At 54.1% G+C, this 139,883-nt stretch overlaps 3 protein-coding genes, 1 non-coding gene and 8 gene segments (V, D, J or C); all 12 read right to left on the reverse strand.

The window, feature by feature from the left end:
• Nucleotides 1–11,254: 11,254 nt before the first annotated feature.
• LOC140690825 (immunoglobulin lambda constant 3-like) lies at nucleotides 11,255–13,106 on the reverse strand. The segment is given in 2 exon segments: nucleotides 11,255–11,705; nucleotides 13,046–13,106. Coding segments are annotated over 2 exon segments (378 nt in total).
• Nucleotides 13,107–14,467: 1,361 nt separating this feature from the next.
• LOC140690826 (immunoglobulin lambda constant 3-like) lies at nucleotides 14,468–17,199 on the reverse strand. The segment is given in 4 exon segments: nucleotides 14,468–14,918; nucleotides 16,254–16,321; nucleotides 16,699–16,756; nucleotides 17,178–17,199. Coding segments are annotated over 4 exon segments (465 nt in total).
• A 1,143-nt stretch (nucleotides 17,200–18,342) lies between these two features.
• LOC140690827 (immunoglobulin lambda constant 3-like) lies at nucleotides 18,343–20,251 on the reverse strand. The segment is given in 3 exon segments: nucleotides 18,343–18,794; nucleotides 20,038–20,089; nucleotides 20,225–20,251. Coding segments are annotated over 3 exon segments (396 nt in total).
• A 1,563-nt stretch (nucleotides 20,252–21,814) lies between these two features.
• TRNAD-AUC (transfer RNA aspartic acid (anticodon AUC)) lies at nucleotides 21,815–21,887 on the reverse strand. The gene has a single exon. It is a non-coding gene; the product is annotated as a tRNA-Asp (tRNA).
• A 1,897-nt stretch (nucleotides 21,888–23,784) lies between these two features.
• LOC102536418 (immunoglobulin lambda constant 3-like) lies at nucleotides 23,785–25,749 on the reverse strand. The segment is given in 2 exon segments: nucleotides 23,785–24,257; nucleotides 25,563–25,749. Coding segments are annotated over 2 exon segments (504 nt in total).
• Nucleotides 25,750–29,468: 3,719 nt separating this feature from the next.
• On the reverse strand, nucleotides 29,469–32,952 carry LOC116279045 (immunoglobulin lambda constant 3-like). The segment is given in 3 exon segments: nucleotides 29,469–29,941; nucleotides 31,247–31,298; nucleotides 32,938–32,952. Coding segments are annotated over 3 exon segments (384 nt in total).
• Nucleotides 32,953–35,152: 2,200 nt separating this feature from the next.
• Nucleotides 35,153–38,636, reverse strand: LOC140690828 (immunoglobulin lambda constant 3-like). The segment is given in 3 exon segments: nucleotides 35,153–35,625; nucleotides 36,931–36,982; nucleotides 38,622–38,636. Coding segments are annotated over 3 exon segments (384 nt in total).
• Nucleotides 38,637–40,843: 2,207 nt separating this feature from the next.
• On the reverse strand, nucleotides 40,844–42,898 carry LOC140690829 (immunoglobulin lambda constant 3-like). The segment is given in 2 exon segments: nucleotides 40,844–41,316; nucleotides 42,622–42,898. Coding segments are annotated over 2 exon segments (594 nt in total).
• A 3,638-nt stretch (nucleotides 42,899–46,536) lies between these two features.
• Nucleotides 46,537–48,501, reverse strand: LOC140690830 (immunoglobulin lambda constant 3-like). The segment is given in 2 exon segments: nucleotides 46,537–47,009; nucleotides 48,315–48,501. Coding segments are annotated over 2 exon segments (504 nt in total).
• A 3,730-nt stretch (nucleotides 48,502–52,231) lies between these two features.
• LOC102539279 (immunoglobulin lambda-1 light chain-like) lies at nucleotides 52,232–74,446 on the reverse strand. Its single transcript, XM_072952918.1, has 5 exons — nucleotides 74,401–74,446; nucleotides 74,000–74,285; nucleotides 55,322–55,331; nucleotides 53,988–54,039; nucleotides 52,232–52,704 (listed from the first exon to the last, which is right to left on the reverse strand). Exons 1-5 carry the CDS (start codon nucleotides 74,444–74,446, stop codon nucleotides 52,388–52,390), a joined length of 711 nt encoding a protein of 236 aa, XP_072809019.1. The 3' UTR covers nucleotides 52,232–52,387.
• Nucleotides 57,890–72,099, reverse strand: LOC140690942 (immunoglobulin lambda-1 light chain-like). The gene is made up of 5 exons (XM_072953227.1): nucleotides 71,964–72,099; nucleotides 69,302–69,571; nucleotides 64,624–64,804; nucleotides 59,685–59,806; nucleotides 57,890–58,362 (listed from the first exon to the last, which is right to left on the reverse strand). Exons 1-5 carry the CDS (start codon nucleotides 72,097–72,099, stop codon nucleotides 58,046–58,048), a joined length of 1,026 nt encoding a protein of 341 aa, XP_072809328.1. The 3' UTR covers nucleotides 57,890–58,045.
• Nucleotides 74,447–108,436: 33,990 nt separating the features above from the next.
• Nucleotides 108,437–120,106, reverse strand: LOC102538785 (uncharacterized). The gene is made up of 5 exons (XM_072952823.1): nucleotides 120,061–120,106; nucleotides 119,679–119,944; nucleotides 114,680–115,079; nucleotides 108,911–108,982; nucleotides 108,437–108,807 (listed from the first exon to the last, which is right to left on the reverse strand). Exons 1-5 carry the CDS (start codon nucleotides 120,104–120,106, stop codon nucleotides 108,437–108,439), a joined length of 1,155 nt encoding a protein of 384 aa, XP_072808924.1.
• Nucleotides 120,107–139,883: the final 19,777 nt, after the last annotated feature.

Genomic DNA, 139,883 nt, shown 5'->3' on the forward strand with positions numbered 1-139,883 from the left:
CCCATAAGGCCTCAGGGATGCTTTTTGGATGGTGGATGGATGGATGGATGGATGATGGATGGACGATGGGTGGACAGACAGATGTATGGACAGATGGATGAGTGATTAACCAACCTAAGGTCCCGTCCACTGGAGGAGGACCCTGTGAGTCCTCACGGGGAACAGTTACGCTTCTGGGATCTCTGTTATTACCCCAGTCCCAGGGCCCCCAGGGCAACAAATGAGGGTCCCCATTTCTCTCCCCTTCCCCGTACTTGGCCCAATACCCCTTCCTGAAGAGTCCCAGATGTGGGGGCAGCAGGTGAGGTGTGACCCATAGTGTCCCACGTCCAGCCCTGGCCAGGCCTGCCCACCTGGGGCTCCTCTGAGTTCCAAGTGTCTGGCGGTGCCCACGGTCGGCCGCAGCTCCGTTCCTGGCATTTAGAAAGGTTCCTGGGGGCTCCACAATTCAGGACTGAAAATGCTGCTTCTGACAATTGATTCGTGTGATTGCTGCCCTGCTCAGGCCTGGGCACAGGGGCTTGGGCGGCCTGGATGCTGGGATGCAGCCCCCTTCTCCAGCTGGGCTGGCAGAAGCTTCCAGAACTGGAGCCACCCCTCCCCCCCACCCCGGGTAGAGGGCAGCACCTGCTGCCAGGGCCGAGCCAGGCGGGGTTTCCTGGCTATTTCGTCAGCGTCAGGGCCTCTTGGTTTCGCCAGGGCAGCTGCAGGGGGTGAGGGTGTGGGGCACGTGGGGAGCCCAGGGGTGCTGGCCTGAGGCCGGCTGGGGTCAGAACAGGCCAAAGCCAACGGCCACAACAGTCACACACAGCGATGAGCCAAACGTCCATTTTCCATCTGACCGTCCCTCCCGTCCCTCCAGGGAGTGAGGTTCCATTAACCCCAACCCGACTGCACAGAGGGGACATGGGTCCCCAGCCACCAACCTGGAGTCAGGGCTCTCCTGGCCCCTGGCTGCCTCCGTGCCTGGCACCCCCCACCCCTGCCCTGCCCCACCCCCACCCCGGATGGTCTTCCCAGTGCGGGAGCCTGTCCTGCACAACACCGTCTCTCTCTCTACAAGCCAGTTCCCTGTCCGCCACCACTGTCTTGAGCCCCCGCCTGGGCTACATTGCCACCACTGAGGTCCCTGCACGTGTATGGGCTCAGGAAAGGGCTGCTGGGCGGTGGCTTTGCTTTGGGCCATGTCCACATACACTAGGAGCCCTGCCCGACCAGAAAACCTGGGGTGGGCTCAGACTGGCCTGGGGTCCCCCTTCCCCAGCCGCAATGCCCTGCAGCCGAGGCCCAGCACCCTCCGAAGCATCCTCCCTCCTCCCAGGATGCTCAGGAGACCCCGACGTCTCCCTGGCAGGCTGGGCCCTGGGTGGGCAGGGATGGTCCATCCTGGTGAGGACCCGAGGGTGGTTCAGGCTGTGGTGCCAGCACAGACCCAGGCACAGGGGATGCCAGCCCTGACATCCCATGTACCCAGGCCGAATGCGAAGGAGCAGGAGGGACCTGGGGTGTTGATGTGGCTACAGGAAGACAGTGTCACCACGAGGTGGGGGCTTGTGGGGAAACACATGAGTGGTGGAGTCCTGGAGGTCATGCTGACTGTCAGTTACTCTGTCCCCAGAGTGGACACTGGGTGTCTGATGACGCAGCCCCTCCCCTGGCCCCTGTCCTGGCTGCTCTGAGACAGTCTCCCTGATACCTGTCTATTTCCCCTGGGACAAGTTCTTCCCAGAGGACTCGTCCCTTGCTGGTGCCCACACAAGCTGTGCTGTCACTGGGCAGGAAATGGCGGAAGGGTCACATCTAGGCCTCTCACAGGCTGGGAGGGCCAGACCCACAGAGCACTGGATGGCTGCACAGTGTCCGCATGGCCTCAGGCCCCACATTGTAACCCATTATAGGGAGGCCATTCAGTCATTCAGGAAACAGTTACCCTGAACTCAGGAGACCAAAATTTTTCATCCACCATGGGACATTTCTGGGATCAGAAGGGTTGCTATTAATAATCTCACCAGGACATGGGTACAAACTGGGAATGTCTGGGGAAATCCAAGAAGCAGGTCCCCCTCTGCAGTCCCTGGGCTCTGTGTTCTGGGTGAAGCTGTCACTGGGGGATTCCTGGCCAAACAGGATTAAGTCTGCTGTGGTCCCAGGTGATCAATTGACTTTTCAGAAAAACTGGTTCAAAGACTGGCTCTGCCCAGATCCACTACTCTCGGTCACATTGCTGCATTTGTGTCCCCGAGGACCGTGTGCAGTCGCTCCCAGTGACCACGGAGGAGCAGAGTTTCCTCTGGCCACCTCAATGGAATGTGTGCCCCTGAAACCTCACAGTTTCCTGAACAGCAGTGTTTTTGGGGAAGACTCGTCTGTCTGGCCCATGGATGCCAGTTGGAGATGCTCCTGTGTGTGCAGCTAGGGACCCGGGGCAGCCACACGTCTGCTCAGGAGCCCAGGGAGAAGGGTGCTGCCTGTCAGGGCCACAGATGGGCCGGGGACCCAGAACCTGACTGGGCGACAGAGACCCAAAGAAGAGGCCCCCAAGGAGGGGGTGGAGGAGCGCCCACTCTGAGAGCTGTGGCCTGTCACTGCATTGTGTCCTTTGTCACTGAGCCAGCAAGCAGGGCTGTGATGGCTGACTGCTCTGCGGACACCTCTGGAAGTGAGTTTTAAGGCGACTGGAAACCTGAGTTTAGAGCTTTGTGTAGGGAGTGAGGGTCTATGTCCCAGGGAGACACAGGCTGGGGTCAGACCCTCTCCCCACCCCTGCTAGGCTCTTTGAACACTGAGGTGATGGACAAGAGTTTCCCCTGCCCAGGTCTGGCTGGGCCACCCTCTCTTGGTGACTTTACAGGCCTTGTAGGGGGCTGGGCAGATGAGAGAGTCACCAGCTCAGCTCAGCAGAAACTCTGGGGCCTCCCCAGGGCCCCAGCAGTCCCTCCTCTCCCCTCCCCCAGGGCCCCCAGTTTCTCCCCTCCCCCAGGGGCCTACAGTCACCTCCCCTCTCTTCCCCTCCCCCAGGGCCTACAGTCACCTCCCCTCCCCCAGGGCCCCTCTGGCCTCCCTGGCTGAGGCTATTCTGGGCTCTGCCTTTGGGCTGTGGCTTCCTCCACAGCCCTCCTCCCCCATCCGACTCAATCACCTCGGGCAGCCCTGGCCTCCAACAGGAGGGAGGTGGGTTGTGCACCCACTCCAACCCTGGGTCGCACAGCAGGCGGGGCAGGGCCAGGCCAAGCCCTTTCCCTGACCTGACTCTGTGTATTCCACGAGGGGCTCCTGCTGCTGGGACCCCTCCACCTGGTGTCCTGGGGCCACTAGTCCTGCAGGGGCTGCCCCGGCTCTGAGCTGGGCACGCAGGCCCTGTGAGCCCCTCATGGTCAGTGTCCCTCTGTGAAATGGGCAATGGTGGCCCGGACAGGGACTCTGAGGCTCCATGAGGGGCTGTGACGAGCCTGGAGAGGTGCCCAGTGTCGGCCGCTGGGGGCATCCCCCACATGGGGCCAGGCAGGTGGATGGAATCTTATCCCACGAGTGCAGGAGATGCTCCCTGGGTGGGGAGCTGACCTGGGGGCTCAAGGACAGAGTGGGGCCAGCGGTGGGCAGGAAGCTGACCTAGGAATTCGGGGTGGGGTCAACCATAGGTGGGGACCTGATCTAAGGGCTTAAGGATGAGGTGGGGTCAGCTGTCCCAGGGAAGGTGGTCCTGTTTCCTAGCCCCCAGCCCCAGCCCACAGCAGTGATCATTGAGGGTTTGTTGAATGAACGAATGAGTGAGTCAATGAGTGACCCGTCATGCAGGGCCAAGGAGCCGTGGAAAGAGCCTGAGGACAGGTCAGCCTGTGACCCCGGGCAGCTACTCCAACCCCATCCTCCCTTGAGAGCCTCAGTTCTCTCCTCTGTGAAATAGGCCCACAACGCCTGCTCTCTTTTCTTTGTGGACTCAGAGGGTCCATGCCTCGCCTCCTGCCTATCCCCATCCCCGCCGAGTCAGTATAGACTGAGAAGCCCACTTGCCCCACCAGAGCCTTAAGGATGGCTCTGGTGTCCAGAAGCCGAGGGGGGCCCTGCGCTCAGCACCTTCTCCTGGCCCAGCATGAGCACGGCCTCCTCAGGAGGGAGGGTGACCTTGGGATGGGGGCCTGAGTGTTCACCGTCTGTGCAGCCCTGAGCACCTGCAGGACCAGGGAGGGCTGCCTCAGCTCTGAGAACCTCCGTCTCGTCCCTGAGGTCAGGGGTACTATATCACTCACCTCCTGGGTGGTCTGGGGATCACAGGAAGTGAAGCGCGAGCTACGAGCAGCTCTTGGTCAGGGTCACCGTCCTCAAGGCAGAGAGATGACACCTGCAACAGAGATGGGGACAATCAATCCACAACCAGGTGGAGCTGGGACAGTCAGTTCCATGACTGGGCAGGGCTGGGGTCAGTCTAGCAGTCAGTAGATCAGGAGTCATGTAGGGGTTGGATGACCCCTGCCAAGCACCCAGCTGACCCTCTGAGGCACTGAGGGGGTGCAGCCCCTGCCCACAGGTGCCCGCCCACAGGTGCCCGCCCACAGGTGCCCACCCTCCGGTGGTGACTCAGGCTGGCGAGCTCTGCTGGAGTGGGGCTCCCACCATCGGGAATGAGGTCAGAGCCTTGATGGTAAACCAGGCTGAGAGGTGGGGTGGATGAAGACACAGGAGCCTTTTTAGATGCAGCCAGTTTGTGGCTCCCATAGACCAAGAAGAAAGAGCAGCCAGGAAGCCAGCCCCCGTGGCCCCGACGGCCCCACAGAACAAACACTTGGGGCAGGGAGGGATAGAAAAGAACCCAGGAGAGGGGGTTCAGGGGCTGAGGGCTTCAAAATGGAGAGAATGGTGCATGGTGCTCAAATCCACCCAGAGGCTGAGAGCAGGGAGGACAGAGATGGGACTATTGGATTGAGCCACCTGGAGGTCACTGGTACCTAGGAGTGCAGGGGAGAGATGGGGTGACAGCAGGAAGGGAGTGGGACGTGGAGCCCCCAGAGACATGCCTTAAGGGGCAGGAGAGAGATGGGTGATGCTGGAGAGAAGGTGGCATTGGAGACGGGTCCTGGGTGAGACATGTGTCCAGAGGGACCGGCCCACCAGTGTCCAGATGTGCCACCCTCGAGGGTCAGAGCATGGGTGAGGAGCCGCCAGAAGGGGCAGCCTGGGCGAGCCGGATGGCTTACCCTGGAGTGACTGAGTGCCTTGCGAGCCATGGGGATGCCCGCTAACTGAGGGAGGTCAGAAATCAGAGGCCCTGCCGGAGTGCCCCGTGGCCCAGGTTTAGGGGGGCTCCTCCATGCAGCCCCTAGAGGGTGGGTTCACGCAGAGTTGCCTACTGTTTTCATATTAGCAAGTACAATCTCCAGGAGTTTTTCAGGTCGCAGAGGGGCCATCCATGGGTCCAGGGATTTCATTACTTCCGGGTTGTTTCCTCCCTTAGGATCAGGTCTGTGGCAATGGCCATCAGGAGGGACACTGACACTTCACACTGAGATGCTGAGGCTGGAAAGCTGGTGTTGGGCCTGAGAGACGGCCGTCCAGCCCTCTGACCGCTGGCCTGGGTGGCTGGGTCCTCCATTACAGCCGGAGCCAGACAGGCAGGGCCAGGACACGCTCGGGCATGTTGGAAAGAGCTGCTAATGGGCAGCAGGTGGTCTGAGCCCTGGAAGGGGCTGGTTACTCATGGGCTGGCCTGTGGGGTAGGGGACTGGAGCAGGATGCGGTTACAGTGACCACAGGGACACGGGATGTCACTGAGAATTCATGGAGGGGTCAGAGTATCGGAAAGGTGAAGCCCCTAGACAGATGAGGGCCCAGGGACTGCCCCCTTGGCAGGACGTCTGTCCAGTGTGGGCCTGAGGCTCCTAGAAGTCAGGGCCCCACTGTGGGATGCCTCTCCACACGCTTCCCAGGAACTGTGGTGACGCCTCACGTCCCGGAGATGGTGGGAGCCCCGAGGGTTGTCAGCAGGAAAGGGCAGAGGTAGATGTGGTCTCACGGGGGGTCGGCAGGGGAGAAGGGGACCCAGCCTGCTGCTCTGGAGGGCCAGGGGCACGCTGTCCTGGTCTGGTCCCCGGGGTTTCACACCATCAGCTGCCCTCTGAGAGCCTGCTGTGCTGGGCACTGGGCCCCCTTCTCTGGACCCCCAGACCCACAGCTCCTTGTGTTTTTCCCTCGGAGAGTGGCCCCTGACTGAAGGTGCAATTCCTACATACTAAGGGGAAGTGGCTGGGACCAGAGAGCGTGGGGATCTGGTCTCAGGAGCCCTCCTGGTGTTGGGGTAACCAAGGGTGACCCTCCCCCAGAACCCAGACCCAGGAAGGGTCTCCAGGAAGATGTGACCCTTTCTCAGCCCCTCCTCCAGTGCCCTGACCCTGACTTCTGTCCCAGAGGAGGTGAGGGGCATGAGGAAGCCAGCCACTCCGACCCGAGGTCCCTGTCCCCTCGGTCCATCTGCAGCCCTGACACTTCTGTCCCCTTAGGCCACGGGTCCCAGGGTGGGGGCCTGGGTCTAGGTGGGCTTGGAGCTCTCCAGGAAGGTGAGTAGGCAGGGCCTAGTTGGGGTGGGAAGGGCACTGAAGGTGGTGGGAACCAGGGGTCCAGAGCTGAGATCTGGAGTTGGGCAGGGAGCCGGGGTTCAGTCCCTGCCGTGACCATGGGTAGGTCACTCAGGGTCTCTGGGCCTCGTGTCTCCATCCATGGGGTGAGGATCTTAATCTAGTCTTCCCCCAAGGGTGGTTTGATGACTGACAGGTAAGGCCTGGAGAACATTTAGCTGGGGGCTAGAGGGAAGTAATGTCCCAGACCTGATGCTCTAATCAAATTCCTCCCACGGTGAGCGCAGGAGGACCAGGGCCATTGGAGGCCAGGGAGAAAGGAGGAGGAGCCTGGGCTGAGAGGGTCCCCAGGAGTGGCCCAGCCTGGGGACTGGGCAGAACACAGAGGGGAGGAACTTGGGAGAAATTTCCCGAGTCCCCGGGGATCTGGGAACTGGAGCCGTGGTCAGGTGAGTAAGGTCCAAGGATGTCTGTGTCCTAATTCCCAGAACCTGTGAGTATGCCCTGTACATGGTACATGGGATTTTGCAGATGTGATGGAGTTAAGGGCCTTGGGATGCAGAGATGATCAGGGTGGCCCCATGCAGGGTCTTTATAAGGGAAAGAGGAAGGCAGGAGGGTCAGAGTGAGGGGACAGGGTTCAGGGCTGGGAGCAGGGGTCAGAGGGGAAAGAGAGACTTTGAAGCTGGAGGGAGGGGCCCCAAGCCAAGGAACAGGTGCTTCCAGAGGCTGGAAAATGTCAGGATGGATTCTCCCCAGAACTCCGGAGGAGCTCATCCCTGGGACATCTCAGTTTCAGCCTGTAGGACTCATTTCGGACCTCTGACTCCTGGACCTGTAAGAATAAATGTGTGTTGTTTTGTGCATCTGAGTTTGGGTGGTTTGTTACAGCCGCTAACACAGGAGCTGAGGGAGGGAGTCACCCAGGACGCCCCTGCCCATGGGGACCGGCGCCCGACCCACTGTCACCGCCCACCCCACCCCCCTCATTCTCAAGTGCAGTGGGGAAGCCGCTGACCTGAGCCCCGGCATGAAGGGCTCGGTGGGGCTGGGCTGGGTGTCTCATCACATCCCTCATGTTCAGAGCAGCTGGAAACCCCAGGCCCCAGGGGCCTCAGAGCAGCACAAAGTGCCTCCACAGGGCCTGGTTTTCCCACTGACGTCATGATGGAAGGGAGACTGTGCCCAGGAGATAAGCCCCGGAAGGGGGCTTTCTGGGCTGCAGATCTGAGAGAAAGTCCTTTGCCTCTTTTCTCTCAAGTGGCAGAGCTGGGCGGTAACCGGGGGCAGCCTGGGAGCCTGAGGACACCAAAGGGGCCTCAGGCAGAGGTGGGAATGTCCTTGGGTGTGTGGTGTGTGCATGGTGGTGGGGCTTTGTACCAAGAGTCCAGGGTCCAGGGGCAGGAGCTTGCCTGGCTGCACCCACCTCCTATCTGGGCAAATCAAGGGACTGTTAACTATGTAACCCCCGCCCCCAGAGATGGTGACCTGGTGGTACCTGACAGGAACATGGAGGGCTCCCCATGTAGGATACCAGCTCATGGTCATCGCCCCGCCCTGAGGCTGCCAGGCGATCACCTGTGTGTGTGTCAGAGCCCAGTTCCCGTCAACACTGAGGCCTCTGGTGAAACACGTCCCCACTTTTAATTGTGGTACAAGATGCCTGGCCTTAGCATTAAGACACCAGTTTCCCTCCAGCAAAGGCTTTGTTGGATCTCATAGAAACTCTGAGGCACCTGTTCCCTCCTTGCAGTGGTTCCTGGGGAGCTCAGGGCTTCTCTCTGTCAAGTGCACTTGACTCCGGGCAGGATTTTTGTACAGCTCACTTTCCTTCCTGCCTTCCCCGCAGTCTTCTTGCATCTCTGAACCTGCTGTGGGGTAAGGAATCGAGATGGCCCCGGATTTAAGAGCCTGTGAAGTGGACGCTGCTGGAGTGTTCTGGGCCGCTGGGTAGTCCAGCCCTTGGGATTGACAGGGAGGGGGTGAGGGTGGGCAGGAGCTGACTTGGGCAGGAAGGGAGGGGGGCATCAGGGGTCCAGGCCAGAGCAGGGTCTCCAGACTGAGGAAGGATGTGGAGGGTCCTGACCAGGGCTGGCAGGGAGAGCCTATCTGGAGGTCACGAACCATGGGCAGCTCCAGCCGGGAAGGTGACAGGGGTGGGCAGGGCCTAGTGCTGGAGGAGGAGTGGGAGGGAGGGGAGGGCGGATGTGTCCTGGAGAGTTTCCTGGGAGATGCTCACCCCTCCCCCCTTCCCCCCACCTAACCTCAGTGAGACCTTGAGCCTCTCCCCTTGGGTTACCTTCCCACTGGGTGCCTAGGAGTCCCCACACTCCGCCCCCAGAATCCCGGAAAAGTTGCAAATTAAATACAAGCCAAAAAAAATATGAGCAGAGAGCATGATTTCTGATTGACCAAAGGATATTTTATTGTGAGATGATTGGGTGCAGGGAGAAGGGGTGAGTGGACCAGGGTGGGGCACGGGGAGACACCTCCCAGATCCTGTTGGGAGACTCTCAATGCCCTCATCTTGGGAGCCCCCCGCCTCGTCTGTGTCCTCTATCTCCTCAGAGTCACACGTCCTCATAACCTGTCCCCCCAGCCTCCCGCAATCCCCGCTGCTGCCGGCATCAGCTGTGACCTCACATCCTTCTTGGGGCACCTGTCTGACTGAAGACCCGCACCGGACCCCTCTCCCCGGGATCATCACACACAACATCCATCTGTATTGGTTTCAGGCACTGCTCTCTCTTGGGGAGGGGGTTTCTTGTCTCACAACCTCATACTGGGAAGACCCCCAATCCAAGGAAGGAGCTCAGACATTACCTCGGAGTCCACGGGACCCAGGGGAGGGGACTGCGGGCTGGACGTGAATGTGGTCCACATGAGAATCTCAAGTGGAGGAAAGGTGTGGAGTTGGGCTCTCCTGTGTCATGCAGGCTTAATCTCCCGTTCTGGAATATTTCCTGGACTATTCTGGGTGAGAGTAAAACTATCCCTCCGGTAAACATGAAGAATCCCTCTGGCCAGACTCCAGAGAAGAAGGTCTACTGGAGACACCAGACAGGGGTCACAGTGATGGGAGGCAGAGTGTCACTGAGATAAGCCCATCCTGTCCCCAACAATTGTCTGAAAAGAGTGAACAGCCTAACAGGGTGAGGTTACAGGCCCCAGAGTGTTACAGAACTGAGCAAAAGGCAGGACACAAATAAAACAGAAAAATCACCACCATTATCACTCCTGAACCCAAAGAAGCTGGAAAGCTGGGAGACTCACCGAGGACAGTCGGCCGGGATCCTCCACCAGCATGTAGCACAGTGACATAGCCTCGAACATAAACCCCTTGCCATCCTCTCCCCGCCTCCCAGGCCCACCTGCAGCTGCACGGAGGGCCCAAGGCCATCCCCCCGTCAGGGGGGTAGGTCTGACCCTCAGAGAGTGGGGGGAGAACCCTGACCCCCTCCCCGCCTGCAGCTTCCCCCCTGGGAAGTGAGGCTCCATCCATCCTCGCTTGTGGGAGGGGCAGGAGGGAACGTCTGAGGGTCCCATCCCATCCCATCCCATCCCAGGGAACTCCCGTTCCTGGAGGAGGTGTGAGCCTGGCTCAGCTGGCCTGGGGTCCTTCGTGGAGGGAGAGTGAGGAGGCGTGTTCACGGCCCGGGGGTGATGGAGCCGTGCCCTCTGCAGAGCGAGGCCCGGGGAGGGCTCCTGCTGCGGCGCACGTCCAAGAGGCACGGCCGACACGGCCTCGGTCGCAGTATCTCCTGTGTGCGTGTCTGTCTGTCTGTCTGAGAGCTTCGATCCCTGTCCTGCGTCCCTCCTACAGCCACAATCACACCGATTCTCAGATCTGTTTGCGGATCCTTAGAAGATGAGTCAGTACACAGTCAAGTCCAGGGCGCAATCCTAGACTCATTCTTGACCTTGAACTCATGGCCCCACGAAACCCCATGGACACTTGGACCTGGGCATTTGTGGTGGGGTCAGCGGTCGGCCGTCCTCTGAGGGGTCAGAGAGAGCAGAGCCGGCTTTGTCTCAGGGTCCTTGAATGTTGTTGGGACCCTCGTGACACCTGTGGGAGTAGGGCCGTCCAGGGGCAAGTGTGGGATGAGTGACCGGGCTCAGGGTACTGAGGGTCCGGCGGTGAGTGTGACGGAGAGTGTCTGGGGAGGGCAAACAGGGCAGTGTCCCCAGAGGGGGCGGGAGAAGGACTGGCCCCTCAAGAGGGAGGGACTCCGGGCTGTGAGCACAGTGACACTGCAGGGTGGGTTTTGAGCCGAAGGACACCTGGAATTGGTGGGTTATCATGGAATGGAGAGAGGGAGTCCTGAGGGGGGTCACCTTCCCGAGTGTGATTGCTGAAGTGTCCAGGGAAGGGGGCTCATACATCATTCTGGGGACCACGGGAATCAAGGAGCCATGAAGAGGGACAGTGAGAGGTGGACGTGAGCCATAAAGAATAGGAACCCGGCAGGGGCTGGGGAGGGTGGGCAGACTTCCAATCCTGCAGTGAGCCCCGCGCTTGCTCTGCAGTGTTCTCTGGGGGTTCCGTGTGACAGTGAAACCATCCCTCAAGAGTGCATTAGGACCGCATCTCTCCTCCTTCCTCAGGCCAGAGGATTCTGCACGCCTTTGAGGATGATGGAGTTGAGGACAGAAAGTGCACAAACAGAAATGAGCCGAGAGCATGATTTCTGAATGAAACGGGGACATTTTATTGAGAGCTGATTGGTGCAGGAGGAAGGGCTGGGCGGCCCCGGGTGGGAGGGGAGACTCTCCCGGGGGTCCTGTGTCTCCAGGCCCCCGAGGGTGGGGGCCCGGGGGCCTAACACTGGGAGGGGGACACCGTCTTCTCCACGGTGCCCGCCTCGTGCGTGACCTGACAGCTGTAGCTGCTGTGCGACTTCCACGTGCTGGGCGACAGGCTCAGGTAGCTGCTGGCCGCGTACTTGTTGTTGCTCTGCTTCGAGGGCTTGGTGGTCTCCACGCCCTGCGTGACGGTGGTGCCATCTTGCTTCCAGGCCACCGTCACGCTGCCCGGGTAGAAGTCACTGATCAGACACACCAGGGTGGCCTTGTTGGCGGTGAGCTCCTCAGAGGACGGCGGGAACAGAGTGACCGAGGGTGCGGCCTTGGGCTGACCTGCAAAGTGGGGCAGGACAGACGGGGGTCATTGGCTAAGCATCCATCTCGGAACCCCTGACGCCGGGAGATGTGGGCCCAGGAGCCCAAAGTCCAGGACGTGGGTCCCAGGGCGGCGAGTCACTCACCTTCTGTCGGGGGGACGTCAGAGCCCGACTCCTGGGCGTTCGGGGCCCCTCTTAAGTCTCCATCTCTTCCTCGGGTCACACGTCCTCAGAACCCACGTCCCACCCTCTGCTCCCCGGTGCTACCTGGTGTCCACCCTTGGCGTCTGTCTGTCCTGGGCTACTGACTGTCTGAAATCCACCCCTGTTCCTACCCGACGTCTGCGGTCAGGATGTCTGTCTGTGTCCCTTTCGGGCCCTCTTCCTTTTCAGGGGAGGGGTTCCCTGCCCACAGTCCCCCTGACGGCCCTGTCGTAGCCCCTGCCCCGCTCCCGGCAGGGAACCCTCCGCGGCTGCCAGGGAGCAGGGGTGTCCCACGCAGGGAGGTTTCCATGTGGATGACTTTTCTGTCTGGAGCCCGGGGCTGTGTCTGTTGTGAGGGGACTCCCTGTCCTGTGAAGTTATCCTGGGGATCTGTCTGTCCCAGGGCATCTGTCTGCCTGGCTGGGTTGTTTGTGTCACCTGTGCCTGTGAGCAGTCCCCAACCCAGGCACCTGCTCTAGGGTCTCCCCTCCACTGTGTGAGTGGGTGGGGGTGACCCCTAAGGCCTGAGTGTCCTGAGACCTGTGCAGCCTGGGGTGTCCTGCCTGGGGGGAGAAGGAGGGGGACCCCGCTCCCCGGGACCAGCTTCTCAAAGGGAAACTGCCTCCCTCCTTCCCCTGTTCTGCTCTCTCCTCCTTGTCTCCAAGTCCCCAGGTCATGGGGTCCCTCACTAGCCCCCACAAGGAACCAGAGCGGACAGACCCCAGGAAGACTCCCATGACCAGTCCAGCTCTCTGCAGCATCCTTCCCACATGCCTGGAAGTGGTACCTCAGCCTGAGCGCCCCACTGCCCTGGCCTCATTTCTTCATTCTCCTCCAACCCTGGGGCTGCGAGACCCCGAGGAGGGATGTGAGATCCCAGAGTTTGAGGAGAAGGTTTCCTTGGAGGAAGCCCTGGGGGCGCAGCGAGGTCTGGGGGTGGGTGGGGTAGGCGGCTAAGGTCGCTGCTCGACAGCCCCAGCAGGGGTCTGAGAGGCTGGGACAGACCGGATGTGGCGAGGAGCCCGACACGAGGGGGGACCTTTGCAGACCCCACAAATGTTCAGACCTCAGCCCCAGTCAGAGCAGAGAGGAGCGAAAAATCCACCCAAATTTCCCTTTGGACCCCGAGGAGGAAGGAAAGGGGAGACTCACCGAGGACGGTCAGCTTGGTCCCTCCGCCGAACACATAACACAGTGATACAGCCTCGAACATAAACCCCTTGCCATCCTCTCCCCGCCTCCCAGGCCCACCTGCAGCTGCACGGAGGGCCCAAGGCCATCCCCCCGTCAGGGGGGTAGGTCTGACCCCTCAGAGAGTGGGGGGAGAACCCTGACCCCCTCCCCGCCTGCAGCTTCCCCCCTGGGAAGTGAGGCTCCATCCATCCTCGCTTGTGGGAGGGGCAGGAGGGAACGTCTGAGGGTCCCATCCCATCCCATCCCATCCCATCCCAGGGAACTCCCGTTCCTGGAGGAGGTGTGAGCCTGGCTCAGCTGGCCCGGGGTCCTTCGTGGAGGGAGAGTGAGGAGGCGTGTTCACGGCCCGGGGGTGATGGAGCCGTGCCCTCTGCAGAGCGAGGCCCGGGGAGGGCTCCTGCTGCGGCGCACGTCCAAGAGGCACGGCCGACACGGCCTCGGTCGCAGTATCTCCTGTGTGCGTGTCTGTCTGTCTGTCTGAGAGCTTCGATCCCTGTCCTGTGTCCCTCCTACAGCCACAATCACACCGATTCTCAGATCTGGTTGCGGATCCTTAGAAGATGAGTCAGTACACAGTCAAGTCCAGGGCGCAATCCTAGACTCATTCTTGACCTTGAACTCATGGCCCCACGAAACCCCATGGACACTTGGACCTGGGCATTTGTGGTGGGGTCAGCGGTCGGCCGTCCTCTGAGGGGTCAGAGAGAGCAGAGCCGGCTTTGTCTCAGGGTCCTTGAATGTTGTTGGGACCCTCGTGACACCTGTGGGAGTAGGGCCGTCCAGGGGCAAGTGTGGGATGAGTGACCGGGGTCAGGGTACTGAGGGTCCGGCGGTGAGTGTGACGGAGAGTGTCTGGGGAGGGCAAACAGGGCAGTGTCCCCAGAGGGGGCGGGAGAAGGACTGGCCCCTCAAGAGGGAGGGACTCCGGGCTGTGAGCACGGTGACACTGCAGGGTGGGTTTTGAGCCGAAGGACACCTGGAATTGGTGGGTTATCATGGAATGGAGAGAGGGAGTCCTGAGGGGGGTCACCTTCCCGAGTGTGATTGCTGAAGTGTCCAGGGAAGGGGGCTCATACATCATTCTGGGGACCACGGGAATCAAGGAGCCATGAAGAGGGACAGTGAGAGGTGGACGTGAGCCATAAAGAGTAGGAACCCGGCAGGGGCTGGGGAGGGTGGGCAGACTTCCAATCCTGCAGTGAGCCCCGCGCTTGCTCTGCAGTGTTCTCTGGGGGTTCCGTGTGACAGTGAAACCATCCCTCAAGAGTGCATTAGGACCGCATCTCTCCTCCTTCCTCAGGCCAGAGGATTCTGCACGCCTTTGAGGATGATGGAGTTGAGGACAGAAAGTGCACAAACAGAAATGAGCCGAGAGCATGATTTCTGAATGAAACGGGGACATTTTATTGAGAGCTGATTGGTGCAGGAGGAAGGGCTGGGCGGCCCCGGGTGGGAGGGGAGACTCTCCCGGGGGTCCTGTGTCTCCAGGCCCCCGAGGGTGGGGGCCCGGGGGCCTAACACTGGGAGGGGGACACCGTCTTCTCCACGGTGCCCGCCTCGTGCGTGACCTGACAGCTGTAGCTGCTGTGCGACTTCCACGTGCTGGGCGACAGGCTCAGGTAGCTGCTGGCCGCGTACTTGTTGTTGCTCTGCTTCGAGGGCTTGGTGGTCTCCACGCCCTGCGTGACGGTGGTGCCATCTTGCTTCCAGGCCACCGTCACGCTGCCCGGGTAGAAGTCACTGATCAGACACACCAGGGTGGCCTTGTTGGCGGTGAGCTCCTCAGAGGACGGCGGGAACAGAGTGACCGAGGGTGCGGCCTTGGGCTGACCTGCAAAGTGGGGCAGGACGGACGGGGATCATTGGCTAAGCATCCATCTCGGAACCCCTGACGCCGGGAGATGTGGGCCCAGGAGCCCAAAGTCCAGGACGTGGGTCCCAGGGCGGCGAGTCACTCACCTTCTGTCGGGGGGACGACAGAGCCCGACTCCTGGGTGTTCGGGGCCCCTCTTAAGTCTCCATCTCTTCCTCGGGTCACACGTCCTCAGAACCCACGTCCCACCCTCTGCTCCGCGGTGCTACCTGGTGTCCACCCTTGGCGTCTGTCTGTCCTGGGCTACTGACTGTCTGAAATCCACCCCTGTTCCTACCCGACGTCTGCGGTCAGGATGTCTGTCTGTGTCCCTTTCGGGCCCTCTTCCTTTTCAGGGGAGGGGTTCCCTGCCCACAGTCCCTCTGACGGCCCTGTCGTAGCCCCTGCCCCGCTCCCGGCAGGGAACCCTCCGCGGCTGCCAGGGAGCAGGGGTGTCCCACGCAGGGAGGTTTCCATGTGGATGACTTTTCTGTCTGGAGCCCGGGGCTGTGTCTGTTGTGAGGGGACTCCCTGTCCTGTGAAGTTATCCTGGGGATCTGTCTGTCCCAGGGCATCTGTCTGCCTGGCTGGGTTGTTTGTGTCACCTGTGCCTGTGAGCAGTCCCCAACCCAGGCACCTGCTCTAGGGTCTCCCCTCCACTGTGTGAGTGGGTGGGGGTGACCCCTAAGGCCTGAGTGTCCTGAGACCTGTGCAGCCTGGGGTGTCCTGCCTGGGGGGAGAAGGAGGGGGACCCCGCTCCCCGGGACCAGCTTCTCAAAGGGAAACTGCCTCCCTCCTTCCCCTGTTCTGCTCTCTCCTCCTTGTCTCCAAGTCCCCAGGTCATGGGGTCCCTCACTAGCCCCCACAAGGAACCAGAGCGGACAGACCCCAGGAAGACTCCCATGACCAGTCCAGCTCTCTGCAGCATCCTTCCCACATGCCTGGAAGTGGTACCTCAGCCTGAGCGCCCCACTGCCCTGGCCTCATTTCTTCATTCTCCTCCAACCCTGGGGCTGCGAGACCCCGAGGAGGGATGTGAGATCCCAGAGTTTGAGGAGAAGGTTTCCTTGGAGGAAGCCCTTATGGCGCTCGAGGCCTTGGGGTGGGTAGTGTACTGGGCTATGGGTGTTTGATAGCTTCAGCAGGTGTCTGAAACGCTGGGACATACCGGAGGTGGCGAGGGTCCTGACACGAGGGGGGACCTTCGCAGACCCCACAAATGTTCAGACCTCAGCCCCAGTCAGAGCAGAGAGAGAGAAAAATCCACCCAAATTTCCCTTTGGACCCCGAGGAGGAAGGAAAGGGGAGACTCACCGAGGACGGTCAGCTTGGTCCCTCCGCCGAACACAGGACACAGTGATACAGCCTCGTTCATAAACCCCCTATCACCCCCTCAGCCCCTCCCAGGCCCACCTGCAGCTGCTCGTAAGCCGATGCCACCCCCTGTTACGGGTGCTGGTCTGTATATTGGGGGTGGGAGGGGAGGGGCCATGACGATTTGGAATTTCAGCCCCTATGTGTTTAGGTCTTTATCCGTCCTTAAAATGGCATGAAGTTGGATAAATGTCTGAGTGCGTAGTCCGAATTCGCAGCCAAGTCCTTTGTCAGGAAGCACTGTGTGTCCTGGCTCGCTCACAGGGGATACCAGTTTGGAAGGGATGTGTTAAGCTGTGTACCCCGCTGCGATGACAGAGCTGGGACTGCTTTGTGGAAGTGGGACTCTTGTGGAGGGTCCTGGTTGGCACTGTATCTTCAATACCTGAGGTCCTGCAGCAGGGTTAGTGGGAACGTGGGGGTCGGAGGAAAGGCATCGTCACCTGTAGGGACCCAGGCCCCTCCGGAGGGCCCTTCCCCTGGCTGGAACGGCCTGTGCAGTAAATAGTCACTGTGTAGTCCCGAGCTGTGTGGGGACAACCCCTCCCTGCCCATTTGCCCCTGTTGAGTGAGAATTGGAGTGGCCCAGAGGGGCCTTGGAAGATGGGTAGGTGGTCCCCGCTCCCGGCACAGTCTCCTCTATGAGCACCAATGTCGGAGTCCCTGCTGTCCCTTGCATTCCTGGCTTATCTGTGTCCCTTGCACGTGCGCACCCCTAGCGCAGGTGACCCTGCTACCTGGGAACCCACCGCACCCCTGCCCTGGCCTGCCTGCCGTGACCAGGGTGTGACACCCAGGGTCTCTGCGTGCATCCTGGTCCTTGTCACCTGCAGAGTTCCTGCAACGGACACGCCCATCCAGTACCCTGTGTCCCTGACAGTGTCATGCTCACTTAGCTCTCCTGTCACCGTCCCCCGAGCTCCCTGCTCCCATAGACTTTCTTCCACCAGTGCCCACAGGGATGGTGTCTGACATTCATCCTGGACCTAAGCATCCCTGCCCTTCAACACATCACTGGTCAGCCCATGGGTCCACCACCCAGGCTTTTCTTTGCTTCTGTCCCACCTGGGCCCGCACTGCCGGGCCTTGCAGAGACGGCCTCTCGGACGTGTGTATGGGTGGGTGTGTGTCTGTGGATTGCGTGTGGGAGTGTGTGTTTGTATTCCTTAGTGCATGTGTGTGCTTGTGTGTATTACAGCTCAGACCCCACACTGAGCTCCTAAAAGAGGAGTCAGCCTCCAGAGAACCCATGCACATGCCGAGAATCTCACCGCTAATGGGAAAGCCTCTGGCCCCGGGCAGGTGGCCTGACAATTGGACTTCCCGCACTTGTGGTGGGGGCAGCGGTGGGCTGGCTTTTTGAGGTTGCAGGGAGCAGAGCTGGCCTGTGGCCCAGGCACCGGGAATACAGTGGAGACTCATGACATGTGTGAGGAGGGGCCCTAGGGGGAGTGTGGGGTGAGTGGCTGGGGTCGAGGGACTGAGGGTCCTGTGGTGTGTACGACTGGGAGGGTGGTGGAGGGGCTCTGGACAGGGGCCCTGGAGAGGCAGGAGCAGGGGAGGCCCCTAAGGCAGGGGGGTACTCTAGGCTGTGTCCACGGGGAACTTCCCGAAGGGATAGAAAGCCAGAGGAGGTGTGTGAATGTGAAGACCAGGACGCAGGGAAGGGGACTCAGACATCCTCCCGGAGACGGAGGCCGCAGAGGAGGGTCCCAGGGCCGGTGGCGGTTGGGCCGCACCAGGATGGCGAGGATGGGGGCTGCAGGGCGGGGCTCTCCAGGGTCCCACGGCCCCAGACCCTGAATGGAATATTCTCTGGGCAGCTGTAGGTCAGAGTAAAACTCCCTCCCAAGGAAGCATGGAGGCTCCTTCTGCTGTATCTGTGCCACAAGGGCAAAGGATTCTGCACCCTTTGAGGATGATGGAGTTGAGGACAGAAAATGTACAAATAGAAATGAGCTGAGAGACTGATTTCTGAATGAAATGACATTTTATTGAGAGCTGATTGGTGCAGGAGGAAGGGCTGGGCAGCCCCGGGTGGGAGGGGAGACTCTCCCGGGGGTCCTGTGTCTCCAGACCCCCAAGGGTGGGGGCCCTGTGTCTCCAGACCCCCGAGGGTGGGGGTTCTTTGTCTCCAGACCCGTGAGGGTGAGGGCCCGGGGGCCTAACACTGGGAGGGGGACACCGTCTTCTCCACGGTGCCCGCCTCGTGCGTGACCTGACAGCTGTAGCTGCTGTGCGACTTCCACGTGCTGGGCGACAGGCTCAGGTAGCTGCTGGCCGCGTACTTGTTGTTGCTCTGCTTCGAGGGCTTGGTGGTCTCCACGCCCTGCGTGACGGTGGTGCCATCTTGCTTCCAGGCCACCGTCACGCTGCCCGGGTAGAAGTCACTGATCAGACACACCAGGGTGGCCTTGTTGGCGGTGAGCTCCTCAGAGGACGGCGGGAACAGAGTGACCGAGGGTGCGGCCTTGGGCTGACCTGCAAAGCGGGGGAGGGGCAGGAGGTCAGACGCCCGGTGCCTGTCCTGGGAGCTTCTGACCTGTGTCTCAAAGTGGGACAGGGGCTGCTGAGGACCCAGGAGGACCCCTAGTTCAGAGACCAAACTGAGTTTGAGGGTCCCTGCCAAGGAGGGTGGTCCTCCATCCTCTCCCCATTTCCTTAGGAAACCCTGAGCCTGAACACCTGCCATCGCTGTCCTGAGACCCCGTCTGGGCCCTGGTCTCCCACACAGACATCTGACCCTCACCCTCCTGTCCTGTCTCTCTCTGATATTTGATGGGTTCTCTGTGGGACTGGCTGGCTTTTTGTCCCCACAGTGGATGACACGAACTCTCTGACCTCCTGTGCAGTCAGTCTGGGAACACTTCTGACCTATGTGCTCTGGCCTTGCCCTAAGGGGTCTGTCTGTCCCAAATCTGTCCTCGCTGGAGCCTCTGTGCTAGGGTTCGATCTCTGTTGACTAGGGTACTCCCGTCTGCAGACTGGAGCGAGGGTTCCCCTCTGGCTCTGGAGTTCAGTTGGAGGTTTCCTGCCCTGGTACCTCCCGTTTGTCTGTCAGGGATTCGTCCTTCTGAGGCATGTGTCCTGCAGGACCAGGAGTCCCTCTACCCCGGGCCCTGTCCTTCCATCTCCTCCCCCATCTCTCGCCTCCCTCCTGCAGTTTTCCGGGGTCACTGGCTGGCCCAGGATCTGCAGGGTAGCCTTAAGGAGGCTTGGTGGAGCCCTGCACACCGGCACGTTCCTGACCCTGGATCCCTAGACCCACAGCCCTGTGGCCGTTCCTGAAACTGTGACTTGTTCTCCAGCCTCGGCCCTGAGGGATCTGGGCCCCTCTCATGTCTCCACACGGTCCCCCTCAGTTGTCTGTTCCCTCCTTCCCCTTGAGAAGGAGGCCCCGAGTACCCCCAGAGACAAAGCGGGTCCACCAGGAGCCCCGATGGGGCAGGACTGAGCGGAGCGAGTCTAGGGGCCAGCCTGGCCCTGGCAGACGGACAGAGGCAGCAGGTGATCCTTGGGTCAGAGGGGAAGGGCTGCTTCGAGCGCAGAGGTGAGCAGGAGGGTCTGACAGGCTGGGGAAGAGGTTGGGCCCCAGGGGCTGGGCTCCTGCTTGAAAGCCTGACCCAAGGCCGACACAAGGCCCAGAAAAGAGCAGAACAGTAGGAAATTGCCCAAAGTTTGGGGAGAGCAGGGAAATCGGGGGTGGGGGGAAGAGGAGACTCACCCAGGACGGTCAGATGGGTCCCTCCGCCGAACACAGCACACAGTGACACAGGCTTGAACAAAAACCCCTCCCTGGGACGCCCCTGCCCCACCCCCAGCCCCCCACCTGCAGCTGAGATGGAGGAAGTCGGGCCACTGCCCCAGGCTGGTGGCTGCTCAGCGGGGCGGCCTCGCACCCACCCACCCACCCTCCACCCCAGCATGTAACAGGACATGTGACCCCTCGGGCTCAGTCCCAGGCTCCCAGGAAAGCCGGGCTCCCGAGGGAGGTTGGTGTCTTGGATCCCATTTTCCCATGACCTTGGCCAGAACTGGGAATGAATTTACTGAAGGCATTTGTGTCACTTAGGAGTGAAATTCCATAAAGGAGCAGAAGGTCTTTTGTATATGAGGTGACAGAACTTGATCCGTGGTGAGACCATGGGGCTGGGGTGTCCCCACTGGGGACAGGCAGGTTGCCCTGTTGGACAGTAGCCATTGGAATCTTCCCACTGACCCCAACTGGACTCCAGGGTCTCACTCCAACTTCACTGGGCATATATCCTGAGTGATGTCTGGGCAGGTCCTGTAGGAAATACCAGCCTGGCCTCCAGGGTGACCTTGGGAGCATCCCTGCTGCCCTGATCTGGTCTCTTGGGGAGGACCTCGCTGGGGAGGGTGTGGTGGTGGGATTACTGCACTCTGCTGCATTCAAACGGAGGTGTGAACAGCACCCGGAATGTGGCCCTAAATCCCACCTCCCACCCGAAGTGACTGGGAACAGTGGCCAGTTCCTGGCCCGGGGCAGGGAAGGCACGAGGAGATCTAGAGTATGTTGTCACCCAAAAGTCAGGGTGCCACTGAGGCCTCCGAGTGTCAGTGCAGGAGCCACCCGAAGCCTTTCCAGTGGGCAAAGGTGGGCCACTGTCCTCATCAGTGAAGCATAACTGTGGCAGAGTCCCCCTGTCAGGTAACCCCGGTTGACCCTGGTCCTAAGCAGTGGTCATCCCCAGAGGCCGGCAGTGACCAGATCGTCATTTTGTAAAGTGAGGAGTAAAAAGGAAGATTCTACATTTGTTCTTCCTTTTAAATCGCAGTGTGGTGGGTTCGCAGAGCTGTGTTCCTGCCTGGTGCACAGCATAGCGGTTCAGTGACGCGTGTACGTACCCCTCTTCATTAGGAGCTATTACAAGGTGCTGAATGTGGCTCCCCAGGCTGGACAGTAGGACCTTGTTGTTTATCCATTTTATGTAGAGTGGTGTGTATCTGCAAATCCCGAACTCCCAGTTTATCCCTCCCCATCCCCTTTACATTTCTTCTTTTTTACTAAAGAGTGAAACAGACTTCGCGGTGACTAAGGAGCTGCTGAAGGCCCTCCCCTCCGGGCTACAGGACAGCCCTCCCAGAATCAGGGGGACAGACGGAGCTGCAGCACCGCCACTGTGAATTTCTTCCTCAAGACCCTGAATGCGAGGGCAGTTAACGTCACAGAAAAAAGAGGCCTCAAAGGAGTTGCCTTGGATGGAATAGCCAACCGTCTGGGGAGGAGCCCTGCTAACACCTGAGCCACATGGTTCTTTTATCCAAGGGCCACTGGGTAGGAAACCCAGACAGAGAGAAAGAAATTCTCCCTTACAGTTTGGGGAGGCCTGGGCTGCATCCGGAGGCTAGCTTGCGATAAAAAGATTCAAACACATCCAAAGGGGCTTAACAAATCATGCTCACCAAGGACAATTTCTGTTTTCTTCTTTTTCTTTTTTAAAGGGGGGTTGGTAATTTGGTTTATTTTTTTACTTAAATGGAGGTCCTGGGGATTGAACCCAGGACCTCACGCATGATAAGCCTGTGCTCTATCGCTGAGCTACAGCCTCCCCTCTCCCTGTGGACAATTTCAACGATTAATACTCATATAAGCAAAACCGAAAACTGCAAAAAACAACATGAACATAAATTAACTGAATGAATACGCTAAGATATTTCCGAAACTTCTGATGAGCACGTGATTATCTGTATTTTGATATGAAGCAATTATTGCTCCTTCCACCTGTTTGTAGGGATAGTGTGGTTATTTTTTAGGTCCTTATCTTTCCAGGACACAAATAAAATATTTGCAGCAGAAATGACATGGTCTGGAACTGGCCTCAAGGGATGGCATCAGGGGGGCCTGTTCTGTTGTCGGGGGTGCGGTCAGCATCGTCAGCGAGTTGATGATTTTGGCCCTGGGTTAATAGCAGCAGAGGGTTGGGACTCTCCTGTCTCCTTATTTTGTGTTTTACATCTTTGTAAGAATGAAGAGGGCTTGCTTTCTGGGCAGTTAGAGCTCAGGGTGGGGTGGATTCTGGACTCAACCCCCAGGGCCAGTGATGAGGGAGGCCTGGCTGGTTTCCCTGCAGGCTCTCAGCTTTCAGCTCTCTCCAGGGGGTGCCGGCAGATGCTGTGGACACATAGACCCCAAAGCTGCCTTCCACCTCCTGGGTTGACTGGGATCGAGCTCAAAGGGGGACCCAGCGTGGCCCCAGAGGCCTCTGTCCTTGCAGGCTGGTAGCCCCGTGTCCTGCCCAAGGAGCCCGGGCACTGAGGGCTGACCGAGCCGGCCGGGCATGCCTCGGCAGTGTCGAGCTCACCTGCCTTGGGCCCTGGGAGGGACTGTGTCTCTGACTCCAGGCTACAGGTGCTCTGGAGGCTGAGCCCAGTGAGCCAGTGGGCCTGTGGGCAGGGGTCTGGTTGCACTAAGTGCCCAGGAAGTCTGACCTTGCTGTAGCCCTCAGGCCACAGTCACCCTGTCCTGCGCTAGTCTGACCTCGCCAAACCCCACTCCTGGATTCTGGTTGACAAGCCCTTTGCCGACACCACTGGATGACCACCCGGTGCCCAGGACAATGTCCTTTCCCGTTCATCTAGTTCGGCCATGTGCCCCTAACCCAGGATGACCACACCTGCTCCAGCCATAATCCCACCATAAACTAACGCTCTCCTGGACCTGACTTCAGATGCCCACACTCCTCATGACTGAGGTCCCAGCCTCCTGCTGGGGTCCCCTTGAGCCACCTTGACCAGGCCCATCAGAACAGACGCTGACCTTCCTTGTGCCTCAGCCTCACCGCAGGTCCCAGCACTAGTGATGGGGACCAGCACTGTCCTCGAGGGTCTGCTGGGGCTCCCTGAGTTAGAAGGAGGAGTGAATGTGATTGGAGAACTGCTAGGCTATATGCTGTTGAACTGTTTCTCTGTTGCAGGCCTTCTCAGTGTCTTTACTTAGCTGAAGCGCATTGTAACAGTTTGAGAAATGTCCTTGCGTGATGACTTGTCAAAGCTTTCCACGGTAGCCAGGTGATGGTGAAGCCATGGACACCTCACCTGGGATTAGCTGTCCCCACTGGGTCCGTTGATGAAACAGGGAAGTCCAAGCCCCTTTCCTCTGAGATCAAGGTCTCAGGGTTTCTTTGCCCTATAATCTTGCCTCTGGTGCACAGCTGCCTCCTAGGAACCTCCTGGAACACCTGATATTCCCTAAGCCATCCCCTGTCCAATCACTGACCCTTCTCCCTTCCCAGGGCACAAGGACTGCACCCCAGGGGCTGGCACCGCACAACAATGCTCTGTTCTGGGTCACGGCTCCCACCAGCACTCAGAGCTCCCTGGTCCCTGGGGGACAGGTTGGGGGGACGTCAGGTACATGGAATCTCATGTCACCAACTGTCCCTTCCTGTAGTCACTGACCCTTAACCCAGAGACACGGCCAGACACAGAGTGCACATCAGACATGTCAGATGATAAATGACAAGGTCTTTATTAAGGAGGAGCAGGAACAGGGCGGGATGAGACCCGCCTGGTCTGAGCTGACCTGGGCAGAGGCTCAGGGGTCCATGGAGAGTGGGGAGGGGGGTCTGGGTGAGGAAGCCCCCGAGGGTGGGGGCCCGGGGGCCTAACACTGGGAGGGGGACACCGTCTTCTCCACGGTGCCCGCCTCGTGCGTGACCTGACAGCTGTAGCTGCTGTGCGACTTCCACGTGCTGGGCGACAGGCTCAGGTAGCTGCTGGCCGCGTACTTGTTGTTGCTCTGCTTCGAGGGCTTGGTGGTCTCCACGCCCTGCGTGACGGTGGTGCCATCTTGCTTCCAGGCCACCGTCACGCTGCCCGGGTAGAAGTCACTGATCAGACACACCAGGGTGGCCTTGTTGGCGGTGAGCTCCTCAGAGGACGGCGGGAACAGAGTGACCGAGGGTGCGGCCTTGGGCTGACCTGCAAAGCGGGGGAGGGGCAGGAGGTCAGACGCCCGGTGCCTGTCCTGGGAGCTTCTGACCTGTGTCTCAAAGTGGGACAGGGGCTGCTGAGGACCCAGGAGGACCCCTAGTTCAGAGACCAAACTGAGTTTGAGGGTCCCTGCCAAGGAGGGTGGTCCTCCATCCTCTCCCCATTTCCTTAGGAAACCCTGAGCCTGAACACCTGCCATCGCTGTCCTGAGACCCCGTCTGGGCCCTGGTCTCCCACACAGACATCTGACCCTCACCCCCTGTCCTGCCTCCTCCTGAGCTTCGGAAGATGTCTGTTTGGGGCGGGCTGTCTGTCTTGAAAGTGGGTGACGTGAGCTCTCTGGCGTCCTGTGGAGCTGATCTCGGGACGTTTTGGACCCGATAGTCTTGCTCTTGGGACCTCGGCTGTTTTCCCAAAGGGGTCTGTTTCTACGCTAATCTGTCTCCCCTGCAGCCTGTCTGATAGGGTAGGAGCTTTGCTGATCAGAGAGCGTTCCTCTGCCGGTCCCCTTCTTAAGTGCCAAGTCCTTTTTGTCGTCCTCCCTGGCCAGCTGGTCGTATCAGCAGAGGCCCAGTGCTGGGAGTCTGCCTTTCTCACAGGAGGGTTCACGTGCAAGGGGCCCTGTGCTGCCGAGACCCAGGAGCCCAGCCAGCCCCTCAGAGCTGTCCTCTGAGGACAGCTTCCTGGGTTTCAGAGCCGTCTCCTCTCTCCTGATTTCCTTTGTGCAGCTCCCCTGAGGCCGAGGCCGGCGCAGGGCTCTGTCTGTGACAGCCCCACAGAGACCTGGCGGAGCCCTGCACCCCTGCGCGTCCCTGACCCTGGATCCCTAGACCCACAGCCCTGTGGCCGTTCCTGAACCTGTGACTTGTTCTCCAGCCTCGGCCCTGAGGGATCCGGGCCCCTCTCATGTCTCCACACGGTCCCCCCTCAGTTGTCTGTTCCCTCCTTCCCCTTGAGAAGGAGGCCCCGAGTACCCCCAGAGACAAAGCGGGTCCACCTGGAGCCCCGATGGGGCAGGACAGAGCGGAGCGAGTCTAAGGGCCAGCCTGGCCCTGGCAGACGGACAGAGGCAGCAGGTGATCCTTGGGTCAGAGGGGAAGGGCTGCTGCGAGCGCAGAGGTGAGCAGGAGGGTCTGACAGGCTGGGGAAGAGGTCGGGCCCCAGGGGCTGGGCTCCTGCTTGAAAGCCTGACCCGAGGCCGACACAAGGCCCAGAAAAGAGCAGAACAGCAGGAAATTGCCCAAAGTTTGGGGAGAGCCGGGAAATCGGGGGTGGGGGGAAGAGGAGACTCACCCAGGACGGTCAGATGGGTCCCTCCGCCGAACACAGCACACAGTGACACAGGCTTGAACAAAAACCCCTCCCTGGGACGCCCCTGCCCCACCCCCAGCCCCCCACCTGCAGCTGAGATGGAGGAAGTTGGGCCACTGCCCCAGGCTGGTGGCTGCTCTGCAGGGGTCCCCGTGCCTGCCCTGCCCATCCCAGGGGCAGAACGTGACAGGGACCCGGTGCCCAGCAGTCACACTCTTGGAAAGGCAGGATCCCAAAGGGGGTCGGCGTGTTGGACATGGTTTTCCCGTGAACCGCTGTCGCCCAGGAATGGGAAGGACACCACGGGAGGGCATTTGCCTCCCTAAGGAGTGGAGTTCTCTGGAAGGGCTGGGGCTTCTTTCCTACGTAGGGTTGACAGAATCCTGATCCCTTGGCGAGACCACAGACGGAGGGCAGGAGGTGATCTCGGGTGTCCCCAGGCCACCCACAGAAAGGGCAGGCTGCCCTGGAGTGAACTGACCGTAAGAGGCTTCGCTGTCACCCCAGCTGGGCTCCCTGGGTCTCGGCCCGACCTCCCTGGGGTTCTCCTGCATTGGATGGGCTTCTGTCGGGAGGCCTGGGCTGGTGCCAGTAGGGAAGGCCAGCCTGCACCTGCAGGGAGGACGCCACAGTTTCCCTGACACCCCTCAGCGTCTCATGTGATCTTTGTGTCTGGGAGCATTTGATTCAAAGGGGAGATATAAGTGAGCGCCTCCACTGTGTTCCCGAAATACCACCTCACTAGAGAGAATCCGGTCGATGGGAGAAACGGCCCATTCCAGGCCGGAGGCTGGAAAGGCACAAGATGGGCCCACAACAGACTGTCACAGCAGAAAGCAGGGGGGTGTGTGGCGGTCTCCCCAGGCGGTGCCCGAGGCCCTGGGGCTCCCCATGCAGGCTCCCATGGGCACAGGTGGGACACCGGGATCATCAAGGGAACAGCACGGGGAGCTGTATTCAGTACCTTATAGTAACCTGTAAGGAGAGGAGCATGAAAGCAGATCTATGTGTGGATATGAGTGAGTGAAACATGCCGTGCACCAGAAATGGACTGAACATTGGGAACTGACTACACTTCACTAAAAAGTGTTTGAACGAAAATAGAAGCACAATGGATCCGAACACATCAAATCCATGTACCCTAGTGTTGGTTGTTAACTTTCAGAAGACGGCAGGGACCAGTCACCGTTTGGTAAACCGCTCCATTAAAGAAAGAGCAAACCCGGGGTGAGGGTATCGCTCAAGAGGTAGCGCCGTGCACGAGGCGCTGGGTTCAATCCCCAGTACCTCCTCTCCAAATAAATGAACCTAATTACCTCCCCCCAAGTTAAAAAAATTAAATAATACAGTTATAATTTAAAGAAAAGAAAAACAACAACAACAACAACAACAAAACCAGAACACCAAACGTATCTCTGTATTCACTGCAGCTGGACCTGACCCCAGAGCAGTAAAGAGCATCTGAAGGGCCTCCCTCTGTGGGCAAATGGCAGCCTCAGCGGAGGAAGGAGCGCAGAACCGGAACATTGCACCCGGCCTCCCATCCCACCTGATGGACCTGGAATTTGCGCGTCAAAGGAAGATAATTTTACTAAATGACCTGTGACCCCAGAAGGACACCTTGGATGGAAGCAGCCAACTGTCCTAGCAACGGTCTCGCCCAAAGGTCACACCTGACCCCGCTTCATCTTTTGCACCTCAGAACCATCTGCAGGCACACGAAGCAGAGAGAACCACTCAGGTACAGCCCAGGGAGGCCGGGGGCCGAACCCCGACCCTGGCGGAGTCCGGGAGCAGCAGCTGAGCTCCTGGAGCCCCCGCCCTGCAAGGAAAACTAGAGTGATTTGGAAGAGCCTGACGGAGCCACCAGGCCCACGACACAACCATCGATCGCCGAGCCACACCCTTCCAACCCTCATAGAAAGGACCCGAAGAACCATAACATCACACAGCACCTAAAACACAACCAATTCCACACACTTGTGACGACTGCGAGGCATGTCACCTGAAAGCGATTTTGCTTTTGTTATTTTTTTGAGGGAGGAAGTAATTAGGTTTATTTATTTACTTACTTAGTGGAGGTACTGGGGGTGGAACCCACGACCTCCTGCGTACAGAGCTGCACTCTACCCATTGAGCTACGCCCTCCCCCCGATTGTTTTTGTGATACTAAGGAACTGAGGCCAATTTCTGTTTGGTTTTTATTTTTTACATTTTATGAAATAACCGAACACCAGTTTACTATTTCAAGTGTGAAAAGAACCTTCTTTTTTCCTGATATTCAGTTTATTTTTTACATTTTGTACATTACTTTATACTTTACATATGCATTTCCTTTCTTACACATCTTATTTTATCTTTTTTGAGGGATGGTCAGTTTACAGTGCTGTGCCAATTTCTGGTGTCCAGCATAGTTTCAGTGCATATATTTGTTTTTATATTCTGTGTTTGGGTTTGATAATGATATTGAGGTGTATTTTTGGTCCTTTCCTTCCAGGGCACAAATGAAATATTTACAGAGAAAAGACATGACGTAGAATGTGCTGGAACGGCCTGCGTCAGGGAGGGTTTGCGCTGGTGTGGGGAGGTGAGGTCAGCATCAGTGGTGAATTGATGATTTTGGGGCCTGGTTGACCGGAACCCGGGGGTCATTTTACTCCTCTGTCTTCTCGTTTTGTGACCTCAGTTCTTCAGAGTGAAAACTGGTAACAACACCGAGGGGTGTTGTATGAGGGGTGGCCGTCGCTCGGGGCGGGGCGGCTGGAAGCATTGTACCCAGCAGGGCCACTGAGACGAGGGAGACCTAGGTGGTCCCCTCCTCCCTTGGGGTCTTAGTGTTCCCATCCAGGAAATGGGGTCAGGCAGCTGCTGTGGGCCACGAGGACCCCTCGCCTCTTTCACCTCCTAGTCTGTGCTCTGGGGCTGGGGTACCTGGGCGGAAGCTCCAAAGGGGTCCTGTCCTCTGCCTCACCAATGCCCTAGAGTCCTCTGTCCCTGCAGGCTCTGTCGCTGAGCTGTCTCGGCTGCCTGGCAGCTCTGGTGAAGGCAGCTCCCCATCCCAGAGGAGCTGGAGGTATCGACAGGGGGCTGCGAGGCGAGGGGTCCTGTGGATGACAGAGCCTAGGCCTTCACCTTCCAGAGGGTGACCGTGCTTGTCTCAGACCGTGAGTGAGTGCCCGACTGAGTGTCTCAGCTGGAGGTGCACTGGGGTGAGCCCTGGAGATGGATGGGGGGAGGGTCCCTGGGCAGGGAACTAGGGGTGCTGACTTGTGAGGGAAACTTGACCTTGCTGTAGCCCACAGGCCACACGTACCCTGCCTTGAGCTGATCTGACTGAGTCTGACTCTATTGGCGAGTTCCAGTGATTCTCTCTCCTTGGGAGCATCACTGGATGCTTTTTTGGTGCTCAGGCGGTGTCCTTTCCCAAAGACTCAGCTTCCCCGTGTCCCCTCCCCTCCATATAGGGTGATGGCACCTGCTCCATCCACACCCCACCATAGACTAACTCCGTCCCTGACCTGACTTCACGTGTCCAGACTCTTCATGCCTGAGGTCCCAAGTAGGGTCACACAACTGACCTTCTGCGTCTCAGCCTTCCCTGGGATCCCTCCTCCTCTCCTTGTTCCCCCAGAACTGTCCCATGTCCCTCTCACTGGCCCTTCTCCCTTCCCAGGGCACAAGGACTGCACCCCAGGGGCTGGCACCACACAACAATGCTCTGTTCTGGGTCACGGCTCCCACCAGCACTCAGAGCTCCCTGGTCCCTGGGGGACAGGTTGGGGGGACGTCAGGTACATGGAATCTCATGTCACCAACTGTCCCTTCCTGTAGTCACTGACCCTTAACCCAGAGACACGGCCAGACACAGAGTGCACATCAGACATGTCAGATGATAAATGACAAGGTCTTTATTAAGGAGGAGCAGGAACAGGGCGGGATGAGACCCGCCTGGTCTGAGCTGACCTGGGCAGAGGCTCAGGGGTCCATGGAGAGTGGGGAGGGGGGTCTGGGTGAGGAAGCCCCCGAGGGTGGGGGCCCGGGGGCCTAACACTGGGAGGGGGACACCGTCTTCTCCACGGTGCCCGCCTCGTGCGTGACCTGACAGCTGTAGCTGCTGTGCGACTTCCACGTGCTGGGCGACAGGCTCAGGTAGCTGCTGGCCGCGTACTTGTTGTTGCTCTGCTTCGAGGGCTTGGTGGTCTCCACGCCCTGCGTGACGGTGGTGCCATCTTGCTTCCAGGCCACCGTCACGCTGCCCGGGTAGAAGTCACTGATCAGACACACCAGGGTGGCCTTGTTGGCGGTGAGCTCCTCAGAGGACGGCGGGAACAGAGTGACCGAGGGTGCGGCCTTGGGCTGACCTGCAAAGCGGGGGAGGGGCAGGAGGTCAGACGCCCGGTGCCTGTCCTGGGAGCTTCTGACCTGTGTCTCAAAGTGGGACAGGGGCTGCTGAGGACCCAGGAGGACCCCTAGTTCAGAGACCAAACTGAGTTTGAGGGTCCCTGCCAAGGAGGGTGGTCCTCCATCCTCTCCCCATTTCCTTAGGAAACCCTGAGCCTGAACACCTGCCATCGCTGTCCTGAGACCCCGTCTGGGCCCTGGTCTCCCACACAGACATCTGACCCTCACCCCCTGTCCTGCCTCCTCCTGAGCTTCGGAAGATGTCTGTTTGGGGCGGGCTGTCTGTCTTGAAAGTGGGTGACGTGAGCTCTCTGGCGTCCCGTGGAGCTGATCTCGGGACGTTTTGGACCCGATAGTCTTGCTCTTGGGACCTCGGCTGTTTTCCCAAAGGGGTCTGTTTTTACGCTAATCTGTCTCCCCTGCAGCCTGTCTGATAGGGTAGGAGCTTTGCTGATCAGAGAGCGTTCCTCTGCCGGTCCCCTTCTTAAGTGCCAAGTCCTTTTTGTCGTCCTCCCTGGCCAGCTGGTCGTATCAGCAGAGGCCCAGTGCTGGGAGTCTGCCTTTCTCACAGGAGGGTTCACGTGCAAGGGGCCCTGTGCTGCCGAGACCCAGGAGCCCAGCCAGCCCCTCAGAGCTGTCCTCTGAGGACAGCTTCCTGGGTTTCAGAGCCGTCTCCTCTCTCCTGATTTCCTTTGTGCAGCTCCCCTGAGGCCGAGGCCGGCGCAGGGCTCTGTCTGTGACAGCCCCACAGAGACCTGGCGGAGCCCTGCACCCCTGCGCGTCCCTGACCCTGGATCCCTAGACCCACAGCCCTGTGGCCGTTCCTGAACCTGTGACTTGTTCTCCAGCCTCGGCCCTGAGGGATCCGGGCCCCTCTCATGTCTCCACACGGTCCCCCCTCAGTTGTCTGTTCCCTCCTTCCCCTTGAGAAGGAGGCCCCGAGTACCCCCAGAGACAAAGCGGGTCCACCTGGAGCCCCGATGGGGCAGGACAGAGCGGAGCGAGTCTAAGGGCCAGCCTGGCCCTGGCAGACGGACAGAGGCAGCAGGTGATCCTTGGGTCAGAGGGGAAGGGCTGCTGCGAGCGCAGAGGTGAGCAGGAGGGTCTGACAGGCTGGGGAAGAGGTCGGGCCCCAGGGGCTGGGCTCCTGCTTGAAAGCCGGACCCGAGGCCGACACAAGGCCCAGAAAAGAGCAGAACAGCAGGAAATTGCCCAAAGTTTGGGGAGAGCAGGGAAATCGGGGGTGGGGGGAAGAGGAGACTCACCCAGGACGGTCAGATGGGTCCCTCCGCCGAACACAGCACACAGTGACACAGGCTTGAACAAAAACCCCTCCCTGGGACGCCCCTGCCCCACCCCCAGCCCCCCACCTGCAGCTGAGATGGAGGAAGTCGGGCCACTGCCCCAGGCTGGTGGCTGCTCTGCAGGGGTCCCCGTGCCTGCCCTGCCCATCCCAGGGGCAGAACGTGACAGGGACCCGGTGCCCAGCAGTCACACTCTTGGAAAGGCAGGATCCCAAAGGGGGTCGGCGTGTTGGACATGGTTTTCCCGTGAACCGCTGTCGCCCAGGAATGGGAAGGACACCACGGGAGGGCATTTGCCTCCCTAAGGAGTGGAGTTCTCTGGAAGGACTGGGGCTTCTTTTCTACCTAGGGTTGACAGAATCCTGATCCCTTGGTGAGACCACAGACGGAGGGCAGGAGGTGATCTCGGGTGTCCCCAGGCCACCCACAGAAAGGGCAGGCTGCCCTGGAGTGAACTGACCGTAAGAGGCTTCGCTGTCACCCCAGCTGGGCTCCCTGGGTCTCGGCCCGACCTCCCTGGGGTTCTCCTGCATTGGATGGGCTTCTGTCGGGAGGCCTGGGCTGGTGCCAGTAGGGAAGGCCAGCCTGCACCTGCAGGGAGGACGCCACAGTTTCCCTGACACCCCTCAGCGTCTCATGTGATCTTTGTGTCTGGGAGCATTTGATTCAAAGGGGAGATATAAGTGAGCGCCTCCACTGTGTTCCCGAAATACCACCTCACTAGAGAGAATCCGGTCGATGGGAGAAACGGCCCATTCCAGGCCGGAGGCTGGAAAGGCACAAGATGGGCCCACAACAGACTGTCACAGCAGAAAGCAGGGGGGTGTGTGGCGGTCTCCCCAGGCGGTGCCCGAGGCCCTGGGGCTCCCCATGCAGGCTCCCATGGGCACAGGTGGGACACCGGGATCATCAAGGGAACAGCACGGGGAGCTGTATTCAGTACCTTATAGTAACCTGTAAGGAGAGGAGCATGAAAGCAGATCTATGTGTGGATATGAGTGAGTGAAACATGCCGTGCACCAGAAATGGACTGAACATTGGGAACTGACTACACTTCACTAAAAAGTGTTTGAACGAAAATAGAAGCACAATGGATCCGAACACATCAAATCCATGTACCCTAGTGTTGGTTGTTAACTTTCAGAAGACGGCAGGGACCAGTCACCGTTTGGTAAACCGCTCCATTAAAGAAAGAGCAAACCCGGGGTGAGGGTATCGCTCAAGAGGTAGCGCCGTGCACGAGGCGCTGGGTTCAATCCCCAGTACCTCCTCTCCAAATAAATGAACCTAATTACCTCCCCCCAAGTTAAAAAAATTAAATAATACAGTTATAATTTAAAGAAAAGAAAAACAACAACAACAACAACAACAAAACCAGAACACCAAACGTATCTCTGTATTCACTGCAGCTGGACCTGACCCCAGAGCAGTAAAGAGCATCTGAAGGGCCTCCCTCTGTGGGCAAATGGCAGCCTCAGCGGAGGAAGGAGCGCAGAACCGGAACATTGCACCCGGCCTCCCATCCCACCTGATGGACCTGGAATTTGCGCGTCAAAGGAAGATAATTTTACTAAATGACCTGTGACCCCAGAAGGACACCTTGGATGGAAGCAGCCAACTGTCCTAGCAACGGTCTCGCCCAAAGGTCACACCTGACCCCGCTTCATCTTTTGCACCTCAGAACCATCTGCAGGCACACGAAGCAGAGAGAACCACTCAGGTACAGCCCAGGGAGGCCGGGGGCCGAACCCCGACCCTGGCGGAGTCCGGGAGCAGCAGCTGAGCTCCTGGAGCCCCCGCCCTGCAAGGAAAACTAGAGTGATTTGGAAGAGCCTGACGGAGCCACCAGGCCCACGACACAACCATCGATCGCCGAGCCACACCCTTCCAACCCTCATAGAAAGGACCCGAAGAACCATAACATCACACAGCACCTAAAACACAACCAATTCCACACACTTGTGACGACTGCGAGGCATGTCACCTGAAAGCGATTTTGCTTTTGTTATTTTTTTGAGGGAGGAAGTAATTAGGTTTATTTATTTACTTACTTAGTGGAGGTACTGGGGGTGGAACCCACGACCTCCTGCGTACAGAGCTGCACTCTACCCATTGAGCTACGCCCTCCCCCCGATTGTTTTTGTGATACTAAGGAACTGAGGCCAATTTCTGTTTGGTTTTTATTTTTTACATTTTATGAAATAACCGAACACCAGTTTACTATTTCAAGTGTGAAAAGAACCTTCTTTTTTCCTGATATTTAGTTTATTTTTTACATTTTGTACATTACTTTATACTTTACATATGCATTTCCTTTCTTACACATTTTATTTTATCTTTTTTGAGGGATGGTCAGTTTACAGTGCTGTGTCAATTTCTGGTGTCCAGCATAGTTTCAGTGCATATATTTGTTTTTATATTCTGTGTTTGGGTTTGATAATGATATTGAGGTGTATTTTTGGTCCTTTCCTTCCAGGGCACAAATGAAATATTTACAGAGAAAAGACATGACGTAGAATGTGCTGGAACGGCCTGCGTCAGGGAGGGTTTGCGCTGGTGTGGGGAGGTGAGGTCAGCATCAGTGGTGAATTGATGATTTTGGGGCCTGGTTGACCGGAACCCGGGGGTCATTTTACTCCTCTGTCTTCTCGTTTTGTGACCTCAGTTCTTCAGAGTGAAAACTGGTAACAACACCGAGGGGTGTTGTATGAGGGGTGGCCGTCGCTCGGGGCGGGGCGGCTGGAAGCATTGTACCCAGCAGGGCCACTGAGACGAGGGAGACCTAGGTGGTCCCCTCCTCCCTTGGGGTCTTAGTGTTCCCATCCAGGAAATGGGGTCAGGCAGCTGCTGTGGGCCACGAGGACCCCTCGCCTCTTTCACCTCCTAGTCTGTGCTCTGGGGCTGGGGTACCTGGGCGGAAGCTCCAAAGGGGTCCTGTCCTCTGCCTCACCAATGCCCTAGAGTCCTCTGTCCCTGCAGGCTCTGTCGCTGAGCTGTCTCGGCTGCCTGGCAGCTCTGGTGAAGGCAGCTCCCCATCCCAGAGGAGCTGGAGGTATCGACAGGGGGCTGCGAGGCGAGGGGTCCTGTGGATGACAGAGCCTAGGCCTTCACCTTCCAGAGGGTGACCGTGCTTGTCTCAGACCGTGAGTGAGTGCCCGACTGAGTGTCTCAGCTGGAGGTGCACTGGGGTGAGCCCTGGAGATGGATGGGGGGAGGGTCCCTGGGCAGGGAACTAGGGGTGCTGACTTGTGAGGGAAACTTGACCTTGCTGTAGCCCACAGGCCACACGTACCCTGCCTTGAGCTGATCTGACTGAGTCTGACTCTATTGGCGAGTTCCAGTGATTCTCTCTCCTTGGGAGCATCACTGGATGCTTTTTTGGTGCTCAGGCGGTGTCCTTTCCCAAAGACTCAGCTTCCCCGTGTCCCCTCCCCTCCATATAGGGTGATGGCACCTGCTCCATCCACACCCCACCATAGACTAACTCCGTCCCTGACCTGACTTCACGTGTCCAGACTCTTCATGCCTGAGGTCCCAAGTAGGGTCACACAACTGACCTTCTGCGTCTCAGCCTTCCCTGGGATCCCTCCTCCTCTCCTTGTTCCCCCAGAACTGTCCCATGTCCCTCTCACTGGCCCTTCTCCCTTCCCAGGGCACAAGGACTGCACCCCAGGGGCTGGCACCACACAACAATGCTCTGTTCTGGGTCACGGCTCCCACCAGCACTCAGAGCTCCCTGGTCCCTGGGGGACAGGTTGGGGGGACGTCAGGTACATGGAATCTCATGTCACCAACTGTCCCTTCCTGTAGTCACTGACCCTTAACCCAGAGACACGGCCAGACACAGAGTGCACATCAGACATGTCAGATGATAAATGACAAGGTCTTTATTAAGGAGGAGCAGGAACAGGGCGGGATGAGACCCGCCTGGTCTGAGCTGACCTGGGCAGAGGCTCAGGGGTCCATGGAGAGTGGGGAGGGGGGTCTGGGTGAGGAAGCCCCCGAGGGTGGGGGCCCGGGGGCCTAACACTGGGAGGGGGACACCGTCTTCTCCACGGTGCCCGCCTCGTGCGTGACCTGACAGCTGTAGCTGCTGTGCGACTTCCACGTGCTGGGCGACAGGCTCAGGTAGCTGCTGGCCGCGTACTTGTTGTTGCTCTGCTTCGAGGGCTTGGTGGTCTCCACGCCCTGCGTGACGGTGGTGCCATCTTGCTTCCAGGCCACCGTCACGCTGCCCGGGTAGAAGTCACTGATCAGACACACCAGGGTGGCCTTGTTGGCGGTGAGCTCCTCAGAGGACGGCGGGAACAGAGTGACCGAGGGTGCGGCCTTGGGCTGACCTGCAAAGCGGGGGAGGGGCAGGAGGTCAGACGCCCGGTGCCTGTCCTGGGAGCTTCTGACCTGTGTCTCAAAGTGGGACAGGGGCTGCTGAGGACCCAGGAGGACCCCTAGTTCAGAGACCAAACTGAGTTTGAGGGTCCCTGCCAAGGAGGGTGGTCCTCCATCCTCTCCCCATTTCCTTAGGAAACCCTGAGCCTGAACACCTGCCATCGCTGTCCTGAGACCCCGTCTGGGCCCTGGTCTCCCACACAGACATCTGACCCTCACCCCCTGTCCTGCCTCCTCCTGAGCTTCGGAAGATGTCTGTTTGGGGCGGGCTGTCTGTCTTGAAAGTGGGTGACGTGAGCTCTCTGGCGTCCCGTGGAGCTGATCTCGGGACGTTTTGGACCCGATAGTCTTGCTCTTGGGACCTCGGCTGTTTTCCCAAAGGGGTCTGTTTTTACGCTAATCTGTCTCCCCTGCAGCCTGTCTGATAGGGTAGGAGCTTTGCTGATCAGAGAGCGTTCCTCTGCCGGTCCCCTTCTTAAGTGCCAAGTCCTTTTTGTCGTCCTCCCTGGCCAGCTGGTCGTATCAGCAGAGGCCCAGTGCTGGGAGTCTGCCTTTCTCACAGGAGGGTTCACGTGCAAGGGGCCCTGTGCTGCCGAGACCCAGGAGCCCAGCCAGCCCCTCAGAGCTGTCCTCTGAGGACAGCTTCCTGGGTTTCAGAGCCGTCTCCTCTCTCCTGATTTCCTTTGTGCAGCTCCCCTGAGGCCGAGGCCGGCGCAGGGCTCTGTCTGTGACAGCCCCACAGAGACCTGGCGGAGCCCTGCACCCCTGCGCGTCCCTGACCCTGGATCCCTAGACCCACAGCCCTGTGGCCGTTCCTGAACCTGTGACTTGTTCTCCAGCCTCGGCCCTGAGGGATCCGGGCCCCTCTCATGTCTCCACACGGTCCCCCCTCAGTTGTCTGTTCCCTCCTTCCCCTTGAGAAGGAGGCCCCGAGTACCCCCAGAGACAAAGCGGGTCCACCTGGAGCCCCGATGGGGCAGGACAGAGCGGAGCGAGTCTAGGGGCCAGCCTGGCCCTGGCAGACGGACAGAGGCAGCAGGTGATCCTTGGGTCAGAGGGGAAGGGCTGCTGCGAGCGCAGAGGTGAGCAGGAGGGTCTGACAGGCTGGGGAAGAGGTCGGGCCCCAGGGGCTGGGCTCCTGCTTGAAAGCCGGACCCGAGGCCGACACAAGGCCCAGAAAAGAGCAGAACAGCAGGAAATTGCCCAAAGTTTGGGGAGAGCCGGGAAATCGGGGGTGGGGGGAAGAGGAGACTCACCCAGGACGGTCAGATGGGTCCCTCCGCCGAACACAGCACACAGTGACACAGGCTTGAACAAAAACCCCTCCCTGGGACGCCCCTGCCCCACCCCCAGCCCCCCACCTGCAGCTGAGATGGAGGAAGTCGGGCCACTGCCCCAGGCTGGTGGCTGCTCTGCAGGGGTCCCCGTGCCTGCCCTGCCCATCCCAGGGGCAGAACGTGACAGGGACCCGGTGCCCAGCAGTCACACTCTTGGAAAGGCAGGATCCCAAAGGGGGTCGGCGTGTTGGACATGGTTTTCCCGTGAACCACTGTCGCCCAGGAACGGGAAGGACACCACGGGAGGGCATTTGCCTCCCTAAGGAGTGGAGTTCTCTGGAAGGGCTGGGGCTTCTTTCCTACCTAGGGTTGACAGAATCCTGATCCCTTGGCGAGACCACAGACGGAGGGCAGGAGGTGATCTCGGGTGTCCCCAGGCCACCCACAGAAAGGGCAGGCTGCCCTGGAGTGAACTGACCGTAAGAGGCTTCGCTGTCACCCCAGCTGGGCTCCCTGGGTCTCGGCCCGACCTCCCTGGGGTTCTCCTGCATTGGATGGGCTTCTGTCGGGAGGCCTGGGCTGGTGCCAGTAGGGAAGGCCAGCCTGCACCTGCAGGGAGGACGCCACAGTTTCCCTGACACCCCTCAGCGTCTCATGTGATCTTTGTGTCTGGGAGCATTTGATTCAAAGGGGAGACATAAGTGAGCGCCTCCACTGTGTTCCCGAAATACCACCTCACTAGAGAGAATCCGGTCGATGGGAGAAACGGCCCATCCCAGGCCGGAGGCTGGAAAGGCACAAGATGGGCCCACAACAGACTGTCACAGCAGAAAGCAGGGGGGTGTGTGGCGGTCTCCCCAGGCGGTGCCCGAGGCCCTGGGGCTCCCCATGCAGGCTCCCATGGGCACAGGTGGGACACCGGGATCATCAAGGGAACAGCACGGGGAGCTGTATTCAGTACCTTATAGTAACCTGTAAGGAGAGGAGCATGAAAGCAGATCTATGTGTGGATATGAGTGAGTGAAACATGCCGTGCACCAGAAATGGACTGAACATTGGGAACTGACTACACTTCACTAAAAAGTGTTTGAACGAAAATAGAAGCACAATGGATCCGAACACATCAAATCCATGTACCCTAGTGTTGGTTGTTAACTTTCAGAAGACGGCAGGGACCAGTCACCGTTTGGTAAACCGCTCCATTAAAGAAAGAGCAAACCCGGGGTGAGGGTATCGCTCAAGAGGTAGCGCCGTGCACGAGGCGCTGGGTTCAATCCCCAGTACCTCCTCTCCAAATAAATGAACCTAATTACCTCCCCCCAAGTTAAAAAAATTAAATAATACAGTTATAATTTAAAGAAAAGAAAAACAACAACAACAACAACAACAAAACCAGAACACCAAACGTATCTCTGTATTCACTGCAGCTGGACCTGACCCCAGAGCAGTAAAGAGCATCTGAAGGGCCTCCCTCTGTGGGCAAATGGCAGCCTCAGCGGAGGAAGGAGCGCAGAACCGGAACATTGCACCCGGCCTCCCATCCCACCTGATGGACCTGGAATTTGCGCATCAAAGGAAGATAATTTTACTAAATGACCTGTGACCCCAGAAGGACACCTTGGATGGAAGCAGCCAACTGTCCTAGCAATGGTCTCGCCCAAAGGTCACACCTGACCCCGCTTCATCTTTTGCACCTCAGAACCATCTGCAGGCACACGAAGCAGAGAGAACCACTCAGGTACAGCCCAGGGAGGCCGGGGGCCGAACCCCGACCCTGGCGGAGTCCGGGAGCAGCAGCTGAGCTCCTGGAGCCCCCGCCCTGCAAGGAAAACTAGAGTGATTTGGAAGAGCCTGACGGAGCCACCAGGCCCACCACACATCGATCGCCGAGCCACACTCTTCCAACCCTCATAGAAAGGACCCGAAGAACCATAACATCACACAGCACCTAAAACACAACCAATTCCACACACTTGTGACGACTGCGAGGCATGTCACCTGAAAGCGATTTTGCTTTTGTTATTTTTTTGAGGGAGGAAGTAATTAGGTTTATTTATTTACTTACTTAGTGGAGGTACTGGGGGTGGAACCCACGACCTCCTGCGTACAGAGCTGCACTCTACCCATTGAGCTACGCCCTCCCCCCGATTGTTTTTGTGATACTAAGGAACTGAGGCCAATTTCTGTTTGGTTTTTATTTTTTACATTTTATGAAATAACCGAACACCAGTTTACTATTTCAAGTGTGAAAAGAACCTTCTTTTTTCCTGATATTCAGTTTATTTTTTACATTTTGTACATGACTTTATACTTTACATATGCATTTCCTTTCTTACACATTTTATTTTATCTTTTTTGAGGGATGGTCAGTTTACAGTGCTGTGTCAATTTCTGGCGTCCAGCATAGTTTCAGTGCATATATTTGTTTTTATATTCTGTGTTTGGGTTTGATAATGATATTGAGGTGTATTTTTGGTCCTTTCCTTCCAGGGCACAAATGAAATATTTACAGAGAAAAGACATGACGTAGAATGTGCTGGAACGGCCTGCGTCAGGGAGGGTTTGCTCTGGTGTGGGGAGGTGAGGTCAGCATCAGTGGTGAATTGATGATTCTGGGGCCTGGTTGACCGGAACCCGGGGGTCATTTTACTCCTCTGTCTTCTCGTTTTGTGACCTCAGTTCTTCAGAGTGAAAACTGGTAACAACACCGAGGGGTGTTGTATGAGGGGTGGCCGTAGCTCGGGGCGTGGGGGGGGCGGGGCGGCTGGAAGCATTGTACCCAGCAGGGCCACTGAGACGAGGGAGACCTAGGTGGTCCCCTCCTCCCTTGGGGTCTTAGTGTTCCCATCCAGGAAATGGGGTCAGGCAGCTGCTGTGGGCCACGAGGACCCCTCGCCTCTTTCACCTCCTAGTCTGTGCTCTGGGGCTGGGGTACCTGGGCGGAAGCTCCAAAGGGGTCCTGTCCTCTGCCTCACCAATGCCCTAGAGTCCCCTGTCCCTGCAGGCTCTGTCGCTGAGCTGTCTCGGCTGCCTGGCAGCTCTGGTGAAGGCAGCTCCCCATCCCAGAGGAGCTGGAGGTATCGACAGGGGGCTGCGAGGCGAGGGGTCCTGTGGATGACAGAGCCTAGGCCTTCACCTTCCAGAGGGTGACCGTGCTTGTCTCAGACCGTGAGTGAGTGCCCGACTGAGTGTCTCAGCTGGAGGTGCACTGGGGTGAGCCCTGGAGATGGATGGGGGGAGGGTCCCTGGGCAGGGAACTAGGGGTGCTGACTTGTGAGGGAAACTTGACCTTGCTGTAGCCCACAGGCCACACGTACCCTGCCTTGAGCTGATCTGACTGAGTCTGACTCTATTGGCGAGTTCCAGTGATTCTCTCTCCTTGGGAGCATCACTGGATGCTTTTTTGGTGCTCAGGCGGTGTCCTTTCCCAAAGACTCAGCTTCCCCGTGTCCCCTCCCCTCCATATAGGGTGATGGCACCTGCTCCATCCACACCCCACCATAGACTAACTCCGTCCCTGACCTGACTTCACGTGTCCAGACTCTTCATGCCTGAGGTCCCAAGTAGGGTCACACAACTGACCTTCTGCGTCTCAGCCTTCCCTGGGATCCCTCCTCCTCTCCTTGTTCCCCCAGAACTGTCCCATGTCCCTCTCACTGGCCCTTCTCCCTTCCCAGGGCACAAGGACTGCACCCCAGGGGCTGGCACCGCACAACAATGCTCTGTTCTGGGTCACGGCTCCCACCAGCACTCAGAGCTCCCTGGTCCCTGGGGGACAGGTTGGGGGGACGTCAGGTACATGGAATCTCATGTCACCAACTGTCCCTTCCTGTAGTCACTGACCCTTAACCGAGAGGCACGGCCAGACACAGAGTGCACATCAGACATGTCAGATGATAAATGACAAGGTCTTTATTAAGGAGGAGCAGGAACAGGGCGGGATGAGACCCGCCTGGTCTGAGCTGACCTGGGCAGAGGCTCAGGGGTCCATGGAGAGTGGGGAGGGGGGTCTGGGTGAGGAAGCCCCCGAGGGTGGGGGCCCGGGGGCCTAACACTGGGAGGGGGACACCGTCTTCTCCACGGTGCCCGCCTCGTGCGTGACCTGACAGCTGTAGCTGCTGTGCGACTTCCACGTGCTGGGCGACAGGCTCAGGTAGCTGCTGGCCGCGTACTTGTTGTTGCTCTGCTTCGAGGGCTTGGTGGTCTCCACGCCCTGCGTGACGGTGGTGCCATCTTGCTTCCAGGCCACCGTCACGCTGCCCGGGTAGAAGTCACTGATCAGACACACCAGGGTGGCCTTGTTGGCGGTGAGCTCCTCAGAGGACGGCGGGAACAGAGTGACCGAGGGTGCGGCCTTGGGCTGACCTGCAAAGCGGGGGAGGGGCCGGAGGTCAGACGCCCGGTGCCTGTCCTGGGAGCTTCTGACCTGTGTCTCAAAGTGGGACAGGGGCTGCTGAGGACCCAGGAGGACCCCTAGTTCAGAGACCAAACTGAGTTTGAGGGTCCCTGCCAAGGAGGGTGGTCCTCCATCCTCTCCCCATTTCCTTAGGAAACCCTGAGGCTGAACACCTGCCATCGCTGTCCTGAGACCCCGTCTGGGCCCTGGTCTCCCACACAGACATCTGACCCTCACCCCCTGTCCTGCCTCCTCCTGAGCTTCGGAAGATGTCTGTTTGGGGCGGGCTGTCTGTCTTGAAAGTGGGTGACGTGAGCTCTCTGGCGTCCCGTGGAGCTGATCTCGGGACGTTTTGGACCCGAAAGTCTTGCTCTTGGGACCTCGGCTGTTTTCCCAAAGGGGTCTGTTTTTACGCTAATCTGTCTCCCCTGCAGCCTGTCTGATAGGGTAGGAGCTTTGCTGATCAGAGAGCGTTCCTCTGCCGGTCCCCTTCTTAAGTGCCAAGTCCTTTTTGTCGTCCTCCCTGGCCAGCTGGTCGTATCAGCAGAGGCCCAGTGCTGGGAGTCTGCCTTTCTCACAGGAGGGTTCACGTGCAAGGGGCCCTGTGCTGCCGAGACCCAGGAGCCCAGCCAGCCCCTCAGAGCTGTCCTCTGAGGACAGCTTCCTGGGTTTCAGAGCCGTCTCCTCTCTCCTGATTTCCTTTGTGCAGCTCCCCTGAGGCCGAGGCCGGCGCAGGGCTCTGTCTGTGACAGCCCCACAGAGACCTGGCGGAGCCCTGCACCCCTGCGCGTCCCTGACCCTGGATCCCTAGACCCACAGCCCTGTGGCCGTTCCTGAACCTGTGACTTGTTCTCCAGCCTCGGCCCTGAGGGATCCGGGCCCCTCTCATGTCTCCACACGGTCCCCCCTCAGTTGTCTGTTCCCTCCTTCCCCTTGAGAAGGAGGCCCCGAGTACCCCCAGAGACAAAGCGGGTCCACCTGGAGCCCCGATGGGGCAGGACAGAGCGGAGCGAGTCTAGGGGCCAGCCTGGCCCTGGCAGACGGACAGAGGCAGCAGGTGATCCTTGGGTCAGAGGGGAAGGGCTGCTGCGAGCGCAGAGGTGAGCAGGAGGGTCTGACAGGCTGGGGAAGAGGTCGGGCCCCAGGGGCTGGGCTCCTGCTTGAAAGCCTGACCCGAGGCCGACACAAGGCCCAGAAAAGAGCAGAACAGCAGGAAATTGCCCAAAGTTTGGGGAGAGCCGGGAAATCGGGGGTGGGGGGAAGAGGAGACTCACCCAGGACGGTCAGATGGGTCCCTCCGCCGAACACAGCACACAGTGACACAGGCTTGAACAAAAACCCCTCCCTGGGACGCCCCTGCCCCACCCCCCAGCCCCCCACCTGCAGCTGAGATGGAGGAAGTCGGGCCACTGCCCCAGGCTGGTGGCTGCTCTGCAGGGGTCCCCGTGCCTGCCCTGCCCATCCCAGGGGCAGAACGTGACAGGGACCCGGTGCCCAGCAGTCACACTCTTGGAAAGGCAGGATCCCAAAGGGGGTCGGCGTGTTGGACATGGTTTTCCCGTGAACCGCTGTCGCCCAGGAATGGGAAGGACACCACGGGAGGGCATTTGCCTCCCTAAGGAGTGGAGTTCTCTGGAAGGACTGGGGCTTCTTTTCTACCTAGGGTTGACAGAATCCTGATCCCTTGGCGAGACCACAGACGGAGGGCAGGAGGTGATCTCGGGTGTCCCCAGGCCACCCACAGAAAGGGCAGGCTGCCCTGGAGTGAACTGACCGTAAGAGGCTTCGCTGTCACCCCAGCTGGGCTCCCTGGGTCTCGGCCCGACCTCCCTGGGGTTCTCCTGCATTGGATGGGCTTCTGTCGGGAGGCCTGGGCTGGTGCCAGTAGGGAAGGCCAGCCTGCACCTGCAGGGAGGACGCCACAGTTTCCCTGACACCCCTCAGCGTCTCATGTGATCTTTGTGTCTGGGAGCATTTGATTCAAAGGGGAGACATAAGTGAGCGCCTCCACTGTGTTCCCGAAATACCACCTCACTAGAGAGAATCCGGTCGATGGGAGAAACGGCCCATCCCAGGCCGGAGGCTGGAAAGGCACAAGATGGGCCCACAACAGACTGTCACAGCAGAAAGCAGGGGGGTGTGTGGCGGTCTCCCCAGGCGGTGCCCGAGGCCCTGGGGCTCCCCATGCAGGCTCCCATGGGCACAGGTGGGACACCGGGATCATCAAGGGAACAGCACGGGGAGCTGTATTCAGTACCTTATAGTAACCTGTAAGGAGAGGAGCATGAAAGCAGATCTATGTGTGGATATGAGTGAGTGAAACATGCCGTGCACCAGAAATGGACTGAACATTGGGAACTGACTACACTTCACTAAAAAGTGTTTGAACGAAAATAGAAGCACAATGGATCCGAACACATCAAATCCATGTACCCTAGTGTTGGTTGTTAACTTTCAGAAGACGGCAGGGACCAGTCACCGTTTGGTAAACCGCTCCATTAAAGAAAGAGCAAACCCGGGGTGAGGGTATCGCTCAAGAGGTAGCGCCGTGCACGAGGCGCTGGGTTCAATCCCCAGTACCTCCTCTCCAAATAAATGAACCTAATTACCTCCCCCCAAGTTAAAAAAATTAAATAATACAGTTATAATTTAAAGAAAAGAACAACAACAACAACAACAACAACAAAACCAGAACACCAAACGTATCTCTGTATTCACTGCAGCTGGACCTGACCCCAGAGCAGTAAAGAGCATCTGAAGGGCCTCCCTCTGTGGGCAAATGGCAGCCTCAGCGGAGGAAGGAGCGCAGAACCGGAACATTGCACCCGGCCTCCCATCCCACCTGATGGACCTGGAATTTGCGCGTCAAAGGAAGATAATTTTACTAAATGACCTGTGACCCCAGAAGGACACCTTGGATGGAAGCAGCCAACTGTCCTAGCAACGGTCTCGCCCAAAGGTCACACCTGACCCCGCTTCATCTTTTGCACCTCAGAACCATCTGCAGGCACACGAAGCAGAGAGAACCACTCAGGTACAGCCCAGGGAGGCCGGGGGCCGAACCCCGACCCTGGCGGAGTCCGGGAGCAGCAGCTGAGCTCCTGGAGCCCCCGCCCTGCAAGGAAAACTAGAGTGATTTGGAAGAGCCTGACGGAGCCACCAGGCCCACCACACATCGATCGCCGAGCCACACTCTTCCAACCCTCATAGAAAGGACCCGAAGAACCATAACATCACACAGCACCTAAAACACAACCAATTCCACACACTTGTGACGACTGCGAGGCATGTCACCTGAAAGCGATTTTGCTTTTGTTATTTTTTTGAGGGAGGAAGTAATTAGGTTTATTTATTTACTTACTTAGTGGAGGTACTGGGGGTGGAACCCACGACCTCCTGCGTACAGAGCTGCACTCTACCCATTGAGCTACGCCCTCCCCCCGATTGTTTTTGTGATACTAAGGAACTGAGGCCAATTTCTGTTTGGTTTTTATTTTTTACATTTTATGAAATAACCGAACACCAGTTTACTATTTCAAGTGTGAAAAGAACCTTCTTTTTTCCTGATATTCAGTTTATTTTTTACATTTTGTACATTACTTTATACTTTACATATGCATTTCCTTTCTTACACATCTTATTTTATCTTTTTTGAGGGATGGTCAGTTTACAGTGCTGTGCCAATTTCTGGTGTCCAGCATAGTTTCAGTGCATATATTTGTTTTTATATTCTGTGTTTGGGTTTGATAATGATATTGAGGTGTATTTTTGGTCCTTTCCTTCCAGGGCACAAATGAAATATTTACAGAGAAAAGACATGACGTAGAATGTGCTGGAACGGCCTGCGTCAGGGAGGGTTTGCGCTGGTGTGGGGAGGTGAGGTCAGCATCAGTGGTGAATTGATGATTCTGGGGCCTGGTTGACCGGAACCCGGGGGTCATTTTACTCCTCTGTCTTCTCGTTTTGTGACCTCAGTTCTTCAGAGTGAAAACTGGTAACAACACCGAGGGGTGTTGTATGAGGGGTGGCCGTAGCTCGGAGCGGGGGGGGGGGGCGGGGCGGCTGGAAGCATTGTACCCAGCAGGGCCACTGAGACGAGGGAGACCTAGGTGGTCCCCTCCTCCCTTGGGGTCTTAGTGTTCCCATCCAGGAAATGGGGTCAGGCAGCTGCTGTGGGCCACGAGGACCCCTCGCCTCTTTCACCTCCTAGTCTGTGCTCTGGGGCTGGGGTACCTGGGCGGAAGCTCCAAAGGGGTCCTGTCCTCTGCCTCACCAATGCCCTAGAGTCCCCTGTCCCTGCAGGCTCTGTCGCTGAGCTGTCTCGGCTGCCTGGCAGCTCTGGTGAAGGCAGCTCCCCATCCCAGAGGAGCTGGAGGTATCGACAGGGGGCTGTGAGGCGAGGGGTCCTGTGGATGACAGAGCCTAGGCCTTCACCTTCCAGAGGGTGACCGTGCTTGTCTCAGACCGTGAGTGAGTGCCCGACTGAGTGTCTCAGCTGGAGGTGCACTGGGGTGAGCCCTGGAGATGGATGGGGGGAGGGTCCCTGGGCAGGGAACTAGGGGTGCTGACTTGTGAGGGAAACTTGACCTTGCTGTAGCCCACAGGCCACACGTACCCTGCCTTGAGCTGATCTGACTGAGTCTGACTCTATTGGCGAGTTCCAGTGATTCTCTCTCCTTGGGAGCATCACTGGATGCTTTTTTGGTGCTCAGGCGGTGTCCTTTCCCAAAGACTCAGCTTCCCCGTGTCCCCTCCCCTCCATATAGGGTGATGGCACCTGCTCCATCCACACCCCACCATAGACTAACTCCGTCCCTGACCTGACTTCACGTGTCCAGACTCTTCATGCCTGAGGTCCCAAGTAGGGTCACACAACTGACCTTCTGCGTCTCAGCCTTCCCTGGGATCCCTCCTCCTCTCCTTGTTCCCCAGAACTGTCCCATGTCCCTCTCACTGGCCCTTCTCCCTTCCCAGGGCACAAGGACTGCACCCCAGGGGCTGGCACCGCACAACAATGCTCTGTTCTGGGTCACGGCTCCCACCAGCACTCAGAGCTCCCTGGTCCCTGGGGGACAGGTTGGGGGGACGTCAGGTACATGGAATCTCATGTCACCAACTGTCCCTTCCTGTAGTCACTGACCCTTAACCCAGAGACACGGCCAGACACAGAGTGCACATCAGACATGTCAGATGATAAATGACAAGGTCTTTATTAAGGAGGAGCAGGAACAGGGCGGGATGAGACCCGCCTGGTCTGAGCTGACCTGGGCAGAGGCTCAGGGGTCCATGGAGAGTGGGGAGGGGGGTCTGGGTGAGGAAGCCCCCGAGGGTGGGGGCCCGGGGGCCTAACACTGGGAGGGGGACACCGTCTTCTCCACGGTGCCCGCCTCGTGCGTGACCTGACAGCTGTAGCTGCTGTGCGACTTCCACGTGCTGGGCGACAGGCTCAGGTAGCTGCTGGCCGCGTACTTGTTGTTGCTCTGCTTCGAGGGCTTGGTGGTCTCCACGCCCTGCGTGACGGTGGTGCCATCTTGCTTCCAGGCCACCGTCACGCTGCCCGGGTAGAAGTCACTGATCAGACACACCAGGGTGGCCTTGTTGGCGGTGAGCTCCTCAGAGGACGGCGGGAACAGAGTGACCGAGGGTGCGGCCTTGGGCTGACCTGCAAAGCGGGGGAGGGGCAGGAGGTCAGACGCCCGGTGCCTGTCCTGGGAGCTTCTGACCTGTGTCTCAAAGTGGGACAGGGGCTGCTGAGGACCCAGGAGGACCCCTAGTTCAGAGACCAAACTGAGTTTGAGGGTCCCTGCCAAGGAGGGTGGTCCTCCATCCTCTCCCCATTTCCTTAGGAAACCCTGAGCCTGAACACCTGCCATCGCTGTCCTGAGACCCCGTCTGGGCCCTGGTCTCCCACACAGACATCTGACCCTCACCCCCTGTCCTGCCTCCTCCTGAGCTTCGGAAGATGTCTGTTTGGGGCGGGCTGTCTGTCTTGAAAGTGGGTGACGTGAGCTCTCTGGCGTCCCGTGGAGCTGATCTCGGGACGTTTTGGACCCGAAAGTCTTGCTCTTGGGACCTCGGCTGTTTTCCCAAAGGGGTCTGTTTTTACGCTAATCTGTCTCCCCTGCAGCCTGTCTGATAGGGTAGGAGCTTTGCTGATCAGAGAGCGTTCCTCTGCCGGTCCCCTTCTTAAGTGCCAAGTCCTTTTTGTCGTCCTCCCTGGCCAGCTGGTCGTATCAGCAGAGGCCCAGTGCTGGGAGTCTGCCTTTCTCACAGGAGGGTTCACGTGCAAGGGGCCCTGTGCTGCCGAGACCCAGGAGCCCAGCCAGCCCCTCAGAGCTGTCCTCTGAGGACAGCTTCCTGGGTTTCAGAGCCGTCTCCTCTCTCCTGATTTCCTTTGTGCAGCTCCCCTGAGGCCGAGGCCGGCGCAGGGCTCTGTCTGTGACAGCCCCACAGAGACCTGGCGGAGCCCTGCACCCCTGCGCGTCCCTGACCCTGGATCCCTAGACCCACAGCCCTGTGGCCGTTCCTGAACCTGTGACTTGTTCTCCAGCCTCGGCCCTGAGGGATCCGGGCCCCTCTCATGTCTCCACACGGTCCCCCCTCAGTTGTCTGTTCCCTCCTTCCCCTTGAGAAGGAGGCCCCGAGTACCCCCAGAGACAAAGCGGGTCCACCTGGAGCCCCGATGGGGCAGGACAGAGCGGAGCGAGTCTAGGGGCCAGCCTGGCCCTGGCAGACGGACAGAGGCAGCAGGTGATCCTTGGGTCAGAGGGGAAGGGCTGCTGCGAGCGCAGAGGTGAGCAGGAGGGTCTGACAGGCTGGGGAAGAGGTCGGGCCCCAGGGGCTGGGCTCCTGCTTGAAAGCCGGACCCGAGGCCGACACAAGGCCCAGAAAAGAGCAGAACAGCAGGAAATTGCCCAAAGTTTGGGGAGAGCCGGGAAATCGGGGGTGGGGGGAAGAGGAGACTCACCCAGGACGGTCAGATGGGTCCCTCCGCCGAACACAGCACACAGTGACACAGGCTTGAACAAAAACCCCTCCCTGGGACGCCCCTGCCCCACCCCCAGCCCCCCACCTGCAGCTGAGATGGAGGAAGTCGGGCCACTGCCCCAGGCTGGTGGCTGCTCTGCAGGGGTCCCCGTGCCTGCCCTGCCCATCCCAGGGGCAGAACGTGACAGGGACCCGGTGCCCAGCAGTCACACTCTTGGAAAGGCAGGATCCCAAAGGGGGTCGGCGTGTTGGACATGGTTTTCCCGTGAACCACTGTCGCCCAGGAACGGGAAGGACACCACGGGAGGGCATTTGCCTCCCTAAGGAGTGGAGTTCTCTGGAAGGGCTGGGGCTTCTTTCCTACCTAGGGTTGACAGAATCCTGATCCCTTGGCGAGACCACAGACGGAGGGCAGGAGGTGATCTCGGGTGTCCCCAGGCCACCCACAGAAAGGGCAGGCTGCCCTGGAGTGAACTGACCGTAAGAGGCTTCGCTGTCACCCCAGCTGGGCTCCCTGGGTCTCGGCCCGACCTCCCTGGGGTTCTCCTGCATTGGATGGGCTTCTGTCGGGAGGCCTGGGCTGGTGCCAGTAGGGAAGGCCAGCCTGCACCTGCAGGGAGGACGCCACAGTTTCCCTGACACCCCTCAGCGTCTCATGTGATCTTTGTGTCTGGGAGCATTTGATTCAAAGGGGAGACATAAGTGAGCGCCTCCACTGTGTTCCCGAAATACCACCTCACTAGAGAGAATCCGGTCGATGGGAGAAACGGCCCATCCCAGGCCGGAGGCTGGAAAGGCACAAGATGGGCCCACAACAGACTGTCACAGCAGAAAGCAGGGGGGTGTGTGGCGGTCTCCCCAGGCGGTGCCCGAGGCCCTGGGGCTCCCCATGCAGGCTCCCATGGGCACAGGTGGGACACCGGGATCATCAAGGGAACAGCACGGGGAGCTGTATTCAGTACCTTATAGTAACCTGTAAGGAGAGGAGCATGAAAGCAGATCTATGTGTGGATATGAGTGAGTGAAACATGCCGTGCACCAGAAATGGACTGAACATTGGGAACTGACTACACTTCACTAAAAAGTGTTTGAACGAAAATAGAAGCACAATGGATCCGAACACATCAAATCCATGTACCCTAGTGTTGGTTGTTAACTTTCAGAAGACGGCAGGGACCAGTCACCGTTTGGTAAACCGCTCCATTAAAGAAAGAGCAAACCCGGGGTGAGGGTATCGCTCAAGAGGTAGCGCCGTGCACGAGGCGCTGGGTTCAATCCCCAGTACCTCCTCTCCAAATAAATGAACCTAATTACCTCCCCCCAAGTTAAAAAAATTAAATAATACAGTTATAATTTAAAGAAAAGAAAAACAACAACAACAACAACAACAAAACCAGAACACCAAACGTATCTCTGTATTCACTGCAGCTGGACCTGACCCCAGAGCAGTAAAGAGCATCTGAAGGGCCTCCCTCTGTGGGCAAATGGCAGCCTCAGCGGAGGAAGGAGCGCAGAACCGGAACATTGCACCCGGCCTCCCATCCCACCTGATGGACCTGGAATTTGCGCGTCAAAGGAAGATAATTTTACTAAATGACCTGTGACCCCAGAAGGACACCTTGGATGGAAGCAGCCAACTGTCCTAGCAACGGTCTCGCCCAAAGGTCACACCTGACCCCGCTTCATCTTTTGCACCTCAGAACCATCTGCAGGCACACGAAGCAGAGAGAACCACTCAGGTACAGCCCAGGGAGGCCGGGGGCCGAACCCCGACCCTGGCGGAGTCCGGGAGCAGCAGCTGAGCTCCTGGAGCCCCCGCCCTGCAAGGAAAACTAGAGTGATTTGGAAGAGCCTGACGGAGCCACCAGGCCCACGACACAACCATCGATCGCCGAGCCACACCCTTCCAACCCTCATAGAAAGGACCCGAAGAAGCACATCACACAGCACCTAAAACACAACCAATTCCACACACTTGTGACGACTGCGAGGCATGTCACCTGAAAGCGATTTTGCTTTTGTTATTTTTTTGAGGGAGGAAGTAATTAGGTTTATTTATTTACTTACTTAGTGGAGGTACTGGGGGTGGAACCCACGACCTCCTGCGTACAGAGCTGCACTCTACCCATTGAGCTACGCCCTCCCCCCGATTGTTTTTGTGATACTAAGGAACTGAGGCCAATTTCTGTTTGGTTTTTATTTTTTACATTTTATGAAATAACCGAACACCAGTTTACTATTTCAAGTGTGAAAAGAACCTTCTTTTTTCCTGATATTCAGTTTATTTTTTACATTTTGTACATTACTTTATACTTTACATATGCATTTCCTTTCTTACACATCTTATTTTATCTTTTTTGAGGGATGGTCAGTTTACAGTGCTGTGCCAATTTCTGGTGTCCAGCATAGTTTCAGTGCATATATTTGTTTTTATATTCTGTGTTTGGGTTTGATAATGATATTGAGGTGTATTTTTGGTCCTTTCCTTCCAGGGCACAAATGAAATATTTACAGAGAAAAGACATGACGTAGAATGTGCTGGAACGGCCTGCGTCAGGGAGGGTTTGCGCTGGTGTGGGGAGGTGAGGTCAGCATCAGTGGTGAATTGATGATTCTGGGGCCTGGTTGACCGGAACCCGGGGGTCATTTTACTCCTCTGTCTTCTCGTTTTGTGACCTCAGTTCTTCAGAGTGAAAACTGGTAACAACACCGAGGGGTGTTGTATGAGGGGTGGCCGTAGCTCGGGGCGGGGGGGGGGGGGCAGGGCGGCTGGAAGCATTGTACCCAGCAGGGCCACTGAGACGAGGGAGACCTAGGTGGTCCCCTCCTCCCTTGGGGTCTTAGTGTTCCCATCCAGGAAATGGGGTCAGGCAGCTGCTGTGGGCCACGAGGACCCCTCGCCTCTTTCACCTCCTAGTCTGTGCTCTGGGGCTGGGGTACCTGGGCGGAAGCTCCAAAGGGGTCCTGTCCTCTGCCTCACCAATGCCCTAGAGTCCCCTGTCCCTGCAGGCTCTGTCGCTGAGCTGTCTCGGCTGCCTGGCAGCTCTGGTGAAGGCAGCTCCCCATCCCAGAGGAGCTGGAGGTATCGACAGGGGGCTGCGAGGCGAGGGGTCCTGTGGATGACAGAGCCTAGGCCTTCACCTTCCAGAGGGTGACCGTGCTTGTCTCAGACCGTGAGTGAGTGCCCGACTGAGTGTCTCAGCTGGAGGTGCACTGGGGTGAGCCCTGGAGATGGATGGGGGGAGGGTCCCTGGGCAGGGAACTAGGGGTGCTGACTTGTGAGGGAAACTTGACCTTGCTGTAGCCCACAGGCCACACGTACCCTGCCTTGAGCTGATCTGACTGAGTCTGACTCTATTGGCGAGTTCCAGTGATTCTCTCTCCTTGGGAGCATCACTGGATGCTTTTTTGGTGCTCAGGCGGTGTCCTTTCCCAAAGACTCAGCTTCCCCGTGTCCCCTCCCCTCCATATAGGGTGATGGCACCTGCTCCATCCACACCCCACCATAGACTAACTCCGTCCCTGACCTGACTTCACGTGTCCAGACTCTTCATGCCTGAGGTCCCAAGTAGGGTCACACAACTGACCTTCTGCGTCTCAGCCTTCCCTGGGATCCCTCCTCCTCTCCTTGTTCCCCCAGAACTGTCCCATGTCCCTCTCACTGGCCCTTCTCCCTTCCCAGGGCACAAGGACTGCACCCAAGGGGCTGGCACCACACAACAATGCTCTGTTCTGGGTCACGGCTCCCACCAGCACTCAGAGCTCCCTGGTCCCTGGGGGACAGGTTGGGGGGACGTCAGGTACATGGAATCTCATGTCACCAACTGTCCCTTCCTGTAGTCACTGACCCTTAACCCAGAGGCACGGCCAGACACAGAGTGCACATCAGACATGTCAGATGATAAATGACAAGGTCTTTATTAAGGAGGAGCAGGAACAGGGCGGGATGAGACCCGCCTGGTCTGAGCTGACCTGGGCAGAGGCTCAGGGGTCCATGGAGAGTGGGGAGGGGGGTCTGGGTGAGGAAGCCCCCGAGGGTGGGGGCCCGGGGGCCTAACACTGGGAGGGGGACACCGTCTTCTCCACGGTGCCCGCCTCGTGCGTGACCTGACAGCTGTAGCTGCTGTGCGACTTCCACGTGCTGGGCGACAGGCTCAGGTAGCTGCTGGCCGCGTACTTGTTGTTGCTCTGCTTCGAGGGCTTGGTGGTCTCCACGCCCTGCGTGACGGTGGTGCCATCTTGCTTCCAGGCCACCGTCACGCTGCCCGGGTAGAAGTCACTGATCAGACACACCAGGGTGGCCTTGTTGGCGGTGAGCTCCTCAGAGGACGGCGGGAACAGAGTGACCGAGGGTGCGGCCTTGGGCTGACCTGCAAAGCGGGGGAGGGGCAGGAGGTCAGACGCCCGGTGCCTGTCCTGGGAGCTTCTGACCTGTGTCTCAAAGTGGGACAGGGGCTGCTGAGGACCCAGGAGGACCCCTAGTTCAGAGACCAAACTGAGTTTGAGGGTCCCTGCCAAGGAGGGTGGTCCTCCATCCTCTCCCCATTTCCTTAGGAAACCCTGAGCCTGAACACCTGCCATCGCTGTCCTGAGACCCCGTCTGGGCCCTGGTCTCCCACACAGACATCTGACCCTCACCCCCTGTCCTGCCTCCTCCTGAGCTTCGGAAGATGTCTTGAAAGTGGGTGACGTGAGCTCTCTGGCGTCCCGTGGAGCTGATCTCGGGACGTTTTGGACCCGATAGTCTTGCTCTTGGGACCTCGGCTGTTTTCCCAAAGGGGTCTGTTTTTACGCTAATCTGTCTCCCCTGCAGCCTGTCTGATAGGGTAGGAGCTTTGCTGATCAGAGAGCGTTCCTCTGCCGGTCCCCTTCTTAAGTGCCAAGTCCTTTTTGTCGTCCTCCCTGGCCAGCTGGTCGTATCAGCAGAGGCCCAGTGCTGGGAGTCTGCCTTTCTCACAGGAGGGTTCACGTGCAAGGGGCCCTGTGCTGCCGAGACCCAGGAGCCCAGCCAGCCCCTCAGAGCTGTCCTCTGAGGACAGCTTCCTGGGTTTCAGAGCCGTCTCCTCTCTCCTGATTTCCTTTGTGCAGCTCCCCTGAGGCCGAGGCCGGCGCAGGGCTCTGTCTGTGACAGCCCCACAGAGACCTGGCGGAGCCCTGCACCCCTGCGCGTCCCTGACCCTGGATCCCTAGACCCACAGCCCTGTGGCCGTTCCTGAACCTGTGACTTGTTCTCCAGCCTCGGCCCTGAGGGATCCGGGCCCCTCTCATGTCTCCACACGGTCCCCCCTCAGTTGTCTGTTCCCTCCTTCCCCTTGAGAAGGAGGCCCCGAGTACCCCCAGAGACAAAGCGGGTCCACCTGGAGCCCCGATGGGGCAGGACAGAGCGGAGCGAGTCTAAGGGCCAGCCTGGCCCTGGCAGACGGACAGAGGCAGCAGGTGATCCTTGGGTCAGAGGGGAAGGGCTGCTGCGAGCGCAGAGGTGAGCAGGAGGGTCTGACAGGCTGGGGAAGAGGTCGGGCCCCAGGGGCTGGGCTCCTGCTTGAAAGCCTGACCCGAGGCCGACACAAGGCCCAGAAAAGAGCAGAACAGCAGGAAATTGCCCAAAGTTTGGGGAGAGCCGGGAAATCGGGGGTGGGGGGAAGAGGAGACTCACCCAGGACGGTCAGATGGGTCCCTCCGCCGAACACAGCACACAGTGACACAGGCTTGAACAAAAACCCCTCCCTGGGACGCCCCTGCCCCACCCCCAGCCCCCCACCTGCAGCTGAGATGGAGGAAGTTGGGCCACTGCCCCAGGCTGGTGGCTGCTCTGCAGGGGTCCCCGTGCCTGCCCTGCCCATCCCAGGGGCAGAACGTGACAGGGACCCGGTGCCCAGCAGTCACACTCTTGGAAAGGCAGGATCCCAAAGGGGGTCGGCGTGTTGGACATGGTTTTCCCGTGAACCGCTGTCGCCCAGGAATGGGAAGGACACCACGGGAGGGCATTTGCCTCCCTAAGGAGTGGAGTTCTCTGGAAGGGCTGGGGCTTCTTTCCTACGTAGGGTTGACAGAATCCTGATCCCTTGGCGAGACCACAGACGGAGGGCAGGAGGTGATCTCGGGTGTCCCCAGGCCACCCACAGAAAGGGCAGGCTGCCCTGGAGTGAACTGACCGTAAGAGGCTTCGCTGTCACCCCAGCTGGGCTCCCTGGGTCTCGGCCCGACCTCCCTGGGGTTCTCCTGCATTGGATGGGCTTCTGTCGGGAGGCCTGGGCTGGTGCCAGTAGGGAAGGCCAGCCTGCACCTGCAGGGAGGACGCCACAGTTTCCCTGACACCCCTCAGCGTCTCATGTGATCTTTGTGTCTGGGAGCATTTGATTCAAAGGGGAGACATAAGTGAGCGCCTCCACTGTGTTCCCGAAATACCACCTCACTAGAGAGAATCCGGTCGATGGGAGAAACGGCCCATCCCAGGCCGGAGGCTGGAAAGGCACAAGATGGGCCCACAACAGACTGTCACAGCAGAAAGCAGGGGGGTGTGTGGCGGTCTCCCCAGCCGGTGCCCGAGGCCCTGGGGCTCCCCATGCAGGCTCCCGTGGGCACAGGTGGGGCACCGGGATCATCAAGGGAACAGCACGGGGAGCTGTATTCAGTACCATATAGTAACCTGTAAGGAGAGGAGCATGAAAGCAGATCTATGTGTGGATATGAGTGAGTGAAACATGCCGTGCACCAGAAATGGACTGAACATTGGGAACTGACTACACTTCACTAAAAAGTGTTTGAACGAAAATAGAAGCACAATGGATCCGAACACATCAAATCCATGTACCCTAGTGTTGGTTGTTAACTTTCAGAAGACGGCAGGGACCAGTCACCGTTTGGTAAACCGCTCCATTAAAGAAAGAGCAAACCCGGGGTGAGGGTATCGCTCAAGAGGTAGCGCCGTGCACGAGGCGCTGGGTTCAATCCCCAGTACCTCCTCTCCAAATAAATGAACCTAATTACCTCCCCCCAAGTTAAAAAAATTAAATAATACAGTTATAATTTAAAGAAAAGAAAAACAACAACAACAACAACAACAAAACCAGAACACCAAACGTATCTCTGTATTCACTGCAGCTGGACCTGACCCCAGAGCAGTAAAGAGCATCTGAAGGGCCTCCCTCTGTGGGCAAATGGCAGCCTCAGCGGAGGAAGGAGCGCAGAACCGGAACATTGCACCCGGCCTCCCATCCCACCTGATGGACCTGGAATTTGCGCGTCAAAGGAAGATAATTTTACTAAATGACCTGTGACCCCAGAAGGACACCTTGGATGGAAGCAGCCAACTGTCCTAGCAACGGTCTCGCCCAAAGGTCACACCTGACCCCGCTTCATCTTTTGCACCTCAGAACCATCTGCAGGCACACGAAGCAGAGAGAACCACTCAGGTACAGCCCAGGGAGGCCGGGGGCCGAACCCCGACCCTGGCGGAGTCCGGGAGCAGCAGCTGAGCTCCTGGAGCCCCCGCCCTGCAAGGAAAACTAGAGTGATTTGGAAGAGCCTGACGGAGCCACCAGGCCCACCACACATCGATCGCCGAGCCACACTCTTCCAACCCTCATAGAAAGGACCCGAAGAACCATAACATCACACAGCACCTAAAACACAACCAATTCCACACACTTGTGACGACTGCGAGGCATGTCACCTGAAAGCGATTTTGCTTTTGTTATTTTTTTGAGGGAGGAAGTAATTAGGTTTATTTATTTACTTACTTAGTGGAGGTACTAGGGGTGGAACCCACGACCTCCTGCGTACAGAGCTGCACTCTACCCATTGAGCTACGCCCTCCCCCCGATTGTTTTTGTGATACTAAGGAACTGAGGCCAATTTCTGTTTGGTTTTTATTTTTTACATTTTATGAAATAACCGAACACCAGTTTACTATTTCAAGTGTGAAAAGAACCTTCTTTTTCCCTGATATTCAGTTTATTTTTTACATTTTGTGCATGACTTTATACTTTACATATGCATTTCCTTTCTTACACATTTTATTTTATCTTTTTTGAGGGATGGTCAGTTTACAGTGCTGTGCCAATTTCTGGCGTCCAGCATAGTTTCAGTGCATATATTTGTTTTTATATTCTGTGTTTGGGTTTGATAATGATATTGAGGTGTATTTTTGGTCCTTTCCTTCCAGGGCACAAATGAAATATTTACAGAGAAAAGACATGACGTAGAATGTGCTGGAACGGCCTGCGTCAGGGAGGGTTTGCGCTGGTGTGGGGAGGTGAGGTCAGCATCAGTGGTGAATTGATGATTCTGGGGCCTGGTTGACCGGAACCCGGGGGTCATTTTACTCCTCTGTCTTCTCGTTTTGTGACCTCAGTTCTTCAGAGTGAAAACTGGTAACAACACCGAGGGGTGTTGTATGAGGGGTGGCCGTCGCTCGGGGCGGGGCGGCTGGAAGCATTGTACCCAGCAGGGCCACTGAGACGAGGGAGACCTAGGTGGTCCCCTCCTCCCTTGGGGTCTTAGTGTTCCCATCCAGGAAATGGGGTCAGGCAGCTGCTGTGGGCCACGAGGACCCCTCGCCTCTTTCACCTCCTAGTCTGTGCTCTGGGGCTGGGGTACCTGGGCGGAAGCTCCAAAGGGGTCCTGTCCTCTGCCTCACCAATGCCCTAGAGTCCCCTGTCCCTGCAGGCTCTGTCGCTGAGCTGTCTCGGCTGCCTGGCAGCTCTGGTGAAGGCAGCTCCCCATCCCAGAGGAGCTGGAGGTATCGACAGGGGGCTGCGAGGCGAGGGGTCCTGTGGATGACAGAGCCTAGGCCTTCACCTTCCAGAGGGTGACCGTGCTTGTCTCAGACCGTGAGTGAGTGCCCGAGTGAGTGTCTCAGCTGGAGGTGCACTGGGGTGAGCCCTGGAGATGGATGGGGGGAGGGTCCCTGGGCAGGGAACTAGGGGTGCTGACTTGTGAGGGAAACTTGACCTTGCTGTAGCCCACAGGCCACACGTACCCTGCCTTGAGCTGATCTGACTGAGTCTGACTCTATTGGCGAGTTCCAGTGATTCTCTCTCCTTGGGAGCATCACTGGATGCTTTTTTGGTGCTCAGGCGGTGTCCTTTCCCAAAGACTCAGCTTCCCCGTGTCCCCTCCCCTCCATATAGGGTGATGGCACCTGCTCCATCCACACCCCACCATAGACTAACTCCGTCCCTGACCTGACTTCACGTGTCCAGACTCTTCATGCCTGAGGTCCCAAGTAGGGTCACACAACTGACCTTCTGCGTCTCAGCCTTCCCTGGGATCCCTCCTCCTCTCCTTGTTCCCCCAGAACTGTCCCATGTCCCTCTCACTGGCCCTTCTCCCTTCCCAGGGCACAAGGACTGCACCCCAGGGGCTGGCACCGCACAACAATGCTCTGTTCTGGGTCACGGCTCCCACCAGCACTCAGAGCTCCCTGGTCCCTGGGGGACAGGTTGGGGGGACGTCAGGTACATGGAATCTCATGTCACCAACTGTCCCTTCCTGTAGTCACTGACCCTTAACCGAGAGGCATGGCCAGACACAGAGTGCACATCAGACATGTCAGATGATAAATGACAAGGTCTTTATTAAGGAGGAGCAGGAACAGGGCGGGATGAGACCCGCCTGGTCTGAGCTGACCTGGGCAGAGGCTCAGGGGTCCATGGAGAGTGGGGAGGGGGGTCTGGGTGAGGAAGCCCCCGAGGGTGGGGGCCCGGGGGCCTAACACTGGGAGGGGGACACCGTCTTCTCCACGGTGCCCGCCTCGTGCGTGACCTGACAGCTGTAGCTGCTGTGCGACTTCCACGTGCTGGGCGACAGGCTCAGGTAGCTGCTGGCCGCGTACTTGTTGTTGCTCTGCTTCGAGGGCTTGGTGGTCTCCACGCCCTGCGTGACGGTGGTGCCATCTTGCTTCCAGGCCACCGTCACGCTGCCCGGGTAGAAGTCACTGATCAGACACACCAGGGTGGCCTTGTTGGTGGTGAGCTCCTCAGAGGACGGCGGGAACAGAGTGACAAAGGGTGCGGACTTGGGCTGACCTGTGTGGTCAGAGGAGAGGGTGTGACATGCAGGTTGGAGTCCAAGGATGGGGCTCCCCTATCCATCACGGCCTCTGTGATGGTGCACTTGGTGGCCTTGTGTTCCTTCTCTGTCCCCTCTCTCACTCAGCCCTTGGAAGCCGACAGCCGTTCAGAAGCCGTTTGATGTCACTCTCCCAGGTGACCTGGCTGAGCCGTCCCATATGCAGCCTCCGTTTCCCCGTCTGTGACCAGGAAGCTCCCCTCCCTCCTCCTGGGCCCTGGAGTCTGAGTTTGGAATAGGTTCTTGACGTCCGGAGCCCTCAGCCCAGCATCAGGTCCCCAGCTTACTTCATTCTTCCGGAGCCCAGTTGCCTCCTAGGTGTACTGTGTTCCCCACTCAGGCTGCCAGGACAATCCTGAAGTCGTGCGGGGTGGCCCCGAGCCAAAGCCTGGTTCACGGTGGGTCCTGGAGCCTCTCCTCCCCGTCAGGCATCAGCTCTGCCCCAGCTGGGCCTCTGCTCTCCCGGCGAGGCCTGGGTCCTCCCCACCAAAGCTCCAGGCCCCTCCCCCCGTCTCCCCATCCCTGCTGCCCTGACTGCACGATCCTGATTTTATGGGGCAGCCGAGCAGCTCCGAGCCCCCCTTCCCTTCCTGTCTGTCATCTCCTGAGTGTACTGCGCCCTTTGAGGCAGGCAGGAGGCCGACCTGTGGGCAGGGGAGACACCTGGGCCCCTGGGGGTCAGGGATCCAGGGACAGAGGAGTCTTTGCCCCACGGATCCCTCTCCTTTCTGGCCACCATCCCGGGAGCGCCAGGCTGCTGGTCACCCCGCCCTATCTCACTTGTGTCTCTGTGTCCCTGTGTCCTCCTGGCCCAGCAGGGAACCCGAGAGCTTCAGCCCAGAGTGAGTGGGACCCCACTCTCCACCCTTCAAGGGCCTCCCTCGGGCTGCTTCTCTGTGTCCCTGGTGGCTGGAGTCACAGACCCCCAAACCCCAACCTCCTGTGTGGCCCTCCCAGGCTGGGCATCCAGCCCTCAGCCAGACCCCAGGGCTCGAGCACTGTCCCCAAGACCACCCCCGTGTCCTGCATCAGAACCGGCCTCGGTCCCTGGACTGGCCACGTCTGACTGTCAGACTCTGGAGGCGGCTGCCCCTGCTCTTGGGGTCCTTCTTGCTGGTCACCCCAAGCCCAACCCGCCTCCCCCAATCCCATGGAGAAAGATTGGGGTCGGCCCTTAAGGCTGGAAAGGCAGAGGGGGAGCAGCCCCAGAGAGAGAAAAGTGACTTTCCTGAGACAGCAGAGGGTGGGACAGGCTGGGAAAAGTGTGAGAGCCACTTACCTAGGACCGTGAGGTGGGTCCTGCTGCTGAAGTCATTCCACACTGATTGAGGCTCGGGCCAAAACCCGCTGGGCCAGCACCTGGGGACCGCCCCCCGGGGGCCGGGCTGCAGTGGTGACCTGCTGGGCGTGACGGGCACAGGGCTGCAGTGGGGGGGGGGGAGCTGTGTCATGGGGCGGGGGGAGGGAGCAGCCAGCCCCCTAGTGGCCAGGGCACCCTGGGTGAGCCCATGGCCCAGAGGCGTCTCTGTCCCCAGCCTCTTGTCTGAGGCAGAGGCCACCCATGCCTTGGAGTCACCCAGTGTGTCCCCCACCCCAGGCTGTCCTGGTCACCCCTGAATCCTCAGTGCTGATGGAGATGCTGAGGGCTGCGTGCCGGCAGGTGGCCATGTGATGCGGCAGTGAGTCCTGAGCTGGCTCGGACCTGCCCAACCTCTCCTGGCCTCATTTTAGGGCCTCTGAGTATTGCTCCCCAACAATTTCCCACAGTCCAGCCAGGTGGTTTCCTCCCTGGGCCTGTGGACACCAGGTCATTCCTGACTCCTGGTGCTCCATGTGGGGACGGCCCTGCCCCATTGTCTCCACCTGTTGAGACACAGTTCAGTTCCACCTCTTCCATGAAACATTCTTTGATCTCTCAGATCACTGTCTTTCTGATTTTCCATCCATCATCCATCTATCCATTCTCCCATCATCTATCACCCATCCATATATCCATCATTCATCTGTCCATCTGTCCATCTGTCCAACCATGGTTCCCAAGCATCCGTCTGCCAGGCATTGTTTTAGATGCTGGGACATAGTGGGAGGAGCTCCCTCCCTCTCACCCCCATTTCTCCCTGAAACTTCTCAGGTCAAGGACACCAAAGTCCCCAACCCAGTCAAGTCTGAGGTCCCTCCCCAGTCCCCTGTGCCCGACCACTCTCTCTACCTCTGACCCACACTGTGCTCTTTAACAACTGCTGGGGGGTCTTGCATCCCTATTTCCACTCCTGACATCTCTTTCTGGCTCTAGATTTACGCATATTCTGTCTCCTGAACGCATCTGAGCTTGAATGCCCTACAGACACGGCAAACTCAGCATTCCCCACCTGGACTCCGCACATTTCCCTGGAAGGCTTGCTCCCTCTCCGTGTCCTCATGTCAGTAGGTCTCTCCCCAAGCTGGAGGCCTGGAGCCATCCCCAAATGTTTTGCCCTCACTGAATCACCCTCTGTCTGAGCTGTCCAACCATAACACAATAATATCACTAAAATACTTAGAAAAAGGAAAAAAAAAACCACACTCTAGTTATGCTCTAAGAGCTTATGATGACAAGAATGTTACGCTTTGCCAAATCTGCTTTTCCCTCCCAACATAGTTTTCTAAGCTGGCAGGTAACCTGGGACCAGCACTTTTCACCTCAGCAGCAGGATGATTTTGTCACAGCTCTATTTAAGGTGGGCACGTAAGCTTTTTGACACAAAATGTACTAGAACAGCAGTATAAATGCAACCCTTGTTTCTGATGTAAAGAAAGCAAACTTCCAGCCTTGCATTAAGTTGATCATCTAAGGAAACTTCCTCAACATGATAAAGGATGTCTCCCAAAACTTACAGCCAAATTCCCGCATAAAGGTAGAACTGCTTTAAAGACCAAGGTTCCCACCCTGACTTTTCACTAGTCAAGATAGTCTACAGATTTGAACGAATGGGATGAGATGAGGGGGGATGAGTGTTAGGAATAACGAGATAAAATTATTCTTTGACGATGCTGGGTTAGTCTACTTAAATAAAGTAATCCCAAAACACTCCGCTGGAGGAGTACTGGAAATAATACAAGCGTTAACGAAAACGACCATGTGAGAACGACAAGGGAAAGTCAGGTTTCCTCCGACACGGGCGGTTACCACCCTGGATAGGAAAGTGGCGAAACACTGACAACTTCAATAAAAATTCTGTTAAAACCCCTAGAAATAAACTTAACACAAAACGAGCAAGATTCCCGTGGATAAAACATATGCACCCTGACTAACGGACACGATAGACAAAGACATCAATTCTCCTCAAAGGAACCCATCTACTCCATGAAATTACAACACAGCACCAAAGGGATAATTTGAAAAACTTAGTGAACTGACTCTAAGTCCAACAGAGGGAATAATGACAGAAAACCAATGCAAATATTTTGAGTGAGTCATAATGACAGAGTCGTTCTCTGCTAGGTACCCAAACACACTGTCAATCAAAAATCATTAAAACGGGGTGGAACGGACATGGGAACTGATCATTAGATCAGCAGAACCACAGAGAGGATGCGATACATCAGTGATTTAAGATTTGACAAAAATTGTGTTCATATTCAACAAATGTATGACAATTGGCTCTCCATTTGGAAAATATATAAGGTTATATTCCTGCGTACGCTAAAGTAAACTCCAGGCAGAGAGAAAACACACAGCAGAGCAATGAAGGCCCCTGAATGAAATAGAAAAGAAAATCGAAAGAAAGATGCCTTTCTTCTGTTTGCCACTGATCACAGAAACAGCCAACCTGACATGTGAAAATTCAAAAGGCTTTATGGTGAAGCACCTCAGCAAAAAAGCCATAAAACAGACCAGGGAAAGATACTTATGCCACACGTACTTACCGAGGGGTTGTATTCCAAATAGAGAAAGAGTTTCAATAGAACTTTAAGAGAATACAACCAACCGAATGAAAAAAACACAAATCAAAAACAAAAAAGAAAACCAAGCAAAATTATGACTGGTAAATTCACAGAATAAATAAAATCACTCAATAAAAATATGAAAGGATAATAAGTTTCATGAATGATCAAACAAATAAACAACAAACATATTTGTCCTCATTTTTGCTCATCAGATGCGCAAAATAACAAAAGGATCAGTCCTGCCACGTTGTCGGCAAGGATGGAGAGGAGCAGGCACCGTCATTCCCTCTAGTGAGTGGAAGCTGGACCAGACTTTTGGGAGGATCACTGGTGCCACGTGTGAACATTCCAAAGCCTGTTCTCTCTGACCCAGCAATCCCACTTTTAGGCATTGTTCCTATGGAGACACTTAAGTGCACTTCACACACGTGCACAGCATGTGCACGTGTGTGGCAGTTTCCACTGTAGCATCTCTTGTAATTGATATTTTTAAATGGAAACAACCTAAATGTCCATTACTTGGGGAATGACTAGAGACATGCTGGTTCACCCAAACTGTGAAGCCTGACAAAGCCATGATGAACTTTTTACGGACTGATGGGAAACATGTCAACAGATTGTTTGAAAAGCTAGTGCAGGCTACTGTACAGAATACGACTCCGTGTTGGAAAAATAAAATCCCAACACGGGTAGGATGTGGGGGATGGTAACAGCAAATGCAGTTTTTACATTATACACTTTTGTGCTTAAATCTTTGTTTGAAAGCACATACTACTCTTGCATTAAAAATTATTTCAGAAGAAAAAAATGAAATATATATTCTTGAGAACATTTTTGTAAGTATAGAATATTATAAAGCAAAAATTAACACTAGGTGGAATCCCACCAGGCAGAGACATGCCCCTGAAATTTTTGTATATTTTCTGACCGGCTTTTGAAAATGCACATGTACTTTAAAAACCCAATTTCAGAAACATAATTTTGAAGGTTTGTGTAAGAGTCCATGGGTATTTAGTCCCACCCTTCCTGCTGGATATTTGGGTTATTTCCATTTTCCTCCTGTCATTAATAATGTTGAGTTTCTGGTCTGGAAGCCTCTGGTTATATCTCTGTAAATTACACAATTTAAATAAATACGCTTTTTTAAAAAAATGACTTGCTGCATTTTGCAAAAAAGGGTGTATGTTTTAGACTTGTATAGACAGTCCAGGTCAGTGCCTGTTCCTCCCCGTCAGCCCTCGGGCACCGCCACTTCAAATCCACTTGCTGTTTCCATCGGAGATCTTGGTACCTGGTCACCGTGGACCAGCCACTCCTCCATCCTCTAATCTGGCCTCACACCAGTCTCCGATCTGCTGCCATTTTTCCAAAACATGAATATAATTTTGACAGTCCCCCACTTAAATCGCTCCATGACTCCTGGACCCCAGGATAAAAGACCCCCAGGTTCTGTGCCGATCTCCCCAGCTCCAGAAGCTCCCTGCCGGCCTGTGCAACCCAGTCTCCTCATCAGCCCATGCAGCTCCCTTCACCTGGAGCTCGCATCACAGGTCAGTGCCCTGGGTCTGTAAGACCAGTTCGGGCACCTCCTCCTGTCTTACTGTTCCGAAAATGGTCCATAGCTCCTGTGCCTGGACATGACCCCCTTGGGTCAGGCCTGGACCCAGGAAACATTTAGGAGCCGTACCGAGGAGCTGAGCTCCCTGGGGGAGACTGAGGCAAGCCCTGGCTCTCTTCTCTGGATGCCTTGAAGACCATCCCCTCTTTTGGATCATTTTCGTAAAACACAGGTCATGCTGGTGCCTGTTCAGTCCTGGCATTTCTTAAAGTCCTGGGACTGCGCCCATGTGCTGTGTGATGTTGGGCAGGTCACCTCTATCCCTGTCTGGAAGATGGGGAAGAAGGCAGGATCTGCCTTGTGGGGCCGCTGCCCCTAAAATGATCAGTGCCTGCTGGGGACCCCCTGGCCCTGCCTCCCTGCTTCTCCCCTGCTCAGAGGACTGGGGCGGGGCAAGTGAGGCACTGGGCTTGGGGGCCAAATTTAAGGGGTTCCCCCCAAACTCAGTCATTGAAATAAATAATCTTTCAAATCAATGGTAAAAAATAAAAATCAATGCAAACAAATCCACACTTGACAAAATGTCAACACTTTAAAGAAAGCCAGTGTCTGCTCAGGCCCCTCCTCTCCTGCTGATCTCCTTTCTCACCACTCTCCCCTCCAGCCTTCCATCCCTGGCTCCCATCAAAGGGAACCCCTCTCCCCCTGTATTACAACTCGCTTGGCCCCTTACCTGTATCTCCGGCGCTGCAGGCTGGATGAGCTCCGTGCAGAGGCCCCGCTCCCTGCGGTGCTGCCGATGGGGGCAGCCGGCCAGGGGCAACTGACAGGCCGGCAGTAGTAGAGGCCGGTGCTGCCTGGGGCCAGGGCTCTGACCCCTGGGGTCTTCACGGCCCAGCTGGCCTGTCGTGGGCCTCATTGGCCCTCAGGGTCAAAGGCAACTCCAGCCCACCTGGAGGGAGGCCAGCAAGTGCCCCTGGTTTCTCTTGCTGGCAGTGGCTGCCCCAGTGCGCCCCAGCCGCGTGGCCCCTCCTCTGCCTGAGCTTTTTCTGTCCCAGGCCCCCTCCAGGGCCCACAGCCCTTACTCTTGGGGTCCGCTCCCAGAGTGGCATCTGCTAACTGCTCCGCTGAGGTGGGGATCCAGGGCTCAACCTTCACACCAAAGCCAGCCCCCAGCACTGCCCCCCAGGCCCCAGGTTCCGCACACCTGCCCCGCTGACGTCTCTGTTCCGCTAGGGCGTCTCCAGCTGTGGAGCATCTCCCAGCGGCCCGGCCGGGCTGTGGAGGGCGGCCGAGTACTCAGCGGAACAGAGTTGCTGAGGCCTGAGATCAGCGGGCCGGGGCTTCTCTTCTGACCAGTCCCCTGGGCTGGGTCCCTGCAGCCTCCACTCCGGCCAGTAGAGACTGCCCTTCCTTGGCCGGGTTGGCCAAGCCTGGCCAGCAGCCCCTGGTCCTCAGCCAGTCAGGGGTTCTGTGGGGAGGGGTCCTCTACCGCTTATTCAAGGAGTGATGTTGAAAGCAGCCAGACCTAGGTCACCTCCGGGCCTCAGTTTCCTTATCTGTAAAATGGGGGCAGTTCCTTTGCTGCAGGGAGGCCATGAGGAATAAGGAGATCACATGTCTGCTCAGTTGGGGTCTGTTTTGAAGCCCAGGAATGCAATACGGGACACAGTGATGCAGTGATGAGAGGGTGCTGTTATCCAGCGCTGACAGTGGAGCCGACCGCCCGCTGAGCTGATTTTTCTCTTCTGTTGGCAGATGAGGACACTGATGTTCAAACAGACTCTGAACATTCTTGATGCCACACCGTCAAGAGGCTGGGCCCTTGCCAGGCTCCAGGGTGTGCTTTGAGCTTGTGGCCTCTGTCTGGGTGCCGGTGCTGTCACCCTGCTCGGGTAGGAGGGACTCAGGGCTGCAGGCTGCATGTTCCTGCTTGTCACGGCCTCTCGCTTTCCAGTTGCTTTTCATCCCCAGGAGCTCTAATACGTCCACTCGAGCCCAGCTGTGCGGCCCTCCTGGTTTTCCGTTCCAGCAACTCTGAAAGAGGCCCCCCTACCCCAGGCCTCCCAAAGTCACTTTCCTGGGTGGTTCCTTAAGAGTTGTCTGGCCCGTGTTGTGACTCTCCTGCTACAACTGGTCCAGCCCCTTTTGAGACACGGTCACAGGCCAACAGCCAGGACTTCAGTTCTCCCACAGGGATGAGGACCGCTGTCCTCGGGTCTCACAAGCAAAGGCACAGGTCCCCTCTTGTTTGGACCATCTTTTCAATGATGTCTGCGTTAATGAATGAAACTGGAAAGTAGAGGCAGTGTCTCCCTCTGGAGCGAAACACACCGGCCGGTATCCTGCAGGGAGGATGAAATCCCAGACCGTCCCCAGCTCTGGACACTGATGGTAGTGAGCGGGAGGGAGACCTGAAATCGATGGTGGTGATATCGTGGTCTGACCAAACTCATGGAGCAGCTTTGGAAGAACCCCAGGCTGCCAGGCCCCGAGCTGCGGCCCGGACTTCACAACAAAGGCAGATCCTTGGCCTTGGAGATGGGCTGGGTACTGAATGGTAATGTGGTGTGGGCGATGTAGCAGCCATCATGTAGGGTACAGGGGAGCCCCTGACCCAGTCCACTGTCTCCCCACTGTAGTGCTTGGCCCACTCCAGCCTCAGGCCTGGGCTCCTCACACCTTGGGGGCTGGGCAGGGTCCCTCCTCCCTCCCACTGCCTAAGGCACAGAAGCTATGTTTCCCCCCAGAACAGCCCCAGTTCTTGGGGAGAAAAAGGGGCTGTCCCTAAGCTCAGTGATTCCAGATACCCGCCCCACCCCCAACCCCACCACAGCCTCCGGCCAGCCACCACCGCAGACCACATCCTCCTGTGGTGGCTGTGGTCGGAAATCCGAGTCTGGCTGGACCCTGGGGCCCCTCGAGGGATGGGCTGGGCCTTCCCAGCTGGTGCAGGTGCAGCCCTGGATGCTCAGGGCTGCCCCAGCCTCTCCTGGACTGAGAATGTCTGAGGGCTGGATTCAGGCTCGGCCAGAGAGGTCCCAGTCCCGCTGTCCTGCTCGGCGGACCGCCTGCTCAGGGCCCCTGGCTCCTCTGTGCCCTGCCCCACCCACCCCCACCCACCTGGAGCAGAGAGGTGTGTCACGTCCAGTGTCTTCTACCCTGCTCCCCTGTCGGAGGGTGTCCCCTACCTCCTGCTGGTCAGCACTCCCTCGCCCCCTACTTGCTGTCCATCTCACAGGCCCCAGAGGCTCCTCCTGTGAGATGGAAGCATTTTTCTCAAAAGATATTGTATTGGCAAAGATGCACTAAGACGGACAGATATTTAAAATTCCCCCAACCTTTTAAAATTTATCTTCTTACGTAAAGGAGACTCTTAAGTGAAGGAGGAACAGATTCAACCACTAAGTTCTGCTCAAGCCTTTTTGGTGTTTATCCCCGATACTGAGGGCGGAGATGACCAATGGCTGTGGTGCACCCCTCTGCAGGGGGTTTTCTGAAGACCTGAGTCTGGGGTGCAGCCGGCTTGCGACAGGCTTGCTGGGGAGCGTGCTTGTGACCAGCGCCCGAGGGAGGCATTTAGGAGCTGCCCTGCTCTGCCCCTGCCGAGGGCTCCTGGGGCAGGTCCTAGATTCTGTGCCCTGGTGTCCCCAGGGTCAGCTCAGGGCCAGGGATAGTCCTGCGTGCTTGAGAAAGGTTTCAGGATGACAGCGACTCAGCGGGAACAGTGCTGCAGCAGAGAATGATGTCCCGGGACCAGGGCTAGAGAAACAGGCAAATTCGACCAGAACCAGGTCTGAGAGACACGCAGCCATAATTTTATTTGAACGTTAAAGGTAACAGTGGAGGAAGAAGATTTTATGTTGGGGTGATAACCCTCACACACACACGCTGAAGACCCGCCTGTAGGGACAGAGAGCAGACCAGCAGTCCCAGAGGCGGGGCCGGAGGAAGGGCCGCCCCCAGAGGCGCCTGGGGCAGCTGTGGGAATGACTGAGCTGCTGGCTGCTGCGGTGGCGGGACGCTTACATCTCTATATGCATTTATACATACTCATAAAGAGTTTCTAAAAATTGTGATGCTTAGTGTATGTAAATTATAACTTAAAAAAGAAGAAACAGTGGAAGAAGATTCCCAAGAGTCTCGCTGAGAGACTGTGAACAGCAAGTCCAGAGAGAGCAGACGGTGCCCTCCCCAGAACAGGGAGGGATGGAGGGAGCAGGTGTGGGCACAGATGGATCCTGGCCATCGGGCTGTCCCCGCCAGCCCACCCTGACCGTCCCTCTCTGTCCAAGGCTCTGTATTGGCAGCCCCCTCCCTGGCTGGTCACCATCTAAGCACACAGGGAATAATCTTCACTGGCCCCCCTTTTCCATCCCTGTCCTCACACCCTGTGGTCTGTCCCTCTGTCTGGCCATCAGATGCTCTGGTCGACTTTCTTCCATTTCTTAGCAGCAGAGTCCCCTGGGGTGTGGAAATGCTGGGACCCTCATTGGGGTGGGTTTGTCCCTGCAGTTTTCCTGGCTGCTTCCCTCCAGTGTAAGGGGGCAGGACCTGCCCCACGAGAGGACCTGCAGGGGCATGTTTGGGACAAAGTCACTGCAAACCCTCGGAGAGAACAACCGTTTCCTGGAGTGGGGGGATGAGATGGGATGGCCCTGTGTCCCCTGAGAGTGGAGCCAGACTCAGGTGAGAGAGGTCCCTGCTGGACTGAACCCCGGAATCCTCTCTACTCCTGCTCCCCTACGCCAGCAACCATCCTTCCCCGGGAGACCAGCCATCCCTCCCCTCCTGCCCTCGTGGACTCATCCAGGCCACAGGCAGCTCCTGGACTCTCTCTGTCAGCCCCCATCACTGGGGGCCTGGCTGAGGTTCAGGATCCAGCCCTAAAATCCCACCTGACCCCAATCAGGTCAGGGCCAAGGATCAGGGTTATTGGTCAACACAGCTGCTGCTCTTGGACTCAGTGGTCTGGGTGTGTGTGAAAGGTGCTGGCTATTCCATGGCTCAGAAAAGTGGGCAGATTCTGGGGTCTAAAGCTGGATAATCTGATGACCATTTTAAGGAAATACTGAGGTAATTGCCACTGGTCAGTTGTGTCCCTCTGACTGTCCTTCCATTCAGGACCTCTGTCCCCTATTCATGGCCTGTTCAGACAAGCCCAGAACACACTGGTCCAGCCAGGCCATGTTTCACTCCTGATCCACCGTGTGCAGAACTGCCTGGAGGGTGGGGGGAGGGCAGCCTGGGAGCTCAGATCTGGAGGAACCAGGCCAGACCTGTCACTGCTTTGTCCACAGGCCTCCTGGGGCTGGAGGAGAGGGTGACACAGATGGAGGGGGTTTGTGTCCCACTTCCCCATCTGCCTGTGTCACTGTGAGCATTGTAACCACTGCTGTCTGATGACTGACAGTAATAGTCGGCCTCATCCTCGGCCTGGGCCCCGCTGATGGTCAGGGTGGCTGTGCCCCCCAATCTGGAGCCAGAGAACCGCTCAGGGATCCCTGAGGGCCTGATGTCATCACCATAGATGACCTGCACACGGGCCTGGCCTGGCTTCTGCTGGTACCAGTTAGCACCATATCTTTCTAAGCTGTCTCCTCGGCAGGTGATCCTGGCCGTCTGTCCCAAGGACACGGACACTGCGGAGGGCTGAGTCAGTGCAGAAGAGGCCACAGAAGCTGCAGGAGAGGAGAGGAGAGTGAGGGTGGAGACCAGGGCCTCATTCCCTAGGACCATGCACCCCACAGCATCCCCTGTGCTGAGTTGATGTTCAGGGCCAGGCTGATCCCTGGGTACCCTGGGGGCTGAGCCCTGGAGGCAGCACCTGTGCAGAGAGAGAGGAGGGGGAGCAGGAGAGGGGTCCAGGCCATGGTGGAGGCGCCCTGAGCTCTGGCTCTCAGACCTGACAGCAGTGCAGGGCACACCAGGTCCTCTCTTATTCCCTCCTTGAATTCTGTGGTTAGTGAGTGGTTAGTGTTTATGCAAATGTCCTTCTCCTCTGGGGCTGAATTTGATCCAAAGCTGCTGTGGGCTCAGGACCTGTGACTCAGGAGGACAGACTTGTTCTCCCATTTCCTCCAAGCAGCTCCAGGGCAGGGAGTCTGCCCTGCCCTCCGATCTTTACTTTGGAGGATTCCTGGAATCACTGCTGAAGTTAGGGATCTGGTGCGTTAACTGTCATCTGCAGATGGTACAAGGCCCATTAGTGTAACATGTTTACTGGACATTTATTGATCTAAGTATAATTGCCAATACTTCCTGAACACAACTTTTTCCCTGTGTGGTCTCCATCCACCAAATCAGACATCAGCTCTCATGCCAGGCAGGGGTGTGCCTGGAGGAAAGTTCTGGTTCTTCTTTTCCAAACAGTCCACACAGGACGTGTTTATATCTTCTGTGCAGTCTCTAGGATTCTGTGCGTAGCAGGAGTTCTTGTGCCCCTTGCCCAGGTTGTCACATGCTAATTTAAATATTCTCCTGGGACATGGTCTTCCCCTGGGAAGGTCACTATCTTTGCAGGTCACCCAGATCCTCTTTCATTGCACCTCTAAGAGTTTGGACACTGGCTTGTTGAGTGAAGCCAGGTATTGTGAGGCTGTCAGGATGTTCTTTCTTTCCATGATGGAGAGACACATTCAGCCAACGAATGATCAGTCGGTGACTGTCCAGACACCAACCCAGTTCCTCCCCGGACGTGGTTTCAGATAAAGACAAAGCCTTTGGTATAACTGGGTGTCTACTGTGCGGTTGGGGAGGTACGTGGAAACAGAACAGGTGCTCTTGATGGCGACTGTGATTTACAGCACCCACACCTGGTAAAGCGTGATACTGGTGACCGGGTTAAGGTCAGCACTTTGGATAGAGAAGCGGTTGTTTGCCAGTTTCTTACGCACAGCTCCCCACCGCAGGCGACCTGCCTTCAATGTACCTGCTCATCGCAGGCTGACCTGTGGAGCTTTCATTCTCTGTCCTGCTTTCCCCACGGGCATCGTCCCCACTGCGTGGTGGCATCACTGGGTCTCCTCCAGCCTTACCTCTCCTCTTCTCCATCACTTCCGTGATAGGCTGCCCTCAGGCAAATCCCCCACCCAGCTTCCTGCTTGCCCCCAGGGCTGAGTCCCAGCGGGGGGGGGGGAGCACCTGCCAGATGAAGGGTGTGTGGAAGCGTGGGGGTGCTGAGGGCTTTATTTCTGTGTCCCTTCTTCTGTCGCCCCCCTCCCTGGGTGTGTGGTTCATCCCAGCTGCTGAGGGCTGCACGGTGACACTGATGGGAAGTGCAAACGGTGTCCCTTGAAAAGAGTCACAGCTGGGCCAGTTCCCCACAGACTCTGACATGGTCCCACAGCGCCCCCTGCTTCTCGCATGTCTCCTTTCTCCAAAGAGATTTCAGGCCTGAAGGACTCATCTTTGGGCCTCTGACTGACTCCCTTGCTCCTTTCTTGAAAACCTCTAAGTGAAATATCTCAAGTTTACACTCTACCTGAGCTTAGAAGTTCTCATGTCCAGCCAGTACCTCACTATCAAATACTGTCCGTATCTTCTGGCACATTCTGACACAAAGGGAAAGCGTGTGGTCACTTGGAGACTCCCTTTTGGATTCACCCCAAAGTCTGGTTACTTATGGACGTGAGGATTCAGGGGGCCTGGGACTCCTTGCTCTGGGCTGGATGTCTATTTACTAAGTCTTTTCCAATTCCTTGGGGGAGGGACCGAGGGAAGACAGAGTGAGGGGATGTGACCCTCCTCCACGGGGCTGGGTTGGGTATTTCAGACGTGTTGATGTGATTAGCTGGTGGCCCTCACATTGTAACACGTGTCTGCCAGCTGCAGGGATTTGGGCGGCTGAGATATCAATAAACGTCTGGAGATTATTTGCCTCTATGAAATTTGAACCATAAATGGAGCCCAGGGACTCCCTGAGAAGTGCGGGTGACTTCCAGTCACGTGATAAGGAGATGAGAGAGGAAGGAAAAGAAAGCTCTTTGCTTAATATGTGAACACAGAGACACACACACACACACAATTGAAACAAAGTAAAGAGGAGACACCCCAGACGCCTGCAGCATTCACGTCCGTGGCTGGTCCCGCAGGCACAGCTGGGAGCCACAGCCCCCTCCTGCTGCTGCTCAGACTCTGTTCCCTTCGCCTTCCGCAAGCGTCTCAGCTCCTCATGGTTCTTGACCTTGGGGTGGGGGTGGTGACTCATGCTTTCATTCCCTAAGGGTCTGGGCTATGAGCAGATCTGTTTGGACTGTCGGGTCAGTCTTGGTTTGTGGTGCCCCCGTTGCTGAGTCCTTGCATAATTTCTGGCCTGGTCACCATTGACACCTGTTCATGAGGCCGTGGGATGAAGAGACAGGAGGCTGGGGAAAGATGCTGTCTGGGACTTGCAGACTGAGTCATTCTAGCCCCTTGATTACAAGTCCTCCTCTGCTGAAGTCAAACACAGCGTTCACAGTGGACAAAATATCTTCTTTTTTTTTTTGCCTGGAGAGGTCTACCCACATACCTCTCACTGAATTAATTTTTTGACCAACTTTCCTATCATGTTTCTTCCAAGTCCCTGACCATCCAGCTAAACCCATGAATAAATGTATAATTGCATGCTCTGCCATTTCTCCTTCCAAAAGTTGCAACCAGGTGCACTGCCGGAAGTGCTGCCCACGGAGGGTGTCCTCTCACTGTGTCCCTGGAGGACGCCCCGAGCGGGGCCGCAGCAGCGCGGCCGCCCACCTGTGCTGCGCTCTTTGCCGGGGGTGCAGTGGTTCAGATGGCACCCAGTTCATGGCGGACATTTCGGGACACATGGTAACTATATTCTGGAACTGGAGAAATGACCATAGGATGGATTCAGGGACCCACTCGAGCCACTTTGAGACAGATCTGAGATAAAACACCATTCACTGTTCAGCTGATCTCCAGAAACCCTGACTCACTGGAGGGCCACGGTGAGGTCTGCGGGTCCCAAAACCAATGTGAGTTCACAACTGCGTTCAGTAGTCCCTGAAAAGTCTGATTATTTCCTTTTCCCCAAAGCACAGTTTCCCCGATAAAGGCTATTTGTGCCTTTGGGGAAGCCTGGGAGAGAGACCAACAGTATGAATTCTCAGTGATGCACCGGAGTTCCTCCTCCAGGGGACGAAGCCTCCCTTTCCTTCATGGGGGTCTGGGTTTGTAAACTGGCTCCAGGCTCGGAGTCCACTGACTGAGGGGCTGTGACTCGCTTTGTGATTTGAGTTAAACTTTTGCTCACTGGACCTACACGTGTTTTCCTTATAAGCCCAAGTAAGTATTCAGCCCGCTTCCTGCCTATTTCACCCCTAGGAACACGTCAATCAGCAAGCCAGGGTCACTGCTCTGTGCCCGTCAGACTGCTCTGATGGCCACTGTGACTCTGCTGGCCATGACCATAACCCTGCACTTGGGAGGGGAGGGGCCCCCCGGAGAGGGCTAGAGAACCCTGAAAGCCAGTGATTTAATTCAGTTTGAGTCCAGAGGCCTGTGACTTGAGGGCCAGTGATGTAAGTTCTGGTCTGAGTTCAGCATCTGAAGACCCAGCAGTGCCAGTGCCCCAGGTCAGGAGAGGACGACGTCTCTGATGACGTGGAGGGAGCACACGCCCCTTCCCCACCTTTTTGTTCTATTCACTCAGGGACCCTTCCCACCGCCTTTGGAACCAGTGATCTTCTTGACTCAGTCGATGGATTCCAGTGCTAATCTCCTCTGGACACAGCCTCACAGACACATCGAGCCATGGTGTTTTCACAGCAGCACGGGCACCTCTTACCCACAGCAGGAAGACATGGACCATTAACCATCACACTGCTGATGAAGACCTGGAAACAGTGGCCCATTTGGGACACATTTCTCCAGGGAAGAGGAAGCGATTAGTCTCCCAAGGGAATGATGCAGGGTGCATGTTTCCTTCACCTTCACTGCGCGAGGAGAGAGATGTCCAGACATTTCATGGCCGAGCTGCATAAGCCTGCTGCTCAGGGCGTGGAAGCATCTGTTGAGCAAGGAGAGAGCCTGTGAGCTCAGAGAATGTTTTGGTCTCACTTCGCCATGAACGTGGACCAGTGTGTGGAGTGCCACCACTTCTATATGAGGCACAGTAATAATCAGCCTCGTCCACAGACTGGAGCCCAGAGATGGTCATGGAGGCCGTGTTGCCAGACTTGGAGCCAGAGACGCGATCAGGGATCCCTGAGGCTCGTTTATTGACCTGATAAATCAGGCATTTGGGGGCTGTTCCTGGGAGCTGCTGGTACCAGGAGACATAGTTTCCAGACCCAACATCACTGCTGGTTCCTGCACAGGAGATGGTGACTGTCTTTCCCAGAGTCCCAGACACCGATGGAGGCTGAGTCAGGGCAGACTGTGCCCAGGACCCTGAAAAGAGCATAAACACATTCAGGTCAGTTCAGGCCTGGTCGCCAAGTCACCCTGAGGACAGAGACACAAAGGATCAGCCAGATGTCCCCGTGTCCCTTCCCTGGAGCCTCACCTGTGCCCTGAGTGAGGAGGGTGACAAGGAGCAGAGCCCAGGCCATGGTGGAGATGCCCCAGAGCGCTGCCTTCTGAGCCCCCAACCCTGCGCCTGGTCCCCCAGACCTCTCTTATCCTCTCCCCCTGCTGCAGAGGAGGGCGGGGCCTCCATGCAAATCTGCTCCTGCCCCTGATTCCCCCACCCCTAACCTGGCCCTGGCCACTAGATTCTCTACATCCCTGGAAGGTTATGTTGATCAGGGGATTAAAGTCTTTGACCCGTAGATGTCGTGTAAATAAGAAACATGAATTGTATTTAGCTGGTTTGCAGGGGAGAAAAAGTCCAGCTGTGGCCCTGCTTACCGTGTTTCTGGACCTTCTATGTCCCTGCTGGGATGGGACTGTGTCTCTGGGACCCTTTGTGCAGGGGACACTCTGCAGTGCCCTCTGCTGGATGCTCACTCCGCAGAGTCTGTACTCTGGTAAAGGAAGTGCCCATCTCAGGGAAACACCTGCTGTTTGCTGGGTTCTGGGTGGCAGCCTGCTCACCTCCCCACCCCCACCCCTTCGTTCTGGAGCATCTGCCACATCAAATCCATGAGCAGATCACTGACCCCCAGGCCACCCCCACAGGTGCCACTGAGCACCAGGTGCACACGTGTGAGGCCTCCCAGGAGGAACAGGGGACCCCAGGCAGGAGCTACATCCTGACTCCGAGCTTGCTCTCCCAGTTCTGCCCTTTGCCCTCTGCGCAGGGCACTGTCTTTTTCCTCTTTTGATTCTCACAGGCGACATGAGATCCACAAGCCCACTAGCCAGTGTCCTGACCTCACAGGAGATGAATGAGAGGAGAGAGCAGCTGGGAGAAAGGGCTGTTTCTGCGCCCACAGCTGTGACATTTATTATGCAAGTGATGGTCAAGGATTTCATCTCATTTCATTGTTGTGTTATTGCTCTGGTCACAAGATGTGATTTTGCTGCTTGTACGCTCCACCTTCCCACGTCCCCAGGTCAAGACAGAAGTGCCCTCCGAACCCAGGAACACTGAAGACCACTGGGAAATATTTCCTCCGGTTCTTCTCCTTCAGGGCTTTAAAACTCAGGCTCATCTTTCCCATTTTCCTCCCACAGTTGTTCTGACTCCTTCAGTTTTACCAAATTTAAAACTGTACTATTGCATCTTGATTTCACATAACATGTAGTAAATACACATTTTTTTTCTCCCACCAAATGCACCTATAAAACCCAGACAGAAGTCATGGAGGAGCTACTTGGGTACCGAGAAAAGGTATCATCAGAGGAGACTGGGGAAGACGCCGGGACTGGAAGGTCATTGAACTCAGGTTGGGTGAAATTCCATTTTTCCCTGGAATCAGGCAGCCTGAGGGTGGAAGGGCTCCAGCCTGAGACAGAAGAGCTGCTTGACAGCTTCCCTTGATGTGGGCAAGGCGAGAAGGAGAGCTCCAGTGTCAGAGCCACTGCGGGACACTCACAGGTCCCTGTCCCCAGCTGGGCAGCAGTGCTGCTGGAGGCAGAAGGACCATTCCCTATGATTTAGAAGCTGTCTTCCCACCCAGGGGATGAGCATCCCCCTTGCTTCTGTCCTCTCTGTCCTCCTGCTCCTTGACATGGACACAGGTCTGTCACAGGAAGAGGACAAGAGATTAGGGGAACTAATGTCACAGTTTCTGATCCGGAGGACAGAGAAGTAAACTCAAGGTCCAGGGAAGACTGAGGAGATGGTGGGGGGAGGTTCGCTAGGAAAGTTAACATGAAAATAGTTCATGAAGCCTGAGCTGCCCTCTGAGCCACACTTGCATGGATTCTGACAGCAAATAGCACAGGAAAGACTTTAGCGGGGGGACGTAAGGGATAGAAAACCACTCAGGTCCCAGACGGGCCTCTGTGCAGCTCACTCACAGGACGCATTCAAGAAGCAGGTCAACGTTTTTGTAAATGGAACTGATGTAGAAAGCACAGTGTTCCCACAAAGCTGGGTGGAATTAACCACCCGAACTCAGCTGGGCAGAGATTGGGGTTAAACAAAACTATCAAGATGTGATTACCCTGGACCCACAGCTCCATCACAGAGTACTGGAAAAGGGGACAGAAGCCAGACACACAGGGCCATGTAGGATATGACTGCATTCGTGAAAAATCTAGAACTGGCCGAAAGCACGTGAGTGGTCTGTAGGGTGGAGGGACCGGGGAAGGTTACTGACGGTGATGGATGAAGTCATTGTTTTACGAGGATGAAAATACTCTGTTAGGTAGGGTGTTCATGGGTGTTCCAGTGTGTCAATATATTAAAAACCCTTGATTTATTCACCTCAAATGATGTATCTTATGGATTCTGAAGTGTATTTAAGAAGGAATATGAAGGCTTGGATGCTGACAGATAGAAGATGTTCCCCAGTGATTCCGAAAATAAGTGTTCTGTGTTGGTGAGTGTGCGCCGTGTACGCATGTTAATGGATGTGCATCTAGACACACAAATGCAGAGACAGAGAGGAGAGGGGATATCCAAAAAGCAACTGTGGGAAAGCGTTACAAACTAGTGCACCTGGGAAATGCTTGTGCACGAGTTCTTCATGAAATCTTTTCAGTTTCATTTAAATATATAATTATTTCCAAAAAGCTAACATGAAAAACAAATGAGATCCTGAGTTCAAGAGAGAAGAGCTGAGTGAGCTCAGGGCAGGTTGTGATCTCACTTCCCCATGAACGTGGACCACTGTGCACATTGTTGCTGCTTCTTGAAGAGGGACAGTAATAATCAGATTCATCCTCGGACTGGAGCCCAGAGATGGTCAGGGAGGCCATGTTGCCAGACTTGGAACCAGAGAAGCGATCAGGGATCCCCGAGGCTCAATTGCTGACATAATAAATCAGGAGTTTGGGGGCCATTCCTAGGAGCTGTTGGTACCAGGAAATATCACTGTAAACCCCGATGTCACTGCTGGTTCCAGCGCAGGTGATGGTGACTGTCTGTCCCGGAGTCCCGGACACCAAGGGAGGCTGAGTCAAGGCAGACTGGGCCCAGGACCCTGAAAAGAGCAAAAACACACTCGGGTCAGTTCAGGGCTGTGCCCCAGGTCACCCTGAGGACAGAGACGCTAAGGATCAGCCAGATGTCCCCATGTCCCTTCCCCAGAGGCTCACCTGTGCCCTGAGTGAGGAGGGTGACAAGAAGCAGGACTCAGGCCATGGTGGAGATGCCCCAGAACGCTGTGTTCTGAGCCCCCAACCTTGGTCCTTGTCCCCCAGACCTCTCTTGTTCCCTCCCCCAGAGCTGCAGAGGTGGGCGTGGCCTCCATGTAAATCTGCTCCTGCCCCTGCTTCCCCACCCCCTGACCTGTATTTGGTTCTAGATAGTTCTCTATCCCTCTACACAGAGCCAATGTAGGAATATTAATACTGTGTGATATGTTTTTGTTACTTAGGACACAGTGACCATTAGACGGACCTGGAAATCAAGCCATCCTTGGCTGTCCCTGTCATCTGATAGAGTCAAGATGTCGTTGACTAATAATCACGATAATTATTTTGTATTCTGTGGGTCAAAAGTAACGACTGGGCAGAAGTGCTGGAGTTAGTTAGAGATTCAATCTTTTCTCATCCTGAGATCAAAGGAGAGCTGGGGTTGTGCACCCCTCGCCCCACCTGACCTCCTCAGCAGAATGGTCCGCTTGTCTCTCTGTCCCCTATCTCTGTGGTTCTCTTAGGAAAAGGCCTGGGGACATTTACTGGTGTTTCTTGGAAAGGGAAGTCCTCTCCTTGTGGGAGCTTAGGAGGCAGCAGCTATGTGCCTTCACCAGGGCTAGGGAAATCACACAAGAACTTTCTCAAATCCAGGCTCTTGCTGCCCCCTGGTGGCCTCAGATGGCGCCCACCAAGGCCAGGAAGGCAGCGGCGGGGGGGCTGACCCCCAGCTCTGCTCTTCTGCCTTCCGCTTTATTCCCCTCCCAGCTCAGACCCAGATCCCTCCAATCCCCTCCCGCTCACATCACTTTATCTACCGGCTACTTTATTTGTATTTCAAAGAGAATTGATGTTTTATTAACTTTGGTTGTAATAGAAGAGTAACCATAGAGGTTTTTTATTTTTTTAATTAAAGTACAGTCAGTTACAATGTGTCAATTTCTGGTGAACAGCACAACGTCCCAGTCATGCATATATGTAAACACATTCCTTTTTATATTCTTTCTCATTAAAGGTTACAATTACAAGATATTGAACATAGTTTGCTGTGCTATGTACAAGAAACTTGAAAACCTCTGTTTTTCTATATAGTGGCTAACATTTAATCCTTAACTCCCAAATTTATCCCTTCCCACCCCCTTTCCCCAGCAAACTGTAAGATTGTTTACTATGTGCCTGGGGACCAGAAAGGGGGTCCAGAACCTCTTTCTCTGCTCCCCCTTTTAAATACCAACTCAGCCCTTGTTTCTCATTTCCAAGAAATTCATGACAACTTACAATTAAAAAAAGTTTCATTGTGGACGTGGACTCCCTCCCAGTCATTCCCTGTGCAGAGCCTCTGTGCTTCTGGTTAGCATCCTGCCCTCATCCACCCTCAGTCAATGGGCATCAGCCAGTGATGACCCCGGTGAGGAGGAGGAGCTGAGCCCATACACCTGCCCAGGAGTCTCTGGACCATGAGTCAATTGGCCACTGGCTTTATTCTCCAATCCACTCTGATGACAGGACAACACACAGCAATTGAAATCAGTGCCACTTCCCTCCTGCTCCTAAGTTAATCCTAGACGCAGTCTCTCTGCCCTAATTCTCTGGGCTCTGTTTTGACCCCATCATTTCGAGGAGGGAAAGGACCTCAGCATTGACCCTGAGCTGGTCCCCTGGGATAGGAGCCATCCTTGGGATGTCCCCATATGGTCCTGTTATTATCTTTGGTGCATGTGTGGGATACCCCACCTTGCCATGAGGATCAAGGGTGAGGACATGGTCCTAATTGTCACTTCTTAGGCACCAAAGCAGGGCCTGGCACCTCTCCCTCCCTCCCAACCCATTTTTAATCTTTATGTTAGCATAGATGCTCACACATCCCTCTGTCCCCATCTTCCACAAGGGCTCACAGCTTAGACCTGAGGCCAAAGCCTGGGGCTGCTGAGGGTCTCTCAAGACAAGACTTGTAAGAGCAGAATAAGCCTGAGACCCTCCATCACTAGTTATCACTCTTAGGAGGGGCTCACGGTGCAGCAGCTTTTGCGACTTCACACAGGGCAGGGTGTGTGTGTTGTGTTTTTCTAGTTACATATATGTTTGCATATAAACATACAGGTACATAAGCTTATACAGAGAAAGAGAGAAAATGAGAGTTAAGGAGATAATGTAAATGTGACAAAATGTTCACAATTGGCCAAGTTGGCAAATAGTTTATGAAGCAGTTCTTTGTATTATCATTAAAGATTCATTTTTGTTTGAAATTTTTCCAGAATAAAATAATCAGCAGTAACAAATGAGGTCCTGAGTTCAGGGAGAAGACCTGAGGGAGCTCAGGGCAGGTTGTGGTCTCACTTCCCCATGAACGTGGACCACTGTGCACAGTGCTACTAGTTGTATATGAGGCACAGAAATAATCAGCCTCGTCCTCAGACTGGAGCCCAGAGATGGTCAGGGAGGCCGTGTTGCCTGACTTGGAGCCAGAGAAGCGATCAGGGATCCCTGAGGCTCGACTGGTGCCTTCATAGATCAGGAGTTTGGGGGCCGTTCCTGGGAGCTGTTGGTACCAGGAGACATAGTTATATCTCCCAATGTCGTTGCTGGTTCCAGCACAGGAGATGGTGACCGTCTGTCCTGGAGTCCTGGACACCGAGGGAGGCTGAGTCAGGGCAGACTGGGCCCAGGACCCTGCAAAGAGCAAAAACACACTCCGGTCAGTTCAGCGCTGGGCCCCAGGTCACTCTGAGGACAGACACACAAAAGATCAGCCAGATGTCCCTGTGTCCCTTCCCCGGAGCCTCACCTGTGCCCTGAGGAGGGTGACAAGGAGCGGAGCCCAGGCCTTGGTCGAGATACCCCAGAGCTCTGTGTTCTGATCCCCCAACCCTGGGCCTGGTCCCCAGACCTCTCATCCCCTCCTCCTGCTGCAGAGGAGGGCTGGCCCTCCATGCAAATCTGCTCCTGCCCCTGCTTCCCTCACCCCTGACCTGGACTTGATTCTAGACACTTGTCTATCCCTGGACAGCAGACTTTACTAGTGAATTAACTCTTTCATCACATTTGGAGTCAGGACAGACTGAGTCTATGACAGCATGTGTGAAATTGATGCAGTCCAAGGATTTCCCATCTTTGCTGGTGGGGTCATAGTGGTTCCTGGTTGAGGAATCCCAGCACGTGCTACTGGGGAAAGGAGAGGACAGGGTTCCAGGCAGCTGCAAGACCCCATTGCCCTGTTTCCCAGAAATCAAAGGCAGAGCTGGGGACCAGCAACACCTCAATTCCTTCTTACCTACTGTTAGGAGAGTTCTCACGCCCCTCCATCCTCTGTCTCTGTGGTGTTTTCCCAGTGCAACCTGAATCTGAGCCCTGGGCCATTTATTAGCAGTTATGAAGAAGAATTGTTGGGGCACAAACGCTGTGGGGCATAAGAGGGGTACCGTGGGAGGCAGCTCTTGAAACTTCATACAGGACAGTACAAGCAGCAATTACTGTCCCTAAGTCCATGTCATTGCTGCCCTCTGCTGGCCTCAGGTGGTGCCAACCAAGCACCAGGGAGAGAGCTAAGACAGGGTTGGAAATCACCAGGTGTCGCCCTCTCCTCATCTCCCTTCACCATCAGTTCAGTACCAGGCCCCCTGAACTGCTGGATTCCTCTCTAAGCTCATTTCTCTTTGTCCATGAACTCCCTCTGGGATGGGGTGTGTCACCTGCCACATCAGGTGGCCCAGACGGCCACCCCAGGACTACCTAGCCCGTCCCACCGCAGCCCTGGCACCAGGTTATGCCTGTGAGGCAGCTCTTTATACCAAGTGAATTTTGGGAGCACAGGAGAAGTGACTCTGTGGTTGATGGTGGGAAACTTGGCATCTGGGATTAGGGAGAAAGGAAGATCTTTGGGGGAAGTGATCACTTTGAGTCATCACTATTGCTTGAGTCTCTTTCAAACAATTTTATGCTTCTTATTGTAGAGATCGGTTTAGATAATCATGTCTGTTATTTGAGAGAACGATTAAGCAGGAATAGCTCAGAAATTCATCAGGAAGGGGACATGGGGCAGCACTGTCCTCTCTTGGGAAAGCCATGGAGGAGCCCCAGGAATCTTCCATGTGTCCAGGAACTTCTTCCAGGAAGCAAACCTCTAATATTCACGAGGTGCCACCCTGTCCCCTGTCCCACGTTCAGGTAGCACTGGGAGCAAACCCAGGGCTCCCACCTCAGGAGTCCACTTTCTCATGTAAAACTCTTCTAGATACATGTGCCCACACAATAGGACATGAGCCAGAAATCAGGAATCACAAATGCCGCCAAAGGGGTGGCAAAAGGACCACTTGCAAAATCTACTGTTAATAGCCAAGAAAAACAAAGCAAAGAAATCTAAAATACACAAGAAAACAATTCTCTACTGCTTCTCTGAGGGCAAATTAAAGCTGATGGTTCTCTGCACAAACACATCTATTCTTTGAAAAAAGGTAAAATACCCAAGACAAATGCACAGGAAAAGTCAAACCTCCAGGAGTCATCACCATCTCTTTCCCTTCCTTCATGCCCCACTTCCAATCAGGCAGCCAGTCTGAGAACTCTATCCTGAAGCCCCCAGTCACTATCCACTCTGCTTGGTCCAAGCCCCTTCACGTGCCCGGACAAGAACCATGGGACCCAAGGGCTCTGCCGGCTTCCTTTTTTTTCCCCCGCAAAGTTCATTCAGACAAAACCACCTTCATGTCTTTAAAACACGAATGATTTCATGTAAAAATTATGAAAAAACAGCGTCAAAAAATTCTCTTTTCATTTAGAAAAATATCCAATCTCTTTACCTGGCTTCTGGTCCTCACATGATCTGTCTGCTGCCCACCTCCCCCACTCACCTCCTGTCCCCTGATCCCAGGTGATGAGCCCCCAGCTGGGTTTCTCTGTGTTCCTTCAAGTGGCCATATTCCCTCAAGCTCAATGCCTTTGCACAGGCTTCCCCTCTGCTTAAAGTCCTTTTAACTCCATACTTCACATACCTGAATCTTCCTGAAGACACACAAATGTACTCCAAGGGCCCACTCAATAATGTTCTTTGTTAAGTGAGTCAGGGAGAGAGCTCAGTTGGGGAAGCTGATCCCCTGTGTTTGCCCAAAGAGTGTCCAGGCCACATTCTTGTGCCAAGTGTCACAGGCCAGGTCTCCCTGGAAACTGATGCTGAGATGGGCAGGAGGCACTGCTGGCATCGCCTCCAGTGCAGGGGATGGGAGGGAGCAGGTCAGGGAATGAGACTCCGTGGTGTGACATTCTTGCTCTCCAAGGGGGTTCACCAGGTGAGAGGGGCATGCAGGAGATTGAAGAATCCTTCCCAGGCCTGGGGAGGATAAAGGGAGAACGCGTAGGGGTCAGCAGGGAAACCTGCAGACCGCAGTGCAGATCCGACTCCTGAGCCGGGAGAAAGGACAGGAAGGAGAACTGGACAGTGGAAGTCTCAGAACTCGGAGCAGCAGTGACAATCTCAGCCGGCCCCGCGGGCAGCTTCTGGAGGGTGGGGGCCGAGTAGCTGGGACAGCTCTGCAGGGTGCTTCCACGTGGCAGTGACACATCCTGGGCTGTATATTGTTGTGCCCACGAATCTCGGCACTCAGGCTGCCCTGGGAAGGGACATGACCTGGTGGGAGCAGATCCATTCTGGGCGCTCAGCTTGGGGAGGGTGCTGGCAGTGCAGGGCTGTCTGCACATCCCGTGGCAGGGGTGACATGCCCTTCGTGGGATGCAGGCCACAAATCACAGCATCCTCTCCATCAGCCCTTCAGCAAATGAGAATGTTCACTTCTGTTAGTCAATAAAGGCTGGAAAGGAGCCATCCTGAGGAGTGGGGAACATAATCGTATCGTCAGCAAATCATCAGAGGATGGATAACAGCAATAAAGTGCCCGTGAGTGAATAAGCAGGTCAGAAACCCACCAGACGGAGGTGTGTGCTGGATTTGGGGCCAGTGGCTTGGGGTCCACACGGGAGAGGTCCCAGGGAAAATACTAGAATGTGCCAGGTGCTTCCTGCGAGCAGTAAACAGAGCATTTCTCCTTTGAGATCTCCTGTTACAGGGGGATTTTCAGGCACTTCAAGATACAGGAAGCGCCATCCTATTTGATTGGTTCTAGAATGAATGCCCACACAATCAGATATAAAACAGGTATCAGAAGCTCACTTGTTGGGTGTGGGGGTATAGCTCAGTGGTGGAACCCATGCTTAGCACGCACCACGTCTGGGTTCAATCCCCAGTACCTGCGTTAAATAAATAAGTAAACCTAATTATCCCCACTCCCCCACCAAGGAGAAAAAAGAAAAAGAAAGAGAAAAAGAAGAAAACAAGGGGAAAAAACCCCCAGCAACGCGATCATCCAAATAGGGACCAGCAATCTTCAAGCCCATACCCTTTCCATTTCAAGTCCATTCTCTGTCCTGTTTTCTTCAGAGATTTAGTTACAACTTGTCACTTTAAAACAATAGCCTTCTTGTTTGAGTTCTGGTTCTTTTTTTTCTGTTTCCAGGCTAAAATCTCTGAGCATGTATCTCCTTGAGTGTGGCATCTGCAGGCTCTCAAGGACCAATGTTTGTTGAATGAACGTGGGGGAGATGCAGGAGGGAGAGGCTGTCTCCACTTCCAAGGTGAGAAAAGTCAGATTTTATCAGCCCTGTTTCAGGTGGCAAGCCCAGGTCAGAGAGATCAACACAAGGCCCTCATGTGCATGCACCTCTGCGTTCATTCATTCATTCATTTGTTCACATGTGTAACAGGACACCTTATAGTCCTTTGTTCACAGACATGGGGATATCTAGGGTAAGGGCAGGGCAGATCCACGCACTCAGCCACCGCGACCTTCTTGCGGCCTGAGATTAAAGATGTGGGGTCACTCGGAAGATAAGGACTCAGTGCCAGACTCCACTTGGGAAAAGTCTCACAGTCCAGGGACAGCAGTTACCTCCGGGGCCTGAGTGAGGATGACCCAAAGGTGGTCCCTCAGGTCAGCGTGAGTGACAGGCAGGGGCTCCGCTGGCTCTCAAACCCCCAGGAAAAGGGTCCCCACCCATCTGGCTCTCGCCATATCTCCAGAAGCCTGACTTTCTCCCATGGAGGTGTTGCAGAAAAACGTGTTACAGCTCAGTGTTACAGCTCAGTTGTGACAGCAACGTGGATCCGGGTAAGAGACCAAGCAGCACTCAGACCAAGGAGAACTCAGGTTTATTACACCAGCGGGCTCAGAGGAGTTCACACTCCAAGCTCTGGACCCCGGCTGTAGGTTTACACAGGCTTTTATAGGCTGCCAGTTTACACTTTGCAACATTATATGCAAATAAGGTGTAACAAATATTGACTAATTCGAAACAGGCTTTGTAAAAATGGACCAATCAAGTAGGAGAGAAATAATCAATCAGGAGTGAGGGAAATGGACCAATCAGGAGTGAGCTCCACTTTCCTAGACGATAGCTGTTTCAGAGGTAAAAAGAGGTAAAGCCACTGGCCCAGGGAACCAGATGGTGCTGGTAGGAGAGTAGTGGCGTTGACTGGGGGTCCTGCCTGTCTTTTTTATGGGACTTCCCACCTCAGAGGGACTGGGAGGACTGTGGCAAAAAGATCTGCCAGAGGCCATTCAAGGTCCTGGAATCCGGGTCCCGGGTGCCCCCTGGTGGCCAGGACACAGGATCCCGAGGGTTGAGGGGCACCGCTGGCTAGACTGAGGGCTGGTTCTAGGTGCTGTGTGCCTCCCACCTCCATAAGCATCTTTGGAAGCTTATAGAAGTTCCCGCCCACATTGTCCCCTGTTTCAAGGCCCTGTCCTGACTTTGTCTGAAGGGGTCCCTGAGTGGAATGTACAGAAGTATGAGCTCAGGACCAGCGCAAGCTGAGGCCACCAGAGGGAGCGTGGAGACCAGATGGATGTGAGCAGACCAGATGTAAGAGTTTGTGGCTTCTGAAAAAGCTGGAAAACCAACACGTCGGGGGAGGCGGGTGTGGAGAGAGAGGAAAGCAGGGTCTGGAGGGAGGACTCTAATCCAACCCCAGCTGGGGTCTCCTCTCCCCCAGGAGGCACAGGGTCAGTAAAGTCCAGAGAGTAGAGGGCGTTGGACTGGCCAAGGGGAGGGACATCTCGTCTACATGAGGGTGGTTGGGGTGGAGCAAGAACCCTCGGTCAGGGGGCCGATACTGGCCCTGGCACCCTTGTCCCATGGACTGAAAATGGTTTGCCTGAAGCACAGGCCTAGAGGTGGGGGGTGGGGAGGGAGTTGGAGGTGGGAACTTCTAGGCCGCCCCGCCTCACTCTTTGGGGCCAAGAAGCCCCTCATCCCACTCCATCATGCACTCCCATCCTGCATTCCATCCGCCATCGCCATCGCGTCCCTCCAGCCAGCTCCAACCCCACCCTCATTCCATCTCCAACCCCTACACGCACCTCACCCATCCCCCGACTCCATCCCCATCCCATGCATCCTCTATTCAGCCAGACCCTCTACCCCACCTCCATCCCATCCCAGTCCCCTAACTCTACCTGTAGTCCCCATCCCCCACCCCATGCAGACCCGTGGGCGTGGCTACAGCCACCACCCCTCCCCCTCTCCCCATGCTCTTCCAGCCTATTTAAATGAACCCCTTCTAGCCTCCCTGGGTGACCCCACTCAGGATCCCAGGATCTCGTGAGGCTTTTCCCAGGAGGAAACAGAAAATGGGATTTGTCGGACCACGTGGCTTCCTGGTGGGGAGCTGCTGACTCAGCAGTTCTCTCTCGGCAGAGTCTGAAAGGGGACAGCGTGAGGAGGCCCGGCCACACAAAACGTAAATTCCAGCCCTGAAAGCTCCGCCTTCCCGCAGGGTGATCTTGAGCTAGTCCCCAGGGAACACCTCGGGCCCCTGCCTCTGTTTTCTACCTGAAAACGAATTATCACCTTAGTCTGGCCTGAAGGCGAGACGGAGTAGGGCGCCCACCTTGGGCCAGCTTGGGCCACGTGCTCTGTGGAGGGGGCCACAGTGATGGTCTGTAGATGTAAAGGTTCACCGAACCCTGTTTGGGTTATCTCTGGAGCTTGTCAGTCGGCTGGTATTTGCTGGAAATCAGGTGGCCTCTCTAAGAACCTGTCCCCTCTGGAGGTGCCAGGGCATGGGGGTCAGAAATGTGCGGACCATGTGCCAGCAGGTGGCCATGGGATGCGGCCGAGAGAGACCTGAGCTGGCTTGGACCTGGCCAATATCTCCTGGCCTCATTTTAGGGCCTCTGAGTGTTCCTGCCCCATAATTTCCCACAGTCCAGCCAGGTGGTTTCCTCCCAGTGCATTCCTGTCCTGGTGCTCCATGTGGGGATGGCCTGCACACAGTTCATTTCCACCTGTTTCATGAAGCCTTCTTTGATTTCTCAGATCACTGTCTTTCTGAATTTCCATCCATCATCCCCCCATCATCCAACATCCATACCTCCATCATCCATCCATCGTCAATCCATGATCTATAATCCACCCATCATCCATCCATCATCACTGGATCCATCCATCTATCCATCCATCATCCATCCACCCATCATCTACCCATCATTTTTCAATCTGTCCAAGTATGGCTCCCAAGCATCCATTTGCCAGGCACTGTTTCACGTGATGGGACAGAGTGTGAGGGCCCACTTCCCTCTGACCCCCATCTTTCCCTGAAACTTCTCAGGTCAAAGCTTCTAAAGTCTCCAAACCAGTCAAGTCTGAGGTCCCTCCCCAGTCCCCTGTGCTCTCTCACTTTCTCTGCCTCTGAACTACACTGTGCTCTCTGACAACTTCTCAGGGATCCTGCATCCCTATTTCCACTCCTGACTTCTCTTTTGGGCTCTAGATTTACGCACATTCTGACTCCTGAACTCGTGTGCTTGAATGTCCTGCAGACACCGCAAACTCAGCATTCCCCACCTGAGCTCCGCACATTTCCCCGGGAGGCTTGTTCCCTCTCCTTGTCCTCCCTTCAGTAGGTCTCTCCCCAGGCTGGAGGCCTGGAGCCATCCCCAAATGTTTTCCCCTCACTGAATCACCCTCTGTCTGAGCTGTCCAACTGTAACAAAAAAAATCACTAGAATACTTTGAAAAAGGAAAAAAAAAAACACCCCAGAGATGTTCTAAGAGTTTATGATGACAAGAATGTTAGGCTTTACCAAATATGATTTTCTCTCCCAACATAGTTTTCTAAGCTGGCAGGGAACCTGGGACCAGCACTTTTCACCTCAGCAGCAGGATGATTTGGTCACGGCTGTATTTAAGGTGGCACGTAAGCTTTTTGACAAAAATGTACTAGAACAGCAGTATAAATGCCACCCTTGTTCCTGATTTAAAGAAAGCAAGCATCCAGCCTTGCATTAAGTTGATCATCTAAGGAAACGTCCTCAATGTGGTAATGAATGTCTCCCAAACCTTACAGTAAAATTCCCACTTAAAGGTAGAACTGCTTTAAAGGCCAGGGTTCCCACTCTGACTTTTCACTAGTCAAGATAGTCTACAGATTTGAACCCATGGAATGAGATGAGGGGGGATGAGTGTTAGGAATAATGAGATCAAATTGTTCTTTGAAGATGCTGGGTTAGTCTACTTAAAAAAAATAATCCCAAGACACTAAGCTGGAGGAGTATTGGAAACAATACAAGCGTTAACGAAAACGACAGTACGAGTACCATAGGGAAAGGTCAGGTTTCCTCCAACACAGGCAGTTACCATCCAGGATAGGAAACTGGCGAAACATTTACAACTTCATTGAAAATTCTATTAAAACCCCTAGGAATAAACTTAACACAAAACAAGCAAAATTCACATGGATAAATCATAACGCACCTTGAGTAACAGACACAATAGACAAAGATATCAGTTCACTTAAAGGAGCCCATCTAATCCATGAAATTATAAACACAGCACCAAAGCGATATTTTTTAAAAAGTAGTGAACTGATTATAAAGTCCAACAGAGAGAATAATGACAGACAACAAATGCAGACATTTTGAGTGAGTCATAATGACAGGATCATTCTCTGCCAGGTACTGAAACACACTGTCAAGCGAAAATTATTGAAACAGGGTGAAACGGACATGGGAACTGATCATTAGATCAGTAGAACCAAAGGGAGGATGTGATACATCAATGATTTAAGATTTGATAAAAATTGTGTTCATATTCAGGATAAATATAGGACGATGGCTCTCCATGTGGAAAATGCATAAGGTAATATTCCTGCGTATGCTAAAGAAAACTCCAGGCAGAGAGAAAACACACAGCAGAGCAATGAAAGCACCTGAATGAAATAGAAAAGAAAATCGAAATAAAGATGCCTTTCCTCTGTTTGCCACGGATCACAGAAACAGCCAACCTGACATGTGAAAATTCAAACGGCTTTATGGTGAAGGACCTCACAAACAAAAGGCATAAAAAAGAGCTGGGAAAAATATTTATGCCACACCTACTTAATGAGGGGTTATATCCCAAATAAATCAAGAACTTTTTCTATAGAACTTTAAGAAATTACAACAAACTGAGTAAAAAAAAAAAACCAGGCAAAATTATAACCAGTAAATTCACAGAAGAAATGAAATCACTGAATAAGAATATGAAAGGAAAATAAGTTTCATGAATGATCAAATAAATAAACAGTAAACATATTCATGCTCATTTTTGCTCATCATATGTGCAAAATAACAAAAGGATCAGCCTTGCCACGTTGTTGGCAACGTTGGGGAGGAAAAGGCACCGTCATTCCCTCTCGTGAGTGGAAGCTGGACCAGACTTTTGGGAGGACCAGTGTCACCACCTGGGAACATTTCAAAGCGTGTTCTCCCCAAACCAGCAATCCCACTGTTAGGCATTGTTCGTATGGAGACACTTAAGTGCACTTCACACACGTACACAGCATGTGCACGTGTGTGGCAGTTTCCACTGTAGCATCTCTTGTAATTGATATCTTTAAATGGAGACAACCTAAATGTCCATTACTTGGGGAATGACTAGAGACATGTTCGTTCACCCAGACTGTGAAGCCTGACAAAGCCATGATGAACTTCTTATGGACTGATGGAAAAAATGTCAACAAATTGAAAAGATAGCCGCAGGCTACTGTACAGAGTATGACTCCTTGTTGGTAAAATAAAATCCCAACACGGGTAGAATGTGGGGGGATGGTAACGGGAAATGCAGTTTTTACTTTATACACTTTTGTGCTTAATCTTAGTTTAAAAGCACATATGACTCTTGTATTAAAAATTATTTCAAGATAGAAATGAAATATATCTTCTCATGAACATTTTCGTAACTATAGAAAATTATAAAGCAAAATTTAACACTAGGTGGAACCCCACCAGCCAGAGACACGCCCCTGAAATTTTTGTATATTTTCTGACCAGCTTTTGAAAATGCCCACATACTTTGAAAACCCAATTTCAGAAGCATAATTTTGGAGGGTTGTGTAAGAGTCCATGTGTATTTAGTCCCACCCTTCCTGCTGGATATTTGGGTTCTTTCCATTTTCTCCCATCATTAATAATATTGAGTTTCTGGTCTGGAAGCCTCTGGTTGTATCTCTGTAAAGTATGCAATTTAAATAAATATGCTGTTTTAAAATGACTTGCTGCATTTTGCAAAATGTGTGTATGTTTTAGACTTGTATAGACAGTCCGGGTCAGTGCCTGTTCCTCCCGTCAGCCCTTGGGCACCTCCACTTCACATCCCCTTGTTGAGTCCATCGGAGATCTTGGTACCTGGTCACCGTGGACCAGCCACTCCTCCATCCTCTAATCTGGCCTCACACCAGTCTCCGATCTGCTGCCATTTTTCTAAAACAGGAATCTGACTCTGACAATCCCCCACTTAAATCCCTCCATGACTCCGCCTCGACCCCAGAATAAAAGACCCCCAAGTTCTGTGCCGATCTCACCAGCTCCAGAAGCTCCCTTCTGGCCTGTGGACCTCAGTGTCCTCCTCAGCCCACGCTGCTCCCTTTGCCTGGAGCTCGCATCAGGGGTCAGCACCCTGGGTCTGTAAGACTAGCTCTGGCAAACCCCTCCCATCTTACTGTTCCTGAAATTGTCCATGGGTCCTGTGCCTGGACATGAACCCCTTGGGTCAGGCCTGGACCCAGGAAACATTTAGGGGCCACCCTGAGGACCTGAGCTCCCTGGGGAAGACTGTGCCAAGCCCTGGCTCCCTTTTCTGGATGACTTGCAGACCGGCCTGTCTCTTGGATCGTTTTCTTAAAACACAGGACACGCTGGTACCTCTTCAGTCCTTGCATTTCTTACAGTCCTGGGACTGCGCCCATGTGCTGTGTGACATTGGGCAGGAAACTTCTTTCTGGACCTCTATCCCTTTCTGGAAGATGGGGATGAAAGCAGGATCTGCCTTGTGGGGCCGCTGCCCCTAAAATGATCAGTGCCTGCTGGGGATGCCCTGGCCCTGCCTCCCTGCTTCTTACTTGGTCAGAGGACCGGGGCGGGGCAGGTGAGGCACTTGGCTTGGGCGCCAAATTTAAGGAGTACCTCCAAAACTCAATCACTGAGATAAATAATATTTCAGTACAATAGTAAAAAATAAAAATCAATTCAAACAAATCCACACTTCACAAAATGTCAACATTTCAAAAAAAACCAGTGTCTGCTCAGGCCCCTCCTCTCCCGCTGAATTCCTTTCTCACATCTCTCCCGTGCAGGCTTCCATTTCTGGGTGTCCTCAAAGGGAACCCCTCTCCCGCTGCGCCACGGCTCACTCAGCCCCTTACCTGTATCAGAGGCGCTGCAGGCTGGATGAGCTCCATGCCGGGGCCCCACTCACCGCGGTTTTGCCAATGGAGGCAGCCGGCCAGGGGCGACTGATAGGCCAGCAGTATTAGAGGTCAGGGGTACCTGGAGTCCTCATGACCCAGCTGGCCTGTCCTGGGCCTCACTGGCCCTCAGGGTCAAAGGCAACTCCAGCCCACCTGGAGGGAGGCCAGCAAGTACCCCTGGTTTCTCTCGCCAGCAGTGGCTGCCCCAGTGCGCCCCAGCCGCGTGGCCCCTCCTCTGCCTGAGCTTTTTCTGTCATGGTCCCTGGCCTCCGGCCCCCTCCAGGGCCCACAGGCCTTACTCTTCGGGGCCTCTCTCATAGTGGCATCTGCTAACTGCTCCACTGTGGTGAGGATACAAGGCTCAACCTTGACACCAAGGTCCGCCACCAGCCCCGCCCCCAGGGCTCCGGGATCCACACAACTGCCTCACTGACACCTCTCTTCCATTAGGGTATCTCCAGCTGTGGAGCATCTCCCAGGGGCCTGGCCAGGCTGTGGAGGTTGGATGAGTGCCCAGCGGAACAGGAGTTGCAGAGGCCCGAGTACAGTGGGTTGGGCTTCTCTACTGACCAGTCCCCCAGGCTGGGTCCCTGCAGCCTCCACTCTGGCCAGTAGAGACCACCCTTCCTTGGCTGGGTTGGCTAAGCCTGGCCAGCAGCCCCTGGTCAGCTCCTTACTCAGCTCCTCACTCAGCTCCTCAGCCAGGCAGGGGTCCTCTACTGCTTATTCAAGGAGTGATGTTGAAAGCAGCCAGATCTAGGTCACCTCCGGGCCTCAGTTTCCATATCAGTAAAATGGGGGCAGTTCCTTTGCTGCAGGGAGGCCACAAGGATTAACGAGATCACACGTCTGCTCGGTTGGGGTCCGTTTTGAAGCCCAGGAATGCAAAACGGGACACAGTGATGCAGTGATGAGAGGGTGCTGCTTATCCAGTGCTCACAGCAGAGCTGACTGCCCGCTGAGCTGATGTTTCTTCCCCAGTGGAAGATGAGGACACTGATGTTCAAGCAGATTCCATACATTCTGGATGTCACACCGTCAAGAGGCCAGGCCTCGCATGGTTCCAGAGTGTGTTTTGAGTTTGTGGCCTCTGTCTGGGTCCTGGTGCTGTCACACTGCTGGGGTAGCAAGGACTCGGGGCTGCAGGCTGCACATTCCTGCTTGTCACGGCCAGCACCTACCCTCTCACTTTTAGTTGCTTTTTGTCCCCAGGAGCTCTAATACATACACTTCAGTCCAGCAGTGCAGCCCTCCTGGTTTTCTGTTTCAGCAACTCTGAAAGAGGCCCTACTACCCTGGGACTCCCAAAGTGACTTTCCTAAGATGTCCCTTAAGAGTCCTTTTGCCCGTGATTGACCATCCTGCTACACCTGGTGAAAATCAGTCCAGCCCCTTTAGTGGGACACGGTCACAGGCCAACTGCCAGACTTCATTTTCTTGTGGATGAGGGCTGCTGTCCGCGGGTCTCACAAGCACAGGCACGGGTCGCCTCTGTTTGCACCATCTTCTCATGGATGTCTTTGTTAGTGGACAACTCTGGAAGACAGAGGCAGTGTCTCCCTCCGGAGCAAAACACACTGGCCAATATCTTGCAGGCAGGATGAAGTCCCAGATCCTCCACAGCTCTGGACACTGATGGCGGTGAGCGGGAGGAAGACCTGAAATTGATGGTGGTGATTGTCATCTGACCAAACTTGTGGAGCAGCTTTGGAAGAACCCCAGGCTGCCAGGCCCCGAGCTGACGCCTGGACTTCACAACACACGCAGGTCCCTGCTTTGGAGATGGACCAGGTGCTGAATGGTAATGTGGTGCGGGTGATGTAGCAGCCATCATACAGGGTATGGGGGAGCCCCTGATCCAGTCCACTGTCTCCCCACTGTAGTGCTTGGCTCACTCCAGCCTCTGGCCCGGGCTCCTCATACCTTGGGGGCTGGGCAGGGTCCCTCCTCCCTTCCACTGCCTAAGGCACAGAAGCTATGTTTCCCCCAGAACAGCCCCAGTTCTTGGGGAGAAAAAGGGGCTGTCCCTAAGCTCAGTGACTCCAGATATCTACCCCCCCACCCCACCACAGCCTCCAGCCAGCCACCACTGTGGACCATATCCTCCTGCGGTGGCTGTGGTAGGAAATCTGAGTCTGGCTGGACCCTGGGGCCCCTCGAGGGATGGGCCGGGCCTTCCCAGCTGGTGCAGGTGCAGCCATGGATGCTCAGGGCTGCCCCAGCCTCTCCTGGACTGAGAATGTCCGAGGGCTGGATTCAGGCTGAGCCAGAGAGGTCCCGGTCCTGCTGTCCTTCTCGGTGGACCACCTGCTCAGGGCCCATGGCTCCTCTGTGCTGTGCCCCATCCCCCTGAGCATAGCGGTGTGTCAAGTCCAGTCACTTCTGCCCTGATCCCATGTCAGAGGCCACCCCCTGCCTTCTGCGGGTCAGCAACCCCTTCCCCCAACCCGCTCTCCATCTCACAGGCCTCAGAGTCTCCTCCTGTGAGATCAAAGCATTTTTCTCAAAAGATATTGTATTGGCAAAGATTCACTAAGATGGACAGATATTTAAAATTCCCCTGACCACTTAAAATTTATGTTCTTATGTAAAGGGGCCTCATGTGAAGGAGGAACATCCAACCACTATGTTCTGCTCTAGCCTTTTTGGTGTTTAACCCTGATACTGAGGGAGTAGATGACCAATGGCCAGGGGACACCCCTCTGTAGGGGGTTCTCCGAAGACCTGACTGTGGAGTGCAGCCGGCTTGCGGCAGGCTTGCTGGCGACTGTGTTTGTGACCAGCACCCATGGGAGACATTTAGCAGCTGACCTGTTTTGTCCCTGCCAAGAGCTCCTGAGGCAGGTCCTAAATTCTGTGCCCTGGTGTCCCCAGGGTCAGCTCAGGACCAGGGACAGTCCTGTGTGCTTGAGAAAGGTTTCAGGATGACAGTGCCTTAGCAGGATTGGGGGTGCTGGAGAGAATGTTGTCCCGTGACCAGGGCTAAAGAAATACGCAACTTCTAACAAAACCAGGTGTGAGGGACATGCAGCCATAATATTACTTGAATCTTAAAGGTAACAGTGGAGGAAAAAGATTTTAGGTTGGGGCGATAACCCTTACACACACACCACTAAGATCCAACTGTAGGGACAGACAGCAGACCAGCAGTCCCAGAGGCGGGGCCGGAGGATGGGCCGACCCCTAAGGTGCCTGGGGAAGTTATGGGAATGTCTGAGCTGCTGTCTGTTGCTGTGCTGGGACACTTAGAGATTGGGAGCAGCAAGACCAGAGAAAGCAGAGGACGCTTTCCCCAGAACAGGGAGGGAGGGAGGGAGCAGGTGTGGGCACAGATGGATCCTGGCCATTGGGCTGTCCCTGCCAGCCCACCCTGACTGTCCCTCTCTGGCCCAGGCTCTGTGCTGGCAGCCCCCTCCCTGGCTGGTCACCATCTAAGCACAGAGGGAATAGTCTTCATTGGCCCCCCTTTTCCATCCCCGTCCTCACACTCTGCGGTCTGTCCCTCTGTCTGGCCATCAGATGCTCTGGTGGACTTTCTTCCATTTCTTAGCAGCAGAGACCCCTGGAGTGTGGAAATGCTGGGACCCTCATTGGGGTGGGTTTGTCCCTGCAGTTTTCCTGGCTCCTTCCCTCCAGTGTAAGGGGGCAGGACATGCCCCACGAGGGGGACCTACAGGGGCATGTTTGGGACAAAGTCACTGCAAACCCTTGGAGAGAGCAACCCTTTCCTGGAGTGGGGAATGGATGGGGTGGCCCTGTGTCCCCTGAGAGTGGAGCCAGACTCAGGTGAGAGAGGTCCCTGCTGGACTGAACCCCGGAATCCTCTCTACTCCTGCTCCCCTACACCAGCAACCATCCTTCCCCGGGAGACCAGCCACCCCTCCCCTCCTGCCCTCGTGGCCTCATCCAGGCCACAGGCAGCTCCTGGACTCTCCCTGTCAGCTCTCTGTCACTAGGGGCCTGGCTGAGGTTCAGGATCCAGCCCTGAAATCCCACCCGACCCTGATCAGTTCAGGGACAAGGATCAGGGTAACTAGTCAACAGAGCTGCTCCCCTTGGACTCAGTGGTCTGAGTGTGTATGAAAGGCGCTGGCTATTCAATGGCTTAGTTGAGTGGACAGATTCTGGGGTCGAATGCTGGATAATCCGGTGACCACTTAAGGAAATTCCGAGGTAATTACCCTGGTAAGATGTGTCCCTCTGCTTGTTCTTCCATTCAGGATCTCTGTCCCCTGTTCATATTCTGCTAAGCCAACCCCAGGACACACTGGTCCTGCCAGGCCATGTTTCACCCCTGATCCCCTGTGTGCAGAGCTGCTTGGGAGGTGGGTTGAGGGCAGACTGGGAGCTCAGATGTGGGGGAACTGGTCCAGACGTATCACTGCTTTGTCCACAGGCCACCTGGGGCTGGAGGAAATGTGGCACAGACAGGGAGGGGGTTTGTGTCCCACTTCCCCATCTGCCTGTGTCACTGTGAGCGTTAGCACTACTGCTTCCTGACTGACAGTAATAGTCAGCTTCGTCCTGAGCCTGGGCCCCGCTGATGGTCAGGGTGGCTGTGCCCCCAGAGCTGGAGCCAGAGAACCGCTCAGGGATCCCTGAGGGCCTGCTGTCATCACCATAGATGATCAGCACAGGGGCCTGGCCTGGCTTCTGCTGGTACCAGAAAGCATAACTGCTTCCAAAGTTACCTCCTTGGCAGGTGATCCTGGCCGTCTGTCCCAAGGACACGGACAGCGCGGAGGGCTGAGTCAGTGCAGAAGAGGCCACAGAACCTGCAGGAGAGGAGAGGAGAGTGAGGGTGGGGACCAGGGTCTCATTCCCTAGGACCAAGCACCCCGCAGCATCCCCTTGCTGAGCTGATGTTGAAGGCCTGGCTGATCCCTGGGTACCCTGGGGTCAGAACCCTGGGGGCGGCACCTGTGCAGAGAGAGAGGAGGGGGAGCAGGAGGGGGGTCCAGGCCCTTGTGGAGGCGCCCTGAGCTCTGCCTCTGAGCCAACAGCTGGGGGTGGGGTCTCAAGGCCTCTCTTATCCTCAGAAAGGACATCCTCATGCAAATCTGCTTCCTGTGGCCTTGGTGACCGGTTCCCTGTTGAGCAGAGAGCAGCTGGGCTCATTGGAGCCTTTCACTGGGGGCCCACTCCCAGGCCAGAGCCCAGGTCCCAGGAGAGTCTCTGGTGCTGAGTGAGGAAGGGCTCCCCCCACCCCCAGCGCAGTGAGGCCCACCTCTGTCTGGGGCTGGGTGACGCGTTCATCCTGTCTAGTGCTGGGGGCAGGGTAGAAGGGTGTGGGCAGTGCTTGTAGCAGTTGCTGTGGGGACAGCTGCCATCACGGTGTTGTGAGAGGCCATTACTTCATCAACGGACACAGCGGAGTTGATCTTTTTCTTCTTAGGCACATTTGGGTCATTTATGTCGTGGTGCCTGTTTTAGGAAATGCACAAAAGATTACCAGGATGTGGGGTGATACAGGAATTCTTTGATGACACTGGAGCAGGCTTTGTAAAAGGAAAGTTTGAGAAGTTGAATCTCACCAAAATTAAAGTTTTTGGTTTTCAAATATCTTTAATTTGGATAAAATAAACAAGAATAGACACGTAGAAAATTTTGCAAACCTCGTATCCAGCACACACGTAGTGTTTAGAGTATGGAACGAATTGTCAAAACTAAACAGTAAAAATTAACCGACACAGTCCGTTTAGAGAATGAACAAAAGACAAGAGCAAGTATTTCACGGAAGAGGATCAGAGACGGGTCCTGGAAACATGGGTATCAGTTGACGTGAGGGTAATGCCGGTGCAGCAGCGTGAGGGACAAGTGCACACCCATCAGCACGGCTAAAGTGAAAAACAGTGACAGCCCGGATGCTGCAGTGCCGTGGACAGCCGGGTCCCTCTTGCGACGTTGGTGGGATGTGAACTGGACCGGTCATTCGGAAACAGTGGAAGCATCTTCAAAACCTAAATTGCAGTTCGTTCCCTATGATCCAGTAAGTGTTCTCCGGTCACTTTAACTCAAGGAGTGAAAGCTGGTGTTCACAGGGATCCCTGTGCACAGCTGTTCGGAGTAACTTCCACACAACAGCCCCAAGGGAGACCGACCCGATGTCCTGCAGAGGAAGGCTGGGTCCCAGACGCTGCACCTGAATATTGGAACAGGACTCAGCCCTGAGAAGGAAGGGAATCCTAGAGCACACGGCAGTTTTGCGGAATCTATAGGGGGTTACGTGGAGTGAAAAATGCCGATTCCAAAAGCATCCATTCTCTATGATTCTAGTTCTTATTTCTTTGTAGAACTTGTGAACAAAATTAGAAATGAAGAAGTAGATAGTGGTTGCAGGGGTTAGGGGCAGAGAGGGGGCACGGGAAGAAGGAGATGGGTGTTGTAATAATGGTGAAACATGAGGGTCCTTGAGGTGGTGGAACTGAGGTATTTCTTGATCTCTGTGCTAGATTTGAGCCTACATACATGATAATACCACACAGAACCAAACACACACACACAGAGACACACACACCCACAAATGAGTACACGTAACCCTTGGAAAATCGGAGCTTGAACATTGGGCAATGGTTTGATCAAACACTTGACCAACAAGATAGGCTGATGACAAATAAGGCCTTGAAAGATGTTCACCATCGAGTAAGTCCCTAAAGAAATAAAAATTAAAAACATGCGATGCCACGTGGTGTGCGCTAGAACGACTCTGATAAAAACCTAACACGCCCAGAGCTCAGGGGGGGGACAACAAAAGGAGCTCTCCTCAGTGGCTGAGGACCACAAAAAGCAGCGTCGGGCACCCACACTGGATAATAGTTTGCCAGAGTCTTAGACAAGCGCTCCTGTACCTGCCGTAGGAGCCATCAATTCCATTCCCAGGCGTTTCCCTGAGTGAAATAAAACCTTATACCCACAAAGTACCTATAACAAGTGTTATAAAGGCTTTAAGTGAAGTGTCAAACGGTGGACTCTCGATCCAACCCTAATTTTACATACGGTGGAGGATAAACAAACTGTGGTGCATCCATGCAGTGGAACCTACTCAGTAAGGGGCCTGCAGTGAACGATCAGCACCTAAAACAACACAGATGGATTTCAGGTGCAATTTGCTGAGTGAAAGTAGTCGGAACCGAAGGGCTGCCAGGTGTCATTGAATTTCTATGACATTCTGACCAGGAGCCAGCTGTAGGGACAGAGAGCAGACCAGCAGTCCCAGAGGCGGGGCTGGAGGAAGGGCCGCCCCCAGAGGCGCCTGGGGCAGCTGTGGGAATGACTGAGCTGCTGGCTGCTGCGGTGGCGGGACGCTTACATCTCTATATGCATTTATAAATACTCATAGAAGTGTTTCTAAAAATTGTGGTTTTTAGTGTATGTAACTTATAACTTAAAAAAGAAAAAAGAACGAGTGAAAGAAGAGTCTCACTGAGAGACTGTGAACAGGAAGTCCAGAGAAACCAGAGGATGCTCTCCCCAGAACAGGGAGGGAGGGAGCAGCTGTGGGCAGAGATGAACTCTGGCTTCGAGGGTGTCCCCAACAGGCCACCCTGACCGTCCCTCTCTGCCCAAGGCTCTGTACTGGAAGCCCCCTCCCTGGCTGGTCACCGTCTAAGCACAGAGGGAATAGTCTTCATTGGCCCCTGTTTTCCATCTGCATCCTCATTCCCTGCAGTCTGTCCCTCTCTCTCTCCACCAGACGCTCCAGAGGACTTTCTTCCATTTCTTAGCAGCACAGGTGTGGAGGTGCTGGAACCCCCATGGTGGTGGGTTTGTGCCTACAGTTTTCCTGGCTCCTTCCCTCCAGTGTAAGGGGGCAGGACATGCCCCATGAGAGGACCTGCAGGGGCATGTTTAGGACAAAGTCACTGCAAACCCTTTGAGAGAACAACCTTTTTCTACAGTGGGGGGATGGGATGGGATGGTCCTGTGTCCCCTGAGAGTCCAGCCAGACTTGAGTGACACTGGTCCCTGCTGGACTGAACCCCAGGATCATCCCTACTCCTGCTCCTCTCTCCCATCCATCCTTCCCCGGGAGACCAGCGACTGCCCCCCTCCTGCCCCCGTGGACTCATCCAGACCACGGGCAGCTCCTGGACTCTCCCTGTCATCCCTTCATCACTGGGGGCCCTGCTGAGGTTCAGGATCCAACCCTGAAATCCCACGTGACCCTGGCCAGGTCAGGGCCAAGGATCAGGTTTATTGGACAAGTCAGCTGCTCCCTGTGGACTCAGTGGTCCAGGTGTGCATGAAAGTTTCCGGCTATTCAACAGCTCAGATGAGTTGGCAGATTCTGTGGTCTAAGGCTCCATAATCAACCACATTAAGGAAATGCTGAAGTAATTACCAGTTGTCAGATGTGTCCCTCTGTCTATTCTTCCATTCAGAACCTCTGTCCCCTATTCATGGCCTGTTCAGACAAGCCGAGGACACTCTGATCCAGCCAGACAATGTTTCACCCCTGACCCACTGTGTGTAGTGCTACCTGGAGGGTGGTGGAGAGGAAGCCTTGGAGCTTATATCTTGGGGAACGGGGCCAGAGATGTCACTGCTTTGTCCATAGCCCTCCTGGGGCTGGAGGGAAGTGTGACACAGATGGAGGGTTTTGTGTCACACTTCCCCATCTGCCTGTGTCACTGTGAGCATTAGCACTGCTGTCATATGACTGACAGTAATAGTCAGCCTTGTCCTCGGCCTGGGCCCCGCTGATGGTCAGGGTGGCTGTGCCCCCCGATCTGGAGCCAGAGAACCGCTCAGGGATGCCTGAGGGCCTGCTGTTATCATCATGGATGACCAGCACAGGGGCCTGGCCTGGCTTCTGCTGGTACCAGTGAGCATCATAGCTTCCTAAGCTGCCTCCTTGGCAGGTGATCCTGGCCATCTGTCCCAAGGACACGGACACCGTGGAGGGCTGAGTCAGTGCAGAAGAGGCCACGTAACCTGCAGGGGAGGAAAGGAGAGTGAGGGTGGGGACCAGGGTCTCATTCCCTAAGACCACACACAGCGCCACATCCCCTGTGCTGAGTTGTCATTCAGGGCCAGGCTGATCCCTGGGGGCAGCACCTGTGCAGAGAGAGAGGAGGGGGAGCAGGATGAGGGTACAGGCCATGGTGGAGGCACCCTGAGCTCTGCCTCTGAGACCCTGCAGCAGGGCAGGGCTCCTCAAGATCCCTCTTATTCCCTCAGAGCTTTGGGGCAGGAGGGTTGGGTTTATGCAAATTTACCCCCTCCCTGGGGCTCCTCACTGAGAGGGGAGTCACCAGTCCTTCAGCCAGGGCAACTCACTCAGCCTCCTCCCTGGCTTCTCATGTTTGAAAATCAGACCTGGCATCCAGGAGCCGTGGTCACAATGCCCTTCCTGTGTCTGACCACATGACCACTGTCCCAACCATCCTGGCCTGTGGACTCTTCTGGGCTGGCTCAGTGGGTTTGTGAGCCTGGCAGGATCCTGTTGGGAGGGGAGGCACACACTGCCCTGTTCTCTGGTGTCCTGGATTCACTGTGCATGTGAACCTCCAACGTGGTGCCTGTTCCTTCAGGGGATGGGGTGGTCAGTCCCGACTTCCTGCCAGGCCTGACCCTCAGACCCTAGTGGACCCCCAGAGCGATTATCCTAAAGCTCCACCTGGGCGGCCCCAACCTCAGTTGTGATGCTCCTGCTGCCTCTGCTGCCCCCTTCTGGCAGATGAAAGCCAGACCAGGATCTCCTTTCCTGCAGGTTACCTCAAAGATGTATCACCTGAGTGGGTGTGGAGCAGGGATTCCAGCCCTGCCTCTGGGCCAGCTGTGACCATGGCCCTGCCCAGGCCAGCACAGAGGGGTCACCTACGGGGTGCAGGTGCAGTTCCCATAACCTTATCTTGGGGGTGGAAGTGCCCTTCCTGACCCTTTGGTTTTGTTATTAGAGTGGAGGGTGCGAGATGAACTTCAGCTTGTCTGCAAAGTGCCAGTGTCCATAGCAACGTGTATGGTACCCTGCAGACCCAGGTCTCCTTGTGTTTAGGAACCAAAATGGATACTATCCCCAACCCAGGAGGGCAGTTGTGTAATGCTGTTTCGGATACTTGAGTTCATTTGTGCCTCATGGCATCATTATCACCGTCCTCATCACTGTCCTCTTCCTCATCCTCATCACCATCCCGATCACCATCCTCATCTCTCCTCCTGTGGTTTTCATGTCATGCCCCCCCTCACAGCTCTTGGGGAGTGAATTTCTAGCTCAGCATCATCTGCCTGTTTGAGGACACAGGGAATCTCCTGCTTATTCCACTGGGAATCCACCTGGAAATCATACCGATGGCTGAAGCCCTTTCTAGGATTCCTGCAGAAGGAGGACAGGGAACTCCAGGACCTCATGACTCACTGGGATCCTTGCCAATTTCCTCTTTGGTTTTAATACATTCTGGGTGCCTTTTTATAATTTAAGTTGGAACAAAGGCTTAACAGCTGGTAATACCAAGACCCAAAGAGAGGAAGTCCCCAGATTAATAGAGAAAAGTGAGATGAGCCCAGGATGGCGGCCAGGGATCAGACCCTCGTCCTCTAGGGCAGTACTTGACTAGGGCACAGGAGTGGTGAGGGCCAGTCTGGGTGGCAGGCCTGGGTCCCTGGGGCTCACTGCTGTCCCCACCACATCCTGGCTGGGAGAGGTCAGCGGGGCTGTGTCCCAGGTTAGAGCTGAGCATCTGTTGGGGTAGGAGGCTGGTTTGGCCACGCAGGGGCCTGGCCTGGATCCTGCTGGCTCTGCTGGGCAGGACTGCTTGGTCCTCACTGTCCTAAGTGGGTGGGAATGTCGGGTGTCTCATGGCCAATCTACTGGGGACAGATGAGTCTTCAGGGGTTTATAGGGCCTACATATTTACCAAATGAGCATTGAGACCGGCTTTTTAAAACTTAACCTTTCTGTCATCTTTATTAGAGTTCTGACTTCTTAACACGACCGTAGTTACTGTCTAGGGTTTTTTTGAAGCAAGTGTGAAGGGCCCCCACGTGCACTTCTTACAATCCATAGAAATTGTCTGGCTGCGCACAGTGAGCACACTCCTCTCTGTGGACCTTTTGCAGAAGCTCTACTGCCTGGAGTTACAAGGATTCAGAGCTGATGAAGCTGGACCGGAGAGAACTGCTGACCACGTGTGAGGGGGGAGCCTGAGGGTCTCATTCGCTCACACAGGTAATTAGCTGTCACAGACGTTCTGGGTTTCTGGGGAGATGTGGCGGTGCTGAACTGGACACATGAGTGTTGGTTGTGAAATATGTAGAATATGGAGAGCGAGAGAGACACTGTATGGGGCACCAGTGACCCCACCTGTTTTGTCCAGGGAGAGGGTGAATGGTGATCACTGCCCCGTTCTTTCTCCTGTTTTGTTGGTGAAAGGACTTCAAAATCATTTCCTGTACTTTATTTTCAGACTCAGCAATTAAAAAAAAAAACTATAGTAAAATACCCATCCATGCAATGTGTCACTAACCACCGTGATGGTTGAATTCATGCGTCCACTTGGCTGGGCAAGCAGGTCCCACTGGTTACTCATTTCAGGGGGTATTGGGGCTGTTTTAGGAGAGCATTAGCCTTTGGACCCTGGGGCTCAGAGAAGCACATGGCCCCTCCATGTGGGTGGGCTCCATCCCATCCCTGGGGTCCTGGGAAGAGTAAATGGTGGAGGAGGCAGAACACGTGCCCTGGATGAGAGGCATGTCGGCCTCCCTGAATCTCAGGCCTTGGGGCAGAATCACACACAGGCCCTCGTGGGTTCCCCTTTGATGGTGCCCCTTGGGAATTCTCAGCCTCCAGAACCTTGTTGGCTAATTCCTCCTAATCCATCTCTGTACCGTATTGGCAGTGTGTCTTGGAGAAGCCTGGATAATATGATCTATATCTCCCTAAACAGAAGGCCTGTACCCATCAGAATGTAGTTTTGGGGTCTATTGACCTGGAGTCCAACAGGAGGACCTTGTGTCCAGGAGAAGGTCTGCAGTAGGAGTCCAGGGTGGGTCCGCCCTGTCTCTGCAGTTTGTGCTACATCTCAGGGGAGGAGGGCCCTGGGGTCAGGGGCTGGGGCTCAGTCCTCTCCGGGCCTCAGGCAGCCCCTAGTAGGTGGGGACTCCTCATGCAGGAAAGCACAGGACCTCGTCCCAGGCTTCAACCAGCAGGCTCCTCCCAGAGGAGAAGGATTCCCCCAGAACCCCGACATGTCACATAGCCCCCCTCTCCCGCAGACACGTGATCACATCTGGGGACACAGTCACACATCGTGATCCTAAACCTTTCCTTTCCTCCCAATCCTGACTGCAGCCTTTGAAACCCAGAACAGCTACCTTCCCCCTTTTTATCAGGATAAACCTCGGCCCTGAGAGACCAGTGTCTCCAGGCCCTGGAGGAGCGGGGACAGGACCCGAGAGGATGCCCGGGCTGCAGTCTGACCTCCCACTGCTCAAAGGGGACTTGGGTGAGCACCAGTGCAGGCTGGGAGGTTTGTGTCCCACTTCCCCATCTGCCTGTGTCACTGTGAGCATTAGCACTGCTGTCCCACACATGACAGTAGTAGTCGGCCTCGTCCTCGGCCTGGGCCCCGCTGATGGTCAGGGTGGCCGTGTTCCCAGAGTTGGAGCCTGAGAACCTCTCAGGGATCCCTGAGGGCCGTCTGCTATCAGCATAGATGACCAGCACAGGGGCCTGGCCCGGCTTCTGCTGGTACCACTGAGCACTTTTACTTCCAATGTTGTCCCCGCCACAGGTGATCTTGGCCGTCTGTCTCAGTGCCACCGACACTGAGGGTGTCTGAGTCAGTTCGTAGGAGGCCACAGAGCCTGCAGGAGAGAAAGGAAACCTGGGTTGAAGATGAAGGGCCTTTTCCCAGGAGACCCCAGCAGCTGACCTGCATTGAGCCCCAGGGATTCCCTGGGCCCCCAGAGGCCCCTCCCATCAGTCTCACCCCCAGTGTCCCCATGGGCTTGGCTGGTGGATGGAGCCCCTGAACAAATGAGAAGCCTGCCCCCTTTCTCCGGCAGGTGCAGCCCCTCAGGGCTCACACAGCACTGAGCACAGTGTGGGATGTCATCCCCTCCAGCCCCTCGTCCTGCAGCAGGACCACCAGCCACCTGCCCCCCGTGGCAGCGCCCTTCTGAGCCCAGTCAGAGCCAGGCTTGACCCCAGCCCTGGGTGGGTGTGGATGTGATCCTGGGGGCAGCACCTGTCCAGTGAGCCAGGAGGCTGAGGAGGAGGGGCATCCAGGCCATGGTGGAGGTGCCCCGATTCTGCTCCCCGAGGGCGAGGCTGGGCAGGTGTCCCCCCAGGCCTCTCTTATCCCCTTGCTGGAGAGAGAGCTGCTGGGTATGCAAACCAGCCAGCACCCAGGGGGCGGCCTGAGGGGCTCTGTGGTTTCAGAGAAGGGCTCAGTCCCCAGGGACCCAGAGAGGGAGTGGCGGCCCTGAGGCTGCGCCCTAAACCCAGGGGCTCCTCTTCTGCCTGCTGGTCCCAGAGTCTGGGGACATGTCCTACCCACACTGTGCATTGATGTCACTCCTGGTCGGCACGGCCACTGAGAGGCCAGAGATGAATCTGTTCTTTTTCAACCCATCTGTAGGTGACACTTTTATGCTGACAGGTGCAGGGTCCTACCCCTGATCACAGCTCCTGGGCTCCAGAGAGGGAGTCAAATTCGTTCTTTGACAAAGTACGTGGAGTGTTCCAGAGCCGTCATGGTCTGTGTCTGCCCTTGGCTGTGAGCTCCTGGCGCAGGCTGCATGCTGTCCTCAGTGTCCCCATTTTACATCCGGGTCAGGAACTGACCTGGAGCTGAAAGAACTGTTTGCTCTTTAGGAGAGTGAGAGGGGGCTTCAGGGTTTAACAGCTCTGTCAGCAAATGTTAATCACAATCAACATGCCTTCCGTTGCTGTGGAAAATATATGTCATAAACGTAATTATGATGTGAGTCCAGAAGAGTTGGTTGAGTGACTGCTGTGTGTCTTACCCAGGGAATTGGGAAGTGGGGAAATACTGGTCCCCTCCCTTTTGTCTGTGAGGGGTGAGTGGAGGGACAGGTTGGGGATGGTGGGGGAGCTTCCAGGGAGCAGGAGCAGCTGTGTCTGGAGGACCGGGGTTCCGAGAGCAGGGGAGGAGGGGATGTGAGATCACAGGGAGGACGGGCATTTGTGGACAGTGATGGCTTTTCAGCAGGGTGTACGTGGGCTGGAGGTGGGGCTCGGGTCAGGAAAGAAGCACTGCCTGCAAAAGCAGGACTGGGACACTCAGAGACAGAAAATGTGTATTTGAGAGTGAAGGTGACACTGTAGAAGGACACCTGTCCTCCAGTGTGAGGTGGTGGTTACATACCCCCTGCATGTGGAACTCCTGACGCACAGGACACGCCCACTCCAGGTGAATTTGCCGTGTGACTCTGCTGCCCCCTGGCGACTTCTCTGCACATTGCTGGAGGCTCAGGGCGTCCTCTGTCCTGGTGCAGATTCAGAACCACTGCTCAGGTGTGACTCCCAGAGCTGGGATGTTGGGCCCAAGGGCACAATGTGCGCGTCTCTGCTTGGCCCCTGGCTGCCTCAGACCAGGCACGAGGGGCTCCAACTTACTATGGAAATATGAGCAGGCTCATTTGCAGGGGGAGACGCCCGAATCCCAGAACCATCATTGCACAGATCTCTGGGGTCACGGGATGTTTATGCCTGTGGTTCTGGGCTTGGTCCTGGGGGACACAGGACTCACGGACTGACTCTTGGTGGTTCTGGCTGTTGGTCCAAAGCCATACAAGGGCAGAAGTGGCTACTGCGCCAAAGTTGGAGACAAGAGAACACCCATCCAGCCAAAGTCCCTTAAGAAGCACTTTGTTCTGGCTGATAATTGTTCCTGAAAATCAGTGTGGACAAGACACTGCCCTGGCTGCCGAGTTTCCTTCTAGACGGTGGGGCAGCGTTGGACGCTCCTGGTTCTGGGACAGAGCAGAGAGTCCCCCCAACCTTCTACCCATGTCTCATGATCTCTGTTCACCTGAAAGCCAGACGATGGCTGTTCTCAGGTCTCTCTCTTCCAGGACTGCCCTTACCCCAGTGCTGGCCCCTGGTACCGAGACTGTGTGTGACGGGATCCTTGGTTTGGCAGGAGACAAGTAGTTCTGTTTTGCCACCAAGGTGGAGGTCGGTGTGGTCCACAAGGTCCCACGGGACCAAGGGAGTAATTGGATCATATGACAGAGCGTTGGTGTCGGCCGATGGTCCAGGTGTCCCTGGAACTGAAAGACAGGGGCAGCCTAGCGGTTGTCATTCATCTGTGTCAACAGAGAGCCTCATCTGAGAAAGCCTTTTGGAGATACTGAACCCCAGTGGGAGCTGTATCGTGACTGTGAGTCCCTATGTGCCCTGGGACCAGAGCCACTTACGGGGACCAGGCAAGGCCTGAGCAGCCGGGTCATGGGTGGGCATGCACAGTAGCTCTCTGTCCTCAAGTAGAGGAGGTTGCTATGAGTTTGGGCCCACCCCCAGGTCCTGAAGCCCCAGAGAGCTGCCTGAGGTAGTGGCCCAAACACTCCTGAGTCCAAGTCCTGCTGTAGTGTCTTTTCTCCAGCAACGCCCACCTCTGCCTGGTGGGGCGTTGCCTATGACCAGTGTCACAGAGAAAAACCCTTGGGGCTGATTTGCAGAGGTATCTGGATGATATGAAGACACCCCTGAGAGTTAGCCATCTTGGTCCTTCTGCCCCCATCGGGGACATCCCTGAAAGGCAGCAGTGGAGGAGGATTCTCCTGGATTGATGAGTGACCACTGGAGCAGGGTACCCTGTCCATTAGCCTGAACACAGAGGTGGCTGGAGGGGGCTGTGTGCTAATTTATGGGCTGAGACTCAGACTTTCACTGGACCGTCAGATACATGGCAGGAATACATGGAAAAGACACAAGTAGAATCCCCACAGAGGGACCTGGAGATTAATTGATTTGTGTCCCATGCAAATACTTAGCACCATGTGTCCTAAAAACGAAGTGATGTTAATAACCGGGTGGACAGGAGAGCCCGCTCTGTGGATAGCAGTCTGCCTCCCTCTCCAACCATCGCCGGGTGGGTGCTGTGACCCGGCTCCCCCATGGGAAGGGGAGGGTCAGCCACAGGCTAGTCGGGATGGCTCCAGTGTCTACAGCTGACCTGTCCACAGCCACTTCTGCCACCAGCCTGCCAACAGCACAGATCAGCATGGCTCCTGTGGGACACCCTTCACAAGGGAATCCTCCAGGGACCTGGTGGTCTGTTGATGACATCAGACCTCTTCCAGCGTGGAGGGGGGAGCTCTGCTCTTACTGACAGATCTTTCTCGCAGACTGGGAGTTGCCCTCTGTGACTGCAATGCTGCTGACCAAAGTGTTCAACCTGGACTCATAGATTTCTGTGTTTCCTCACGGGGCTTCTGACCATGAGCTCATTCCACATCAAAAGGGGGCTGTAGTGGGCCCAGGCTCATGTGCTTCACCGGTCCTACCACTTTCCCCAACATCCCGAGGCAGCTGCCTTAGTGATGGAGCAACAGCCAGTGGAAGAGCCAGTCACTCTGCCAGCCAAGTGCCAACACCGTGTGGAGGCGGGTAATGCCCTCTAGGTGTGAGACATGCTCTAAATCTGTGCACAATGTACGATGCCTCTCCTGTCGCCAGGATTCACAGGAACAGGATTCAAGATGAGGGGGTGGGAGGGCTCCACCTATTATCATCCCTGGGGACCTGCTGAGGACATTTGCTCCCTGTCCCCTGACCTCCACCCTGCTGGCCTGGGGTCTTAGTTCTGTAGGGGAAATGCTTCCACCCAGAAACACGACCATTATCCCATTTCACTGAGAGATCAGACTCCCTAGTGATGTAGGGTCCTCCTGACTCCCTGGACATCTCTCTGTCTGTCTCCACCCATGTCCTCTGATCCCCACTCATACGTTAGGGACAAAGATACCATGGAAGCCCCATGCTGCCAGGCAGAAATCCACCCCTGATCCACCGTGGACAGAGCAGCCTGGAGGATGGGGAGAGGGCAGCCAGGAAGTTCAGATCTGGGGGAACCGGGCCAGAACTGTCACTGCTTTTTCCACAGGCCTCCAGGGACTAGAGGAGAGGGTGACAGAGATGGAGGGTGTTTTGGGTCCCACCTCCCCATCTGCCTGTGTCACTGTGAGCATTAGAAACACTGCTGTCTTCTGACTGACAGTAATAGTCACCCTCGTCCTCGGCCTGGGCCCCGCTGATGGTCAGGGTGGCTGTGCCCCCAGAGCTGGAGCCAGAGAACCGCTCAGGGATCCCTGAGGGTCTGCTGTCATCACCATAAATGACCAGCACAGGGGCCTGGCCTGGCTTCTGCTGGTACCAGTTAGCACCATAGCTTTCTAAGCTGTCTCCTTGGCAGGTGATCCTGGCCGTCTGTCCCAAGGACACGGACACTGCAGAGGGCTGAGTCAGTGCAGAAGATGCCACATAACCTACAGGAGAGGAGAGGAGAGTGAGGGTGGAGACCAGGACCCCTGATGTTCAGGGAGAGGCTGATCCCTGGGTACCCTGAGGGCTGAGCCCTGGAGGCAGCACCTGTGCAGAGAGAGAGGAGGGGGAGCTGGAGGGGGGTCCAGGCCATGGCGGAGGTGCCCTGAGCTCTCAGACCTGACAGCAGTGCAGGGCACACCAGGTCTTCTCTTATTCCCTCCTTGAACTTTTGGGGCTGTGAATGATAAGTAATTATGCAAATGTCCTTCTCCTCTGGGGCTGAAACTTGATCAAAAGCAGTTGTGGTCTCAGGACATGTGACTCAGGAGGTCAGACTAGATCCCCCATTTCCTCCAAGCAGCTCCAGGGCAGGGAATCAGCCTTGGCCACCGACCTTTACCCTGGAGGATTCCTGGAATCACTCGTGGATCTGGTGCATAGACGATCACCTGTTGATGGTGCAAGGTCCTTAGTGTGACAAGTTAGCTGGACATTTAATAATCTAATTATAATTGCCAATAATTTCTGAACATAACTTTTTCCCTGCTTGGTCTCCATCCTCCACATCAGACCTCAGTTCTCACTCCAGGCAGGGCTGTGCCTGCAGGAATGCTCCGGCTCTTCTTTTCAAAACTTTCCACCCTGGACGTGTTTATAGCTTCTCTGCAGCCTCTGGCTTTCTGTGTGTAGCAAGAGTTCTTGTGCCCCTTGTCCAGGTTGTGACATGGTTATTTAAATATTGTCCTGGGACATGGTCTTCCCCTGGGAAGATCGCTACCTTTGCAGGGCACCCAGATCCTCTTTCATTGCACCTCTAAGAGTTTGGACACTGGCTTGGTGAGCAAAGCCAGGCCTTGGAGGCTGTCAGGATGTTCTTTCTTTCCATGAAGGAGAGACATATTCAGCCAATGAACGATCGGTTGGTGACTGTCCAGATACCAACACAGTTCTTCCCAGGACGTCGTTTCGGTTAAAGGCAAAGCCTTTGGTAGAACTGGGTGTCTACTGTGCAGTTGGTGAGGTACTTGGAAACAGAACAGGTGCTTTTCATGGTGACTGTGATTTATAGGTAAAGCGTGATACTGGTGACGGGGTTAAGGTCATCACTTCCGATAGAGAAGCGGTTGTTTGCCAGTTTCTTACACAGAGCTCCCCACCGCAGGCGACCTGCCGTCAGTGTACCAGCTCATCGCAGGCTGATCTGTGGACCTTTCATTCTCTGTCCTGCTTTTCACAGCAGCATCATCTCCACTGTGTGGTGGCATCACTGGGCCTCACCCAGCCTTACTGCTCCTCATCTCCATCACTTCCTTGAAGGGCGGCCCTCAGGTAAATCCCCCACCCAGCTTCGTGCTTGCACCCAGGGCTGTGTCCCAGCGGGGGGAGCGCCTGCCAGATGAAGGATGCATGGAAGCATGGCATGCTGAGGGCTTTATTTCTGTGTCCCTTCTTCTGTCACCCACCCTCCCTGGGTGTGAGTGTCATCACAGCTGCTGAGGGCTGCACGGTGACACTGATGGGAAGTGCAAACTGTGTCAGTTGAAAAGATTCACAGCTGGGCCAGGCCCCCAGAAACACAGACATGGTCCTACAGCGCCACCTGCTTCTCGCTCTCCTCCTTTCTCCAAAGAGACTTCAGGCCTGAAGGACTCAGGTTTAGGCCTCCGACTCCCTGGGTCCTTTCTTGAAAACCTCTAAGTGAAATTTCTCAAGTTTATGCTCTACCTGAGCTTAGAAGTCCTCGAGTCCAGCCAGTAGCTCACTATCAAATACTGTCCATGTCTTCTGGCACATTCTGACATAAAGGGAAAGCGTGTGGTCATTTGGAGACTCCCTTTTGGATTCACCCCAAATCTGGTCATTTATGTTGACCTGGGACTTCTTGCTCTGGCCTGGATGTCTGTTTAGTAAGTTTTTTTCCAATCCTTGGGATAGCGACTGAGGGAAGAAGGAGTGGGGGGATGTGACCCTCTTCCACGGGGCTGGGATGGGTATTTCAGCCGTGTTGATGTGATTAGCTGGTGGCCCTCACATTGTGAGATGGATCAGCCAGCTGTAGGGATTTGGGCAACTGAGGCACCAATAAATCTCTGGACATTATTTGCTTCAGGGGATTTGAACCCTGAATGGAGCCCAGGGACTCCCTGAGAAGTGCTGGTGACTTCCAGTCACGTGATAAAGAGATGAGAGAGGAAGGAAAAGAAAGCTCTTTGCTTAATATGTGTATGTACACACAGACACACACACACAGACACACACACACAGACACACAAACACAGACACATACACACACAGACACACACACACACAGACACATACACATACAAAGACACACACACAGACACACACACACACAGACACACAGACACACACACACAGACACACACACACACATACACACAGACACACACAGAGACAGACACACAGACACACACACAAACACTGACGACAAAGCAAAGAGGAGACACCCCTGATGCCTGCAGCATTCACGTCCGTGGCTGGTCCCGCAGGCACAGCTGGGAGCCACAGCCCCCTCCTTCTGCTGCTCAGGCTCTGTTCCCTTTGCCTTCCGCAAGCGTCTCAGCTGGTCATGGTTCTTGACCTTGGGGTGGGGGTGGTGACTCATACGTTCATTCCCGAAGGTTCTGGGCTATGAGCAGACCTGTTTGGACTGCCGGGTTGACCTTGGTTTGTGGTGGCCCACTTTGCTGAGTCCTTGCATAATTTCCAGCCTGGTCACCACTGACACCTGTTCATGAGGCCATGGGATGAAGAGACAGGAGGCTGGGAAAGATGCTGCCTGGGACCTGCAGAGTGAGTCATCCTGGCCCTTTAATACAAAAGTCCTTCCTCCACTCAGATCACCCGTTGGTGGCGGTTCACACTGGACACAAATATCTTCACTTTTTTTTTTGCCCACCGGGAGCGCTCTATCCACGTAACTTTCCCCAATTTAATTTTTTGACCAACTTTCCTATCATGTTTCTTCCAAGTTCCAGACCATCCAGCCAAACCAATTAATAGGTGTATAATCGCACGCTTGGCCATTTCACCTTCCAGAAAGCACAGCCAGGTGCGCTGCCGGAAGTGCTGCCCACGGAGGGTGTCCTCTCACCGTGTCCCTGGAGGACGCCCCGAGCCGGGCCACAGGGATGCGGCTGCCCATCTGTGCTGCACTCTTTACCAGGGGCACCTGGTTGTGTAGTTCAGTGGGTCAGATGGCACCCAGTTCATGGTGGGCAGTTCAGGCCACATTATAATTATACTTTGGAACTGGAGAAATGACCACAAGATGGATTCAGGGACCTACTCGAGCCACTTTGAGACAGACCTGAGATAGAACCCATTCACTGTTCAGCTGATCTCCAGAAACCCCGACTCTCACTGGACGGCCACGGTGAGGTTTGAAGGTCCCAGAACCAATGTCAGTTCACAACCGGGGTCTAGTAGTCCCTCAAATTCGGATTATTTCCTTTTCTCCACCACACAATTACTCTGATAAAGGCTATTGTTGCCTTTGGGAAAGACCGGGAGAAAGATCAACAGTATGAATTTTCAGTGATGCACCGGAGCTCTTCCACAAGGGGACGAAGCCTCCCTTTCCTTCATGGGGGTCTGGGTCTGTAAACTGGCTCCAGGCTGGGAATCCATTGATTGAGTGGCTGTGACTCTCTTTTTGTGACTTGAGTTAAAGTTCTGCTCACTGGACCTTGACGTGTTTTTCTTATAAGCACAAGTAGATCACTGACCCCCAAGCCACCCCCAACGTTGCCCCTGAGGACCAGGAGCACAAGCATGAGTCCACCCAGATGAGCAGGGGACAACAGGGAGGAGTCGTAACCTGACCCTGAGCATGCCCTCCCCATTGTGCCCTTTGTCCTCTGCAGAGAGAACTGTCCTTTTCCCCTTCTGATTATCACAGGAGACACGACTGCCATGAGCCCAGTGGCCGGTGTCCTGACTTCCAAGTGGATGAATGAGAGGAGAGCAGCTGTCAGAAGGGGGCATTTCTGTGCCCACCGCTGTGACATTTATTATGCAATTGATGGTCAACGATTTCATCCCATTTCATCTTTGTGTTATTGCTCTGGTGACAAGATGTGATTTTACTGCTTGTAGACTCCACCTTCCTACATCCCCATGTCAAGATACAAGTGATCTCTGAACCCAGGAACACTGAAGACCACTGGGAAAATATTTCCTCTGGTTTTTCTCCTTCAGGGCCTTAAATCTCTTGCTCATCTTTCCCATTTTCCTCCCAAACTTCTCCTGACTCCTTCAGTTTTACCAAATTTAAAACTGTACCATTGCATCTTGATTTCATATAAGATGTATGAAATACACATTTTTCCCCCACCAAATACACGTATAAAACCCAAACAAAAGTCGTGTAGGATCTACTCAGTTACCAAGTAAAGAATCGATCAGAGCAGGTTGGGGAAGACACTAGCACTGGAAGGTCATTGAAGTAGGGTTGGGTGAGGTTCCATTTTCCCCTGGGTTCAGGCACCCTCAGGTTGGGAGGGCTCCTGTCTGAGACAGAAGAGCTGCACAACAGCTTCCCTTGATCTGGCAGAAGGCAGAAGGCAGAAGGAGAGCTCCAGTGTCAGAGTAGCTGCAGGACACTCACAGGTCCCTGGCCATGTGCCCTGCCCTCTGTTCCCCAGCCCAGCATCCTGGCTGGGCAGCAGTGCTGCTGGAGGCAGAGGGATGATTCCCTATGACATAGGAGCTGTCTTTCTACCAAGGGGATGATCATCCCCTTTGCTTCTGTCCTTTCTGTCCTCCTGCTGCTTGACATGGACACAGGTCCTGCCACAGGACATGGACAACAGTTTAAGGGAACTAATGTCACAGTGTCTGATCCAGAGAACAGAGAAGTAAACTCAGGGTCCAGGGAAGACTGAGGAGATGGTAGGAGGAGATTCGCTAAAGTTAATGTGAAAATCGTTCATGATGCCTGAGCTGCCCTCTGAGCCACACTTGCATGGATTCTGACAGCAAATAGCACAGGAAAGAATTTAGGGAGGGACCTAAGGGACAGAAAACCACCCAGGTCCCAGACGGGCCTCTGTGCAGCTCACTTGCAGGACACATCCAAAAAGCACATCTACAATTTTATAAATTGAACTGATGCAGAAAGAACAGTGTTCTCACAAAGCTGGTGTAATTAATCACCTGGACTCAGCTGTGCAGACAGTGGGGTTAAACAAAACTATGAAGATGGGATTACACAAGACCCATTGCTCCATCATTGAGTACTGGAAAAGGGGACAGAAGCCAGACACAAAGGGCCACGTGGGATATGACTGCCGTTACGTGAAAAATCTAGAATAGGTTGGTAGCACGTGAATGGTTTGGAGGATGGAGGGACCAGGGGAAGGGGACTGACGGGCGATGGATGAAGTCTTTGCATAACGAGGATGAAAAATACTCTGGAAGGTAGAGTCTTCACGGATGTTCAAACGTGTGAACATATGAAAACCCATTGATTTATTTACCCCAAACTGATGTATGTTGTGGATTCTTTAGTGTATTTATGAAGAAATAGGAAGGCTTGGATGCTGGAAGGTAGAAGTTGTTCCCCAGTGATTTTGAAAATTAACATTCTGTGTGGCTGTGTGTGCGCTGAACACGCGTGCCAATGGATGTGCATCTAGACACATATATGCAGAGTCAGAGAGGAGAGGGGATATCCAAAAAGCACCTGTGGCAAAGCATTCCAAACTGGTGCATCTGGGAAAGGTTCTGCAGGGGTTCTTCATGAAACCTCTCCAGTTTGGTTTAAACGTGTAATTATTTCCAAAACACACACATGAAAAACAAATGAAACTCTGTTGAGTTCAGGAGAGAAGAGCTGAGTGAGCTCAGGGCAGGTTTTGGTCTCACTTCCCCATGACCGTGGACCACTGTGCACATTGTTGCTGCTTCTATATGAGGCACAGTAATAATCAGCCTCGTCCTCAGACTGGAGCCCAGAGATGGTCAGGGAGGCCGTGTTGCCTGACTTGGAGCCAGAGAAGCGATCAGGGATCCCTGAGGCTCGATAGCTGACTGCATAGATCAGGAGTTTGGGGGCCGTGCCTGGGAGCTGTTGGTACCAGGAGACATAGTTTCCGTATTCAACATCACTGCTGGTTCCAGCGCAGGAGATGGTGACCGTCTTTCCCAGAGTTCCGGACACGGAGGGAGGCTGAGTCACGGCAGAGTGGGCCCAGGACCCTGAAAAGAGCAAAATCACACTGGTCAGTTTACGGCTGAGCCGCAGGTCACCCTGTGGACAGAGACAGAAAGGGTTAGCCAGAAGTCCCCGTGTCCCTTCCCTGGAGCCTCACCTGTGCCCTGAGTGAGGAGGGTGACAAGGAGCAGATCCCAGGTCATGGTGGAGATGCCCCAGAGCGCTGCCTTCTGAGCCCCTAGCCCTGGGCCTGGTCCCCAGACCTCTCTTATCCCCTCCCCCTGCTGCAGAGGAGGGCAGGGCCTCCATGCAAATCTGCTCCTGCCCCTGCTTCCCCCACCCCCTGACCTGGACTTGATTCTAGACACTTCTCTATCCTTGGACACAGAGCCGTTCTGGGAGAATTAATACTCTTATTTTTTTCTTACTCAGTACTCACTAACCATTACAGAGCTGTGGAAATTGAGCCATCGTTGGATGTCCCTGTCATCCTGTGCCAAAATCAAGATATTGTTCGCTAATAATCACAAAAATTATTTTCTATTTTGTGTGTCAAATTTGAGGACACAGTCGAGAAGTACTGGGGTTATTAGTGATTCAATCTCTTCTCATCCTCACATCAATGGAGGGCTGAGGGTGTCCACCCCTCTCCCCATTCTAACTCCTCAGCATGATGGTCCCCTTGTCCCTCTGGTCCCTGATTCTGTGGTGCTCTGAGTAGAGGCTCGGGGACACTTATTGGTGTTTCTATTGAAGGGCTCATGAAGCAGAAGCAATGGGGATCTTGCACCCCAGGCTCTCCATGAGGGGGCTCAAGAGGCAGCCGCTGTGGGACCTGACCCAGGGCAGGCAAAACACAGAACTTTCCCTAATCCCAGGTCCTCGCTGCCCCCTGGTGGCCGCAGAAGGGGCCAACGGTGTCCAAGGAGGCAGCTGAAGGGGATTGACACCCCAGGTCTGATCCGCCACTTCTCCTTCCTCCCCTCCCAGCTCCACTCATGCTACTGTTTCTTGTCACACAGATCACATGAGATGGCAAAAGGAGAACCTGGTACCCACAGAGCAGATCCCTGCTTCCTTTCCCGGTTCATGGAGGGGGCCCAGGAGGGATCGCTCGTGTGTGTGTGTTTGTACTTGTGCTGCTGTGTGCGCGTGTGACTTCTGTGTGTGCATTTACAGAGAGAGAGCACAGCCTGAGATAGAACCTAACCTGACTTGATGGTGAAAGTTTGTTTTCCTTGTATCTAGATCCTCATCTCAGGGGCAGGCACACACACAGGATTTGTATGGGAAGAGCTGCCCAAGGGTTGAGAATAAAATCCTTGGAAAGACCTGCTTGCAAGACAGGCCCTTGGTTTTTGTCTGGGAATTTGATTTCGGGAAGATTCTGACTCTTTTCCCATAAGAATGACCTGCAGAACCTACAGGTTTATGGAAACTTATGGTTTAGACTCATCCACTGACTTCCCCCGAAAGGCCAGAATTTCAGTGGGTGCCAGGCATAGGATGCCTAGAACACAAGCGCCCTGGGAGTGTAAGAAACTTGAGGGCCTGCGGAGCCTCCCTGGGACACAATTCTTCTCGGATATTCTCACGATTTGATGCTGGGGAAGAAGCCCTTCCATGTGGTTCCCCTGGGACAGGTCACCTGGAAGCTTCTCCTGGTTTCCTGGGACTTCGCCTCATCCTCTGTTGCCCTTTGCTGGCTCTGCTTTGTCTCCTGAAGGAAATCACAGTGACAAGGCTGAGTCTCTAGGATCTTAGAAGTCTTTTTAGTGACACAAACTGTGGCCTGAGGTCTTGGGGACCCTGGACACAGGATGACCTGAGTAAACAGGCAGGGTCTAAGGCTTCCCCCCTCTCTTCCCTTTGTGCCCAGGGATAAATGGGATCATGGCATCGTGGTTTGCACTGAAGTCACTGCTCCCAGATCACCCCAAGGGTTTACTCAGTCTTGAGCACTGGAAACTCTCTGCTGCTCCCCACCATCAACATGACACCCCCAGAACAAGCACCTGTCCACACTCCAACATCTGCCCCCTGGGCTTTCGGTGTGGGCTCCTGTCCACATCACTCTGGGTTCTCTCAGTGGCTCCTGGATCTAAAGCGGGAAGCCCAGGTGCAGCCCCAGGCGCCCTCCCGGAAGCTGCTGGAGCAAGAAGCACGCTGATCTCACGTGCCCCCTGAGCGCCCGCTGTTCCCCTCAGGACACCACACGCCTCTCTTGTGGGGTCCCCAGTATTAGGAGGGACTCCTCTGCCAGGCAGCACATGGACTGTACTTGTTCTGGAGAAAATACCCACATGGTCCAGCTGTTGTTTCTCCAAAACACAGGCTAATGCCCACTGCTTCCTTCTGTATTTTCTCCTTTAAAAAGTTTGCAGTGGGATCATAAGTAATACAAACCACCCGAACGAACGTTCTTCATTTAACACGTTTCACTGTGATTCTTGTTTTTTTTTTAATTAACAGATTTATTGAGGTGTGATTCCTTTAAGGTCAACTACATGCATTTCAGGTGTACAATTTGATGCATTTTGATAGATGTTGACTGTGATTCTTCATTGGATTTTTTTAATGAATTGTACTTGTGTGTTACAAATATAAAGACAGACAGCGAACAGTATGTATATAATCCAGCAGAGAAATGAGACTTGTGAGGTATTTTTTTTTTTTGTAAGTTAATGTCATCAGGGATTCTTCATCTCTGCTCCAGAAGAAGAAACCTAGAAAGGACCCCTGGACCTCCACTGTGCAGAACCCAAATTTGCTGTGGACTCTGAGGGATAATCCCCTCCGTGCACACCCCACAGTTCCCACTGCCAGGTTATGCAGACACCCCAACATCCACCTTCACTCCTGAGCTCCGTCCCCACGTGCAGTCCAAATAAAGTTGGGCCATCACATTTGATGGGGACACAAGGGAACAGATGGTTTTGACTTGAATCCGTTTCCTTCTGTTCAAAGTTTTTCTTTTCATTGAGATGCAGAGAATCAAGATATAATTTATCCGGGAAGCCAGATATTTGTTACGATGTGTATTTCCAAATGTATTTCAAAGATTGAATCAAAACTTGTCCAAAAGTTTCTGATCATGCTAAAGAGGCAAAATGAGAGTCTCTTAAGATAGTGTGTATTAAACTTTAGGGACCTTGCATGGGGACAGTAGAGGGCAGGGCTCGTGGAAGGACATAGGACTGACCGCTGCTCAGATGCTCACGAACAAACACACACATCTGGCCATAAAGAGCCGGACTGATTGTTTAAACTGCAAGCCTGGAATGAGGACATTCAGAGGGATATTTGATGTCACATCTCAGTATAATTTGAAGGCTACGACTCCTCAACATTTGTACAGACATATTGAGGTCATTGTCAATTTAAAAACAAGGCTTTCTAACAAAAATGTAAGGTGAGTTATAAATGCAGGTGGATGTCCCATAGAAAAAGAGAGAGAACAGGAGAGCAGACAGAGGGACAGAACGCCCCGCTGCCCCACAGCCATGGGGGAGGGCACGAAGTAACAGAGCCTATTCCGGGAGAGTAAAAACACTCTGATTCCCGGACCCCAAACCTAGAAGCAGCTATTACTGCAATGAAAGTGAAGTCTAGAAAGGAACCTGATGCCGATTCTCAGCAATACACCAGAGCTATGACCCGATAGATTGTAAGACCTGTGATTCTGGCCCAACAGAAAATGCTGGGATGAAGGAAAATGACTATTCACGTGGACACTATTATGGAATGTGGAAAATATGGGGCCTGATTGGCAAGGTTTAAAAATCAGATTTATCAGGAAGATGATGTAGTGAGCAAAAGCGGGCACATGGCAGGCAGGAGGTGAGCCTGATTGGGCGGGAGTGCTTCCAAACATAGAGGGGCCTTCAATGAACCAGCCTGGCTGACACGGGGCTGCACCTTCATGAGAACCAGGAGACACAAGCACAGAAAAGAGCTGCTCCAGGCTGTAGAAGCCGGAAAACACCGGATGTCAACTGTTCTTCTCTTACCTTGTAGGTGTGGGGGGAACCCGTTATGCAGCAAATAGATTCCTAGTGCAATTTGTTTTTCATCTCATTGGTTTAAGGAATTCACATAACTTCAATTTTACGAAAGGTTGCATTTGGAAACTGTCTCCCAGTTTCAAGAAAATGTAAATATTGGACCCAGTACACATGTGCCCACTTTAAAAATGAATTCTCACCATTGTTAGATTAGCAGGGATTCCACCTAGAACCGGCGATGGCTCCTCACAGGGACGTGTGTCCTGATGTCAAGAGAATGACAGAGACACCCACCAGGGCAGCCTCCATTCGGAGCCACCTTGCAAGGAGCCCATTGTCTTGGGGAGACTTTCCCCTGCAGGGCGGTTCCCGGACAGGGCTCACCAGGGGAGGAGAGGGCAACTGTGAGAGACCCAGTGTCTGTCCCCGACCCCTGGCTCAGTCTGCTCACATGGAGAACAAAGAGAAGGGAAAATAAACAGGAAAACCACGCCCTCTTCTTTGTCCTCCTCCCTCTGCAGGGTCTCCTTTCAGCTCTGATGCTTCAACAACAGAAGCAGATGGACAACCAGCAGAGGCAGAGCCACGGGGATCCTGAGGGCTCAGGGCAGGTTGTGGTCTCACTTCCCCATAAGCGTGGACCACTGTGCACAGTGCTACTAGTTGTATATGAGGCACAGAAATAATCTGCCTCGTCCTCAGACTGGAGCCCAGAGATGCTCAGGGAGGCTGTGTTGCCTGACTTGGAGCCAGAGAAGCGATCAGGGATCCCTGAGGCTCGTTTATTGACCACATATATCAGGAGTTTGGGGGCCGTTCCTGGGAGCTGTTGATACCAGGAGACATAGTTATAGCCCCCAATGTCACTGCTGGTTCCAGCGCAGGAGATGGTGACCGTCTTTCCCAGAGTCCCAGACACCGATGGAGGCTGAGTCAGGGCAGAGTTGGCCCACGACCCTGAAAAGAGCAAAAACACATTCTTGGTCATCTCATGCATGGGCCCCAGATCACCCTGAGGATAGAGACAATAAGGATGAGCCAGATATTCCCATGTCCCTTCCCTGGAGCCTCACCTGTGCCCTGAGTGAGGAGGGTGAGAAGGAGCAGAGCCCAGGCCATGGTGGAGATGCCCCAGAGTGCTGCCTTCTGAGCCTCCAACCCTGGGCCTGGCCCCCAGACCTCTCTTATACCCTCCCCCTGCTGCAGAGAAGGGCGGGGCCTCCATGCAAATCTGTTCCTGCCACTGCTTCCCCCACCCCTCTGACCTGGACTTGATTCTAGACACTTCTCTATCCCTGGACAGCAGACCTTTCTAGTGAATTAACTCTTTCATCACATTTGGAGTCAGGACAGACTGAGTCCATGACAGTGTGTGTCAAATTGATCCAGCCCAGGGATTTCCCACCTTTCCTGGTGAGGGATATTGTGGTTCCTGTGTGAGGAATCCCAGGACATCCCCTCGGTGCTAATGGGGAAAGGAGAGGACAGAGTCCAAGGTGGCTACAAGATCCCTTTGCTCTATTTCCCAGGAATTAAAGGCAGAACTGGGGACCAACATCACCTTAATTCCTTCTTACCCAATCTTAGGAGAGTTCTCATATCCCTCCATCCTCTGCTTCTGGGGTGTTTTGCAAATACAGCCCGAACCTAAGTCCTGGGCCTATTATTAGCACTTTTGAAGATGAATTGTTGAGGCACCAATGCCGTGGGACATAAGAGGGGTTCCATGGGAGGCAGCTCTTGTAACTTCATACAGGACAGTACAAGCAGAAAATACTGTCCCCAAGTCCAGGCCATTGCTGCCCCCTCCTGGCCTCAAGTGGTGCCAATCGTGCACCAAGGAGGCAGCTGGCTCTGGGATGGATATCCCTCTGGTGCCACCCTCCCCTCCTCTCCCTTTGCCCTCCTGCTCATTACCAGGCCCCCTAAATCACTTGATTCCTCTCTGAGCTCATTTCTCTTTCTCCATGAACCCCTTCTGGGATGGAGTGTGTCACCTGCCACACCAGGTGGCCCAGACTCTCACCCCAGGACCACCTAGCCAGCTCCACCGCAGCTCTGGCACCAGGTTATGCCTGTGAGGCAGCTCTTCATACGAATTGAAGTTTGGGAGCACAGAAGAAGTGACTCTGTAGTTAGTGGTGAGAAACTCTTGGCATCTGGGATTAGGGAGAAAGGAAGAACTTTGGGGGAAGTGATCATTTTGATTCATCACTATTGCTTGGATAAGTTTCCATCATTTTTATGCTTCATATTTTAGACATTGGTTTAGATAATCATTTCTGTTATTTGAGAAAACAATTAAGCAGTAAAAGCTCAGAAATTCATCACAAAGGGGACATGGGCCAGCACTGTCCTGTCTTGGGAAAGCCTTGGAGGAGCTGCAGGAAACTTCCACGTGTGCAGGAACTTCTTCTAAGAAGGAAACCTCTAATATTCACGAGAAGCCACCCTGTCCTCTGTTCCACATTCAAGCAGCACCAGGAGCAAACTCAGGGCTGCCACCTCAGGAGTCCTCTTTCTCATTTCTCTATATATGTGCCCACATAATAGGACATGAAACAGAAACCAGGAACCACAAATGTCACCAATGGGGTGGCCAAAGGACCACTTGCACAAATTATTGTTTATAGCCAATGGAAACAAAGCAGAGAAATTGAAAATACACAAAAAACTATTCTTAACTACTTCTCTGAGGTCAAATTAAAGCTGATGCTTCTCACAAACACAACTATTTTTTTAAAAAAGGTAAAATATCCCACACAAATGCACGAGAAAAATGAAACCTCCAGGATTCATCACCAACTCTTTCCCTTCCTTCATGCCCCACTTCCAATGAGACAGCCAATCTGAAAACTCTATACTGAAGGCCTCAGTCACTATCCACTCTGCATCATGTGCTCAGACAAGAACCATGGAACCCAAGGGCTCTGCCAGCTTCCTTTCTATTTTCCGCATAATGTTCATTCACACAAAACCAGTTTCATGTCTTTAAAATACGAGTCATATCAGCTCATTTCAGCTCATTTCAGTTGTGAATGCAACCTGGATCCAGGTGAGAGAGCCAGCAGCCTTCGGAGATTTGGAGAACTCAGGTTTATCACACCAGCTGGCCCAGAGGAGTTAACACTGACAGCTCTGGGCCCTATCTGCAGGTTTACATAGGCTTTTATAGGCTATCACTCTAGACTTTGCAACATTTTGGAACATCAAATGCAAATAAGGTATAAGAAAGGTGACTAATTAGTAAGAAGCATTGTAGAAATGGACCAATCATGAGTGAGGGAAATGGACCAATCATGAGTGAGGGAAATGGACCAATCATGAGTGAGGGAAATGGACCAATCAGGAGTGAGAGAAATAACCAATCAGGAGGGAGCTAAATGCAAACGAAATACTACAATCAGGAGTTAGCTCAGGGAACCAATAGAATTTTAGGGGTAAGTTATACTTTCCTGAAAATAAGCTATTTCAGAGGCAAAAGTGAGATAATCAAACTGGGCCAGGGAATTTGATGGTGCTGGCAGGAGAGTAGTCGCCCTACCTGGGGGTTCTGCTAGTCTTTTTTATGGGGCTTCCCACCTCAATCATAAAGGTCCAATGAATCTGTTTTGCCTAATCAATGGAGCTTTTCAGCTGGCCACTTTGCGCTGGAAATAGGGTGGCGGCTCTGAGAACCTGTCTCCTCTGGAGGTGCCAGGGCATGGGTGTCAGAAATGTGAGGATCACGTGCCAGCAGGTGGACATGTGGTGCGGCAGAGGGAGTCCTGACCTGGCTCAGACCTGCCCGAACACTCCTGGCCTCATTTTAGCGCCTCTGAGTGTTCCTGCATAACACTTTCTCACAGTCCAGCCAGGTGGCTTCCTTCCTGGGCCTGTGGACACCAGGTCATTCCTGACTCCTGGTGATCCCATGGGGGGATGCCCTGTTCCATTGTCTCAAACTGCTGAGACAAAGTTCAGTTCCACCTCTTTCGTGAAGCCTTCTTTGATCTCTCAGATCACTGTCTTTCTGACTTTCCATCCATCATCATCCATGATCCATCCATTATCCATCATCCCTCCATCATCCATTCAGCATCCATCCATCCATCATCCATCCATCTTCCCTACATGCATCCATTGATTATCCATCATCCCCCATCCATCCATCTATCCATCTATCCATTATTCATGACCCTTCCATAATCCATTCAGCATCCACCCATCCATCAGCCATCCATCCATCCATCATCTACCCATCCTCTGTCCATCTGTCCAAACATGGCTCCCAAGCATCGATCTGCCAGGCACTGTTTCACGTTCTGGGACAGAGTGTGAAGAGCCCCCTCCCTCACACCCACATCTCTCCCTGTAACTTCTCAGGTCAAGGCCACCAAAATCCCCAACCCAGTCAAGTCTGAGGTCCCTCCTCTGTCCACTGTGCTCTCCAATTGTCTCCTCCTCTGATCCACACTGTGCTCTCTGACAACTGCCCAGGGGTCTTGAATCCCTATTTCCAGTCCTGACACCTCTTTTTAGCTCTACTTTTACACACATTCTGCCTTCTGAATGCATCTCTGCAGACACCACAGACTCAACGTTCCCCATCTGGACTCCTCACATTTCCCTGGGAAGTTAGCTCTCTCTCCTTATCCTCATGTCAGTAGGTGTCTCCCCAGACCAGAAGCCTGGCATCATCCCTAAATGTTTTGCCCTCACTGAATCACTCTCTGTCTGAGCTGTCGTTGGACAGCAAAGAAATGTCACTAAAATACACAGAGAAAGGAAAAAAAAAAAAACAAAACACCCCGATCATGCTCTAAGAGTTTATGATTAGAACAATCTTAGGCTTTGCCAAATCTGGTTTTCTCTCCCAACACAGTTTTCTAAGTTGGCAGGTAACCTGGGACCAGCACTTTTCATCTCAGCAGCAGGATGATTTGGTCATGGCTGTATTTAAGGTGGACATGTAACCTTTTGGACATCAAATTACTAGAATAGCAGTGTAAATTCAACCCTTGTTTGTTTCTATTTTCTTTTTTTGTTTGTTTTGTGTTTTTTAAAATATTTTTTATTGAGTTATAGTCATTTTACAATGTTGTGTCAAATTTCAGTGTAGAGAGCAATGTTTTAGTTTGCATGAACATACATATATTCATTGTCACATTTTTTTCTTTGCTGTGAGCTACCACAAGATCTTGTATATATTTCCCTGTGCTATAGAGTATAATCTTGTTAATCTATTCTACATAGTCCTGTCAGTATCTATACATTTAGAACTCCCAGTCTTACCCTTCACACCCCCAACACCCAGCAACCACAAGTTTGTATTCTATGTCTATGAGTCCGTTTCTGTTTTGTATTAATGTTCTTTTTTTTTCTTTGTATATTCCATATAAGAGAGGTGTCATATTGCATTTTTCTTTCACTTTCTGGCTTACTTCCCTTAGACTGACATTGTCCAGGAACATCCATGCTGCTGCAAATGGCTATATGTTGTTGTGTTTTATGGCTGAATACTACTCCAGTGAATAAGCATACCACCTCTTCTTTATCCAGTCATCTGTTGATGGACATTTAGGCTGTTTCCATGTCTTGGCCATTGTATATACTGCTGCTATGAATATTGGGGTGCAGATGTCATCCTGAAGTAGGGCTCCTTCTGGATATAAGCCCAGGAGCGGGATTCCTGGGTCATATGGTAAGTCTACTTCTAGTCATTTGAAGAATCTCCATACTGTTTTCCACAGTGGCTACACAAAACTGCATTCCCACCAGCAGTGTAGGAGGGTTCCTTTTTCTCCACAGCCTCTCCAGCATTTGTCATTTGTGGACTTTGGAATGATGGCCATTCTCAGTATGTGAAGTGATACCTCATTGCAGTTTTGATTTGCATTTCCCTGATAATTAGTGACATTAAGCATTTTTTTCATGAAACTATTCATAATTTGCATTCCTTCCTTGGAGAATTGCTTGTTTAGGTCTTCTGCCCATTTTTGGATTGGGTTGTTTGTTTTTTTCTTATTAAGTCGTATGTGCTACTTATATATTCTGGAGATCAAGCCTTTGTCAGTTTCATTTGCAAAAATATTCTCCCATTCTGTAGGTTGTCATTTTGTTTTACTTATGGTTTCCTTTGCTGTGCAGAAGCTTGTAAGTTTCATCAGGTCCCATTTCTTTATTCTTGCTTTTACTTCTGTTACTTGGCTACAGTGCCCTAGGAGAACATTTTTGAGATGTATATGAGATAATGTTTTGTCTGTATTTTCTTCTAGGAGGTTTATTGTATCTTGTCTTATGGTTAAGTCTTTGATCCATTTCGAGTTGATTTTTGTCTATGGGGTAAGGGAGTGTTCTAGCTTCATTGCTTTATATGCTGCTGTCCAGTTTTGCCAACACCATTTGCTGCGGAGACTGTCTTAATTCCTTTGTATATTCTTGCCTTCTTTGTCAAAGTGTAGTTGACCAAAATATTGTGGGTTCATTTTTGGGCTCTCTATTCTGTTCCGTTGGTCCATATGTCTATTTTTGTACCAGTACCATGTTGTTTTAATTACTGTAGCTCTATAGTATTGTCTGAAGTCTGGCAGTGTTATGCCTCCAGCCTCTTTTTTTTTTTCAGTCATGCTTTGGTAATTCTAGGTCTTTTGTGGTTCCATATAAATTTTATTATAATTTGTTCTCATTCTGTGAAGTATGTCCTGGGTAATTTGATAGGGATTGTAGTAAATCTGTAGATTGCCTTGGACAGTGTGACCATTTTAACAATATTGATTCTTCCAATCCAGGAGCATGGGATATCTTTCCATTTCTTCAAATCTTCTTCAATTTCCTTCATCAATGGTTTATAGTTTCCTGTGCAAAATACTTTTACCTCCTTGGTTAGATTTATTCCTAGGTATTTTATTACTTTGGGTGCTATTTTAATGGGGATTGTTTCTTTACTTTCTTTTTGCTGTTGATTCATTGTTAGTGTAAAGAAATGCAACTGATTTTTGAATGTTAATCTTATAACCTGCTAGCTTCCTGAATTCTTCAATCAGCTTTAGTAGTATTTGTGTGGACCTCTTAGGGTTTTCTATATATAGTATCATGTCATCGGCATATAGTAACACTTTCACCTCTTCTTTTCCAATTTGGATCCCTTTTATTTCTCTCTCTTGTCTGATTGCTGTGGCTAGGACTTCCAAGACTATGTTGAATAGGAGTGGTGATAGTGTACAGCCTTGTCTTGTCTGAGATTTTAGTGTGAAGATTTTTAGGTTTTCACCATTCAGTTCTATGCTGGCTGTAGGCTTGTCGTATATAGCTTTTACTATGTTGAGATATGTTCCCTCTATACTCACTTTGGTGTTGAATTTTATCAGATGCTTTTTCTGCATCTATTGAGATGGTCATGTGGTTTTTGTCCTTTCTCTTGTTGATTTGGTGGATTCCATTGATTGACTTGCATATGTTGAACCACCCTTGTGTCCCTGGGATGAACCCCACTTAATTATGATGTGTAATCTTTTTTATGTGCTTTTAGATACTATTTGCTAACATTCTGGTAAGGATTTATCGTCAGTGATATTGGTTTGTAATTCTCATTTTTTGGTGTTTCTTTGCCTGGTTTTGGTATCAGGGTGATGGTGGCGTCATAGAATGAGTTTTGGAATATTCCCTCCTTTTCAGTCTTCTGGAAGGGTTTGAAAAGGACTGGTATGAGTTCTTCTTTGTATGTTTGGTAGAACTCCCCAGTGTAGCCGACCAGTCATGCACTTTTATTTGTAGGGAGATTTGTATTGCTAATTCGATTTCATTTCTAGTGATCGATTGTTCAAGTGGTCAGTTTCATCTTAGTTCAGTCTTGGTGGCCTGTATGTTTCTTCTCGGTTATCCATTTTGGTTCCATATAGTTTTTCATAATATTCTCGTATGCTATTCTGTATTTCTATGTTATTTGTTGTAATTTCTCCATTTTCTTTTCTTATTTTGCTTACTTGTGGTCTCCATTTTTTCTTCTTTGTTAATTTGTCCAATGGTTTGTCGACTTTATTTACTTTTTCAAAAAACCAGCTTTTGCTTCGATTGATTTTTCTATCGTTTTCTTAATCTCTATCTAATTTATTTCCTCCCTAGTCTCTATTGTTTCCTTCTTTCTGCTGCCTTTTGGATTTTTTTGCTCTTCTGTTTCTAATTCTTTTAGCTGGTGAGTTAGATTTTTTATTTGACATTGTTGTTTTCTGAGGAAGATCTGTATCACTATTAATTTCCCTGTTAACACTGCCTTTGGTGCATCCCATAAATTTTGTGTGGTTGTGTTTTAACTTTTATTTCTCTCTAGGTATTTTTTAATTTCAGCTTTTATTTCATCATTGACCATTGGTTTTTTAATAGCATGTTTTCTAATCTCCATACTTTCCTTTTTTCTCCTTTGTTTCTCTGTAGTTGATTTCTTGTTTCATGGTGTTGTGATCAGTAAAGATACTTGAGATAATTTCTATCTTCTTGAAATTGTTCCAGCTTCTTTTGTGCCCAAGTACATGATCAATCCTAGAAAATGTTCCTTGTGCACTTGAGAAGAATGTATATCTTATTTTTGGGGGTGTGTATTGCTCTTAAAATATCTACCAACTCTAATTTTTCTATTGTATCATTTAATTTCTCTGTTGCCTTATTTATCTTCTGTCTGGAAGATCTGTCTATTCATGTTAATATGGTGTTAAAATCTCTCACAATGATATTAGTCTCATCAGTTTGCCCCTTTATCTCTCTTAGTCATTGTTTTAATTAGTTAGGTGCTCCGATCTTGGGTGCATATATATTAATGAGTGTAATATTCTCATCTTTTATTACTCTTTTAATCATTATAAGATGCCCTTCTTTATTTTTCTTTATGTGCATTATGTTAATGCCTATTTTGTCTGAAATGAGTACTGCTACACCTGCTTTTTTGGCTTTACCATTTGCATGGAATATCCTTTTCCATCCTTTCACTCTCAATCTATATGTGTCCTTCTCACTTAAGTGGGTCTCTTGTATGCAGCTTATAGAAGGTTCTTGCTTTATTAACGAGCCTGCCACTCTACATCTTTTTATTGGAGCATTTGAAACAATGTTTCTGATTTAAAGAAAAGAAACAGCCAGCATTGTATTAAGTTGATCATCTAAAGAAACATCTTCAACGTCATAAAGGATGTCTCACAAAACTTATAGCAAAATTCCCACTTAAAGGTAAAACTGCTTTAAATGCCAGGGTTCCCATACTTACTTTCCACTAGTCAAGATATTCCACAGATTTGAGCTAATGAAATGAGATGAGGGGGAACGAGTGTTAGGAATAATGAGATAAAGTTGCTCTTTGATGATGATGGCTTAGTGTACTTAAGTAAAATTATCCCAAGACACTCAGTAGGAGGAGTATTGGAAATAATATGAGTGTTAAGAAAAATGACCATACAAGGACGATAAGGGAAAGTCAGGTTTCCTCTGACACAGGTTATAACTACCCAGGATAGGAAACTGGTGAAAGATTTACAAGTTCAATATAAATTCTCTTAAAACCCCTAGGAATAAACTTAACACAAAATGTGTAACATTCCCATGGACAAAACATAATGCACCTTGACTGAGGGACACAATAGAGAAAGACATCAATTCTCCTCAAAGGGTGCATCTATTCTATGAAATTACTAACACAGCACCAAAGGGATAATTCTAAAAAATTAGTAAACAGATTCTAAAGTCGAACAGTGACAATAATGACAGACAACAGATGCAAATATTTTCAATCAGTAATAATGACAGGGTCGTTCTCTGCCAAGTACTGAAATAAACTGTGAAGCAAACATCATTTAAATGGGGTAGGACGGCCATAGGAACTGATCATTAGATCAACAGAACCACAGAGAGGATGTGATATGTCATTGATTTAGGATTTGATAAAAACTGTGTTTATTTTCAACAAATCCACGATGATTATCGCTTCGTTTGGAAAATATATAAGGTTATATTCCTGCCTATGCAAACGTGAATTCCAGGCAGAGATAAAACACAGCAGAGCAATGACAGTGTCAGAATAAAAGAGGAAAGAAAATCGAAAGAAAGATGCCTTTCCTGTGTTTGCCACAGATCACAGAAACAGCCAACCTGATATGTGAAAATTCAAAAGGCTTTATGATGAAGACTTCAACAAGAAAGGCATAAAACAGACCAGGGAATAATATTTGTGCCACACATTCTTAAAGAGGGGTTATATCCCTAATGGATAAAGAGTTTCTATCAAAATTAAAGAAAATACAACCAATTGAATGAAAAAAAAAAGGCAAAATTATGACCGGTTAATTCACAGAAGAAATAAAATCACCAATAAAAAATATGAAAGGATAATAAGTTTCATGAATGATCAAACAAATAAACAACATACATATTTGTCCTCATTTTTGCCCATCAAATGCGCAAAATAACAAAAGGATCAGCCCTGCCACAGTGTTGGCAAGGATGGAGAGGAGCAGGCACCGTCATTCCCTCTAGTGAGTGGAAGCTGGAGCAGACTTTTGGGAGGACCACTGGTGCCACGTGTGAACATTTTAAAGCGTGTTCTCCGTGACCCAGCAATCCCACTGTTAGGCATCGTTCCTATGGAGACACTTAAGTGCACTTCACACACGTACAAAGCACATGCACATATGTGACAGTTTCCACTGTAGCATCAGTTCTAATTCATATTTTTAAATGGAAACAACTTAAATGTCCATTACTTGGGAATGACTAGAGACATGCTGGTTCACCCAAACTGTGAAGTCTGACAAAGCCATGATGAAATTCTTATGGACTGATGCAGAAAATGTCAACAGATTGTTTGAAAAGCTAACTGCAGGCTACTGTACAGAGTATGACTCCGTGTTGGAAAAATAAAATCCCAACACGGGTAGGATGTGGGGGGATGGTAACAGGAAATGCTGTTTTATACACTTTTGTGCGTAATCTTTGTTTAAAAGCACATAGTACTCTTGTATTAAAAATTATTTCAGAAGATAAAAATGAAATATATTTTCTCATGAACATTTTCATAACTATAGAAAAATAAAGCAAAAATTAACACTAGGTGGATCCCCACCTGCCAGAGACACGCTGCTAAAATTTTTCTATACTTTCTGAATGTCTTTTGAAAATGCACACGTAATTTAAATACCCAATTACAGAAACATAATTTCGGAGGTTTGTGTAAGAGTCCATGTGTATTTAGCCCACACTTCCTGCTGGGTATTTGGGTTATTTCCATTTTTCTCCCATCCTTAATAATGTTGAATTTCCGTTCTGGAGGCCTCTGGTTATGTCTTTGCAAATTACACAGTTTAAGCAAATATGCTTTAAAAAAATGACTTCCTGCATTTTGCAAAAAAAATGTATATTTTCGACTTGTATAGACAGTCCGGGTCAGTGCCTGTTCCTCCCGTCAGCCCTTGGGCACCTCCACTTCACATCCCCTTGTTGAGTCCATCGGAGATCTTGGTACCTGGTCACCGTGGACCAGCCACTCCTCCATCCTCTAATCTGGCCTCACACCAGTCTCCGATCTGCTGCCACAACACGGATATGATTCTGAGAGTCCCCGACTTAAATTCCTCCATGACACCTGGACCCCAGCATAAAGGACCCCCGAGGCCTTTGCGAATCTCACAAAACTGGATGCTCCCTGCCGACCTGTGCACTCCACTCTCCTCCTCAGCCCATGCAGCTCCCTTCACCTGGAGCTCCCATCACAGGTCACAGCCCTGGGTCTGCAAGACCATCTCGGCACCCCCCTCCCATCTTACTCTTCCTAAAATGGTCCAATGATCCTGTGACTGGACCAGCCCCCCTTGGGACAGGCCTGGACCCAGGAAACATTTAAGAGCCGTGCTGAGGAGCTGAGCTCCGTGGGGGAATCTGAGCCCAGCCTTGGCTGCCTTCTCTGGATGCCTTGCAGACCGGCCACTCTCTTGGATCATTTTCTTAAAACAGAGGACACAATGGTGACTGTTGACTCTTGGCATCTTACAGTCCTGGGTCTGCGCCCACGTGCTATGTGACGTTGGGCAGGTCGCCTCACCTCTCTGGGCCTCTATTCCTGTCTGAAAGATGGGGATGAAAGCAGGATCTGCATTGTGGGGCTGCTGCCCCAAAAAGAATCAGTGCCTGCTGGGGAGGTCCTGGCCCTGCCTCCCTGCTTCTCACGTGCTCAGAGGACTGGTGCGGGGCAAGTGAGGCACTGGGCTTGGGGGCCAAATTTAAGGGCTGCCCCCAAAACTCAGTCATTGAAATAAATAATCTTTCAAATCAATGTTAAAAAATAAAAATCAATGCAAACAAATCCACACTTGACAAAATACCAACACTTTAAAGAGAGCCAGTGTCTGCTCAGGCCCCTTCTCTCCCGCTGACTTCCTTTCTCACTGCTCTCCCCTCTGGTCATCCATCCCTGGATGTCCTCAAAGGAAACCCCTCTCCCCCTGCACCATGGCTCGTTCTTCCCCTTACCTTTATCCCAGGCGCTGCAGGCTGGATGAACTCCGTGCCAAGACCTGGCTCGCCATGGTGCTGCTGATGGGGGCAGCCGGCCAGGGGCAAACAACAGGCCAGCAGTGTTACAGGCCAGTGCTGCCTGGCGCTGGGGTCTGCCCCCTGGAGATCTTATGGCCCAGCTGGCCTGTCCTGGCCTCTTTGGCCCTCAGAATTAAAGGCAACTCCAGCCCAGCTGGAGGGAGGCCAGCAAGTGATGGTGGTTTCTCTTGCCAACAGTGGCTGCCCCAGTGCGCCCCAGACGCGTGGCCCCTCCTCTGCGTGAGCTTTTTCTGTCCTGGCTCCTGGCACCCGGCCCCCTCCAGGGCCCACAGCCCTTACTCCTGGAGGTCTCTCACAGAGTGGCATGTGCTAAGTGTTCCACTGTGGTGGGGATCCAGGGCTCAATTATCACACCAAAGCCCACCCCCAGCCCTGCCCCTCAGGCCCCGGGGTCCGCACACCTGCCCCGCTGATGTCTTTGTTCCACTAGGGCATCTCCAGCTGTGGACCATCTCCGAGGGTCCCAGCCGGGCCGTGGCGGGTGGCCAAGTGCTCAACAGGACAGGAGTTGCTGAGGCCTGAGTTCAGTGGGCTGGGGCTTCTCTTGTGACCAGTCCCCCGGGCTGGATCCCTGCAGCCTCCCCTCTGGCCAGCAGAGACTGCCCTTCCTTGGCCAGGTTGGCCAATACTGGCCCGCACCCCCTGGTCAGCTCCTCACTCAGCTCCTCAGTCAGGAAGGGGTTCTGTGGGGTGGGATCCTATACCATTTGTTCAAGGAGTGATGTTGAAAGCCGCCAGACCTAGGTCACCTCCGGGCCTCAGTTTCCTTATCAGTAAAATGGGGGCTGTTCCTTTGCTGCAGGGAGGCCACGAGGAGTAAGGGGATCACATGTCTGCTCAGTTGGGGTCCGTTTTGAAGCCCAGGGAGGCAATATGGGACACAGTGATGCCATGATGAGAGGGTGCTGTTATCCAGCGCTGACAGCGGAGCCGCCTGCCTGATGAACTGATTTTTCTCTACCGTTAGAAGATGAGGTCACTGATGTTCAAGAAGATTCTGAACATTCTCGATGCAACACTGTCAAGAGGCTGGGCTCTCCCACATCTCAAGGGCATTCTTTGAGGTTGTGGCCTCTGTCTGGGTCCCGGTGCTGTCATGCTGCTGGGGTAGGAAGGACTCAGGGCTGCAGGCTGCACATTCCTGCTTGTCACGGCCAGCACCTGCCCTCTCGCTTTCCAGTTGCTTTCCATCCCCAGGAGCTCTAATACGTCCACTCGAGTCCAGTGGTGCAGCCCTCTTGGTTTTCCATTTCAGCAATTCTGAAAGATGCCCCCTACCCCAGGCCTCCCAAAGTGACTTTCCTGGGAGGATTCTTTAAGAGTCATCTGGCCCGAGTTTTGACTCTCCTGCTACACCTGGTGGAAATCAGTCCAGCCCCTTTCATGGGACATGGTCACAGGCCAACAGCCGGGACTTTATTTCTCTCACGGGGATGAGGACCACTGTCTGCGGGTCTCACAAGCAAAAGCACAGGTCGCCTCTGTTTGGACCATCTTCTCAAGGATGTCTGTGGTAAAGAACAACACTGGAAAGTAAAGGCAGTGTCTCCCTCTGGAGCAAAACAAGCCGGCCGTTATCCTGCAGGCAGGATGAAATCCCAGACCGTCCACAGCTCTGGACACTGATGGAGGTGAGGGGGAGGAAGACCTGAATTCGATGGTGGTGATCGTGGTCTGACCAAACTCAAGGAGCAGCTTTGGAAGAACCCCAGGCTGCCAGGCCCCGAGCTGAGGCCTGGCCTTCACAACACACGCAGGTCCCTGGCCTTGGAGATGGGCCCGGTACTGAATAGTAACAGGGTGTGGGTGATGTAGCAGACATCATGGAGGATACGGGGGTGCCCCTGACCCAGTCCATTTTTCTCCTCACTGTAGTGCTTGGCCCACTCCAGCCTCAGGCCCAGGATCCTCACACCTTGTGGGCTGGGCAGGTCGTCTCCTCACACACATTTCTCAAGGCCCAGAAGCTATGGTTCCCCCTGGGAAAGCCCCAGGTCTTGGGGAGAAACAGGGGCTGTCTGTAAGCTCAGTGATTCCAGATATTCGCCCCTACAGCTGACCTGCATTGGGCCCCAGGGATTTCCTGGGCCCCCAGAGGCCCCTTCCATCAGTCTCACCCTCAGTGACCCACAGGCTTGGCGGGTGGATGGAGTCCGTGAACTAATGAGAAAACTGCCCCCCTTCTGCCCTGCTCCATGTGAGACCTTGGTCACACATGAGCATCAGAGTCTGAGTCAGAATCCTGCCTTGCCAAGCGCACCTGACCTTTTTGGAGGCATTAAGAAGCTGCCCTCTTCTGCCTCTGCTGAGAGCTCCTGGGGCAGGTCCTAGATGCTCTCCCCTGGTGTCCCAAGTCAGCTCCGGGCCAGGGACAGTCCTATGTGCTTGAGAAAGGTTTCAGGATGACAGTGATGTGGCAGGTAAGGGGTGCTGGAGAGAATGAGGTCCCGGGACCCGGGCAAGAGATATAGGCAAATTCTACCAGAACCAGGTCTGAGAGACATGCAGCCATAATTTTTCTTCAACCTTAAAGGTAACAGTGGAGGAAGAAGATTTTATGTCAGGGTGATAACCCTCACACACACACACACTGAAGACCCAAATGGAGGGACAGACATCAGACCAGCAGTCCCAGAGGTGGAGCTGGAGGGAGGGTCACCCCCAAAGGCGCCTGGGGCAGCTATGGGAATGACTGAGCTGCTGACTGCTGCTGTGGTGGGATGCTTACATCTCTACATGCATTTGTAAATACTCACGAAGTGTTTCTAAATGTTGTGATTTTTAGTGTATGTAATTTAAAACTTAGTAAAGAAGAAAAAGTGGAAGAAGTTTCCAAGGAGCCAAGTCTCACTTAGAGATTGTGAACAAGTCTTGAGAAAGCAGAGGACACTCTCCCCAGAACAGGGACGGAGGGAGCAGGTGTGGGCAGAGAGGGACCCTAGCTTCGAGGCTGTCCTCGCCAGCCCACCCTGGCCATCCTCTTTGGCCAAGCCTCTGTGCAGGCAGCCCCCTCCCTGGCTGGTCACTAAATAAGCACAGATGGAACAGTCTTCACTGTCCCCCTTCTCCGTCTGTGTCCCATTCCCTGCACTCTGTCCCTTTGTCTGTCCATCAGACACTTCTGCAGACTTTCTTCCAGTCTGAACATCACATGTCCTGGGGGTGTGTAGGTAGAGGGACCATCATGGTGGTGGGTTTGTTCCCTGCAGTTTTCCTGGCTGCTTCCCTCCAGTGTAAGGGGGCAGGACCTGCCCCATGAGGGGGACCTGCAGGGGCATGTTTGGGACAAAGTGACTGCAAACCCTAGGAGAGAACAACCCTTTCCTGGAGTGGGGGGATGGGATGGGCTGGTCCTGTGTCCCCTGAGAGTCCAGTCAGACTCGGGTGACAGAGGTCCCTGCTGGACTGAACCCTAGGATCCTCTCTACTCATGCTCCCGTCCCCTGTCCATCCTCCCCCGGGAGACCAGTGACCCTTCCCCTCCTGCCCCAGTGGACCCATCCAGAACACAGGCAGCTCCTGGACTCCCCCTGTCAGCCCCCATCACTGGGGGCCCTGCTGAGGTTCAAGATCCAGCCCTGAAATCAAACCCGATCCCAGTCAAGTCAGGGCAAAGGATAAGGGTTATTGTTAAACTGAGCTAATCAATGTGGACTCAGAGGTCCAGGTGTGCATGAAAGGTGCTGGCTGTTGAATGGCTCAGATGAGCGGACAGATTCTGAGGTCGAATGCTGGATAATCCAGTGACCACTTAAGGAAATGCCGAGGTAATTACCCTGGTAAGATGTGTCTCTCTGTTTGTTCTTCCATTCAGAACCTCTGTCCCCTATTCATATCCTGTTCAGCCAACCCCAGGACACACTGGTCCAGCCAGGCCATGTTTCACCCGTGATCCACTGTGTGCAGAGCTGCTTGGGGGCAAGTTAAGGGCAGCCTGGAAGACTCAGACCTGGCGTACCCGGGCCAGACCTACTACTGCTTGTCCACAGGCCTCCTGGGGCTGGAGGAGAGGGTGACACAGATGGAGGGGTTTGTGTCCCACTTCCCCATCTGCCTGTGTCACTGTGAGCATTAGCACTACTGCTTCCTGACTGACAGTAATACTCAGCCTCGTCCTCAGCCTGGGCCCCGCTGATGGTCAGGGTGGCTGTGCTCCCAGAGCTGGAGCCAGAGAAGCGCTCAGGGATCCCTGAGGGCCTATTATTATTTCCATAGATGACCAGCACAGGGGCCTGGCCTGGCTTCTGCTGGTACCAGTGAGCAAAATAGCCCCCTTGGCAGGTGATCCTGGCCGTCTGTCCCAAAGACACGGACACCGTGGAGGGCTGAGTCAGTGCAGAAGAGGCCACATAACCTGCAGGAGAGGAGAGGACAGTGAGGGTGAGGACCAGGGTCTCATTCCTTAGGACCATGCACCCTTCAGCATCCCATTGCTGAGCTGATGTTGAGGGCCCAGCTGATCCTTGGGTACCCTGGGGGCTGAGCCCTGGGGGCAGCACCTGTGCAGAGAGAAAGGAGCGGGAGCAGGAGGGGGTTCCAGGCCATGGTGGAGGCACCCTGAACTCTGCCTCTGAGCCCACAGCTGGGGGTGGGGTCTCAAGGCCTCTCTTATCCTCAGAAGGGACATCCTTATGCAAATCTACTTCCTGGCCCTGTGCCCTGGTGTTCATCTCCCTGCTGAGCAGAGAGCATTTGTGCTCAATGGAGGATTTCACGAGAGGCCCCACTCCCAGCCCCGGGCCCAGGTCCCAGAAGTGTCTCTGGTGCTGAGTGAGGAAGTGCTGCCCCCTGCCCCCAGCACAGAGAGGCACACCTCAGTCTGAGCCTGGGCTTGCCCTCTGGGCCTGGGTGACACAGTCATCCTGTCTAGTGCTGTGGGCATCACTCAGTGGTGGGCAGCTCAGAGCAGGTGCTGAGGGGACAACAGTCACCACGCTGCTGTGAGAGGCCATTATTCCAACACTGGACACAGTGAAGTTGATCTTTTTCTTCTGAGGCACATTTGGGTCATTTATGTCGTGATGCCTGTTTTAGACGAATCCACAGAAGAAGATCACCAGGATGTGGGGTGACACAGGAAACCTTTGATGACACCGGAAGCAGAGATTGTAAAAGGAAAGTTTGAGAAGTTGAATCTCACCAAAACTAGAATCTTTTGGATTTCAAATATTTTAAATGAGGATAAAATAAATAAGTAATAGACACATAGAAAACTTTGCACACCACATATCCAACACACAGCTGGTGTTGAGATTATTCTCAAAACTAAATGGTAAGAATTATCTGACAGAGTCTGTTTAAAGAATGAGCAAAATTAAGAGCAAGTATTTCATGGAAGAGGATGCAGAGATGGGAAACAGCCCATGGAAAGACTGGTATCAGTTGACATGAGAGTAATGCCGGCGCAAGAGCATGCGGAAAAACTGCACACCCATCAGCATGAGTAAAGTGAAAAGTGGTGACAGCCCGGACACTGCAGGGCCATGGACCACCGGGTCCCTCCTGCGACGCTGGTGGGATGGGAACTGGGCCAGTTGTTGGGGAACAGTGGAAGCGTCTTCAAATCGTAAATTGCAGTTGGGTCCCTATGATCCAGCAACTGCTCTCCTGCCACTTTAGCTCAAGAAGTGACAGATACTGTTCCCAGTGAGCCCTGTGCACGGCTGTTCAGAGTAACTTCCAGATAATAGCCCCCAAGGGAGACTGACCCGATGTCCTGCAGAGGAAGGCTGGGTCCCAGACGCTGTACCTGAATATTGGAACAGGACTCAGCCCTGAGAAGGAGGGGACTCCTAGAGCACACGGCAGTTTTGAGAAATCTGCAGAGGGTTATGCGGAGTGAAAGATGCCAATTCCAAACGCCTTCATTCTCTGAATCTAGTTCTTATTTCTGTGTAGAAGTTCTGAACAAAATTAGAAATGAAGAACTAGATAGTGTTTGCAGGGAGGGGGCACGGGAGAAAGGAATTCGGTATTGATATTAAGGTGAAACACGAGGGTTCTTGAGGGAGTCGAACTGAGTTATTTCTTGACTTCACTGCTAGATTTGAACCTACATACATGATAATATCACACAGGACTCAACACACACACACACACACACACACACACACTCACAAATTAGTACACGTAATACTGGGAAACTCTGAGCTTGAACTTTGGGCAATGGTTTGATCAAACACTTGACCAACAAGATAGGCTGATGACAAATAAGCCCTTGAAAGATATTCACCAGTGTAAGTCACTGAAGAAAATTAAAAAACATGCGATGCCACGTGATGTGCGTGAGAATGACTTTGGTAAAAGCCAAACACGCCCAGAGCTCAGGGGATGGGCAGCAAAAGGAACTCTCCTCAGTGGCTGAGGACCACAAAAAGCAGCATCAGGCCCCCACAATGGATAATCGTTTGCCAGAGTCTCAGACAGGCCCTCCTGTACCTGCCGTAGGAGCCATCAATTCCATTCCCAGGTGCTTCCCTGAGTGAAATAAAAACTTACACCCACAAAGTACCTATAACAAGTGTTATAAAGGCTTTATGTGAAATTATCAAAGTGTGGACTCTCGATCCAACCCTAATTTTACAACTGGTGGAGGAGAAACAAAGTGTGATGCATCCATGCAGTGGAATCTACTCAGCAAGGGGCCTGCAGTGAACGATTAGCACCTAAAACTACACAGACGGATCTCATGCATTACACTGGGTGAAAGAAGCCAGAATCAAAGGGCAGCCATGGTGACTGCATTTCTCTGATGCTCTGACCAGGACCCAAGTATGGGGACAGACAGGAGACCAGTGGTCCCAGAGGAGGGGCTTGAAGAAAGGCCGTATCCATAGGCACCTGAGGAAGTTATGGGAATGACTGGGCTGCTGTCTGTTGTGGTGGGGGATGCTTACATCTCTATATGCATTCATAAATACTCAAAGAGTGTCTAAAAATTGTGATTTTTAGTGTATATTAATTATAACTTGAAAAAGAAAAAAGAAATATTGGAAGATGTTTCCCAAGAGCAAAGTCTCGCTTAGAGAGCAAATCCAGAGAAAGCAGAGGATGCTCTCCCCAGAACAGGGAAGGAGGGAGGGAGCAGGTTTGGGCAGAGATGGACCATGGTCTCCAAGGCTCTCCCAGCCAGCCCACCCTGGCCGTCCCTCTCTGGCCAAGGCTCTGTGCTGGCAGACACCTCCCTGGCTGCTCTCCATCTAAGCACAGAGGGAACAGTCTTCATTGGACCCTCTTTTCCATCCATGTCCGCACTCCCTGCAGTCTGTCCCTCTGTCTTTCAGAGACTCCTTCAGACTTTCTTACAGTTCTTAGCAGCACAGACGCCAGGGGTGTGGAGGTGCTGGGACTCGCATGCCAGTGGGTTTGTCACCTGATGGACCTGTGTCTCCTTAGAGGGCAGCCAGTCTCAGGTGACAGAGGTCTGTGCTGGACTGAGCCCCATGATCCTCTGTAGACCTGCTACCATCCCCTCCCTGACCATCCTTCCCAGGGAGACCCACCACCCCTCCCCTCGTTCCCACTTGGCCTCATCCATGCCACAGACAGCCCCCAGACTCTCCCTGTATGTCTTCCATCACTGGGGGCCCTGCTGAGGTTCAGGATCCAGCCCTGATATCCCACCTGATCCTGGTCATGTCAGGGCCCAGGATCAGAGTTATTGGTCAACACAGATTCTCCCCATGGACTCAGTGGTCTGGGTGCATGAAATGTGCTTGTATTTCAAACTCCAGGATTGTTGTGTAGGAACCTCACATCCACACATCTCCCTTGCAAGTGCTTTTGATTGTGTCACCCACAGGCAGAGACTTGGGATGGGGCGCCCATATTCTCCACATCAGCGTCCTTTGTTTCCCTCCCAAGTGATGTCCCAGGGCACGTGCTCCTGACCAGTCCTCGGAATGTCCTGTGGGCAGACATGGAGCCATTCTTGGCATCTCAAGCTGAGAATCTGACCCAGTTGGAAAAGCTCTGCCTGGTCCACGTCTGTCTTACACAGACCCCCACACTTGACCTGACTCGCTGTAGGACACAGCTCTGTTCCCACCTCAGGCTCCAGGCTCCTGTCCTCCCTGCCCTGAGGCCACATGCTTCCTGCTGAGCCTCCAGTCATGACAGGACTCCCTCCCTTCTCCATGGGCACCGGAGTTGAGACACACAATGGTCAGACATTCATTGTCACTTCTGGACCCCAAGATCCATGTTCCTTCCCTGAGAGATCCTACAGTTGGAGCATAGTGCCTGATGGCTCTTGTGATTCGGGTCATCTCAGCCCAGCCCCCCCACCCAAGGTCATGTGTCCCTGGGCCTGTCTAGTCTCTACCAA

The sequence above is a fragment of the Vicugna pacos genome, chromosome 32 (genome assembly GCF_048564905.1).
Source record: "Vicugna pacos chromosome 32, VicPac4, whole genome shotgun sequence".
Lineage (NCBI taxonomy): Eukaryota > Metazoa > Chordata > Mammalia > Artiodactyla > Camelidae > Vicugna > Vicugna pacos.

Coding starts and splice junctions, on each gene's coding strand:
- LOC140690942 (XM_072953227.1), bottom strand. CDS start 72,099: ATGAGTCACCACCCCCACCCCAAGGTCAAGAACCATGAGGAGCTGAGA. Junction 69,572..71,963: donor CTGCGGGACCAGCCACGGAC/GTGAATGCTGCA, acceptor CCTCTCCTGCAG/CTTCTGTGGCCTCTTCTGCA. Junction 59,807..64,623: donor CTGCAGCGCCGGAGATACAG/GTAAGGGGCCAA, acceptor CGTCACGCCCAG/CAGGTCACCACTGCAGCCCG.
- LOC102539279 (XM_072952918.1), bottom strand. CDS start 74,446: ATGGCCTGGGCTCTGCTCCTTGTCACCCTCCTCACTCAGGGCACAG. Junction 74,286..74,400: donor CCTCCTCACTCAGGGCACAG/GTGAGGCTCCAG, acceptor TGCTCTTTTCAG/GGTCCTGGGCACAGTCTGCC. Junction 52,705..53,987: donor GACCCATCTGACCGTCCTGG/GTGAGTCTCCTC, acceptor CCCGCTTTGCAG/GTCAGCCCAAGGCCGCACCC.
- LOC102538785 (XM_072952823.1), bottom strand. CDS start 120,106: ATGGCCTGGGCTCTGCTCCTTCTCACCCTCCTCACTCAGGGCACAG. Junction 108,983..114,679: donor GGGAAGTGAGACCAAAACCT/GCCCTGAGCTCA, acceptor CACTGCTGTCAG/GTCTGAGAGCTCAGGGCACC. Junction 108,808..108,910: donor CCTCCTCTCTCTCTGCACAG/GTGCTGCCTCCA, acceptor CCTCTCCTGTAG/GTTATGTGGCATCTTCTGCA.